General features: G+C 40.0%; 10 protein-coding genes and 2 non-coding genes across 26 annotated transcripts; 6 read left to right on the plus strand and 6 right to left on the minus strand.

Moving 5' to 3' along the window:
* Positions 1-1,706: 1,706 nt before the first annotated feature.
* zgc:113184 (uncharacterized protein LOC553745 homolog) lies at positions 1,707-6,268 on the minus strand. 6 transcript variants are annotated; one of them, XM_039612419.1, is made up of 5 exons: positions 6,160-6,268; positions 5,141-5,243; positions 3,992-4,111; positions 3,541-3,908; positions 1,707-3,452 (listed from the first exon to the last, which is right to left on the minus strand). In XM_039612419.1, exons 3-5 carry the CDS (start codon positions 4,101-4,103, stop codon positions 3,276-3,278), a joined length of 657 nt encoding a protein of 218 aa, XP_039468353.1. In that variant the 5' UTR covers positions 4,104-4,111; positions 5,141-5,243; positions 6,160-6,268; the 3' UTR covers positions 1,707-3,275. The 6 variants fall into 6 exon arrangements, with proteins under 6 accessions (XP_039468353.1, XP_031607886.1, XP_039468352.1 ...); XM_031752026.2 differs by having other exon boundaries at positions 3,992-4,158; XM_039612418.1 differs by lacking the exon at positions 5,141-5,243 and having other exon boundaries at positions 6,160-6,254.
* An 8,994-nt stretch (positions 6,269-15,262) lies between these two features.
* LOC116329890 (probable nuclear hormone receptor HR38) lies at positions 15,263-21,276 on the minus strand. Its single transcript, XM_031752015.2, has 7 exons — positions 21,124-21,276; positions 18,879-19,720; positions 18,101-18,230; positions 17,696-17,859; positions 17,353-17,555; positions 17,062-17,240; positions 15,263-16,967 (listed from the first exon to the last, which is right to left on the minus strand). The coding sequence occupies exons 2-7, from the start codon at positions 19,716-19,718 to the stop codon at positions 16,705-16,707; spliced, it is 1,779 nt and encodes a 592-aa protein (XP_031607875.1). The 5' UTR covers positions 19,719-19,720; positions 21,124-21,276; the 3' UTR covers positions 15,263-16,704.
* Positions 21,277-23,643: 2,367 nt separating this feature from the next.
* Positions 23,644-33,879, minus strand: dgkab (diacylglycerol kinase, alpha b). Of its 3 annotated transcripts, XM_031752016.2 has the most exons (25): positions 33,788-33,869; positions 33,423-33,551; positions 32,604-32,689; positions 31,267-31,343; positions 30,844-30,988; positions 30,376-30,450; positions 30,172-30,221; positions 29,761-29,835; positions 29,478-29,594; positions 29,257-29,374; positions 28,988-29,076; positions 27,936-28,046; positions 27,523-27,621; positions 27,387-27,437; positions 27,167-27,240; positions 26,947-27,021; positions 26,764-26,849; positions 26,593-26,682; positions 26,346-26,506; positions 26,158-26,222; positions 25,972-26,062; positions 25,687-25,867; positions 25,451-25,571; positions 25,282-25,342; positions 23,644-24,626 (listed from the first exon to the last, which is right to left on the minus strand). In XM_031752016.2, exons 3-25 carry the CDS (start codon positions 32,674-32,676, stop codon positions 24,546-24,548), a joined length of 2,166 nt encoding a protein of 721 aa, XP_031607876.1. In that variant the 5' UTR covers positions 32,677-32,689; positions 33,423-33,551; positions 33,788-33,869; the 3' UTR covers positions 23,644-24,545. The 3 variants fall into 3 exon arrangements, with proteins under 3 accessions (XP_031607876.1, XP_039467748.1, XP_039467749.1); XM_039611814.1 differs by lacking the exon at positions 33,423-33,551 and having other exon boundaries at positions 33,788-33,879; XM_039611815.1 differs by lacking the exons at positions 33,423-33,551; positions 33,788-33,869 and adding an exon at positions 32,955-32,989.
* A 1,929-nt stretch (positions 33,880-35,808) lies between these two features.
* stx16 (syntaxin 16) lies at positions 35,809-44,266 on the plus strand. 4 transcript variants are annotated; one of them, XM_031752030.2, is made up of 9 exons: positions 35,809-36,290; positions 39,590-39,601; positions 39,694-39,801; positions 39,892-40,032; positions 40,244-40,406; positions 40,520-40,608; positions 41,620-41,763; positions 42,126-42,206; positions 43,000-44,266. In XM_031752030.2, the coding sequence occupies exons 1-9, from the start codon at positions 36,165-36,167 to the stop codon at positions 43,099-43,101; spliced, it is 966 nt and encodes a 321-aa protein (XP_031607890.1). In that variant the 5' UTR covers positions 35,809-36,164; the 3' UTR covers positions 43,102-44,266. The 4 variants fall into 4 exon arrangements, with proteins under 4 accessions (XP_031607890.1, XP_031607893.1, XP_031607892.1 ...); XM_031752033.2 differs by having other exon boundaries at positions 35,809-36,245; XM_031752032.2 differs by lacking the exon at positions 39,590-39,601.
* A 1,081-nt stretch (positions 44,267-45,347) lies between these two features.
* trnar-ucu lies at positions 45,348-45,439 on the plus strand. The gene is given in 2 exon segments: positions 45,348-45,384; positions 45,404-45,439. It is a non-coding gene; the product is annotated as a tRNA-Arg (tRNA).
* A 649-nt stretch (positions 45,440-46,088) lies between these two features.
* Positions 46,089-48,401, plus strand: LOC116329887 (EEF1A lysine methyltransferase 3). 2 transcript variants are annotated; one of them, XM_031752010.2, is made up of 3 exons: positions 46,089-46,306; positions 46,404-46,515; positions 47,797-48,401. In XM_031752010.2, the coding sequence occupies exons 1-3, from the start codon at positions 46,145-46,147 to the stop codon at positions 48,192-48,194; spliced, it is 672 nt and encodes a 223-aa protein (XP_031607870.1). In that variant the 5' UTR covers positions 46,089-46,144; the 3' UTR covers positions 48,195-48,401. The 2 variants fall into 2 exon arrangements, with proteins under 2 accessions (XP_031607870.1, XP_039467933.1); XM_039611999.1 differs by having other exon boundaries at positions 47,841-47,978.
* On the plus strand, positions 46,763-46,835 carry trnaf-gaa. Its single transcript has one exon. It is a non-coding gene; the product is annotated as a tRNA-Phe (tRNA).
* Positions 48,402-56,678: 8,277 nt separating the features above from the next.
* Positions 56,679-59,403, minus strand: cnpy2 (canopy FGF signaling regulator 2). The gene is made up of 6 exons (XM_031752037.2): positions 59,270-59,403; positions 58,987-59,093; positions 58,767-58,882; positions 58,360-58,557; positions 58,157-58,253; positions 56,679-58,048 (listed from the first exon to the last, which is right to left on the minus strand). The coding sequence occupies exons 2-6, from the start codon at positions 59,084-59,086 to the stop codon at positions 58,005-58,007; spliced, it is 555 nt and encodes a 184-aa protein (XP_031607897.1). The 5' UTR covers positions 59,087-59,093; positions 59,270-59,403; the 3' UTR covers positions 56,679-58,004.
* Positions 59,404-62,783: 3,380 nt separating this feature from the next.
* Positions 62,784-65,569, minus strand: LOC120440396. Its single transcript, XM_039612781.1, has 2 exons — positions 65,440-65,569; positions 62,784-64,609 (listed from the first exon to the last, which is right to left on the minus strand). Exons 1-2 carry the CDS (start codon positions 65,559-65,561, stop codon positions 63,385-63,387), a joined length of 1,347 nt encoding a protein of 448 aa, XP_039468715.1. The 5' UTR covers positions 65,562-65,569; the 3' UTR covers positions 62,784-63,384.
* A 1,266-nt stretch (positions 65,570-66,835) lies between these two features.
* On the minus strand, positions 66,836-82,633 carry slc11a2 (solute carrier family 11 member 2). Of its 3 annotated transcripts, none has more exons than XM_031752018.2 (17): positions 82,475-82,633; positions 79,951-80,035; positions 78,012-78,148; positions 77,780-77,899; positions 76,938-77,057; positions 76,743-76,849; positions 76,588-76,658; positions 76,438-76,505; positions 76,196-76,351; positions 75,886-76,044; positions 75,690-75,776; positions 74,947-75,066; positions 74,691-74,840; positions 74,510-74,583; positions 73,615-73,768; positions 72,575-72,628; positions 66,836-69,289 (listed from the first exon to the last, which is right to left on the minus strand). In XM_031752018.2, exons 2-17 carry the CDS (start codon positions 79,982-79,984, stop codon positions 69,212-69,214), a joined length of 1,689 nt encoding a protein of 562 aa, XP_031607878.1. In that variant the 5' UTR covers positions 79,985-80,035; positions 82,475-82,633; the 3' UTR covers positions 66,836-69,211. The 3 variants fall into 3 exon arrangements, with proteins under 3 accessions (XP_031607878.1, XP_031607877.1, XP_031607879.1); XM_031752017.2 differs by having other exon boundaries at positions 82,471-82,633; XM_031752019.2 differs by lacking the exons at positions 79,951-80,035; positions 82,475-82,633 and adding an exon at positions 79,020-79,134.
* Positions 82,634-83,059: 426 nt separating this feature from the next.
* LOC116329881 (serine/threonine-protein phosphatase 6 regulatory ankyrin repeat subunit C-like) lies at positions 83,060-97,295 on the plus strand. 2 transcript variants are annotated; one of them, XM_031752000.2, is made up of 28 exons: positions 83,060-83,210; positions 84,396-84,479; positions 84,597-84,675; positions 84,815-84,885; positions 84,982-85,182; positions 85,439-85,526; positions 86,379-86,521; positions 87,869-88,081; positions 88,176-88,254; positions 88,366-88,480; positions 88,637-88,719; positions 88,822-88,933; positions 89,350-89,418; positions 89,493-89,633; positions 90,116-90,172; positions 90,468-90,579; positions 90,674-90,745; positions 90,851-91,052; positions 91,254-91,341; positions 92,042-92,159; positions 92,260-92,479; positions 92,668-92,755; positions 92,853-92,936; positions 93,345-93,490; positions 93,714-93,796; positions 94,116-94,198; positions 95,066-95,157; positions 95,259-97,295. In XM_031752000.2, the coding sequence occupies exons 1-28, from the start codon at positions 83,184-83,186 to the stop codon at positions 95,447-95,449; spliced, it is 3,141 nt and encodes a 1,046-aa protein (XP_031607860.1). In that variant the 5' UTR covers positions 83,060-83,183; the 3' UTR covers positions 95,450-97,295. The 2 variants fall into 2 exon arrangements, 1 of the variants encoding a protein (XP_031607860.1); XR_005613117.1 differs by lacking the exon at positions 95,259-97,295 and having other exon boundaries at positions 93,714-93,897.
* A 466-nt stretch (positions 97,296-97,761) lies between these two features.
* Positions 97,762-106,156, plus strand: npepl1 (aminopeptidase like 1). The gene is made up of 12 exons (XM_031752001.2): positions 97,762-97,966; positions 99,083-99,268; positions 99,468-99,638; positions 99,750-99,839; positions 100,235-100,316; positions 101,175-101,317; positions 101,916-101,993; positions 102,414-102,514; positions 102,734-102,857; positions 102,953-103,129; positions 103,855-103,965; positions 105,199-106,156. The coding sequence occupies exons 1-12, from the start codon at positions 97,817-97,819 to the stop codon at positions 105,355-105,357; spliced, it is 1,572 nt and encodes a 523-aa protein (XP_031607861.1). The 5' UTR covers positions 97,762-97,816; the 3' UTR covers positions 105,358-106,156.
* The last annotated feature ends 1,377 nt before the right edge of the window (positions 106,157-107,533 follow it).

The raw sequence follows: 107,533 nt of genomic DNA on the forward strand, positions 1-107,533 counted from the left end.
GTAACAAAAATCAAAAGCATTTGCAGTTTGAGTATGTTGAACTGAGCTTTACTGTGCAGGGAATCATTCAGTTGGTTATCCAGACTGAAATATACTCACCTGCCAGTTTATTAGGTACACCTTGCTAATACTGGTATAGAGCCCATTTTGCTTTCAGAAATGCTTTCATTCTTAATGGCAGACTCCTCAGAGATTTTGGGCTATATTGACATGAGAGCATCGCACAGTTGCTGCAGAACCCCCCACCCATGAAGAGAAGCTCCTGCTCCACCACATCCCAAAGGTGCTCTACCGGATTGACATCTGGTCACAGTGGAGGTCATTTAAGTACAGAGAACTCATTGCCATTCTCAAGAAACTATTTTGAGCCTTGTGAAATGGCATGTTGCTCTTTATGAAGCAGAAATCAGACAATGGGTACACTGTGGTCATAAAGGTGTGGAAATGGTTAGCAACAGTACTCAGGTAGGCTTGTTTATTAAATTAATCTGAATGCTGCAGCGGATTTGGAGACCTGGCCACATTTTTCCCATTTTCTTTTGGTGACTTTGTATGAATTGTAGCTTCAGTTTCCTGTTCTTAGCTAGCAGGAAGAGCACCTGCTGTTGTGTGCTGCTGCTTTATTCTATGAAGGTTTGATGTGTTGCACATTCAGAGATGCTCTTCTGCATACATTCGTTTGCAGAAAGTGGTTATTTGAGTTACTGTTGCCTTCCTCTCAGCTCAAAGCAGTTTTACTATTCTTCTCTGACATCTACAAGGCATTTCAACCAGAGAAATGCTGCTCAATGGATATTTTCTCTTTTGCAAACCATTTTCTGTTAACCCTAGAGATGGTTATGTGGGGAAATCCCAGCAGATCAGCACAGGCCAACCTATCTGGCACTAAAAACCATGCCTCATTTAAAGTTCATTTTGATGCTCGGCTGGAACTTCAGCAGGTCGTTTCGACCATGTCTACATTCATAAATGCACTGAACTGCTGCTGTATGATTGAATGATTATATATTTCTATTAACCAGCTGTTTAACATATGTACCTAATGAAGTGGCCAGTGAATGCATGTCTACACAAAATTGAAATGGCCTTAAAGACATTCATGTTCCTCAGAGGATGAAGTGCCTCCATCTGATCAAATGATCTGTTTATCCAGCACTTAGGTTCATTACATTCCCATCAGCCACAGCTGCACTGTGGTTTACTGCTAAATAGCAAATATTATCATGGTAACACACTCAGAGGGTGAACATGGCTTGGATTACACTGAGCATGTTAGTGTGCTGACATTCAAAGCAACAGCAACAGCTACAGTCTTGTTATTGAATTACAATCCCTCTACCATCTGGACCACTTCTAAAGTAGTAAATAGTGATTTTTATGTAAAAAAAAAAAATTGCAATTAGCTTTTTTTAAAATAGCAATTACATCCAAGTTAGTGTGTGATTATGAGAGACAGTCAATGTGGCAACAGATGAAGGGAGCCGCATCATCAATCAGCTGTCAGCACCATTAATTAGGGAGTTAAATCTTTAGGCTATTCTTAGATCTGTCTTTTTTCCTCTGTAACTCGGCTTAGCAACAGACAGCTGATCCAACTAAAGGCATAAAATAATTGCAGATTGTCTGTTAAAAGTTAAAAGACTTCACATTATCAGCATTCACTTTTTTTGCGATGTGATGATTGGTAGAATAGTTCTGATGAGCCATTTCTGCATATCATGTTTATTTGGCAACGTCACAAAGTTACAAGTGTTTGTGGTTCCAAAGGATAATCAAGAAAACTTCATATGAATCAGCAGTACATTTTTTATTAATGTTATCATTTACACATCCAGGCTTAAAAAGATTGTTTAAAATAGTGGCATATTTTTAAGAATAAGAATTAAGAAAAAATAATAGATTTCCATTCAGAACGGATGTATGTAAAATTATTACAAACCATTAGCTGGTTAGTAACCCATCTAAGCAGCTTTGCTTTAGATTAGAAGAGGATGACACCATGTGGAAAGTTACCGACTTTATTTCCAGCAGTTACTTGAGATCATGAACAACACAGGGTTTTACTTTCCATACGTGCCTTCAGTAGCAATGCAAAAACGAAATAACCAACAAAAGTAGATAAACATGGGCATGAAGTTGTGAACCCATGATTTATGAATATTGGTAAAGGAGGACTGCGAGATAGAAAGAATAAAAACCCTGATTGAAAATGGGCTATTCTATCTTTTTTCTGGGTCCCATTCCCCTGAACACTTAGATTTATTTAGAAAAAATCCAGTGGATTCTTTTAGTTGTCAAAAGTTTGTGTTTTCTAGCTGCATTTAAACATCACAGCGTATAAGAAGACCAGCTGCCTTACATTGACTTTGACGCTACATAGACAATAATTTGTGCAGTCATAGCCTAAAGAAAAGACACTCCTAGTGTCTTGTCAGAAACACAGAGAGCTTATGTGTAATTTACCCATGATTAACAGCGAGTGATATAGTCTATGGACTGAACAGACTGTTTCTACTGAATGCTCTGAACAGATAAATAGAGATTATATAGAAGTCTTTGAGAAACTTTTGCCATGTTGCTTGATTTAAGACTTCGGTAAATACTTGCCTCACATTATGTTCATTTCATGATTCATGGTCTTATTTAGAGTAAAACAGACAATGAAGCGGGGTTTGTGTGAGTCCGTATCATTGGTGTGCACTGTCCTCAGTTTTTCAGTAAGACCCACACTGGGGGATCCCAGATGGTGACAGCCAAAATGCTCAATGAGGCTTCAACAGTCCACAGACTGAATGGGTGAGTGAGTGACGTTATGGTGGCTTTATTATAATAGGTTCCAGGAAGAGGCTGATAAAAATCAAAACGCAAACCCGATACAAATTTGTCTGATCTCCCCCTCAGGGTCATTTCTCCAGAAAGCTTCCAGCACAGCTGCTTTTTTAAAAAGTCACTCTGTGGACCACCAACATCATGCATACTGCAGTTTAACCAGGGGAAATTTGCTCATTTAAATCAGATGAAGTTATTTATTTAATATGCCCATTCCCAGAACTTTGTGATCATTTAAGCTCTAAAGTCTATTTCTGCCTTTCATTTTAGACGAAAGAAACCGAAAAGCTGTATCAGCATCTGCACAGTTCATTCAGAGACATAGAGCTAAACTGCAGGTCCATTTCAATCCTGGGATCAGACTGATAGGTTTATGCATGCACCATCAAAGACTATCATATGAACACATACTGTCAGTCATACGTCAGGAGGAGACTTCATTTAATCTAGGTGACGTGAGTGTTCAGATGTCGTAGGAACTCTCCTCTTGTAGTTGTGTGTCCAGGGAAAACTGCCTGGCAAAACTCACAAATGTGAGACTGCAGAGCCACGTCCGACAACATCGCCCCGCCGGCTCCACCTTGGAAGTCATTAATCAGGTTGCAGCAGTCCATCACAGGCATCTAACAGAACCACAGAGAAGATGTATGTGAAGAGCGCAGTAAATCACAGTCACAGTGTAAATATCTACAGTTGTGGCTCGTCTTTTACCCTGATTGCGTGTAGAGTTCTGTCTCCAGCAGGATGATTTTGCTTTGAATTTCTGGATTCATTGGAAGAGGCTCCATGGCATCCCAAGGAGTCCAGTGGTAACAACAATGGGAATTTGTTCTCCGCCTTAACGCTTTCCTTTCTTTGAGAGGGCACATCAACACAGAGCTTGGACATATCATCAGCAAGGAGATCGGGGAAGCTCTTTGTATTTCTTGAAAAGTAATCAGCGCCACACTGTGCTGCAGGGATTTGTGTCACGGATGTTAATGTTTGAGGGTTCTCAAGGAGATATGCAGGGATTTCATCGGTAAACTGAACAGGAACGGACATCACATTACTGAATTCTCCATTAGGAATAGATGCACCTGCACAAAAATAGTTGTTTAAGGTTCGAAGCATTACGACTGAGAAGCTGTTTTAGAGCATTAGTGTTTTTTCATATGCAGACCTTGCTGTTTCTGCAGGGCTGTTGTGAGTTGATGCAGCAGAGCTGCCTGTTTCAGACAAAGTGACCTCAGGCGAAGAAACTGCTGGTAGAGCTCATTGTAAGCTTCCTCCATCTCACCAGCTCCAGGAATTGCAGGTAGTGAATAACACAGAAGGGTTAGCACTGAGCTGTAACGGACATGTATACAGATTTTAAATAGACTGTTGAGAAGAGGTGCAAACTACAGAAATAAACATGTAAGTTTCACATCACAGTGCTTTGAGTAAAAGTACTCTAAGCTAAGGCTGATACAAAGCAGGAAAACCTGCTATGATAATAAAGTTGGGGTAGGCTGATCACCGTGATTTACAATGTTATGATAGGATGACTGCTAATTAGCACTCAAGACAAAATAAAGCTGAAGCTAATGGGAATGACATGAATCATACATATGAAGGATTGAAAACTTATGTGGAAAAAAAATGCAGCAGCTCTAATTCACTAGATAATTTTGCTCTGACCTGTCAACCTCCAAAGAAGTTATAACGTTTCAAAAAAATGACACTCTGACAAAAAGAAGAAACGAGCATGCGACAGACAAGTTACAGGTCAGGTTTCACCTGCTAATAAAAAGATAAGAGCTGAGGTCGAGGTCACTGACATTTGAACTCGTCCAAGATTTTTAGTAGACGATTTCAAAATCCTAGGTGACTTCCTTCTTAAGTTATCACATTCACGAGATTTTCCGAAAACTTGACCTCTGACCTTGAGGTTGAGGTCACTGAGATTTGAACTCGTCCAGGATTTTTAGTTGATGCATCTATGGTATCAAGTTCAAACGTCGCCTCGGTCTCAAGTTATCGTATTCAAAAACTTGGATGTCCATGCCACCAATACCCTATCGGCCTTTTATGGCTGAGGGGTTAAAAAAAAGGTCTGGAAGGAAACTCTATGCTATAAATTTTTCTGTTAATTTGCTGAACACTGAAGTAATGTCTTGACTTGTTTCACTTTTTTAAACCCAGCATGCAAAATACAGGGAAGAAAGAGACACAACAGTAAAGGTAACTTCTTATCTTTTCTGAACCTCGATATCTGGAAGTGTACAAAGTGATATAATTCCTAATAGAGTTATACTGCATTTATAACTTATTATATTGGTTTGCTTACCCCTCTTAGGACTGTCTGCCCTCCCTCTTCCAGCAATTCAGGAGTTGTCATGTAAAGCTACATCCAGATTTGCCTCGGCTGTTTTGCATGTCATACAGGCCTCCTGTTTCATGTTCAAGAAATCAGACACCGTCTCACTATTTACATCAAGCCTCAAAGCCCATTTACTAAGCATAGATGAAGCAACACCACAGGTATGATAAGAGTCTAATGAATAATATGCTCAGCAAGTCTAACAACATATAGATTGTCTGAGAACAGCTAAACATAAGGAAGTAACTGTTAAAAAGAAAAGGAGGAAGTGAAACCTCCTGGGTATACAAAGGAACTTCAACATTTCAGTGTTACATGAGTGGCTGTAAAGTAGTTTTAAATAAAGACTGAGAAAAGAGGAAAGAGACGAGCTGCATTTTGTGCATAAAGAAGCATGAGAACAGCTTTGGTATCAGCTGATTGTTTGGCTGGCTCTGAAAAAGAGAAACCTGTCTGATCAATTCCTTCTTGAGCACTGAGAACATAACCTGGAACAAAACTGAGAAAACAAAATAAAAGGGTTTTCTTTTTTACATTTTCCAATAGGTCCCTGAGAAGTCAGTTTTTCAGGTATGAAAGAGAACCGAACAAAGTATTGGTGCAGTTCCTCTTCCAAAAGAGGAACACTGTGTGTGTGCCAGGTGCCATGTAGAAAGTTTACCAACAGACCAGGTGAAGCAGAAATCACAATCTCTCACAAAGCTCCAAAAATCAGCAACAAAACGTGTCCTTTTTTGTCTTTATATCTCCTTCAAACAGAAATCATTCCACCCATCTCAGCTGCTTTACATTCTCGCCAACATTCACGTTTCTTTCACTTTTTTTTCCTTGTTTATAAACAACTTCTGCACTGCGTGAATTATAATTGTGTAACTTGATTATAGAAACTAAACACATGCAAGTTTAAATCAAATTCCGCTTTAACCCCCGATAATCGCAAATCATGTAACGATAGTTCATGAATTACATTTGAATGTGAGCCTTACTTGCACTTAAAGCGATCGGCCATTCCAGACAGGAAGTGCACACACAAATGCTGATGTCAGGAGGAGTAGGCAAGATCCGCATTTTTCTCTCTCTCTCCCTCTCTCTCTCTCTCCCTCTCTGCGCAATGACGTCACTGCACTCACCTGCGCAAATCGCCCGTAAACCTTCCACTACAACCTGACACGTCCAACCAGGTTGCCTTCAAAATAAAAGACATGGAAACTCTCTGAACGGCTTTTATTTTGAAATACTCCTAAACTTTGTGATATCAAAAAAAAAATACTGAAGTACAAGTTTGCACAACACGAAACCATAAACCATCGGGAAAAAAATGTCATTATTACTCGTCAACAGTTATGTAATACCAAACTATCATTTTGACTTGATGTTGGTACTAGATTAAGTCCAGGGGGTCAACAAGGTCATTACACCATCTCCTCCTGGATATTGTTCATTCTTGTTGTAACTCACCTCACACAAATGTCAGTCTGAACAACAATAAAGCTACTTTCAGCTGTTCCCTTATTCACAAGACGTCACCACAGCAGGTAGCTCTGCATATTTGATTTAGGTAATTTTTGATGCCCTTCCTGATACAACCCCAAAGGCATAGTTTTTTTTTCAGTCTGAATCACAATAATACAAATAAATAAAAAATTATCCAACTGATAAAAGCTGCATCATTACTGTTTGAGACCAGCATTACGCTGAGAGCTCTGTGAAAGGCTTTGTCATGTCTCTGTTTCTCCAGGTCTATTCAGAACGTGTGTGTTTGCACGTGTGTTTGGCATTTGAGATGTTCAGCCATCTGTTGAATGTGGCTGATATCAATTTAAAAATAGATCCACATTAAGACAGCAGAGTCCTGGAAGCAGACTACCTTCCTTACTGCCCATCCAGTTATGAGGAGCCGCGAGAGAGTCAGCTCCTGACAGCCGACTTTACAGCCAGCGCCTTGTGATCTTAGAGAGGTGCCAACTAACTCAGTCTTCAGACTTCTTATGTAACCCTGCGTGAGGGCCAAGGGGCTCGCATCGCTATGAGAATCATGTCTTTGTCATGTCACTTCGGCTCCAGGAAGATTTTGTTGCCCTTTTTTAGCTTTTATTTTGCATTTGCCCAGCTAATCTAGTGTTTGCTGTGTGTCATCTAAGGCCACTTTAGATGCCCTAATTTTCCCCACAAAACTCTTGATTTCGTTTTTCACTTCAAAAACGAAGTGTTTTTGGATATAGGCTGTTATTTTACCCATTTCCAGTCTGGGTATAGTCTCTGAGATGGTTAAAAGAGATGCATGGCTATCGATCACTGCACGACTAAAATGGTAAAAGAGCTCGTCGTACTCACTGGAACACTAACCAGTCATGGAAATTTGTTGTTTGCATAAAAATAAATGATCCAGGAAAGAAAATTGCTCCAGCAGCAGTTTTCAGGCCAAAAAAAGAAATAAATAAAAAGATGACACACATGCCGGGCAGTGAGAAGCACACTGTGCAAATGTAAAGAATGTCCAGGCTCCATCTTTACACTGTATGAAGGTCTATATGTTATTTATGTTTAACAGCTCTTCGTGTTTCTGAGGACACATGAGATACTTCATCACTTCTGAAGCTATTAATGTGAAAGCATTCAAAAGAGTCCAATAAATCAATAATTTTAAAACAGGACTAACAGTTAGGCACTTGGACGGCACTTCTTTTCCATCAGACAGCCAAATGTTGATTGATGCAGTTGCTGAATGCTGGTCAGGTATACCCAACTGTCTGTGTGAGTGAGTGTGTGTGTTTTCAGGTTTGCACTGTGTTTGTTCTGACCTTGACACACATGCATGCCACACCCTTTCCTTTTCTACCACCTCCTCCTTCTTCACAACCACTTGATCTATAAGTTGGGGCTCTCTGAAGTGTGTGTGTGTGTGTGTGTGTGTGTGTGTGTGTGTGTGTGTGTGTGTGTGTGTGTGTGTGTGTGTGTGTGTGTGTGTGTGTGTGTGTGTGTGCGCGCGCGTGTGCGGGGGGGTCTTGCTGCGAATAACTTCCAGGCAGGCAGCCAGGAACTGTCATCTGCCAGTGCAACACTATCCATCCTGTCAATCTTGTTTTATAATTGTAACATTCTCATATTCTCCGGCTGAGCAGAGAGAAGTTTCCAACATAGACACATGCATTCACACACACAAAGGCACACACTTCTTTTTTTTTACCAGTTTGCTAAATGTGTTTCTCCACAATATTCACATCGTATTCATCATTTATTCAAGTGTATAAGTATTTCAAATAGCTCTATTTTAAATCTAGTAGTAATGTGCTTATATTCATTGACTTGTCTCCAAACTGGGAATACAGTAAGTCTGATGTATTCTCATAAAGCTTCTTTTTGTGAGAAAGCACATAAATATTATTTTTTTTTAAAAACAGCCTGTTTTTCATCACAGTCCTTTTTTTGGCACTGCAGTGCAGTAAATGAACAGCTTCTGCTGGTCCTGATGGAGTCAGTTTTTCTTAAATCTCATTGCAAAATACAGACCATCATCAGCAACCATCATAAAAGAAAGAAGTCAACCCTTTAAACTCTTTTATTTAACAATAATTCAAACTAAATCTGTCCCTTCATGATTAGACAGAAAGGCCATTTAAACCTTTACCAAGATGATTCTGTGTTGCTTTCAGCATCCTTTATAGTAAAATAAAAATTGAGCACATTAGTTTCAGCTTATTATATCAAGCCCATCAAGGGTCTCGTCAGTCTTTCACCTTTATTAAGTTGCCACCCAGCAAAGTTAATACCCAAGGACACAGCAACAAATACACAGAGCAAGAAGGTTTCCACAGTCTCTTCTTTTCACACGCTTCAGAATGATAATTCAGCCGGCTCACCAATCAGTTACGATTTTAATCCGGCCGCGACTAAGAGCTTTAGAGCGGTGATGTGGAGCATACAGTTATCACAGAGATGGCATGAGCAATGACGTCTGCCAACTCATTTATCACCGGACACTCTTAGTGAGGGAGACCAGATCCAATTACAGAGGTCTCTATGGGCTCAACAATGGTCTGCTAAAAATACACCCAGAGAGGCTTTTCCACACTCAGCAGCACACCCACACACAACCTGATACTGTTTCACAATATACATGTATGTATATCTTCGCTCTGGGTGTTTATTTTTGTCATTATCAAAGGTAAGACTAAGAGATTCTGCTCTATTCTGAGACTCTTTAGAAAATGTGCAGAAATGTGGCGAGTGACGCGTGCACCTGTGTGTAGGCGTGTGTACATGAACAGGTATAGAATAAAAAGAAGAAGGCCAAAGGAAGCACACAGGGTCCCCCGTGGAGCGCTGAATAGAAAGTTATTTACAGCTCAGTCCATCAATAAACGACAGGTGCAGCATCCTCACAAACAGACGTATTAGCTTTCCTCCCGCTGGAACAATATCATCTCTAGCAGTCGGCCGCTGTCTCTCTCTCTCGCACACTCACTCTCTCAAACATCTCTATGACAGCGATGGAACCAAGTCATGTTACTGCTGTATTTTATAATGACACTAAAGCAAGAGAATGCCAGTTAATTCCTGTTTTTATTTGATTCATTCGTTGACTTTTTCTTCCAGCAGTTCCAGGAGTAATTCAAGCTTTCGGAGCTTTTTCAATGGTTTATCTGACAAATAATATGGTTTCCTCTAATATAGATCATTAAATATGCTTGTGTTATGATTACTTTTTGGTGAGAGAAATTCTAGAATTTATTTAGTAGGGTACCGGTCACTGTTTAGCAGGTACACACATGTGGCCACTTTATTAGGTACAAGTTCACCTGGTAATTAATGCAGTCTAATCAGCTAATCACATGGCAGCAACTCAGTGTATTTAGGTGTTTAGACATGGTCAAAAACCTGACGAAGCATCAGAATGAGGAAGAAACATGTTTCAGCGCTCATAGGTGCCAGACAGGCTGGTCTGAGTATTTCAGAAACTGCTGATCTGCTGGGATTTTCCCACACAATCATCTGTACGATTTACAGAAACTCGTCCAAAAACAGAAAGGATTCAGTGAGCGGCAGTTCTCTGGGTGAAAACGCCTCCTTGAGGTCAGAGGAGAATGGCTAGGGTGCTTTGAGTTGATAGGAGGGCAACAGTAACTCAAATAACCACTTGTTACTACCAAGGTATGCAGAAGAGCATCTCTGAATACGAAACACAGCAAACCTTGAAGCAGTGGCAGACGACCAGTTGAATAGTAACGTCAAATTTTGTATAAACAACATGAGAGTAAGACACTAACAACAATAAACTAAACTAAACACTGCTCAAGTATCGATCCATGTCCTTAGTACACCTGTTCAACTGCTTGTTAATGGAAAGATCTAATCAGCCAATCATGTGCCTTTAGGTGTAGATATGGTCTATACCAGGGGTCCCCAATCCCAGTCCGCGAGGGCCAGTGTCCCTGCAGGTTTTAGATCTCACCCTGGGTCAACACACCTGAATCACATGATTAGTTCATTACCAGGCCTCTGGAGAACTTCAAGACATGTTGAGAAGGTAATTTATCCATTTAAAGCAGCTGTGATGGATCAAGGACACATCTAAAACCTGCAGGGACACCGGCCCTCGTGGACTGGGATTGGGGACCCCTGGTCTACACTACCTGCTGAAAGGCAAACTGAGCATCAGAATGGGGAAGAAAGGTGATTTAAGTGACTTTGAACGCAGCATGGCTGTTGGAAGATTCATCTGACGAGCCTTGATTTCTGCTGTAACATTCAGATGGGTCAGTTTGCTGTAAAAAGCATAAAAGCATAGATCCATCCTCTCTTGTATCAAACGTTCAGGTTGGTTGTGGTGTACTGGTCTAGGGGAAATATTCTTGGCGTACTTCCAGCCACTTAATACCAACTGAGCATTGTTTAAACACGACAGCTTACTTGAGAACTGGACCATGTCCACCCCGTTATGACCACAGTGTACCAATCTATTGATGGCTGCTTCCAGCAGCATAACAAACCATGTCACAAAGCTCAAATCATCTCAAAGTGGTTTCTTGAACATGACCAAAATCATCAGATCTTAGTCTTAGAGCGCAGTTGAGATTGGGTGGAGATTCTCATCATGGGTGGAGGGCTGTGCAACAACTGTGTGATGCTTTCATGTCAATATGGACCAAAATCTCTGTTGAATGTTTTCAGCACTTTGTTGGCAGTTCTGAAGGCAACCAGAAACTAGCAATTTATAACTAACAAAGTTGCCAGTGAGTGGATATGGATTTCTGATAGGGGGGTTTTGCCATTAGCTTATAAATAAACCAGTGATTATAGTCTATTGTACACAAGGACAGCTGTAGACACCAAGGACGAGTTGTCATTTCTGTTATACTTAATTGAAATCCACCTGAATGCCGCACATATAGTTGGTCCATTGTAATTTAAAGTTTCCACAGACTTATAGGCACACAGTGTCCACACATAGCCTCTTCCCCACCATCTGATGACAAAATTTATGTTATGTGGCCAAGCAAACTAAAACACTCGTGTCAGGACTTTACTCTCTTGTCTAAACACGGTCCTTTCTAACTCCAAAAATTAATTTGGCAGCAGCCTAAGCTTTAATGTTGAGCTTTCAAAAGCTAAAGTCCAGAACGGCAGGAGACTTCACAGTACCTTTGTGCATTACTTATATGGAGATGATGGCTACTGAAAAAAATAGATACAAATTAACTCTCCATCTTTAAGTTAAAAATTTAATCTGTCCAAAATCTTTGAAACTAAGACTTTCCTAACTTTGCTAATTAGCAAATGTTATGATAAGCTATGATTTCTTTATTATGGAACATTAGGTAGTCATAATATGAAACACAAGGTAGTAATGCAAAATGTAGTTCCTTTGTGCCACTGACAAAAAGGCACGGGCCAAATTTATTTAATGAAAACTTTAGCATGTGGCCACAGCTATACAGTAGCTATATTTCTGCAAAGTAACTATCAGGTTATTGAATGAATATACTCAAAATTAAATTGCCTTGAAAAAAGCTTATGCAACACCATTCTGGACTATAAAGCATGTCACGTATCAAGAAACACTGTAAATGTTATTCATTCTCAGACCTTTCGTCTGCAGAAGATGCAGAAGCAAAAGTGAAGAAGGTTTTTGGAGTTTGGCACGCGTGTATAACAAATCACCATGACAAGGGTGTGTGAGGGGTGGATGGCAGAGGCTGAAGGCGGCGTGTAGTATGTCAGGTCAAAAGTTAAGGAACAAATAGCATCTCCAAAGGGTAGCTTTCCACTTTTGGAAAAAGGTGGTGTCAAGAAACACTGCGATATATTCACAGGAGGATATCTTTTCAACGTTGGTTAGACTAATCTGAAGGGACGGCATGCCTGAGTCGACATGGATATGCGACCAGTTAAACTGAAAAGAAACACTGAAAGTCAAAACAGATTATCAAGTCAGATAAAAGGAGGATACTTTTCGTAACAATTAAAGGAACTCTCAGAGCCGCCGCGTTTGTCTGAGTTCTTATGAAACGAATCGCCTGCTGCTCTCATTACGCCTGACTTGGGCAGCACGTTTGCCATTTTGTAACATAATGAACACTTCTTGCCCCCTCCTCTTTTCTTCCCTTGTCACTTTTTTTCCACTGTGTCTGCCAACACCAAAATCCAGCTGACCAGTACGTGGTGTACAGTAGGATCATGTGTCGACTGGCTGAATGCAGCCGCGGCTACAGATCGCTGTGGCTGAGAGCGCCGCGGTGTCGTCTTCCTCCCATCAAGGGTGCTGCCAACATTAACACCATGTATGACAAAACAACACGGACTTGGTGAAAAGGACTTTGTTTAGTCACTTTTCATCACATCATTAATATGTAACAAGTAGCAGCACAGTAGGCAGTGCCTTAAATAAAGTCTAAGCGCTGTTTCTTGCACTGAAACCACCAACTAGCTGACAGTTTTGTTCTTATAGCACAACAACATTGAATCTACTTAAATGTCTGACATACTTTTTTTAAATACACAGCTCTGAGAGGCTGGATTTAGACACAGTCATGCTTTGAAGTTAATGCTAACAGCAGCTTGCTAACTTATCAACAGTGTTGGCATGCTAGCATTCAGTCCTGGAGGTCCCCGCCGTGCTGTTCTAAAAATGCAACAAGGGCAACCTGGCAGAGTCAGCGAGGAGGCCGCCACGTACTGGTGCAACAAGGACTAGTGTGTAATTCTTAATTTCGCTGCATCAAATTTGAGGAGGTTTTGAACCTTTGAGTCATAACGCTGTTATTTGTTCTAATTTCCATTTCAGTGAGGGAGGAAAGCATTTTGCTTACATTTTTCAAATCTCATTCGGGCCTCTCTTTCTCAAGTGTCTCTTTAATGGACCTCAATGCTTATGGTTTCACAGCTACTGCATGACTTTAGGTTTCTATTTTAAGGTGGAAATTTCCAATGTACACTGAAGGATAGAGATCTCAACCATGCTAGCAATCTTAGTTTAACCTAAAAGCCATTTTTGGCTGCTCCCTTATTCACATGGGATCATCAGGGTAGGTAGCTCTGCATATTTGCCTTGGCAGATTTTTACACCGGATACCCTTCCTGACACAGCGCCCAAGGGATTCATGTCTCCTGCCGGGATCAAACCAGGGACCTTTTGCTGTTAAGTAAGCGGGGACCTTATGCTGTGGTGTAACCCCATCACAGCATAGAGCTCTTACTCATTCATCTTACTTTAACATATGATGAGAAATAAAGAAAGGAACCCACAATTATTAATTAATTATAATTGACTGTCAATATCCTGATAGTCCATGTGACACAAACAAACCCACTGTTTACCAATAGCTAAGAATTGTTAAAAACTACCTTCCTAATTATTTCTGTGGTCATTTTTAACCCTTTTCAATAAGTATAACTGTATATTCATGGGCTCTCTTTAGGCTTAAAAGTTACTTTTGGCTGCTCCCTTATTCACAAGGAGTCACCACAGCACAGTAGCTCCACACTTTTGATGAGACGAGTTTTAACATCAGATGCTCTTCTTGACACAATCCCATTTGCTTCTCGTGGAATAAGAGATGTATTGCTTTTTAGGTGAACGTGTAAACTGCTAAATTATCATCTTTTAACCAGTTTTTAGATAATTGTAGAAACTCTAATCTGTGCAGTTTTTTTTTTTTTTTTTTCTCTGTCCCATTTGGTTCTTTAGCCGTCAGAATTGTTGTCTGAAGACCAACAAGGATACCAAATGGATTTATTCTGCCAAATGGATCATCATGGCATTGCCGTATTGGTCCATTTGATCAAACTTTGTTGTTATTATTTATTTTATTTTCAGTTGTTACAGATGGGACAGACATGACTGGGGGATAGGAAGGGAGAAAGAAAGAGAGGAAGGAAAAGAAAAACAGAAGGAAAAGGGACAGTGAGAAAGGGCACTTACAAAGACAAAGAGAAAGAAAAAAATCTCCTGGATCACCTGTTGAGAGAAAAAGAAGAAGAGAAGACAAAAAAAAAAAACAAACAAAAACAAAGCAACATACTAAACACAACACCATCACGTTAATCTAGCTGAGTGTGAACAGCAGTAAATACTAAATATTGAATGTTGTTGTGCAGCACGCAGGACAGACAGCGCACAATGTGCTTTGAAGTAGCAGCTAAGAAAGGTGTAGTTTATGTCTACGAACAGTGAACACCCGTGTGCACACCTGTGTGGATCAGCGCGCTTGTATACAAAAAAGGTTTCCCATGTAACGGTCTGCTAGAGGGTGTGGAGGCCCATAGCCCCGTCCCCAGGGCATGAAGCAGGCATGGAGGAGATCCAGGCTCCAGACATCCAGAGGCCCCAGAGTGCGAGAGCCCAAGGAGTACCACGGAGGGGCATCCGTGCCACCTTCCTGGGAAGGGATGAGGAGATCCCCAGACGAGGGGTCACCCAGTAGCCACGGAGCAGAAGCCAGAGGGGGCTGCACTGGCGTGCCCGCCGGCTCTGCCGGCAGCCAGCTGTGCCAGAGTGAACCGAGTTGCAGGCCCCGAGGCCGGAGGCCCGAGGCCCCCTAATCTGTGCAGTTACCTATTTCCTAACATTTAAACAAAGTCAATTCAAGGTGATTTCCAAAAGATTTAATATCAAGTATTCGCTGCCTTTTAATTTTTTTTGTTTTTGCACCATTTTACAAAAGGCCGGGCATTATTTTGCACGCACACAAACACATACAGAAGAAGTACTTTTCATACCATTTGAACACTCAAGTGCTCGTAGCTGCTCACGTCATCACGTTTCACTGTGATTCCTTAAGAATTTTCTTTCGGTCATTTTGAAATCAAAATATAAATCTAACATGTATATAAAAAAAAACAACCAAAACAAAACTGCACAATTCTGAAAAATATGGAAGACAGGTGGAGAGATTTACAGTCACAGAATTGAGGTCCACAACATGTAACGTATCTGATGCCTAAGACAAGAAAACAGTTAATGTCTGCCTGTGAATTTGCATTTTCTGGCATTAATTTATACAAATCATACAAGACTCGATCTAGTTAAATCTGGACGGCGCCACCGTGGTTCTAACGTCCATGCCTCTGTAACATAACAATTTAATTTGACATGTCTTAAACAGCCTGTCATAACTTGATGACCTTCCAGTTTAAACAGTTTGAAGTACTGGACACTCTTTGACATACTGCATTAACACTAGCAACACTAACACTTGAATTCTGAGAGTGACTCATGCCTGTGATAAAAGGGCCTTGCTATATGTGATGTTTGGAATAAAGGTTCACTTAGTGTGGTTGATGGAGTGAGGTTTTATGAAAAGGCACTTTGTATTTTCACTTAGCAAGTCAATTTTCATTCTTACATAAAGCCCGAGAAGTCTGTCGTCACAGGTTTATGCAGTTTAACAGGAGAGCCGCCTGAATCAGCCTTTAAAAGGTGCTGAAAAGTGACAGGTGAAGCGATATGGCAGATTATTTTCTTTAGCTTAAGGCAATTAGGTTTTTAACTGGTAGTATCAAAATAAAAACTTTGGTAAACTTTGGTCCAAGACCTTCCACATGAGCACGTTTAGTACAGCGGCTATAGTTTCCATAGAAAGATATAAGTAAGTATTTCATTGTGGAAAAGTGGGACTCTTTCACAACTGCCTGTCTTCCCTACTCCGTAATCTCCAATCTCAGCCTCTGAGTGGGCCAATCAAGCAATTCTGAAAACATACTTTAAAAAAATTAGTGTGTTTCTGAGTATTTAACACTGCATGGCATCTACCATGATATCCATGTGTTATAGGCTGCATAGCAGGACAACATTCACAAATAGCACTGCAAAAAAAGTCACCTTTACCAATGCACACGAAATATATATAAACAGTGTCATGAAATATCAATCTTTTACAGCATTCACACAGGTACTATATTTAATAGCACTTAAAGTTAAAAAAATAATGGTCTCTTTAACTATGCTAGCACACCTCCGTATGCTAGAAGGAGGTTTAGTAGAGTGGAGTGAAAAACCTCACGTTTGGTGCTTTCGACCTCCTTTGTTCATTTTAAAACGGCAGTGTATCCATAAAGATTTTCTCCACTATCGGAGGAGGAGGCACCAGGTCCTCCAGTTTCAGGTAGAAGATGCGCTGCAGGCCTTGTGTGCACAGAGTCCTCAGTTCAGGCAGTTTGCCCAGAAGGCGAGACTGATAGTTGGGTTGCGTCCGGCTCAGTTCTGATCCGTTTCCACTCACGTGTTCCCTTAGACAAGTGATGAGGTGACTTTGAAAGTCCTCGACCCGCTTGGGCTCTTTGAGGCCGTGACGATCTAAGGGCAAAAGAAGTTTCCATGAGAAACCCCAAATATAACGACAACCTTGAAATGCGATGAAATTCACTAAAAGCAGACAAAGCTTCTTTACCGGTGATGATGACGAGGGCTGCGAGGCAGGAAAACAAGGAGACGTCTAAGTTCAAGCGACGAAGGCTGTGCGAGAAATCCACGATGGAGTCGATCCAGTCACCGAAACTGCGAGCGCACTGTAGTCGGTGGAGCACCACGCCATTGCAGAAGATCAGCTCATTCTTTTCTGGATCTGACCTGCATTATTTTAAACCATTACGTCAGTGAGAGCATTGACCAACGTGAAGGAATGTAGTAAAATAATAGTGAACAACACATTTTTTTTAACTGCAGAAGAAAGAACACTGACCTGTAAGCCAGGCGCAGGATAAAGAGTTCAACAAACGCAGATTCGAGGAGCAGCTCCTGGTCTTCTGTGCAGAAGTCCATGAATCCTGGGATGGATTGAGCCCATTTCCTTATCACATCCAAGGAACCAGTCAGTAGATCATAGAACTGCTGGATATCACCAGCATCCTCCTTCTCTTTCGAGCTGTCTGCTGTCTCCCGGTACTGAGGAGGAAAAAAAGTGAAAGGTTAGTTAGCTAAAGAGATTTTCAGAGGTTTATTTAGTTTTGTTGGTTTGACTCTACATTGTCACCAGTGTAAATTCAAATTAAGAAGATATGGGTGAGCTACAAGTTTTGAGTTACCTTGGAATAGTCAAGCTTTCCGATGGTTGGGCTTGAGTCTAGATGAGCCCTGACAAGCGAAGCTATGATGTTGACACTGGGGGTCGTGGATGAAGCCTCAACTGGGATCTTGGGTTTGGAGGGCAGGCGACCTCTGCGACCTTTAAGGCTGTCCGTACGAACAACTAAAAGAGGACAAGGTGAGGAATATGTTTATGACTCCTACATGGCTCTTTCAGCATTTGAAAAACAAAAGCTGTATCAGCTGACGTTTCCCTTTTTCTTCAACTGTCAATGTAAAGCTCCGGTTACATATGTCTCTGATCTTCCTGGCTTTGCTGCTGCAAAACTGTCATTACTAACCCCGATTTGTGGCTGTCATGCATTAGCCACTGCAAGCTCTGAAAGAGTATCACATTGCATTACCTTCTTTGACCATTCCCACTGCAAGACATTTCTGGAAACGACAGAACTGGCATCGGTTTCTCCTCCTCTTGTCCACTGGACAGTCTTTATTGGCAAGGCACACATACTTTGCATTTTTCTGGACAGTTCGCTGTCAAACACACACAGAAAACACATTAATATGGAATCATAATGTGGCAAACATATATGACTGCAAGTGACTGAAATGCACAAGTCTTATTTTTGTTTATAGCATCAATTTCTGATCACCTGCAACCCTGACTTGGATGAGTGGTTAAGAAAACAGATTAATGGATTTCTGATCAATCAACTGTGGGCCTCTCTTAAACAAAGATACAGTGATAACTGGTACATTGCTGCTCAGTTTAAGTGTTAAAAATATTTTTAAAACAATGTAATAATTTTATTATTTGCCAATACTGAAGCTGTGCACTTGTTTCTTATGTTAGCACACACCAAACTCACTTTAAAAAAATGTGTTTTTTGAAGAATTGTCGCCGTGATTGCACAGTTAAAAAAATATAACATGACTGCTCTCTGGTGGATGTGGTTTGCTCGCTTTGTCAGGGGATCTAAATCATCTTAAATATATGAAACATATGTGCACATATGCATAATTACTGCAGTTTTTTTGTTACTTGTTGCATACATGACACACACACTGATATATCAGCTATGACTGCAGGTTTATTCTCCTTAGAATCATAATGATTGCAGCATTATGTACTCAGTCAAACAAATCTGTAATCTTAAAGCTGCTAAATATCTTTTTTTTTACCTTGAAAAAACCTTTGCATCCCTCACAGGTGCGGACTCCATAGTGCTGGCAGGAAGCGTTATCACCACAAACTGCACAGCGACTCTCGCTGGATCCTGGGTTTGGCGTTTTAGGAGACATCATGGCACCCTCCGCTGTCTTGGGGCTTTCTAGAAGTCTATGCTCCAGAGAAACTGGGGGGCAGTGAAGTGAGGAGACATGCTGCTGAGGAGACAGGAAGAAGTGGTCTTCCTGGCTCGGCTGAGCATCCTGGTGCTGCTGCCCCATGGGGGAGTGTTGCTCTGGTGCAGAGCTGAAGGTGAAAAAGGAGAGCTGCTGAGCTATGGCGGCCTTGTCAGCCACAGAGGGCAGGGGGGCTGAGGGGTAGGGGCTGAAAGGGGAATCCCAGACAGGTGCAGACTCTGTCTGAAAGCTTGGTGTTGGAGGAGAAGCAGTGGCATAGACTGGGCTGCCATAGTAGTCAGAGCTGCATGACGACAGCGTTTCATCAAGGCAGTTGAGTGCAAAGGATCCTGGGTAGCAGCCATACACCTGGAGATCATCGAGCTTGAAGGCCTGGCTGTGCATCTGAGAGCTGGTGCTTTCAGCTACTCCTGTGTGGCTGAATGAAACCGTAGAGGCAGGAGGAGAGGTGGTAATCTTACAGGAATATGCATCAAACTCCCCAACATAGCCATTTCCAACCAAAGTGTTGATGCTGGGCAATGAAGATGTGGACAGCTGGTCCTTTTGGCCACTGAAGTCCATCACCAGTGTGGCACTGAGGTCAGGATTCAAGAACTCAGAGCTGAAGTAGTTGTCATGGGGCAGGGATGCATACTGGGTTTGTACACAGGGCATTGCTAGGAAAGAGAAAGCCAACATTTAAAACCACTAAAATAAATCCTTAAAGATAAATACTGATTCATTTCTGGGTAACAAACGTGACTTTATTAAATTCTCTATCTAAACACTGACTGCATCTTTGTGAGGTAGATTTAAAGCAACACAGTCTAAGTCAGATATTCCCATCTCAAATTAGTGCAGTAAATATGACTTTGTGATCATTTTTCAAAATAAAACCAAGTGAGTTAAATCACCCGAGAGAAATGGCCCCAATAACTGACTCTTTAAACATGTGTTAGAAACTAGATATTGCTACTGGATATAGAGCTATATGGGGCTTTCTAGAAGTCTATGCTCCAGAGAGAAATGTTGGTCAGCATTTCTTAATGCTTCCTCTATAACAATGTAAACAGAGGGCAACATTAACACCTGAAATGTCCGTCTCATTTCCCCAACATGCCTCTAACTTCATCAAGAGGCCTATCCGTCCCCTTGAAAAAAAATGCAGAGGGTGGTCCAGCTTAGCAGTCAGGTATTGTCAGATATTGTGTTACTGGCTGTTAACGCTCTAAAAACCTTCTTCAGTAGAGGGCAACCCCTCTTTCACAACGCCTGTACTGGGGTGTGTTGCAGATTGTATGTCAGGGTGGGCTGACTGCCAGCTGAAATGGGAATAGTGGCAAAGCCTGTTTATGTGCATGCGTGTGTGCATGGGTGGATGGGTGTGTATCTACAAGTGTCCTTACTTCTTCATTTTATAGTTTTTTATTTTTTTTTTTCACAATACAAAAGCTGAACAGCTATATTTGACTTGTGGGGAAACAACACTGCCGCAGGGCCCAAATAATTTTCAGCATGTAAATGCAAACAATTTTATGAATCTTCTCATTTCCCAACAGTGTTATAGAGCATGAACGCCATTAACACAAGCACATACTGACAACAGAGGACAAAATTTGAACAAATGGAAATAGTAGAGTCACTGCAGTCATATTAGTACTTGCAGATACTGTAAAATGTCCACGTTAATGTCAAAATACACTCCCATAATTCACTTCATCATATTATAAGAATTAAAAGAATATCAGTCTGCACTGTTTAAGTTTATTATGGCTAAATGTAACACTCATAACCTTTCTTTTATACCAGCGAGGGTCTAGCCAAATCAAGTGGACACTTAAAATCATGACCTCCGGCAGGTAGTTGAACTAGAGCAAATATGACATCATTAGAAAATTACTTTTTATATCAGTAAGTAAACTGATGCAAACCTCAAGCTACTAAGAACCATTTTGCCTTATGAGCTTAAGCTATGACAGAGATACTTATTAAGAAGTAAAGATGCAAACATGCGCATCTAACAGCAGCAGTAATAAATAAAAAACAATAACAACTCACTAAAAGTCCACTTTTTACTCACCTGGTTTATGCAAATATCCCGAATTTGACGTTTTTCATTTATTCCAAATTAGAGAAAAAACGATAAATGTCACCTCGGTTAGCTTCTGTCAGCACACACACTCATTCAGACACATTCACACAGAACACACTCCGGGTCAGACCGAGGCAGACGGGCTCCACTCCGCTACACTCTTGTTTTATTTTGGGCTGCATCGACAAAAAGGCGTGTCTGTGCCCAAACATGGTTTTGGGGCGGTGGAACGTTCCGGGTCGGCAGCCAATCAGCTCAGGCCTCGACGCAGACGTTCTTCCGTGTGACGCACGCACGGGATTCCATTGACGCAAGATCCGAGGGAGCGTACGTGCTAAAAATAAACCGCAACGAAAGCGGCACTCACGTGGGGCTATTACTGGATGAAAAATTCTAAAAATATCCGCAATTTGGAGGCGCAGACGTTTTTTTTGCCTGGAAATGTAGATATTATACAAGTTTACACCAGCGGGGTGTGTTATCAGGTATCAGACTGGGAAACACCTGCATATTTTCTTTTCAATTTTTCAGAAAATAAAAAGTCTCTACTGTTTCGGAACTAAACGCTTTGGGGGAAAAGTATCACGAGCACTTTTAAGCGTTTTAACTGGAAATATAATTTTTACTTGTTATGTTTTTATATTTACTTCATACTTTTACTCACATTTTTTTAATTGCTGAAATTATTCAAGAGTACGTCCATTACAACTTTTAATTAGAAATGCAAAATTAATTATTATTATTAATAAGACTGAGTGGCAGCAGAGTGAAAAAGGATAGCTGAGGCTAATCGGGGATGACGAGATAAAGCGAAAGTAAATATAAAAAACACGAGACAATGACTCTAACATATTAAAATGTGGCGTACAAGAACATTTGGGGGCAAGCAAGGAAAAATAATACAAGCAACCGTACTAAAAATTAATAAATAACTGGAATACAAATGGGAATACAGTGAAACAAAGTCCTAAAGGCTCAAAATATGAAGAAGGAATATAAAAATAAAACGTATCAGAAACCAAACAGAACATCAGATAACAAGACTTCAGTCAAGACTCAAAACTCCATGTCCAAACCCGGGACTATGAAACACATTTCCAAAAATGTCAGTGACTTCTTGAAGCATATTGACTGTTAACACTGTAAACGTCTCTGGAGCTGTCAGTTACCTTGATAGATCTGTAATATTCAAACAGAAATTTGTTTAGATTATGTTTCTGAGATCAAAAATGGCTTTTAAATCTCTTTGACTTTATTATGCACTTCTGTTTCAAGAATATAAAGACCCTGAGTCCTGTATAAACTATTCTCAAAACCAACAATTTACACTTATATTTACTTTGTAAATTTGTCAGCATTAGTTTAAACATCACTAAATACCCACCCACACGCTCTTGAACACTTGAACCCTCTCTGGGGATACTTGGGCATGATCCAGCTTGCGTAAAGAAAGTGAGGGGGCTTGTTCAAGAAACTGAGACCGGAGACCTGACGCTAACGCAGCTGCAGATGCTGTCTGCAGTTACCAGAGATAATTACGGGGGTTTGTGTTTTATCTTACACGGTGGAAAACACACGTGGATAAAAAGGAGAGTATCGCATCCAGTGTTAGTTTTATGAATGCTTTATTTAGCATGTTTAATGGGTTTCATGTAAAATGAACTTTAATTTTTTTTTCTCGTTTGCCAGATTTTGTGAAAATAAATACGATAAGTAGTGACTGCTGTTGTGCTTTCGATGAACTTTTCTTGAACTGTTCACGCGAGACTTTTTATGAGTGCCTCAAAGTCACCAGCAGCGTTAAATCATCTCTGTGTATTCAAATAAAGTCAAAGAGGATTTCATATCTGAATATAAGATTACTGCTCTTAGCATTTGGGATTGCAATCTTGTTTTTAATATGGCTTAATGGCAAAAATATTTATTTAATCTTTCATACCCACTGTCCTCCTCTCTGGTGTATCCTCCATAATCTGTGCCAGTAATCTGTTACGCCTGGGCTTTCTGCCCAAACATGCCAAACAGGTCACACCAAACTATTGCTGTTGCTCTTTTTTTTCCCACCAAACCTACATTGCCTACCTTTGGATTAGTCCTCATGCTCTTCCTCCCACGCCAAAGCAAAATCTGCCCCACTCTAGGCTGACGTAGTACAAGGGAAATGCTCTATAGTCATGCCTATTGGGTAAATAAATGTGTGAATTAATATAACAATAAAAGGTGATAAATATTTTTGAGATAAGCACATAGAGATAGCAGCTTCAATATCTCAATTAACCTTCCATTTACAATAAGTATAAAGAGATTTTTCTTCTTGCAACTGTGATGTTATCATGTCAGCATGGACCGAATTCTCTGAGAAATGTTTCCAGCAACTTGTTAAATCAGTGCCAAGAAGAATTGAGGCATTTCTGAAAGAAAGTGTTTCCCAGCACATTACAAGTGTAAACAAGTACACTCAATATCCGACATAAGACTACTGAAAGTTGAAAACACATTCCTGAAACAATTTCTTAACTTTAAACTTTATTTCTTCAAACACAAAGTAGAATACTTTGGCTAGCTTCCACCAAACGTTAGCATGACCTCATCAGTCGTGTCTGTGTGTTTGAGAAGCTTTTTCAGTGCGGAGTGTAATAAAAGTATTGACACAAAGAATTAAATTGACAAACCGAGGTTACAGGACAAGAGTGGTACAGAAGCTAACATTAAATATGATTTCAGGTATGTACACCAGGCGTGTATTAGACACAGTGGAATGCTGCTGCCATTAAGCTCTTTAAATATGGGAGGGGTGTATTCAATGCCTCTCTCCTTAGCACATTCGTGACTCGGAAAAACAAAAATCACATTCAGTTACATTCAATCAAGAGTTCCTTGCATTATTCCATCAACAGTTATTTAAGAAACAGTCAAAACATTCACATGAATATCTTCTTATCTATCTTCTTGTTTCTCAAGTGGATGAACACTGACAATGAAATACATGTCAACACACAGGACAGTTTAGTTGGTGAACTGCTTTTTGTCACTAGCTGCACGAGGAAGTACAGATACTACTGTAAATATGATTTAGCACAACAAAACATCACAACATAAAATACAGCTAGTACATGCATGTTCCTTGTGCTTATACTGTAGGTACACGATGTGCTCTGATCCTTTATCTATAGAAACATAATGCATTGCATGAAAATTGGCACACAAAAGCAGCAGTCAAACTTGTCAAATTTGCACTTTTGATATTGGTTTGTCAGTGTGGCATCTGTCTATGAAAGCAGTAACTTAAAATGATATTAGGAACTGGGTGCAAAGGAAGTAAACAATGAAAACACACGGTTACACACTCAATCCAACGCTGGTGAGCTGCAGTGATCCTCAGAGGACCAGAGGACGTAGGAGCCACGACTCTATTTGAGGTGAAAGAAGCCAGATGGTTTGGTAGGTGGAGCCATTAGCATGTTAGCTTGGTTCTTGTGAGTTATGTGGATCTAAAATTCATAAAAGATGCAGTTTAGGTTAGTCACAGAGTTTAAGATCCTTCCTTGTTGCTGGGTAATATTCATTTGCCAAGCTGTCAGTAGATACTATGTCGCTCATATCAAGTTATCTTTTATTTTGTCTTTGGATATGAACGCCCAGAAACTGTCCCCACTGCTCTTTAACCGTCTCATTATAGACTTATCCAGCTGTGGCAGGACACCCCTGTCCCCAAGGGGACACAGTCTTTTTTGTGAACAGGGCAAATCGCACTTCAAATATTGGCCCATAAAATCCAAAACATGTCTCCAAAAAGGAAAAACTTTGGAACATTCCCATAATACTTGCACATGATTGCCTCTTTCTGTCTTACCCACATAACAATTGTGAGGTAGCGCTACTCGGTTCTAAGCAAGAGCCAATGATCTTGTGTTAATGTCTGCTGGTCAGTAAAGATGGACACAAGATGAACACTTGAACTTGACCTCCAAATCGCTTCAAGTATCTCTTTTAAGTTAAATTAATCACAATGATTTCTGGTTATATTTGCTGTAGAAGTAACATGATTCAATTTCTAATCAAAAGATATTTATAAATGTTTTAGACTGCATTATGTTGCCATTGTCTCTTCTCTTCCCCCTCGTTATATTATTTAATAATGCTTACAGTACAAGGAGGCTGCATCCAGGGCTCCCCATCGATCTGCATTGGAAATGCTTTAGATGTCCTGCACATAGGGAGCAATAACAGGAAGTGTAATTATACTGCATTACATATACACAGACTGTATGGTATTGAAAAATATTCCTGGTGTTTAGTAGGTAAAGTTCACAACCTGATGGCAATCTGGGAGGTCTGTGCCAGTCTGTGCCCAGCGCTCTTCAGCCCAGTATAGATTTGTCCCATCTCTATAACCCCTTCAAGCCCGACCACCTCCAATCGTTTATCGCTTATATCTGAGGAGTTGTTAAAAAGCAGAGTAAATTAACCGTGTTTGTAAATGTCAAATCAGCACTACAATCTATGACAATGATATGTGAGGATTCAGGAGTGTAAACAGCTGAGTCTCACCTTGGGAAACTATTTTCAGAGCTTCGGGGTCAGTGATAACCTCACTCTGCTCCAGCCCTGCCACGCCATCAGACTTCTTCGACTCACCCCAGAGGTTGGAGCCTCCGTGCATGCTGGGTATGTTGAGGACAGCTATGCCCTCTAGAGAGACACGAGTCAGGTCCAGAGGTTTTCCGCAGCACTGGTGTTGCAAAAACAAAACAAAACAAAATTAAAACCCTTGAGCATTATTTACAAATATGCATAGTTCTGGTAAAACAGCCTGACTGTGGCAGAAATTCCAACCTCAATCGTTAGACAGTCCTTCAGCCTCTTACAGGAGGACGAGAGGGTCTCCGAAGTTGCAAATTCAAAATACTTAAGTTTGTTCTTCATTCTTAAAACAACAGAGAACAGGAATTTGACCAAAAACAAACACACAAATAAAAAAACATGAATTTATTTGTTCAGACTGCTAACATAAATTCGTACCTGCTATTGAACCTCTGGGGATGTTTCTCTCTCATGGAGTGGAAACGATGAGCAATAGAAGCATCCTGCACACATGGATGAAAGTGCAATCACATGAAAAATGATCACATTCCTCATGAATCATATTTCATGCAATGCATTCATTTTTCTGATGAATGCATAAACTCCCTGTAGTGTTCGTGACTCACCACTCCAATGGAAAAGTAGTTGTTAATGATCTCATTGGGCACAGGGTCTCCTGCCTCATGAGGGTCATTTGGTATCACTTGGATACTCCAGCGGTCCATGGGGACCAACTCACTCCCTTCAATCTCTTTCAGGATTTCTCTCAAATCTGACCCTTCATATCCTTTCATGGGATTATGATAGAAACAGCTTAAATATGTAACTGACATCTGACACTTTCATTAAAGTTCCTGTTTCGATTGTTGTTACCTCCTCCCCAGCGTAGGCAGCGAGCCAGGTCATTCCCAGTGCCCAGAGGCAGCACAGCTACTGAAGGATTCACCTGGAGGTTTTCTTTGTCTAAAATCAAGAGAGATGTTATTTAGTGCTTCAGATGGTTAGCTCAACCCGCTGTCTGAAACTCAGCAGGACACGCAATACCTAAAGCATCCAGGAGCCACCCGACGGTGCCGTCTCCTCCACACACCAAGATCCTGTAGTCGCGCAGATTACGAAAGAAGTGCAGACTGAAAGACAGAGTGAGCATTAACATAAATATACTCAAATGATATGTGGATGAGTGAACTCTGAGTCCTATAATGTGTTTAACATGTACTGCTGTACCCTGGAGCAGGGCCTCCATCGGACAGGTTGTATACTTGGCGTGGATTTAACAGGTACTGAAACTTCCTGAGCACTCTGTAAAGACAAAGGAAACGCTGTTACAAACTGCCAATGACACAGTATTATCCTATCTACTGAGATCGAAGCAAGCATCTCCAAAATATCCGAATTTTTAGTGTGGAGCGTGAAACTTCTGATCACATAGGACTGTGCTGCCTACCGTTCGCCTTGTTTTCCTCCACTTTTTGGGTTTACAAACACCAGCAGAGGGTGGGTACGAGGAACAGGAACAATCTGAAAAAATCCCACAGATTAGGATCCATTAGATTATGTAAATCATCTGCAAAATACACAGACAATGTGTGATATGTTTTATATACATATAATAGCTCTGGTTGCTCTAAATTCAGTTTATTTAGTGAGATTTGATATTGGGAGACCTGCAGGATGTGGCCATCAAGAGTGACATTCAACAGGCTAGTGTCCTCCTCCTGCCGGAAACAAAAACTTAGTGACCAGCTCACAGACAGATGGCCTAAAAATCTACATTCATAGAGTAAATTAGAGTCATTTTACCTTTGAGACAGCATAAATGGCCCACGGAGGCAGTATATGATCTTTCAGCGGCCCGCAGTCACAGTTCGATAAGCCACGCAAAACACATTCATCGTGACGCTTAAATAAACAAAACAATACTCAGTAAATTAAAAACAGTAATCTGTTCTTACTCATTCAGCTATTTAGACAGAGCAATACTTTTTTGTTTTCACCCAATTACACACATTCACACAAGCACTTTTTTCCATGCCTGAGTGCACGCACACACTCTCACGCTCCAGTGGAGTCATCATACTTCGAGATACTGACTGGAGGAGCCAATTGGTAGCCACCCAGTTGGTTGAGGACCCAGCTCTACCTCCGATGCCACAGTGATATGATCCTGAGCAAGCCCGATCACATGCAAACTCTGTATTCACAAACGTACTCACCAACTCCTGGCACCACACGCAGCGCTTCCCGGCCAAAGTTTTGATCTTCTTATTGCAGACATCACACTTGTTGGCACCGCAGTCAGCTCTGATCCAGTCATGAGCTGGTATCTGAGATGCAGAGGAGGCACGAAACAGGCGTTATGCACAAACCGCCACTTAGCACCAGCGGCAACGTTATCTGGTATTGTTTTCACATTGTGAGTCATGTATATTTACAGAAAGTCCGAAGTGAATACTCAGTTTTAAAGGCGGATATGTTCAACCAGCAGAAGCGGGTGAACCAAAAAGCCTACCTGCTTTAATCTACTGTATAAACATCACAGAAGAAATCACTGGCATCACTTTTTTTCTTTTTTGAAATCTGGAAAAAACAACTAATTTGACAGCAGGAATGGGTAGCGCTGTGTTCACATATTCATCCATTCATGCTGCCTTGCTCGAGCCGATTTATGTGGCAACCCATCCCTGGATGACTGCGCGAAAAATGATGTTATAGCTGACTTTAAAGGACTCAGTACAGAATACACCCTGCTCCTAAGCAGCTGTGGAAAATAGCTGCAGATTTATGGCTTTATGATTGAACTGAACTGGCAGATCGAATGAAAACAAACCGGTTCCACCTCCCACAGCAGCTCATTACTGATTTTTTTTTTTTTTTTTTGACTGTGTCTGCTGTGGCTGCAGCCAGGAAAGAAAGTGACCAGGTCACTATCTGTGCTTGTGCAAAATTGGGACATTTAACAGATGTACAGAGCAGATTGTGCCGGCAGTAATCCGCATTTTTTTTAAAACAGTGAAAAAAACAGAGGCTGCACTTACTGACTAATGCACTCTAATGTTCCCTGTTCTTAATGTGCTTGTGGTCATTGCTGTTTGGTTTTAAAAAAGAGAACAGGTGAAGAGAGAAGATGCGACTATATCCCCATAAACACACTGAAAATAGGATTTTGCATAAAAAGTAAGCGCTGTTGTAAATGTAACCGTATATCTAAAAAGCGGAAATATACATAAACCAAAGGGAAATTAAAAGCGATCATTGTGTTCCTTACACCAATTTCCTGTTTAGATTTGACAAAGGTACGAGCGCACGGCTCGGGGTTCTTGTTGGCACACTGGCTGTGGACGATGTACTTGCAGCCTAGAAGGAGAAAAATGCAGTGGGTGAGAAAGGGTCTCAACGTTTAACATAAGAAACTGCAGCGATGCTGACAGAAAGCAGAGTGTACAGGTGTAACTGTAAAATGCATGTCTCCACCAGTTCATTTATACAGTGAATGAAGAGCTTGGCTTCCCCCTGGTGGCGGTTGTGAGCTCTTACAGTTGCAGCTGAGTCCTTGCTTCCCAAGGCCGAGCAGCATGCTCTCACACACGCTGCAGTAGGTTGGCTTGTTAAAATGCTTCATCGTCCATATGTGCTGCCCATCCTTTTCAGTCATCTTTTGGGAAGGAGAGAAAATAGCAGTTGGTCAGATCTTTTAGTTAACTCAAGGCAGTTTAACAAAGAAAGGAAGGATTGCATAAAATGTTTGTTTTTTTCACCTTCAACCCCAGCAGAACAAGTAAAGGTACATTGTTCATGCCTCCCTTCAGCCACTCCTCCAGAGTGACGGTGCCACTATCATCCACATCAATCGCTGTCATCATGTCTTTGAGCACCTGTTCCATCACAAAACACCAGTTATTTATGGTTTAAAAGCCAATCTTCTGTCACACCCTCAGCCTGTGTTTTCAGGTGCCACACTTTATGTGGGCTGGTAAACAAAACAATTTGAAAGTCATGCAGAAGAAGAAGAAGAAACAAACACAAAAATAAGACTCATACTGGTCTGAGTTCAGTCACGTCCCAGCCCAGATAATCAGCGGCACGCATCATTTGAGTGATTATACGATCCACTTCCTGAAAGAGAGACAAAAGAGTTCTGGTGAGATTGGGTGTAACCGTATCCATCCAAATTAGCGCGCAAAAGTAATCTAAGACGGTCAGCGAGGCGCCAAGTGCAATACACTTAAAACATCGCAAAATTAAAACATTATGTATGCTACAGCCAGAGAAGTTATAAATGCGAAGAACTGGCTGTAGGCTAAAACTGAGTCCACATGTAGAGATATAAGTCTCACTCTAGATAGATAAATTCCAGTACCTTAATTTTTTCAACATGAATCAACAGGTTTTTTTTACACTATACATATAGATCTATATCTATACCCTTGTCAGCAATTTTGAGTAACTTACAGAGCTGTCCAGGAGTCCGTTGCCATCTTTGTCGTAAAGTTTGAATGTAACTAGAACCAAACAAAGTCAGTTAGTGAGCTAACCGTGGGTTTTACAGTCACATATCCTCAATTCTAAGACATTTTCAGCAATAAATGTGGATTAAATGCAGCTGCAACTATAATAAAAACCTCTCAATATGATCAAAAGAGAAGTCAAACCAACATTCGAGCTTCTCCCGCGGCTGTTCTTTCTCCAACACTGAGAAGTAACAGGACACATCACGAAGAAAGACTCCACCTGAAAAACAAGAAACGAACACAGTCGTAAGTGATTTAGCGAGGTTCTTTTAAAAAAGCAGCAGATGAAAATTGGTGGGATGTCAAAGCAAGTATTTTATCATAGTTTTGTTGCTGGAACAGGTGCACTAATCTCCAAAGCTTCGCCTACAGCCTCATTACTGTGACCGGACAGCAAGATATGAAAAAAATAATAAGCACAGAAACAGGTGGTCACTGAAAAAAAACTACCTTAGCAGATCAGTCTTTCTTTTGGTAGTTTTCTGGGAGTTTTGTGCAGCGTTTCCAGCCACATCCAGGACTGAGCGGGAGTGCAAAGAACATTTTTCCCCCAAACTCTGTGCTGCACAGTTTTGTTAAAAGACAACAAAGTCAGAACATAAAAAGTCTTCACCTTCTTTGAGCTGAGGGCTCTTCGAGGAGCCGTTTTGCTCCACGTTTTGGAAATAACGAAAAAGCCGCTGGCAGAAATCTGCAGGGAAGTCCTCCACTTCTAAGTAGGTCTTGAGAAAGAGACAGAAGCCCTCGGCATCGACGCACTGAAGAGAGAAGTTGAAGTTATTTCCAAATGACGCAAAAGGATAAAACATTTACATTCAATCAATCTGACTATGATTTTTAGAAAATGCCAAAAAAAAGTGGTAGAAAGCTTCCTAAAAAGATTGTCTGTTTTTAATCAAGCACATTGAGAGGTACAACAAACTTTTACAACTAATAATAAATATTAATAAATTCATGTTTGATTTGTTTGTAATAAGTAGTGTATTAGGAACATTTGACATGGGAAATATAGTATATGATTGCCTAAAAAAGTTACCTCTCCAAAGCTGTGCTTAGAGAACCGACCGCCTGGATGAAACTCCTTAATCACATCTTTCACCCTCAAATTGCTCTCTGCAGGGAGAAGATCAGAGTGGTCAAAACGTAGCTGTAGATGTGGATACACTGTGACTATCAGCCATTAAATCTGGGTTTGGGCCTTGCAGTGTGAGGTAATGCACACACAGTAACTTTCCCAGGTCTGGAGAGGAGCAAGTGTAATTATCCATTCATCCATTATCCAGCATGCAAACACTAAAAGCCTACAGACCCATTTCATTTCTTCTAAAGCCTTTGAGTGGACAGTGGATTATTTTCAGCCCTTTAGCGCACACTTTTTTTGTCAACATGTGCATGTCATTCTGCGTTCGCTCCAGCCCCAGCAGAGGGACAGCATGCACTTATGTTTGGGAGTTGCTGCTTGTGATTTGGGGTGGATGCTGAATGAGTAGCATTAAAGTAAGGCAGTGATCCCGACTGCAATTTTAACAGAAATATTTCCGCCTACATGCAGGAGCAGAGTGCACAGGTGTTGCAGCCTTAGATCTACGAAGTTAACTTTTCATATTTTTGTTGGACTTTGCCTGCGACACTCCCGTCTCCACTTATCTTGCTTATGTTTCACTGCCTCCATAAATTGTTCTGAAGACTTCCAGTATTTATTCTCACATTGTCTAGTGCTCAGATATTTAATTCATTAAAAAGGAGTGAAACAAAAGTGTAAAATAAAGTAAAAATTACACTTTTTTGTAAATGTATGACTTGGTTTCCAGTGTCTGTGCAGCCAAGAAGAGTGTTAGGGTTGAGATTAGATGGAAGACAGTTACACAGATCGAGAGCAGAGCTATCAAAGCCACATCTGGCCAGTTCATCCTCAGAAAAGTGAAAGCTGAATTCAGTGTACATGGATGGGTTTTAAAAAAAATAGATTTACAGTCATAAACTGACACTGCAAAATAAATGGCATATTGAGCTACTGCTGCTTTATTAATTTAACAGGGAAATTTGCCAGAGTATTGAGTTACACTGCATTTTATTAGTGAGAATGCACTTGAGACTTGCGTGGCTCTAATTACAGTTTGAATGCACACATTGTTTTAATATTCTGTCCTGGACGCTGTCGTCTGTGGCCTCAGTAATCACTCATTGCTTTAGTTTTATGTCTTTGATACATACACAATAGTGTATCTTGTGTGCATCAAGTGCTTGGTGTAAAGGGATTTGTATATACATTTTTAATCTGTAATAAACATGTCAACTTTATTATTATTATGATTATTATTCCAGTTTATTTTACTTACAGGTTAAAAAACAATGTAGAAAATGGAAACTTACCTTCCATGTAGTGCTGCAGCTGGATAAAATCCACAGGAGTCAGAGACCCTTCTGTATCATCAGAGGAGGCCATCCCGGTCAGCTGCCTGAAGAATGAGACAACAATGACTGGACATTCACAGAGGTGTCGATAACACAGGCAGCACCGAGATACAGCACTAACCCAGCCAGGGAGACTGCAGAAACTAGGAGGCAGCCATACATGTAACATGTTTTACGTCATGTTCTGTGTTTTGTGTCAGCAGAACTGGTTTGCCTTCATTCCTGGGACTGCCACTAATGAAAGGAGCATTTCTTAACGGATACCGATCTACCAAAAACTTGCTATTAAAACAACATTGCTCAACTGACCACTGCTGATTTCCAGGAAAGAGTAGTTAAAATCAGATCGTATCACCCTGTAAACATAGAGAATGGGGAAAAGTTTGGGATGAATAGCTGAGAAGTAACAAGTAATAACATAAAGAGCTTCAGATTGTGACTACTGTCGATCAACTGCCAGCAGCAGAGAAGTGGAGGAGTAGATGTAACACTGGCCTGTAGATTTTCTGGTTGTGCAGGTGTGCCTGTCCGGCTAAAACCACTTTTTAACTTCCCATCAGTTTAATGAGCAAAGCAGCAATTAAGACCCATTTTAAAAGGGGGCATCCATCAAACAGGATTATAATGTGAAGCCAGGACGTCAGACAGGCTGACACACACACCAACACACACAAAGACACACATATACATAATATTTTAACTTGTTCCGCTCTCGAAATGCTGCACAGGTGCTCGGACAGGAGGAGGAGTGCTCGTGAACTCTAACAGGCTTCTTACCTTGACTCTCTCTCCTCGGACGGAGGGTGGGGGAAAAAAGAAGCGAATAAAGTCTCTCGGGGCTTCTCCAGCAGCACACACCGCTGCTATGCTGTTTGACGGCAGCTGGTAGTTGTGGGTGAATGTCTACTGCGGTATTAGCGGATAAGGGATTAAGAATGGGCGGAGGAGGAGCTTTTAGCGACATAATTACAAATAGTGGCACCGCCTAGCGCGTGCGCGCACAGAAAGGCGCACGCGCGCACACTCGTTAGTACCCTTACAGGTCAACACAATTTTCTAAATACCGCGGCTGTCAGGCTGGAAGTTAGAATGTAGCGGAATGCATGAGCAGGTGTGAATGAATGAAAACTCAGAGTACAAACCGGTGAAGCGGCTTTCACGTGTTGTTTTTTAGTTTAGTCCCACTTGTGCGTGGACTGTTCACAGTATGCTGGTTTTCCACCCTGAATGTTCTTTTGACTTTTTGTCGTAAATCATGACTTCTGGTGCAAAACATGACTTTTTATCGTAAATCGGGACTTCTGGTGCAAAACGTGACTATTGACTCTCACATGTGGACATTATGCCACAGACAGACGTTGGTGGGGTCGAGAGATCTTTTTATTGAGGGGGCAGCTGTTAAACTGTTAAATGTTCTTGGTTTAAATGGTGGTCTTTTTTCTTTGGTGTTACCAGTGGGTTTTGGAGTCAATGCCAATATTTAGAAAATAATAAAATCCTTATACATATATGAACTCACACTAATACAAGGCAGGATGGATCCATGCTTTCAGATTATTTACACCAAATTTTGACCATACCATGTCTGGATTCCTAAGTGTATTGAGTTGTTGCCATGTGATTGCATGATTACATATTGCTTAAAAGAGTAGCAGTGCAGTGAATGGGCGAGTATATAAGTTTATATATTTATATTTATTATATTTATACATATTGTTAAAGTGTTAAAGTGAAAAGATGACAGGGGCATTGTTTTCAGATTCTAGCAATGAATTTCACAGTGCTAGTTATTTTGAGTGAAGATGCCTCCCCACCATCATGTTATTGGTTGATGCTATTCTGCTACATGTACTGCAGAAACTGCTGAAATTATTGTAAACAGTAAGACAGAGCCCATCTACTGGGGAAACAAATTACACAAGTTATTACACAATTTATAAAGAAATCTCAAGCATTTTTCACAATGTGCACTGTTAAAGAGTACTTGACAAATATCAGTCATTCTGAAATATCAGCCCTGCTCTGATTGACTCAAAGGTTGGTACAGACACTCATGGTACCTCAGGATGAATTAAACAGGTGCCCTCATGAAGCCAACAAAATAAAGTTGCGTGGTTCTTTTCAGGTGCAAACTGAGGAAAATCTGTGCCTTGGTAGCATCATGATGCATAACACTCTACTCTGTATAAACATATGTAAATCTCCACGTAAGCACATTTCCAGTATTTCTCCTTTTCAGTCTAAAAAAAAAGCTCAATTTTAAATGAATACGTGGGGGGAAAGACTTTACTCGAGGCATTTAGAAATTCCCTAAAAAAATTGCCTAATGTGTGGGTAAGGGAAAAGCCACATTAAATTTAAACTTTAAATCCAATTCTTGTTTTTGAAAGCCGGATAAGGAGGTGTAACACCCTGTTTTCTATGTTGCTTTAATTCTTGATAGAAAACAATAAGTTTCTAGATTTTTGAAAGCTTGAACACCAACAACTCGGATTTCCTACTTGGAAAGTCAGAGCAGCCTTGGCAACCCTAATTTAACAATCCAAGATGAAAGATGAAAGTAAATAGTTGTAAAACTGTAAAACCTTTAATCTGTACTGCCAGTTTTGTGTATTTGTCATATGCCAAGCATTGTCCTGGCTGTATCCAAGTATATGCTGCAGTATAATGCTGCTGATACCTGAATGACTCTCCTCGCCCCAGAAGGCTGGTGCCTTTCAGGCAGCCAACTTGGTTTTCTTTTCGTTTGCATGTGTCATAGTTTTTCCTATTTTAAGTCTATAGGTTAGCACCTAGCTTTCTTTTGTTCATCTTCTCTCAGATTATGATTAATAAATTGGCTCATTAAAATTTTTTAATTTGTGGCAGTCTCTTTTTTGTTATGTCTTCAATGAGCCCGGTATAAGACTGTTAAACCTTGTGCTTCAGGGAGGCCGCTATGTTACAACTAGGCTGTTATGTCTCCTAATGTAAACTCACTGAATTTACAACCAGTTTTCAAGTGCTTTTGTTTGGTTTTTATTTCCAATTTCCCTAACAGGTTTTGGACCTCCTGGTGCCGCCCTGGAAACGCTTCTGTCTGATGTTCTCAGCTGAAGCGGTAGGTGGCGTAGACTCACTTCCGTTACAGATGATAGCGCAGTTAATGAGCAGAAGAAGAATTGGTTTACGCAGATGTTTACGTTCTCCTACTTCCGTAGCTACCTAAAGCGGAGTAACAACGTTACCAGTCTGACGCTAAAGCGGACATTTCACCAGAAAGTCTCGGTCATGTTTAGTTTTCTTTACCTCAGTATTAGAGCGAGTTAGCGGATCAACATGATTCAGGCCGTGTGCCTCCCGCTGTAGGCGCTGCATCGCGAGTTTTCCTCACCATTCATCGCAGGCAAAGCAAAGCAAAGCTAAAGCTAGCGCCGTGTTAGCAGCGGGTCAGAGGCAGTTGGCTCAATTTAATAAAGCATCTTTCGATCCGCAGTTTGTCCCCTTGTTAATTTAGATTATCACGCAGTCAAGGCAGTCATGGCCACTAGGCGTCTGACAGATGCCTTCTTGTTAATGCGGAACAATGCAATCCAAAACCGGCAGATATTGGCTGAGCAAGTGAGTACATACGACCCCCGTCTGAGTACACGTAGCAATGCTGCGGTGAGTGGTCTGCATCGTTTTGACATTTTACTGTGTGTGTTTGCATATAGCCAGTCACCGATCCCTGTTAGCTAGATCCAGCTGTGTGATAGCTGCTGTTAGTTATTATCCTGAACGACCTCCACGACGTTAGTGTTTCAGTGGTTCGCAGTGATGTGACTCAGTGAGGCGATGATGGAGGAGGATGAAGAAGTGTTGCAGGCATGCTTTTAGCTAGTTAAATGTCTATAACCGCCCTTTTTAAATGACAAGAATATTTTTATATATATATAATTAGGTCAAGGTTAACTGAGGGTTATGGTTGATTTCATTTTCTTAGCATCCTGTCGTGCGCCTCACTGTAAAAAAACAATACAAAAAACTGCTGTGGCCTTTCAAAAGTCCGCATCATACTGAGTCGTGACCTGTAAATGATCTAGAGTGCAGCTCATTCTCTTCTGCAGTTATTAAAAAAATAAATACAATAGTTTGAAAAGCAAAGGCAATGAAAATGCTCTTAAAGCTTCCTAGAAAATGTTTGTCACTGAGAAATATTATCTATACTTTAATTATTACACTATATGGACAGAAGTACTGGGCCACCCACCCACATGTTACATTCTCAGTAGTTTTTATAACACCCCATTCTAAATTGATTGCTACACTTTTCCATTTCAACACGTGGACTCTTTGCCCATTTAAGCAGAAGGCCACTTGTGCCATCTGACGCTGATGTTGGTTGCTTGCAGTCTCTCTTCTAGTTCAGTGTGCTCTGTGTAGGTGGACGAGTGAGGTTCTTCCTCACCAAACTCATCCAACCATGCTTTGTGCACTAGAGCACAGTCATACTGAAACAGAATATGAACTTTATCATGGTGCACAATTCTAAACTTCCAGCTTCCGATTTTTTTATTAACTGATAAGCTGGAGCATTCAGATTTCCCTTCTCTGGAAGTAAGAGTTCAGGGCCAAAGCTCATAAAAGCAATGATTAAGAAGTGTGGCCAGATACTTTTGTCTATATAATGCAGTTATAATGAAAAGCAAGTGGGCTTTTTAGTGATCATGATACAAGAAGAATATAGTTATATGTTCCTCTATAGCAGAGCTGTTCTTTCTGATAGTGATTTCCATGACACTGAATAATGATTTAGTTTCTTTTTTTCTAAAAACAGCAGCCACTGCATGGAGCTCATTGCTGGAGAGCTAAAACATTAAATGCTGGCATGTTTTTTTTGACTAGCAGTGATTAAAAAAAAAAGACTGTATTTAATGTTGATGCAAAAAAACAAACAAACTGAAATGAAAAATTCTTCCATGACCTACTTATATTTTTAGGTTAAACTCCACCGCAGTAAAAAAGTCATTACTTTCCCTGACACAGTTTTGAAGCTTCTTAAAGCGGGCAGGTGTATGCTACACGTGAATATTCACACTCTGCTGTGAACATTTTATCATGCTACCGGCTCGCTGGTGTAGATTAGTTTCTTCCCGCTGGAAGCCCAGAGATCACGGTTAACACATTCTGCATTTGTTTGGGGAAAATTTTTAGTAACAAAACCGACCTTTGTTACTTAGCTGCCACTCCCCGTGGCACTGAGCGAAGTGGAAATGCTGATCTCTCAGTAACACAAGTGATTTCTTCAGGCACATCTAGAGAGTGGAGCCCTTTAAATGGCTGTTGCTCCTGGAACAACACTACCTCTCTGTAAGAGTGTCCTGTTTGGGTTTAGATCAGGAGCAACAGGGAGCAAGCTCAGAGTGAGGAAGATGGAAGCATTGCTGTGGCTTCATTTTTTTGGAGGGTGATTCATGCCTAATAGGGCACATGGCTTGTCATACGCTGTCTGTTATTTTTCCTTCCAAGAACCAAAAAAAAAAGATTACTCAGTCAGTTCTTGGCATTTTGTTTCATCTACAGAACAGCTGGTGTTAAAAAGCCCAGAAATTTGGCTTTGGATAGTTACACTCCCGAAATGTGTTGGGTCATACACTGATAAAGATTTTTTGAAATATTAATTCCTTATTAATTTTCTGCTTGAAAAAATCTCTTCGTCCAAGCACAGTGTAGAACCAGAGTAGAGAAAAGGCTCACACGTGGAAACACTCCAGCCCAATCACTTTGCTGTCAGCTGTCAGAAAAACATGTCAGCATTAACGAAAGGCATTGTTAAGCTCTGATGCACAAGATTCCAGGGGAATAGAAAATTTAATGCTGGTTCTCAACTGGAACGGTTCCCATCCCAACCCTACCTCCTCTGCATGCCTGCACACCTGTTTTTTGACTTTATCTCTGTACCCATCATCTCTTCTCAGATAGATTTAGTTCGCTGTTAACCATTCACAGTGAAAATGTTGTAATGAGCATTTTACTCAGCAGGATATTAGCTGCCAGTGAAGAACGGAATAGAAATTTACAGACGATCTCTTGTGACCGAATGAGCGTCTTCTCAATATCTGTTCAAATTTTTTAGTCTCTTCTTCAATGAAACTGCTCCAACCGCTTTATCCGATACGTGTCTGAAATGGCTAAAAAATGTAGGTAGAAGTGCGAAGTGTAGGTTCAGTCTCCTTCTTGTACTGTAACAAATGTCTGTTTGACACTGGCATCGTGTTAGGCTTCATCGATATAAGGGATAAACACAGTTGATTTAAATGTCTCACAGGCTTGGTCATTAAAATTATGAGGAGCTAAACTGATTAGAGCAGTCGGCCGTTATCAAGCCGTCACGTTGAAGCTGTTAGAATATTTGGCTCAGGTGGTTTTTAGTTGCTTTGTTACAGCAGGACCTATAAGTTGCTTAGAGCTGCGTCTAAAATTGCGTTTGCTGTTCGAAACGAAGAACATTTTGCTGCTGGCTGTACACTCAGGTTTGAAACAAGAAGGCAGCAGACCAAGTCGCCTCTCGCTTTTTTACTGACAAATCAATCACTGAAGAAGACAAATTATTTAAAGCAACTAACGATGAACTCGTTTTAATCTGAAACTCATAAAATCATTTTCCTTTTGTTAAACTCACACATTTCTGCTCTCTCTGTTCTCACACTGTTTCCTCCTTGTAATCATTTGATTTAAAGTAAAATGATTCAGGTAAAGGTTTCTGGATGATTTATTTCTATATTTAGTTATTTAACTGTAAAATAAATGTCAACAGCTTCTTTTACAGTGATTATTACTGCTAATTCAAAGTAATATAACGGTGGGAGTGTATGGATATTTATATTTCATGGGCCTCACTTTCTATTACTTCTGTCTTTTTTTCCCCCTTTTCCTTGTTTTCTGTTGGATGGGGCCGCTCTGATAACTGCCAATCATATTAGGAGCTTGATGAGGTACTGTCATTTCTCTTACTAAAAGACGGAACACCGTCATCTTCACACTGTATCACGTAAAACGTTTTAATGGATCCTCTTGTGTCTTTAAGTTGGCCGATGATCGGATGGCCCTGGTTTCAGGGATCAGTATGGATCCCGAAGCCGCGATTGGGGTCACCAAGAAACTGCCCCCCAAATGGGTAGATGGAGTAGATGAGGTAAAAGTGAAACTGTAGTAGAAATTTGCAGCTACTTCAGTGTCTTTTTAAACGAAATCCAGCAAATAAATTAATATATTTTGTTTTCAGATCCAGTATGAAATCACAAGGATCCGGCAGAAGATGAAGGAACTGGCCTTACTTCATGACAAGCACATGAATCGTCCCACCCTGGATGACAGCAGTGAAGAAGAGCACGCCATAGAAATCACAACTCAGGAGATCACGCAGGTTGGATAATTTAACAGCATTGTGATATGCATGCTGCTTATTTTTAGACGTGAAATGCTGATTCTTGTCTTTCAGCTGAAAATCTGCCTGGATATGTTTAAGAGGTTGTTTTATTTGAACATAAAGAAGTATTTATGTGAGAGCACGCTCTAGTATTGAGCCTGAAGTGAATTTAGAAATGAAAGAAATAGAGTCGTTGTTGTTTTTGCAGATGTTCCATCGATGCCAGCGAGCCGTGACTGGTTTGCAGTCTCGCTGTGGTCACTGCACAGAGCAGGAGGAGCGACTCCTGAGAAATGTGGTCTCCTCTCTGGCACAGAGCCTGCAGGAGCTGTCCACCAATTTTAGGCACACACAGTCCAGCTATCTAAAACGTAAGGACTGCAGGGCATGTTACATGTTTGGGTTTTTTAACTATTATCAAGTATTTTTGTCCTCATGATGTTTTAATGCCGTCTAAGCATCGTGCCATTGGCTTGTCTGGCAGGTATGAAGAATCGTGAGGAGAGATCAAAGCACTTTTTTGACTCGGGGCCATTAATGGAAGAGGATGAAGATCTAGCTCTATATGACAAGGTGAGGACAACATGTTTAGAGCTGGGGTGTCCACAGAGAGCTGCTCTTAAGCTTAAATGGACCAGACCGGTAAAACGGGTGCAAAATAATCACAACAAACAAACAAAACACCTCCAAATTGTTCCACTTTTTCCAGATGATGAGCAGCCTGAGATGGTTTAAGAAAAATATTTGCTTTTTTAACAGTGTTTCTTCATTATAAAGCAATAAGTCAAAGAAACCCATCAGCACGGCTCAGTCCAGCAAACCAGACTCAGTTGTTTTTTTATTTTTTGCTTAATCTGTTCCTTATCTGTTTGGTGTTTCCTGGCAGGATGCCTGATGCGTTTGTCAATTAGAAAGCTCTAAAATTGATTCTGGCTCAGATAAAGTCACCAGTATTTTTATGGTATTCTTAATGCAAAAACAGAGTAAGTGAGATAAATCCAGTGGCTGTTGGCCTACATCTCTGAACATAATGCATGTATGCTGACACAGAGCAGCTGTGTACACAGTGAACCAAAAGTATCCATGACCGCCAGTACCATTAAGATTTAAAACAAAACAAAACAAAAAAAACCCTCAGTATTTCTGTCATCTACCAGTATTTACACATTTAACTTCCATTTTGTACTGAAAATAGTCAAACTGAGTTTTGATACTTCTTAACAGACAGGAAATGGCCTCAGTGGAGGAATGAAATAAGTGCTTTGTTTGTAAAATGGGTGGTCCTGGGTTTAAAGTCATCCTGGGGCATTTCTGTGTGGGCTCTCTACAAAAGATGTGCATGGTGTTAGGTTATATTGGAGACTCTAAATTGACAGCAGGTGTGAATTTGAGTGTGAATGGTTGTCGGTCTCTGTGTGTTAGCCCTGCAACAGATTGGCTACACTACACTCCTGTAAAATGTTCTGTGTTATTGAAATGGAAATTGGTCTGAATAAAACAAAAACAGCTCATTACCCTGCCGCTGTCCATCTAGTGTATAACATCTGTATATTCAGCCTTGTTCTTGAATCTGTCATTTTTCAGGGGTTCACAGACGATCAGTTGATGCTGGTGGAGCAGAACACAGTCATGGTTGAAGAACGAGAGCGGGAGATCCGACAGATAGTGCAGTCTATCTCAGATCTGAATGAGATTTTCCGGGACTTGGCAGGAATGGTGGTGGAGCAGGTATTTGAAGCAAATGCAAGACAAAACAACTGACTTCTAATTATCTTATGGGTCCAGTCACTGAGCTACCACAGGAAAAACGTGCACACACAGGCATCAGCCACATGTGAAAATGGAAAAAAGATCAGAGTTTTTATCAATCATTAATAACAAAAAAGGAGCTAGGTTGAATTTTAGTTAAATAAAGCTCATTCTGATCCTGTTCAGCAGGAGCTTTTAGGATCAGATTACTTTTATTTGTATGAATAGTATTTGAACAAAATAACTTAAGATGTTATTACAAAACTGCAAACACGATCTACAATCATAATGAGTTTTTTCCCCTTAAACAAAAAAAACAAACACTCTTTTTGTCCTTCTAGGGCACCGTTCTTGATAGAATCGACTTCAATGTGGAGCAGGCTTGTGTTAAAACAGAAGACGGATTGAAACAGTTACAAAAGGTAAACATTAAATTTCTTTATTCAGTGTCTTGTTTTCTTTCCAGAGAATTTCATTTTCAATTCTAAACACTTTGTGGCTTATGTTATGGAAACTGTAAATAATGACCAAAGTCAAATAATAGTTATTATAATCATTAGTAGCTGTAATGGTGGTAGAAGTTATTTCAGACTTGTTTAAATTTCCTATGAAAGCCAGGCTGTGATTTGTTCGTACACATGCTCAGAGGCACTTCTAAATCTATTTATAAAGTACAAAAAAATTCATCTCTTGATTTGTGCCTGAAACATTCATGCGTGTGATATACACACTGTTATCAAATGAGGGTCAGTGTTCTTTTGGACAGACTATAGTGGAGATGTTTGACCATAATGGCAAAAACCAAGTTAGTTAATACTGGGTAATACAACAGGACAGTGATCCCAATCAAGCTGTTGCAATGACCCAGTCACAGTCCAGACCTCAGCCTGATTGGAAGAGAACTGTGCAGAAACAAAGGCCTGCAAATCTCAAAGAACTGAAACAATGTTGCAAAGAAAAGTGAAGCAAAATGTATCCACATCTATGTGGGATTCTCATAGAGTCATACAGAAAACGATTACTTCAAGTTGTTGCTGCTAAAGGTTGTTCTACAAGCTGTTGAATGTTTTGTTACGTAATGTTTCAGGAAATTTTAGAGCCTGTTAAGGACCAGATGTTTTTTTTCCTGTCCTATGGTGTAAAAAAAACCCATTTGTATTTTTTTCTTTTTAAAGTGAATGGTTTTATGTAAAATTATTCTTATTTTCTTTGCAGGCAGAGCAGTATCAGAAGAAAAACCGAAAGATGCTGGTCATTTTGATCCTTTTCGTCATAGTCATTGTTCTAATTATTATTCTTTTTGGAACAAAGTTCTAATCACTCATTCCTCCGTTTTTGTTTTCTGCCTGGGTGTTTGTTGTGCAACTGTGTGGACTTGGACTCGATTCTACCGTCTTTCATACCAACCGGGAAATGCTAAGAAGAATTCCCCATCTTTTTGGGGACACTGTGGGTTAGTGGAGATTGGGGCGGGGGGGGTTAATGGGAGAGTTAGATTTTTGTTTTTTTTTCTGTTATTTTCAATGGATTTGAATGAAAAAAACAATCAACAGTGTCTATTTTTCCCAAGTGACTTTGACAGAGGTTTGTTCAACCGGACATTTTCATCTTAGCATTATATTTAGATCCCAGCTCAGTATTTTACTGTGAAAGACTTGAGAACTTTTTTTTTTTAATGAGGGCAGTACCATTTAAGATCAGAACAGCCATTCAGTACCAAAGGACCATCTTTTTTATCAGTTTATTCCTCACTTTAGAAAAATAATACTAAGGTCCTTGTTACCACACGGTCGGCCTGAGGAGGGTTTACGCAGCCATACGTCTCCTCCACTTCATTTTAACTTCATACCTGTTGAACACTTGCTGCGCTCCCATGAAGTGCTCATTTTAAAAACACTTGTTTTTGTTCTCTATGGTCTTTGCATAAAGTGCTACCTTTTTTTTAAGAAACCCTTGCAGTTTGCACATATTGAGCCCTGAGGGGTAGGAAGGGGTGGGGGTGTTGTGGATGTAATACTACTGTCATTTGTATGATAAGCAAATTATTTATTTTCAAGTAACTTCATATAATCCAGATTTTTTTTGTTTGTTTTCTGTCAGGTTTGCTGTAAATTGAAAAGAGTGTATGTGTAGTCTGAGCACAACAGTTAATAATCACTCCACTGAGGAAACGGATGTAGTACAACACAGTGAAGAGACATTTGAAGACCGCATTGTGATTTTTTTTTTTTTCTTTCTTCCTTGTTCAGATTTACACGTTACATTTCATTGGACTGTCTGATGAGCTGAAACGATAAAGCGCTTTATTCGACATATCTGTACTCAACTCTACACTTTACGTGTAAAATCATCTTCGTCATTGATGTGAAATTGTATGTGGAAAAAAAAGTCCAAGTGGTACTTTACTTAAGTATTGATTTTGGAAACCAAATGGGTGAGGAGACAGCAGCTTAATTTTTTAAAAAATAAACCTGGAACATGAGTGGTGTGTGTATCTGTGTGTTCACGTCTTGCACAAATGATCACAAATGATACTAACGGCATGCAAAGGTCACATTAAACACTAAAAACTGTTAATTTAAATGTCTGTTCCATGCAAAATCACCTACCTAACACAGTTTTTTCTTTTTAAAAATTTAGCATATTTAATGAAGCCGTGCCAAATTTTGACCGCACACTAAAGTTCCAGAGATGCAGATGCCCAAAGTATACTCAAGGGATCTAATATTACACTGCTCTATTTTTGGCTTGATTTTGGAAAAGCTTTTCCCATGTGCATGTAGGGTTTGCCTGATGATAATTCCCAAAATGTGGGATTTGGTCATCCCTGACTGATTACTGTGAGTAGTCTTGTCTCAACACAATTTGGGAGAGAAAATCAATTAATCCCAAATTAACACTCCTCTATCAAACACAACCAACCTTTGAAAAAGGTACCGCAGCTTTGGAGAAAATGACTTGTGTAAGAATGACATGACAACCTGACTGGTATGGTGCCATGGATAAGTTGCAGGGCAGTGAGTCCCTGATATCAACCCCATGGAAAATTGTGTGTGACAGACATCGCAGTCCTCCTCCACAGACTCAGGAGCATCTATGGGTGGCACTGACTGGAGAGTGGGCTGAAATCCCACAGAATGGTTTTCAGAGCTTGTACTTGTCCATGAGGAAGACACTTACTTCCAAAATCAGTGAAGATAGGGGGGACACTAACTACCCTGCAGTTTTATCGCTTCAACAGTGTATGTTGCTCATGTTACACTGGTGGTTGCTGGTATTTAATTGAATGTGTGTGGCACAGTGTAAGGGGGGAAAGTACTGATATCCTTGATACTTGGAAAAATGATTTTTGGGGGCGGGGGTTTGGATAAAGTTATAAGTGTCATATCGTCATGTGGGATATTTGGTTGAATAAAACAAAACATAATAAGATGTTAAGATTTTCATATAGTGGATGTGTTTGACAAGCCACAGAGAATATTCATTATTCATCGATGTGGCAAAGAAGGGTATGCAGAGGGTTGGTATGACAGGGAAGGATGACAGGGATAGGGAAAGCTCGAGGCTCTGTGGCGCAATGGATAGCGCATTGGACTTCTAGTGGATCCTTTCAGATGCAATTCAAAGGTTGTGGGTTCGAGTCCCACCAGAGTCGCTAATTTAAAGGGGAAAGATCAAGGCAGATGATCTGCTGTGCTTACAAAGAGCAGCCCGAAGAATTAATGATAAAAATAACTGTTGGATGCAGCCATAGCTTTACTAGAGACCCGTGACCAAAGGATTTTTCGTGATGAAAAGGAAACAAAGAAAGAAATAAACCTGCAGTTTATCATCCAGTCATGATACATGTATTTTTCTTTAACAATATCAACAAGCTGACATGTAGAAGTATAAAAATAAAAATAATGAAATATCTGATAAAATAATAAGTATTAATTCACTATTTAAAAGCACCAATAATGTATACTTTGAATATATTTAAGTTTGTTTTATACCCGCTGCATTTCAGACCGCAATCTCAGATGTGCACTGCTTTTGGCATATGCGTGTTACATTTCAAAGTAAAAGCCTGTCGTAGTCTTACATCTACAGTACGTACTAGCTTGGTGCAACATGGGGGAAAAAAGCACTTTCTGTGAAGTTACGGGTTTTCTTTTTTCTTTTCTGTTGCGATAAATAAAAATGAGAAGAAAGAAATAAAATAAATATTAAAAAAAATGAACATTAATACTAAAACATTTTTAACAACATTTTTATGGTGTCTATGACAAAAACGACCGGAAGTTAAAAGCAGCTGCCCTCCCGCATCGAGAACATCCGGTTTTCTTACCAACAAAAATAGACCTTAGTGCCAGTAAGCATGTCTCCCACCGAGGATGAAGACGACCCGTTTCCTGTAGATGACTGTCTGTTCACAGAAACGTTTTCTCTGGACTCCGTGTACACGCTGATGGGAGAGGAGGTGAAGATCAGACAGCTGTTCGGTGCGGACCTCGGCGTGGCTGCACCGGTCTGGGAGGCTGTAAGGAGCAGACAGGCACTCACTTTATTTAGATGATCTTCGTAACCTGGGCTTTGTGCAGTGATGAATCTGTGTGTGTGTCTGTGTATGCACGCAGGCGTTACACCTGTGCCGTTACTTGGAGGATCAGTCTGTGGAGCTGAGGGGAAAGCGGGTCATAGAGCTGGGAGCAGGCACCGGTGTGGTCGGTATTGTGGCAGCTCGCTTGGGTAAACTTGGAGTTTGTAAAATAACTCGTGTAACTAATGTTAAGTACAATGTCTCTCGGAGTGGGATTCTCATGTGGCTCAGTGTCACATTATGCCCCCACACATGTGCAGCTGCTTCTGAACCACATGGTGTTCACTTTCAAGTTCACTTACTCGCGTGTTTATTTTTGTGTGTATATAAATAGCATCTTCCGCAGTGTAAAACATGATTGAATCCATGATAACTCCTACCTGCGCTGTTGTTGTCGCCGAAATAGCTCAGTTGGGAGAGCGTTAGACTGAAGATCTAAAGGTCCCTGGTTCGATCCCGGGTTTCGGCAGTGTGAAGGGTTGTTTTCCCATAATTTTGTTGTATACTGACAATAAAATGCTATTCTAATAAGTATTTAAAAGGCATTGTTTGGTGGGAAATTAAAATAAAGCCCAATAAATAAAAGCCACAAACACTTCTTCTTTGGATTGCCTATATCTTTAATGGCCCGTTAATATTCAAAGCATTCTAAAAGGGATAAATCCATCCATTCATGCTTCCTGCACCACTCTTCCAGTCTGAGCTGATACCTGGCATTGTCATCGTGGAATATGCCCGTGCCCCCTGGGAAAAAAAACAAAAACCTGGTCAATAAGTATATTTAGGTGGTCAACTCCTCTCATTTTTCACTAAATATAAACCTGATCAAGTGAAGCAAACACCTGATCATAACACTGTCAAAACTGGCTGGTACGGTAGACACTAGGCCTGATGATGCACCACTTTATCCACCTGTCTTCTTATCATGTTGCAGCCATCAAATCTGGACTCATCAGACCACATGACCCTTTTCAATTGCTCCATTGTGCAGATAGAAATGCTTTTACTTTTACTATTAACATAGTTATGAAATTTCACCAAATGTGTAAGTGATCTCTATTTAAACTCAGAAACCACTTATCAGTTAGGGTTAAATACCCTCTTGCAAGCCCATATTAATCACAGAAATAATGCTCCAAAGGAAGGCTCCTTATCTCCTTATCGCTTAGCTTAGCTTAGCTTAGTTAAATCCAAGTCATTACTCATTTGGGGGGCAGGCAGTGTTTTGATTACAGCTACACATTAGTAGCTTTTAATTTGTAGTCAGAAAACTGACTACAGAAAACAAGCAATTAGTTAAAAAAGAACACTTTAACAGGTTTGTTCCATGTGTGTTATTTCACATGCTCATGTATTTAATTTCTTCTGATCTTAATTTAAGACTTTGATCAGCAGCATGTGGGATCAGGCTTTCATCCCTCTTCTTTCAGGAGCAGAGGTGACTCTCACAGACCTTCCTTTGGCTCTTCCACAGCTTGATGCTAATGTCTCTGCTAACAAGCCTTCCAGCGGCTGGCCTTCTCTCCCTCCCACTGTGCTCCCTCTGTCCTGGGGTGAGGATCACATGAACTTCTCCTCTGACTGGGACCTGGTGCTCTGTGCTGATATCATTTACCTGCAAGAGACATACCTCCCGCTAGTGGAGACACTAGCTCACCTGTGCAGTAAAGGAGCCGCAGCGTATCTCTCATCCAAAATGCGAGATGAGCACGAAACGGCAGCTTTCTATGAGAAGCATCTACCGAGCAGATTCAATGTGGAGCTTGTGCACCGAGATGACAAACAAAACAATAATATCTACAGGGCGTCTTTAAGAACAGGCCAGTGACGCCAGGAGGGACGGCCTACTGCTTTTTATAAATAAATAAAATTATGAGTTTATGTCTGTTATTTAAATTATTTTGAGCTTCACATCCTACTACTGTAGCACCTATAAATGCTAAAGCTATTTTAAATGAATTTAAATTAAATTATATTATTTTTATTTATTTCTAAACAGTTACACATGTCATTTGTCTTTAATTAAAAGCGAATGTATTCAGAATGTGTCCTGTGATTTTTGAGATTTGGGGAAAAAATGAAATTCAGAACTTTAATGACATACAAGCACAGACATATACAGACACTATGAATGCATTTTATAAGACAAAAAAGCATGATTTTATATAAATCAGCCTTGAGTTTTGTCCGATTGGAAATTCAATCATTGGACTGAAGTGTTTTCACCATGTTTTCAGTGAGATGAAGATCAGGTCTGAAGTTACAGTTCTTCTTTTTTCACCTTTAACCATTGCTGCCGTACGCATCATCAAGATGAGCTTGATGATGCGTTTCCAGAACTGTTATTTCAAAAATTCGTATTTCTTTTTAATATTTCTGATTATCCTCTGGTTGGAAAACACTTTGACGTCTCACAGGTTCATGTTGTCAGTACAGGGTGCACAGCAGCATCTTCACCTTGAAAACAGTCACAGATTTAAAAGCCCTGAAAACCATGTTTGTTTATAGAGTGCTTACTATTGGTGATTTTGACATGAATTAATACCTTCTTCCAGAGTAATTCTTTCCTTGAGACATTTTGGTAATTAATAGTTTGAATGTATGTATTGAATGGTTAAATTGTCGTTAAGTTTAGATTTTTTATCACACCTTTAATTTTAATAGTTGCTGATTTAGTCATGAATATTCTGTGTGGTTATAACAGGGAAGTCAAAAAAGCTTTAAACCAGCTATCACATCCTTCCCTCCCTCCCAGTGCAGTGGATAAAAAAACTTCCTTATACCTTAAAATCTCCAAAAGCAACATTTCTTCAAGAAATCACTCCCCCTTCATTAGGTATACCTTACTTCTACTGACTTGGACCCCCTTTTGTTTTAAGAACAGGGTGCTAGAAATAATCCTCAGAGATTTGGGTCCATATTAAGATGATAGGTGACCCTATGCAATATGTAGCATCAGTTTCCTGTTCATAGCTGACAGGAGTGGTCCCCGGTGTGGTCTCCTGCTGCTGGAGCCCATCTCCTCCACGGCTGGATGTGTTGACCATTCTCTAGTTGTGTAGGAAAATCCCAACAGATCAGCAGTTACTGAAATACTCAGACCAGCCTGTCTGACATCAACAATTATACCATGTTCAAACTCAAATCACCTCTCCGATCATTCTGAATATTAGTTTGGACTTGAGCAGGTTGTTTTGAACACATCTACACTGAGTTGCTCCCATTGCGATTTGCTGATTAGACATTGCATTAACAAGCAGTGGAACAGGTGTGTCTACCTATGTGGCCTGATGGCTGACCTCAGATAATTGCCTAGTTTGTTGTTGTTTGTATCTTACTGTCATTTTGATTACTATTGACATGTTTTCTGTATAATTTTATATAAAAAGATAACTGAGAATAACAACAGGATCCATACTATTTGCAGTAATTACTACAGTGTTTTTATTTTTGGATCCCATCTTTGTTTTTGTTGCAATAAATAAGGTCTTAACTGGGCATGGAAACATTCACCATGTGATATATGATTGCTGACAATAAATACAGCACTGGTTTTATTGAATTCTCTAAAATCCAAAATAAACCTCACTCCAAGCTCTTCTGTCAACACCAAACGCCCGCCCTTCCCGCAGCCTGCTGTCTGCCCATCTTTCATCCCCTCTCTGCTGCACTCTGCTGATGTACAGATTTTCTGTTCAGGAAAGGAAAGCCTGTTTGTTACGCTGGAGAGTTTCAAAGAAAGGGAGACGACCCAACGGCTGCCCGTCCCTCTCGGTGCCACAATTCAGCCGACAAAACAACAGATCCCTATCTCCATGCAGAGTCTGCTCACCCTCACGCCCCAGCACCTCCCACGCGACTGTGCACATAGCTGGTTTGGTTGATATTGACTGTTGCAAGAAACCTGCATGCTGCAAGGAAGTGATGTTGTAGAGACGGATAAGAAAATGTGCGATTTGCATAAGATCTGAATTAGTCCATGAGAACTTTATTGCCCACCTTATTTTTCATTAAAAGTAGATGAAGCCACTATATGTCAGCACTGATTTGGCTGTTATCAGTCAGTCACTGTTAATAAGGTAGAGTAACATTAAAAGTATTTTGACCTGACGCTTGTATTCAATTTGAGAAGCATTAGCATTAAATTTTACAAGCTTTACACCCAAATACATCTTAGTTAAAGAAACTTTTGAAAGTTGTGACTCACACTATGCCTTCCCTTTAAATTTGAGTGAATTTTATAAGAAGATGATGGAGCCAGAGATTCTAGTTCTTCTAAAGCAGCTGATTAAAAACTTCCTCAGTGGTATTTAAACTGTATGTTGGCTGGTTGAAAAGAGGATGGGCTTTCATTGTCAGTGGCAATGAAGTTGTGTGTGTGTGTGTGTGTGTGTGTGTGTGTGTGTGTGTGTGTGTGTGTGTGTGTGTGTGTGTGTGTGTGTGTGTGTGTGTGGCAGAAGAGTGGGAGGGGTGCTGGAAACCACTGTCCTTTTAAAACAAGTTGTCCTGTTTGGACTTCATTAGACCTTGTGTCACTTCATGAGCAGCCAGGACAAGAATTAAAAGCAGGTACGTGTTTACATGCTTTTAATCCTTTCATTTAAGGCGATCTAAGTAAATAGATGTAATATATTTTTAAGTTTGGGGTTTTTTGGGGTGTTTTTTTTTTTTTTTTTAAGTTTCATTCTTCAGATCTGTGGATGAGACCAAATGATGGAGTTCTGGCCTGAGAATCAGGGGCAGTCCCATCTGTACTCCAAATATGGTACCGTTCCTGGGAGAAACTATACACACAAGTGAGTTGGATGCCATGTAAATCGCTTGGGCCAGTATAATCTTTGTATTTATCACTGCTTGTTTGGCAAATTTACATTTGAGGTGCACAAAAATATTAATTAACTGCTGGCTGACAAAAAGTATTTGTTTTGCCTGCTCTGAAAGATTATCCAGCTCCCCACTACCTCCAACACTCTGCAAAAAGCCCTGAAAGATGGGAATATTGTTCCGCATAACCCTACAGAAAATTTTGTGTTATCTATTAAATGTAACCATATAGAATGTGAAATGATATAATCTTGTTAAATTTTGCTCGCATTTCTCTACTATTCTACTCCCAGCTATCACGACAGACATCAGCCAGCCCATTATCCACTGTACTATGGTGAGCAGCAGGATCAAAGCAGGGAGTCCACATACTGGACTGTACCAGGATCAAGAACAGCAGGAGCTCTACATGAGTACACCAACTGGACGGACCCAGAGCTCACTGCCCCTCCCTCTTCCTCCCATTTTCCTTTCATTCTGGGACGCCCCACTCAGCACCACCAAGATCTGGGAGAGTACCAGCTCCAAGAAGGCAGACACAGAGAGTGGAAAGCAGCCCATCGACCCTTGAGGGATCATGACAGAGGATTTCTAAGGGAAGGGTGGCAGAGGAGGTGGGACCCCTGTAGCTCTGTACGCTACAACAGAGAAGTTTCTGCCAAGAGGAGCGACAGCAGCTATCGAGAGCTGGAGGCCTGGGCGGCTCGCTACAGTCACTCCCTGCCAAGAAGAAGGCGTATAGAAGCAGAATTAAGGGGATCCTCACAGGGGCTGGTGGAGAGCACCAGGATAGGTTCGGATCCCCAACATGTCAGACAACCTGGACTGTGGGACAGAGGAGGCAGACAGCAAACTTCCACTTACTATCCATCACAAGCTCCCGCCCCTGATGCAAGCAACGTGCTGGACATGAAGGAAAATGCAAGCTACCAAAGGAAGATATTTAACCAACCTCCTGGCTATATTGCTCCTCCTCCCTACGACAGCCCACATAAAATTTCACCTGTGACACACAGCAGTGACACGGTCTGGGAGCAGGACACCAAGAAGCAACACTGCTACTCGCAGCCCACACGCAGAAACCAGCATGTGTCTGCAGAGTTGCAAGATAAGAGCAAGGGAGAGAAAGAAGAACTGGCAAATTTGGATGAAAGAAAAACCTGCCCAAAGTTTGAAGGATTGAAACGCCAAAGATTTGAAGCAGATGCTTTACAGGCGGTTTGCCCCATCCGTGTCCAGCAGACACACATACAGAATGACGGCACGCTGCCTCTGCAACATCAACAAGGGTTTCAGAATTCAGAAATAAACAGAGAAACTTCCTCAAAGGTCATTGAAGGAAGGAAATTCAGGCTAAGCAAAAAGACAGGAGGGATGACAATATTCTGTTTGGTTTCTCGAATAGCCGGCCCCACCGAAACCCCATCTCTGCCCATTTGGAACTCCAAAACAAACACTGAACACACAGACGAAAGAGAGGCTTCTAAACCTCTGGAAGCCACAGCTGAAGCTAATCTAAAACTTCCAGACGAAGTGGACTTCAAATCGCCAACTCTCGCAGAGCAGTCAGATGACGGTGCTGGAAGAAAACAGAGAGAGACGCCACCCTGCACAGAGAAGGACATAGTTGAAGATAATCAAGCAAAGAAAGCAGAAGCCGATGTTGTTCCCCCCAAAAAAGAAAATGCAAATGATGTCTGCAGACAGGGGGGTCAGTCAGTGCAGCCGGTGTCAGTAAAATATCCTTTATGGAGGGAGCCTAGTTTCACAAGCAGAGCTGAAACTGAGAGTCCCCCCACATGCTGTTTGAAAGGAAACAGCGAGGATAAACAGTCAGATGATTGTGTTAATGTAAGCAGTCCTCCAGTAGATACTGAAGTAAGGAAGCTGGACAACCAGGAGGACGCTGAGGACAGTAAAAGCCTGCTGGTTAATGACACAACCTGTGTTGTTGTCAAAATGGAACAGATTCCTTCGCCTACAAAAGAGCGCGTTCACTTTTTAAGCACCGCAGCGCTCGCTGAAGAGAGTCAGCTCGATGCTCAAGCGATTATTTCTCCTGAACTAAACCGTCAGCTAAATCAACATGTCACAACTGATGAGAGCACAGAAGAAGCCTCCTCCTGCCAGACTGAAAAACCTGAGACTGATGTGGACTCAACACTTTTGGAGGAAGAGGAAGGCAAACAAGAAAGTTTAATCTCTTTGCCTTGCTTACTTTCATCTCAGGTTTCTGAAAGAGAAACCTTAGAGGAGCGTGCAGAACGAATACTAGGGATCCCTCTACACGACTGCATCACTGAACCTGAAGCTGTCACGTCATTGGTTGAGTCGTCTGTAGAGGAGCAGGACGAGGAGGGCGAACCGTCTCCACTTAAAACAGATACTGAAGATGCTTTTAAAGAAACTCTGGAGGACGCAGCAGAGGATGAACCGTCTCAGAATCACTTGGAGGATCACCAAACTGAGGACAGCGTGTGTTTAAAAGACCACAATGACTCCAGAGATCAGGTGGCAAGTGAAAATGGTGGTGACTTTGTAGGATCTCAGGACCAAGCATCAGACAGGCATGAAAGGAGTGACACAAATGTCCCGCTCGAAACAGGCAACAAAACTTTAAGTGAAACTGAAAAGACTGAGGATGGTCTGCTTGAATCCACTGATGAAAAGGATACAAGTGAACATGGTCGGGAAGACGATCATGAGACTCAGCCTCCTGACCCCTCTGACTCTCTTTCACTAATACCTTCTGATCATCACTCTCCCTCAAATATCTCAGAGTCAAACACAGAGGAAGAGCCTGATCCTGAATTGGCTGCTCTTAATACTGCAGACATTGCACTTCCTCCTGCAACCTCATCCCCTTCTCCATCGCAACAGCTGTCATCCTTTTCACTGGATGGTGAGTCTTCCTCACTATCCAGTCCCCACGCAGATTCCCAATGTCTTCTTCCTCCTCTTGTTTTAACTGATCAACCAGCTGTAGAAACATCTGGCCCTGAGGAGGAAGAGGCACAAACATTACATGTAACTCAAAGTGAGCTCATTAATGAGCCGGAGGTGCTGATGTCACAGGAACAGCATGAATGTGGTCAACTGGATGATACTGCCTGCGTCAATGATGAACAACAAAATAATGGAGCTGACAAGGAGTCGATCAGGCCTTTGGAAGAAAACGACATCAACAGTTTGCAGCAAAATCTTGAAAGTGTCCAAACTGAGGGTGTTTTGTGCTTAAAGGAGAGTCATGTGAGTGAAGAACAACCTGAAGAAGGCCTTCCAGCAGAGTCGTCTGAAGTAGATGAAGAATGTGAGGAAAATGCAGGTCAAACAGAGGCCAAAGTCCTTCAACAACAACTTGATTGTGGCCAAGATGAGGATGTTTTTTGTATAAAAGAGAGTCACATGACTGAAAATGAGTTACAGATGAACTCAGATGAACTTCCTGTAGACATTAGGGAACAGATATTGTGCAAAAACAACTCTTCAGACTCTCAAAGTGAAACAGAGATTGAAATTTTGCAGGATGTTGACCCACAGACTGATCTGTCTAATTCTTCTCCTCCCTTGGCTGCAGACTGCGAGGTGTCTCTGTCACCTTTAGATGAGCTCTTCCTCCCTCAGCTTCCCTCTCCTCCACAGCCAACGTTTGAGTGCGAGTGTGTTTCTCTTTTGGATACATCACCCCTACATCCTGACACTGCTGCTGCTGTTGGCATCCCGGAATCTCTCCCTCCTCCAGTTTCCCCAGAGGCTTCACCCTCCTCTTTCTCTGAATCACCCCCTGTCCTGCCTCCAAGCTCTACTCCTCCTTACGAAGAGGAAATTTTGACTCTCTCCCCTGACTTTCTCCAATCTGAGGCGCACAAACAAGCGTTACAGTATCCAAATTCGCTGTGGGATGTGGTAAACCGCATTAGAAAGCACACAGCACCTGACTCTGAGAATGAAGAGGAAGAGGTGACCGAGTTGTGGGATCCAGAGAACTTAGGCGAGAACGTGGCCGCAGATACGACCTCTGAAAAGGTTGCTTTTGATGAAGTCGAGCAACAGGTTTCAGAGGAGTGTGCAGAGGTGGGAGACATCCAGCATGATCACAAAGACGTACGAGGGGACACAGAAGAAGACACGCTGTCCTGCAGCAGCACCAGCAGCCACGGCTCTGGAGACACTGTTATTGGAGCAGATGAGAACGAAGCAGAGGAAATAGCATGTGACGCAGAGATGGAGCACAGAACCGAGAAAGAGAGTGAGGTGTTTAAGACAGCTGAAGAAGAGCTGCATTACTCTAGTGAAGTAAACAACGAGGCTGAGGGAGGAAAAGAGGAGGAGGAAGATGAGGCAGACACAAACGAGCCTTGTTTGAGTTCGGAGTGTGCAGCAGAGATCGTGGAAACTGAGGTCGAGTGCGAGGTTATAGAGCTCTGACATAACAATAATCAAAGAGCTGGTCCAAGGCGTTAAACACGCAGTCAAACATAAATTTGTATTTCTATTACATTTCACAGCAGACATTTTCAGAAACAGATGTTTTTTTTCTTTATTTCGGCATCACCTTAGAGATTTTAGTTTGGATGTCTGGGGACCACTGTTACAGAGACCCCTCTATTTGACAAAAATATTTAAAAGCTCTTTATTTAGGCTATTTTACTACAGTTTACCTTTAAAGGATTTTACATTTTATTGTACTTTTTCTTGTCTGTGTCTATTTCCAGAGATAGCTTTGTGCAGTTGTGAGAAAACGAAAATAGTCATAAGCAAACACTGTAAAATTTGGTGATTTAAAAGGAGTGGTTTTATGGTAATAATTGAGTCATAACAGAGGTGTGTAGTGAATGTAAATAGACATGGAGTGCATAAAAAAACTAAGATGTTTAGGTTGTTTCCTTTAAAGATTTCTGAGGTCTTTAAAGGAAGACGGGGAAGAGGAGAGCTTTTCCTTCCTGAAATATTTTTCTATGGCTACAAAAACATAAATTCAAACGTTTGCATTTTTACTGCAACTAGATAAACTTGTGAAGTTTGATTGTGTGATGTGAATAAAATTTCTGAAACAGCTACTAAATGGATCGACTGATTACCTTTTTCCAAGGTCAGAAAATCTTTCATGATCTTTATTCAGGTTTATATTCCGAGGCTACTAACCGGAGCCATTTTTAACCACTAATCCCTGTGTCTGTGTGTGTTTTAATTATAGGTATTAAAACTTTAAATAATAATAACTGCTTTTTTTTTTTTTTTTTTTTTTTAAAGACAAATAGTTCAGGAACTGCTTTCATGGTTATTGTGTGTTCCCAAATTTCAACACTATTTAAGCTCAAACTGTATGTGAGTTATATGCAGTCAAACAGATGATTATCATCAAAATTCAAGGGAAAATTAAGGATAAGATCATCCTTGAAACAAAGTTGATGTTGAAAGGATCGAGTAGTGCTGATGTGGTAAAAAAGAAAAAAAAACATTTCCATTGACTGAAGACAAAACAAAGTCAGAAAATGTACAAATTTTATATTAAAAAGACATCTCAGGAGAATGATCACAAAACGGAAAATTCATTTTCACACAATGACACCAAAAATACTTCCTGATCTTTCTACTGTGGCTGTACAGCACTGGTGTACTTACACTGCTGCCTACAGCACACTCTAGTGGGGTTATGCAGGAGGTCAGTTTTATTACAAAGCCAGGAAATCTAAACTTTGCTACCATCTCAATTCTCGAGCTCAAGTAAATCACAGCTGGTTTCGGTAGCGTTTAACTCCGAGGTAATGTGAAACAATGAGCAAAGAAGTTTCGTGTGGACGAGCATGTGAGGATAATCGTTCTGCTCTGTCAGCAGCATGTGAGAGGTTTTAACTTGAGAAGATGCAGGCAGTTTATTTAGCAGTAGGAGTGTTTTAAAGTCACTGGAGGTTAAGCAGTAAATTAATGCACAGGAAGGCAATGTGGATACTAATTGTGCAAATGTTGTGTACTTCAACACCTGAAGACATTTGTTGTAATAATCCAACAGATTAACCACACTGAGTCTTTTAGCCAAATTAATTTAGGAGAAATAAAACATACTGCTGAGAGCACGCTGCTGTTGGACGGGGTAAACTACCTGGGAAATGTTTGTTTGGTGATGAAGCCACATTATCGCTTGAACTACAGTGAAACCGTATCTGAAGTTATTTTTACATGATGCACTTTTAAAATCATGGCCCTTAACTTTTCGTTTTACCTGAACGAGTATCTCATGGAGGAATTAAAGAAGGAGAATCAAACTGGTATCGGTTAATCCTGTGATCATGGACAGTTAAATAAATACTGATGAGCATGAAAAACTCTTCTAAAGCTTGAACTTGAAAGTGACACTTATCATTATATAGCAGTTTAATTTAAGAGCAGGCCAACTTCTTTCAGCCTCACTTTGATTCAACTTCAGGAGAGTTTTTCCATCATGCGTGAATGAGTGCTTGAGGACCACCCAACCAAATTTAGTCATATCTCCACATAAAGTCCAAATTCATTTTTACAGCTTCACAGTTTTTATCCAGAGAAGACCAATAAGAGCCTTTTTAATAACTTACAGTATCACATAAAATGAGATATTAACCCCAAAAAAGAAAAAAAAGAGTAGCAGAGTGGTCCTCACAGTCTCCATGATCACAGGAGTAATGCTTTTTGTTTTTTATTTCTTATCACAAGGATTTTTATACAGCTTGTCCCACTACCCTGACACAAACAGGTGATAAGTGGCAACTGAAAACACTACAGCACCCAGAAGTCTACATTTGAGCTGATGAGAGACGGTCGCTACGACGAGAGGACATCAAAGCTCATCGTGGGTCAGTTTTAGAGCGTGGTCACAGAGGTCTGCGGGACACACAGCACAGAAAACACAGTGAATTAACAGCTGAGCGCATGGGGAACAACAGAACAGAAAGAAATGTTTGCAGGTTGATGGATTTGGTCTCAACCTACCTGTCCTTTTGCTGCAGAGTTTGTCTTTAACGTTGTCCGTTTCATGAGCGAAGAATTCGATGATTTCATCCTCGTGCTGTTCCACTATTGTTTCACACTGAACAACAAAGGAAAAATACACACTTAAACCACACCCTTTGTCTGTTTTTCTGTGCATTTCCTTGAGTTGTGCTGGAGGTCTAAGTGGGAAAAACTATACTCACTGCAAACTTCAAGCTGGCTGTAACCCTTGAATCCAGCGAGGCCTCTGACAGGTCCATGGCCTCGCCGCTCCGAGACTTGATCCTGGCGTACGACTTCCTGTTTGTGGAGGGATCCGTGCGCTCGCCGTAGTCCCCCATCCTCTCGCATATGCTCTCCATCATCTCCAGGAGGTTTCCTTCTGAGCGTGCCAGAGGAACCTGGTGGTGTCAGAGTTCAGAAGTTATTTTTATTGCCAACCCACTGAAACTAACTGATATCTTTAAAATGAGATGATGGCCTTCAGAGGCAGGCGATGCTTTCTATAAAAGTTTGGCCCTGTTTTGTGGTCAACACTGTGTACTTATGATGTAGTCTACAGTGGGGGCTGAACCCAGACTACAACGTGGCTCTGCTACTGCAGCCTCACCTCTCTGATGGACTGACTCCCATCTGGATTGATCCTGAAAGATCCCGTCTGGATCATTTTCTTGGGGTCTATCTGGGAGATGGCCCACTCCATCTCGTCCACCAGAGCCCTGCAGGCTGAGGAGGGGAGGTGGAGTGTGGGTGCAGAAGTCAGACACCGATTAGATAAGGACTTTTCTTTGTGCGTGCGGCCGAGGCTGCGCGTCAAACCGGTTACTCACCTCCACATCTGAGGTCCTGTCCTTGTCTGGCCGCCTGGCTGGAGCTCAGGAGGAGACACGCAAGCAGGCAGTGTGTGAGCAGGAGAGCAGCTTCCCTCATTTTGCCTCTAAACGCGCACATTTCAGCATCACACAGGGAAACAAATAAGCAAAAAAAAACATTCAAGTAAGTCGGCCGGAAGGCTCTCAGTCACCGTTTGCTACAAAACCCTCTGCAGCTCAGCAGCCGGGTTACTAATACTGACACAGAGATGCACTTTATTCCACTTTTCATTCAACTTACTGTGTCTGTGGGCCGCCAGGAGAACACCTTTACGCTTTTCCACGCTGTTGCATCGTATTCGGTGAAATGTGGTGACGTAGCAACCGGGCTGCTGCCGGGGGTACGTGGAGCGGGAGACAGCTCGTGCAGCGCCCCCATGTGGGCGGGAAGATCCCAGCTGGCGCTCTACTCTGCAGCCAGGGTCATTTGTGTTGGACCAAGAGTGTCAAACATAAGGCCCGGGGCCCAAAATCGGCCCGGCAGACTCCTATCCGGCCCACTGAAGGTTTTTTGCAGTTTTTGAAGGAAGTGTTATATTTTTGACATTTAATTGTGTTTTCATAAGTTTTACAACTTGTCCTGCTGTTAAGACTTCCATCAATGCCATACATATGATGCCAAAGTATTTAATTAATAGATAAACAATAACAATTAAAACCCAGTAAAATTCCTATTTTTTACTGGTTACAATCCGGTTGTTAAGTTCGATGTTACGGGTGACGTAGCTGACATTTCCGGGTCCAAATGCTCTTGAATAAACTAGAGATGGACCGATCCGATATTACATATCGGTATCAGTCCGATACTCTCTGAATGTTTGTGAAGCATTCCCACATTTAGCTTAACAACCGATATATGGAGCGACTGCCTCTTCTCTCTCCCTCCCTCTCCTGTTGCTACTTCAATCATGAAACTGATCAATGATCAGCTGATCATGGCCCACTTTGCACCAGAAAGAGGAAACCAGCGGCTGAACAACAGCAGCGCGTTTAAGCTTGATAAGCTGTTGTTAGAATTTATTTAATATTACTTTCTACACCAGGATCCTTTTCTACGTAGCTGACGGCTGGTAACTGTTCAGGGGCGGATCTAGCAAAGTTTAGCCAGGGGGGCCGATAGGGCATGAACAGGGAAAGGGGGGCACAAAGACATACTTTTCTTTCTTATTCTCATTTAAAATGTCTAGCTTAATAAAAAAATTATCTGAATCTTCCACCCAGTTTTAATCTGATGTAAAATGTATAGAAGTCCATTACTGTCAATAGTAAGTACTAAGTGTAATATATACCGTAGTAAGCTATAGTACTTTTTCCTTTGGGAAGGTACCATCTCTGCAGTCTGCAATTCTGTTGAAGAAAGATGTTTAATCTATTTAATTATTGTAGAAAAATAATTGATTTCTGTGCATTTTTTTTTACACATGCATTAAATTAAATTTGATTATGTCAATTAAACATCACGAGGCCGAGGGCAGGGGGTGGTTCCCTTTTTTTTTTTTGCTGGGAGTTGGCAACCCTATTAGTAAGGTTGTTTAATATTTCTGCTAAGTACTCTTTAAAATACCAGAATAGGGAGGATGGTGTAGGTTTAAGTTTATTAGATTGATCAGTATTCTTGAACTATGAAAAATTTTGGGTGCAGTGTATTTTTTGCATACAGGTATAACAGAATAGCTTTAGTGTTTTTTTGTTTGTTTTTTAAACTTGAGTATGAACTTATACAAAATGCAGCAAGATATTTAAAAAAAGTGTTTTATTGATTATAAAATACACTATATCGGATTCATATCGGTATCGGTAGACATCCAAATTTATGATATCGGTATCGGTATCGGACATAAAAAAGTGGTATCGTGCCATCTCTAGAATAAACAACGATGGCAGAACCAGTAACTTTGTTTACAATTACCTCCTTCTTTAGCAAGGCACCAATTAGGGTTAAAAGGGCCTTAATTCTTTCAACTCTAATAAAGTGGTCAGTGTATCTATTCTCCCAGGTGGTATTATTAGGCAGTAAAAAGAAGGCTTAGGGGTAAGCTAGCTAGCTGATGATTAAACATGATATGTTCTGTACTGGCTGATGTAGTTCATAAAACACACATGCATACAGCACTGCTATAACAGTGGAAGTAAACCAAGATGGAAATCTACAAAACAGGGAGATTTTGGAGAGTTAGTTATGTTAGCCAAGTTGAGATTATCTTCCTGCCCATTGGCTAGCTACAGTGGTACCGGTACACACAGCAGCACTGCCGGTGTTTGTTATAATGTGTGGGGTAAGCATTAATTTGCTTTCAATACGGGTGCATGTTGAGGGTCAGTCAGTGAGATTCAGCTCCCGTGAGTGTCTGATTGGCAAAGATAAGTGCCAGTGTTGATTTAGGTGGAGAAGAATGTGTCTCGCACTGACGTGGAACGTGTGTGAAAGCAAAAGAAATTGCTGCCAAGAGTGTCTGGGATGACACCATCAACTGCACAAGGTCACTCATTATTTAAAATTCTTTGTTCTAATTGTTTTCTTAATTTTATGTAAAGCATTGTGCTTTATATTGAGACACACATGTAGTCGTCATCAAAAAATGTCATTTAAGTGAACAGTCTTGAAGTGAATAGTCCTAAATAAATCCTGGGTATAGCATCTGACCTTGAAATTATTACTTGTTTAGATTACTACTTATTTTGATTACTAAGAAATATTTTTTATTTTTTCAGCTGGAATGAAAAGAGCTGTCACCCAGGAGGACAAAGAATGGGCACTGGCATCTCTATCAAAACATGGGCGTTTTACTGGGATGAGGTTGATTTTGAGTCCAGAAGGGCCTCGGGTAATTTGATATTTACCTTAATACATGGTATGAATTATAAGTGTATGTGAACTCTTGTAAACTACAGACATCAGACTGTCTGTCTTCACTATCCCCACTTTAATTTTAGATGTATTTTGTATATTCTATACTCTACTTTTTCTACTCTGTGGTCAAACATTCTTGGTCCCATTAAAACATTTTCACATTGTATTTGTTTTTCCTTTTGCTTTAAATCTAGACTTTACCAGCCAAGACATTTGATGGATTACTGAGGAACCTCAGTTTTGCCCAAGCAGAAGACAAGGCTTGCTATGTACTGGCATAACTGTGACTGCGGAAGAGAAGAAACAGGTTGAGGAAGCAACAGTTGGGCAAACAAAGAATGTATTGTGATTAAAAAAAAAAATTTAAAAAGGTGCCTTGAAATTAATTCTGTTAGGTGTTAAGCAAGAAGTTTGAGTGAACCGTCTCTCTTAATTTGTTTTTCTTAATAAAAGGGCAGCATATCACAAGAAGAGAATCATAGCCAGCAACTTAGGTTTGGTCCTGGGTACAGTCCAGCAGAGCTCATACCCTCCTTCCTTATTTAAGACTCTTGGCCAGTACAACCTAACAGAAGGATCTCAAGTAAGTTGTTAGTAAAAACGGGTCTGTGCTTCTAAGAATGCATTTATAACTAAGTGATATTCTCATCCCCAAAGGCAGCTGTACACTGACTGTACTGGTGCAGTTGTTGAGGAGAGGGGACTGTTTTTATCCAACAGTGGCCTGCTTGGCAGTTCTCCAGATGGGACAGTCTCTGATGACTCCATCATTGAGGTGAAATGCCCATGGTCAGCCAGAACCAAAACTGTCTTGCAGGCTGCAGAAAGGAAGGACTTTTTCCTACAACTGGATGAGGCAAGTGATTCCCTGGTATTAAAAAAGCATCACAACTACAGAGGAACCTACATGTCACAGGGACCAACAGCTGTCACTTTATTGTTTGGACTCCATGTGACTTTGTAATCTTGCCTGTTGATAGAGAACAAACTTGGGCTGTTAACATTGAAACTTTGGAAATATTCTTTTACCCAACAGTCTATCGCAGCTATGAATTTGTAAATATATTCAGATAAATTCTTAAAATTTTACAGTGTTGATTTTACCAAGAAAATGTTTTGGGCAAAAACTGTTCAGAAAACAAAGAGTAACACATTTATCTTGTAGTCCCTATTTGTAATGAAAATTATCGGCAAAACAAGTAAGCAGTAATCAGGAGGCTGGAATGAAACGAGCAATATAACAAACCATTGATGAAAAAAAACCAATTAGAGTACAATTAAACATTTTACCAATTACAACTGAAAATTCTCAACTTGAAACTATGCAACTAAGTTGTTGTTTTTTTTAATGATGTAACTTCCTGATTATATACACAAAACATTCCAGAACACTTAAAAGGTACAAACAATAAAAATAAACGTATTCAACAGTTGTACTGTCGGGTCCACAAGTATTTAGACAGTGACACCATGTAATTTTGCCTCTGCACTTTCACTGGTCTAATTCATTCAGTTTCATGGATAACAGGAGTTTGTAAATTTGTAAGACACACACATACTTTCAGTATCTTATTAATATTTTTTCTGTAGTGATGTGGGACGAGATCCAAAATTGAGAAACGTTTCAGTCTTTGAATTGAATGCGCTACATGTGCTCTTGCACAGGAGATCAGCCTGTTATTGTTCACTTCCTGCTGTGTGAACTGTCCGCTGACATGGAAAGACGGGGTGTTCAGAGAGACCCCCTCTGGGAGGATGTCCTGAATTGTGAAGTCTTTATCTGCAATGACCATGTCACCTGGTTGTAAATGTCGCAGTACTCCACAGTCAGCTGTTATGGCCTTATCTGAGGCTCTTCCACCGTACAAGTTGCTTGCAAAGGTTATTACACCATTTGGAGCCACACCAAGTAGAGCCTTTAGTATGATTCGTCCTTTGCGCTGGCTATACAAATGACTTTGTGTGCCAAGACTCTCTGTGCTAGAAACAGAAACTTCTGTGCTGTCAAGCACAATCCTGCAGTTAGGAAATGGCTGGAAGCAATCTGGAAGCGATGTCTGATTCTCGGCTCTTGAGGGGATGTTTTTTTCCAACATGCCAACATATAAAATGTCATACAGTGCACTAACAATTGTTGTGAAAATGTTTGTTACTGTGGCTGTGCTGCAGTTAAACCTTGTCGCAAGGTCTACATGGCCACAATTAAGTTTGAGCTTCATTAGGGTTAGCAATAACTGGTCCACTATGGGCAACATTTGGACTGTCCAACCAGAATGATATTTGAGCTCAAATTTGGAAAGAAGGGATTCTAAAAACAGGACAGTAGCAGCATCAGGCAATCCAGTATAGTACTGGACTCTTTCAGGATTGTCAGATATTTGACTGAACGAGAAAGTCTGTTTCTCTAATTCTTTTTTTAGCTTTTCATTCTCTTCTCTTAGCATGTCATTCTCAATCTTTAGCACCAGAAGACTGCTGGAATAGAAGCTTGCAGTAGCTGTCTGTGTCTCTGCATTGTTGGAATGATGTAGCTCATCTGATCTTTCACTCTGATTTTCACCACTAACTGGGACCTGTTCTTTTTCCTTTTTATGAACAGGGTGTTGTTCTTCGTCTGGGAAGTGAAAAGACTCCTCGTTCCATGCAAATCTTGTTGGCCCTGCAGCTTTTCCTTGAGGGAAATGCCAGCTGCAGACTCTTGAGTTGCAGTTTGGGGTGAAGTTATGACGCCTGTAGAAGTGTTTAAAAAGGGAGAGAGAAATTTTTCATCATATGGTAGCCCTCCATTCGTTATGTTTAACAGTGACCGTAATGATTCTAATCTTACAAAACTTTTCTCTTTTTTTGTATTATTCGCTTTTAAGCTTAACAGAAAGATACATGCTGACAAATTTAGCTTACAATTTGGGGGTTAAGTCTCTGTTTTGGTCATTAACTCTCACATAGGCTATGGATTTTAATGTGTTCTTACTATGAAGACATCATCGCTTTTTGGATGTCATTTTTATTCCTCCGAGAGTGGAAAGCTGTGTAGCTATAGCGAAGTTCACTCTTCGGAGAAATAGAAATGACATCCAGAACGCGGAGATATCTTCGTAATAAGAAAACATGATAAAATCCATAGCCTATGTAAGACTCGTAAAAGCCAGGGTGTTCTGGGAATCCATCCTACCGGTTGTTTCTGCGCATGTGCTGTGCACGCGCACAACACAAAATTAAGTGGCAAACCGTCCTAGCTTTGTGAATATGAGATAAAAGCATACTTTAAAGGATAAAATTAAGTGCCAAACCGTCCTGCCTTTATAAATATGAGCTACAAGCATCCTCTGATGGGTAAAATTAAGTGGCAAACCGTCATACATACATAAATTTATCCTGGAATTATTGTGTGAGAGCAGAAATGTGCATAAACTACGTAGGACGGTTTGCCAAAGTAGGATGGTTTGTCTTTTACTAGCGGGTTTTAATTGTTCAACGCTAGCTATATTAGCTAACTAAAGTAAGACCACACTTGCGCTTATCTTAGAAGTTTATTCATTCACTTAAAAATTGTAACGCACCTTATCACCTGCAGCCACTTCCTTTTCTCTTTCTCGTCACAAGGAAAGCGGTGAAATGACAAATTCATGTATTTTTTTGATTCAGATCGGTTAAAACAAAAAGGAACACAGCACTGCGGCATATTGAACACAGGAGTTTGGACCCGGAAACGGGATTTACGTCATCACTTAATGACCGATAGATTTTTATTTTATTTCATTTTATTAAGACAAGATAAGATAACCTTTATTAGTCCCACACGTGGGAAATTTGTTTTGTTACAGCAGAAAGTGGACAGTGCAAAGTTACATAGCAAAAATTAGAAAAACACTGGAATAGGATAAGAATAAGATACTGTACACAACTGTACACAATAGAATAGAATAAAATAAAATACTATATACAATAGAATAAAATAGAGTACAAATACTATATACAACTGAGTAAGATACAACGCTGTCAGAAAAAGAGTATTGCACTTAGTGTTATTGCTATTGCACGTGTGGATGTGTGTGTTTGGTCAGTTGTGAAGTTTTTGTTGTGGAGTCTGACAGCAGTGGGGAGGAAAGACCTGTGGAATCTCTCTGTCCCACATCGTGGTGCCGCAGCCTGCCACTGAAGGAGCTGCTCAGTGCTGTCAGAGTCTCCTGCGTGAGGTGGGAGATGTTGTCCAGCAGGGATGACAGCTTAGCCACCATTCTCCTGTCACTCACCACCTCCACTGGGTCCAATTTAAACATGTATTTATTCATGCTGGTAGATTTTTTTTCATTTAATGCAGCAATATTTCTTTATCATGCAGAAAAACGGACACTTGCACTTCTTTTTCTCATACTTTATAGCATTAAATGTGTCCTTAAACAACTTTACACCAATAGAAAGGTTTGGTTTGGCCGGTGTTTTTGGACAGTAAGACTGAACAAAAGCACTGATTTTATTTGTTTTTTCTTCCTGCGCTTTTCCTATAAAACCAAATGCAGGCCACCAGAATAATGAACAACTGATACTAATTTTTTTTTTTTTTTTTTCAGACAGCAAACTATGAGAAAGATTTAAAAAAAATCTAATAAAATAATCAATAAACATTTTTAATTTTTACTTGTAATAAGTTATAAGTTAGTCTTGGAACATACTGAAAACCCGTTCACAAATCTAATAACTTTCTCTTCCTTTCTTAGATGTTTATTAAAGTTTTGAATTTTGCAACATCCCTGAACACTCTGATTGATGGTCATGTTTACATTCTGTGACTGTCAACATGAACTAATTTCACATTTGTTACTTAGATGCTAAAAAAAGTCCAACACCAGGAAGAGCGAAACATAACGAAAACGTTATGAGTGATAAAGAGTAAAAAGAAGTTCAACATACAGTCCATGTATGAATTTAACAAAGGAAAGACAACAGAAAATGAAATAAAGTCTATTTTTTATTTACCAAGAGCATCATTCAAACAAACAAACAAACAAACAAACAAACAAACAAACAAAAAAATCATACAGACAGCAGGTAATTTAAAGCTGTGGCCCCTTAGATAAACGTTCCAATACTGTGTCACACTTAAAAGTTTCAGACTTCCAGATAAAAATCACAATGTAGTAAAGCAGCAATTTTCTGTCTAGACATGAAACCAGAAAATGGTGTTCGGCAGGTGTTTCTGAATTCAAATTGTGTTTACAATGCGAAACATGATGCACCAATCAGAGAAAACCTCGTAACACTGCCAAGGTGGCATAGAGAGACGTACATCCTCCTCCAACACATACAAGTCTTACATGGAGATATGTTCAGTGACATTTGCATAAAAGACCACACACGTTTCTAGCATTTAACCCATCAATGGTCCTCCAAGTTAAATAAAAAAACCCTCAAACACACAGCTTAAAGTGTAATTTCCATTCTTTCAATTACACTCAGGTCCATTTCTTTTGCAATCAAGTGCTGATTTGTTCTTTTTGTGCTAAGGATCACCCAAATGAGGCACAGTGGTAAAAAACATGAGGCACTGTGGTCATCTGCACAGTAAATACAACCTACAGTTCAAGTGCGGTTTGCTGTTATTTGGTCAGTGGAAAGAGTCGGTTCATTAAACTGCTTCTCAAGTGTTCTATTTCATATTTGCCTATAGTTTCATTTGATTACTTTCTCCAGTTCCCTGACGTCTCGTCCAGTGCCTTCTCTATATGGCATCTTCGGTGTTGTGGAAACATGCAGTACCAATTAACATACCAGCAAATGAACAAGCATCAGTGTTTCACAGTTTATCACAATTTCTCATATAAGCTCTCTGATGTCGGGCACTGTCTTCTCTGATATTGGAAACAAACTCCACCAGTACTTGACAAATATCTTTTTTCAGGACACCAGAGTCGATGGCTTGGAGCTACACCGTTTTCCACCGGCTCCCCTCAGCTGCCAATTTTACCCTCCCGCTAAGATGTGTTACTGTATGTAACACAGTGAACACATCACACCTCTGCGCACATTTGGCATAATCAAAAGAAGAAAAAACAAAAAAGGCAGCTCTAACGCTCTCAAAAGCCAAAGCTAAACTAAATAAATGCATTTTAAAAATCAAACAAAACAACATACTAGACAAAGCAGCATAAATAAAATACCGGAATAAACTGACCATAAGATTAACTGAGAAGAAAAACTAAGAAAGCTAAAAGGGAAGAATGAATAACACAAAAATTAATAACAAAAGAGAAACACTGAGCTGATTGGACTCTGATCTCTACACTGATCAGTCATATTGAACCACTGCAGGAGACTATGACAGAAAATTCATAGATTCATTTAATGGGAATGTAAATGTGCTAAAACTGGACACATTAACATTTAGTTTAAAGTCTGCATATTTTTTAAAAAGATATTTTTGGACACTTATTAAATCCCACTGCAGTAAGGAGATCTTGAATACGTTAAAAAAATTAATTAATTTAAAAAAGAAAGTTTGGAGGGATTCATCAACTGCAGAATGAGAGCTACATCAAACGGTCACCGTCTTTTATACGCAATATATTAAAAAAAGACTTTAAAAAATGGGGAAAAATGTTGACTAATGACACATAAATAAGCTCAACAAGGGTTATGTACATATTCAATATATTATATTAATTTATTGGTCTAATATTAACATCTAACTGAATCTCAATGTCTCAGCGTTAAATAGAGTAACAGGAAGCTCTTTGTCTTGAACCAATAAAAAACCCGTAATGCAGCAGCTTTTGACTTTAACACCATATAAATTAACCCTACAGCGCTCGAGCGTGATTGGTTTTCTGCCTTCTTGTTGTGACTATGTGAGGATGTCTAAGAGACCCAATGTGATCTCTTTTTTAAGATCATGAGGTAAAACAGGAACAAGTTAAACGGGAAAATAAAACAAAAACCATGAGCCCCTTCATGTGGGATAGCGTGTAGCCTCAAGCGCACCACTATTTCTCTGAATTACGACAATTCAGCATCACGCACTGTCAGTTCATTTTGTCTGCCTCATGGCTGTAGTGTCTAACCTTATATAATTACAGCAACAGTTTAAACACATCTTCTAATTAAACACTGCTTTCTTAAACATTATTCTTCTGCAAGAGCCGAAGCTGCTGGAGATATTTGTGAATGAAAACGTCGCGATCATCTGTGGGCGTACTGTAAGGACACTTTAAAAACACCTCAGGCACCGAGGGAGTGAAAACTAACACATACTGGCCGAGCTTCTGTGGTCCCACGCTTCAGTCGGGTCATCTAACGGTGTCTACACCACAGTCAAGCGCCTGCTCTGTGTGTCCTTCATCTGTCCGCCAGCGTATTAGAGTCCATATCGTTCAGTAAGTACATGTCTGTGTGACGCGACACTCCCAGCTGCATCTGGAAGAGAAGACGACATGCAGCTGTCATTACTCAGAGGAACATTCACACACTGGAGATAAATCAGCTGAGCATGATTTCACATTCAGCTTTAATTGTTAAGCATTTTTCATTTGATTTTGCCAGAACTTGAAAATCTAAGTTCTTAAAATATGTTAGCATTTAGAAAAAGCAGTGGAGAGTCAGCATCTGTTTAAATAAAAATATAGTAAACGAAGCACACACACACACACACACACATACATACACACTCTCTTCCTCTGATGACTCGGGAAAGCATCTGTGTTACCGAATCCTTTTTATTTTACTCTACACGTCTTATTCACTCTTTTTAGTTAGCCCATAAATCTGGAGAATATGGATTGCCAGGTGTTGGTTCTTTACTTACATACAGGATGAAATGCCAGAGTTTTAAACTAAATGCAAATCATTTTCAATCAACACTGCACTGTGACTGGTGATTAATAGAGTCCAATCAGTTCAGGATTTGAGATTGATTTATTTATGACTGCAGATTCATTAAAAGGTGCTCACCTTGGGTCAGACTTTCCTCATTTAATCCTGGAAAGTCCTGAAAAAGAACATTTCTATTGCCTACTATGAGGTGCTACGCCCTCAGATAGCACTAGGAAGGAGAAATGAAGAGTTCTGTTTAGCAAACTATTCAAAACACATCAGTTTAACACCTTTACGTGTTTTACAGTGAGCAGAGTTATCTTTAAAAAAACAAACAAAGATGGGATTTAAGATTATCATTTACTCAGCTACTTAAAAGTTCAAAACACAGTAATCTTGAGTCCATGTTTGGACTTTCACACAGAAGACGCAAACAAATGTCCTTATATCCATAATGGGAATTTATTTTGGAGACAGTGCGCTTCATCCAGCAACAGAAAAATAACAGCCTTTCATTCAACCCCCAAAAGAGGGAAGAAAACAAAAATGATAACCAGAGAACCACATGATATAATTTGAGAGTAGACACAGTTTTCTCTGTAACAGTTCAAATGTGCGTTTGTCGCGTTTGTTTTATTGCCAGAGAAGGTATATATATATATAAGACATGAATGAACTCACGTTTACCTGAAACATATTTCTATCACGTCTAAGAACACCTTTAGAAATGTTAGAAAAGCTTTTGAGAACTTTATACAAGATCAGAAATGTTGAACCACCACGCTACAGAGAGAATTTTAACACACAAACTTCTGAAAAAACTTGAGGCCTTTACTGTGTTTACAGTACAGCACACAGCTCATCGTACTCTCATCTTATTGGTCAGTATGTACATGGTACTTGGATATTGCTAAGTCAGGAGCTTTAATATAAGACAGTTTATTATATTGTGCAATGTCACAGCATTTTTAATCTTCTTCGTTGCAAAACTGGAAGAAGAGGCTCTTCAGTGTTGGCTGGTAAAACTCATTTACAGTCTAATCATCGTCACTTTGCTGATACTTGAGCATGCTACCGGGACAAAAAGCAGCTGAGTGAGGGCTGTGTGAAGGCTAACATCAGTCACAGCTGAAACTGAACTGACAAATGGTGACAGCTAAAACTAAAACAATTATAAAAATCAGCCTTTCCTCAACTGAATAATCTTTTATTGCTTTATTTAAAATGTGTCTGTTGTTTTGCTATAAAAACGGGGTTTACAACTGTCCTGCAAACTGATCTGACTAAAAAAGCCGACGTTATTCAGGACAGAAAATAAATAAGGCAGCAAAAACAAAAAATGTTATTCACCACTTGATAACCACACTATTATGCGACTACTTAACTTCACAGTAAAACATTAGGAGGTCTCAGAGTGGAGTCATTAGCTTGGGACACTGTATAATGTATACATGTGAGTGAATCTGACTTGTTCTTAATCTGCATTTTAATATGAGCTGTGAGATTTCTAAACTTTGTTCATAAACGGCTTGTGTGCTGTACACACTGTAAAACCCTCAGACACAAACTTGTGATTATGGATTGTATTAATACATAAACACGACATCCTTTGTGCTTCTTCGGCTTCTTTGTCATGGCTGCTACTCAAACACAGTCCTAATAACTTTAAATGATTACAGTGTTGTACTAAAGCACATACACATAAATCCACCTTCCCCATCAGTTATACACTTCTTACTGTTATATACCTGAAGTTCATAAAAAAAACAGCAAATATAGTACTGAGGTTAACTCGGTATCGCAAAAAACAAACAAAAATAAAAAGGATGCACAAAATCATTATTTTTGCACATGCAACAAACCTCTGACAGCCAAGGAGGCTCCTGCACGCTGCTAAAAACACAAGTATGATTTCACTGATAAGCTCACTTATACCGGAGTCTCTGGCATCCTAAAACATAGAGGCGCTAACAGAGGCTCGGGGGATGACGCTGCAGTCACGTAAAGCTTCACCTGCTTGCCTGTGTCACTAATGCGCACTCAGGAATTAATTTCATTGATCATTTGTGTATTAAACACATTATTACAGCAGCTTTCAGGGGCCAGACACACACCAATTTTGGAAATGACAAGGTGACTTTCAGACTTTCCTCTATTCCTCTGGCTCCAATGCGAAATTTATTTTTACAGACTTGTGCGTTAACTACATGTGCACTCTAAGCTGGGTCTCCAAACGGGAGAAGCAGCAAGTGAAATATATGCACAATGCTCAAAAATGCCACTGCAAATTCTTCCATATGCTAGACAAGAATGTTAAAAACAAAAAAAACACTGTAATATAAGGGCTGGATATCTGTTGGATGTTTGACTCTCATGTGTCATAATATTATTTTCAGACATTATCTTGCATTATTAGATTTTTTCTAGCTAATGAATCACAGTTGAAGAGAGTTGACTGTGAGAGAAAAAAAATAAAATAAAGGATACTGAGGTAGACTGAATCATAAAATGTGCAGTGTGACTTCACACTGGGAGGATTAAGGTGATTAAGAGCAGGACAAATCATAGATTAAATTAGAGTTTAAAAATCATCACAGGGGGAAAACGCTATACATTTCTACTTGGCTCAAGCATCAAATGCTGGAAGATAACATCCTGTGCTGGTGTCATATGAATGTCTGGGAACCTTAAAAAAACAAGATATCCAGCCCTTAAAAAAAAAAAAAAAAAGTTAAAAAAAAAGTAAAACGTGCTTTCAAAATCCTAAAGAGTCTCAGCTGTGTACGGGGCGCCCAGAGCAAAGAGACATATTGTTGGTTACAGTCGTGTTCAGCTTTAGGAGTCGTACTCTGACTGCTCCTCTATGAGCACAGCGGGTCGATTGCTTACCCTGCTACAACAGTCCAGGCAGGAAACGCCCAGGGCAACCAGACAGTGCCAAGCCTGCAAGGAGGAAGGAGCGAGATGTCAACACATTACAGACTTTGTGTGTGTGTGCACATTTTCAATTTATAGAAAGTGAAGCATTAAAATATTAAATCAAAAAAATATTATTCATTTGCTACTGATATATTCTGATTACTGCTGGGTGGTTTATCCTGCTTTTTCCAACCAGCAGTATACTCACCAATACACAGCCTGAATGATTCAACGTAATATTTTATTTGCCAATATAATAACTGTGGATCTCAACTTTTGGAATTTAGGGTTTTATAAAGTTTAAACTCATCATGCTTCATTTCTGGTCATGTTGCTTCTGTGCTTTAACTGTGGGCACACACGGGGTCAGGGAACCAGGTGAGGTAAAGATAACAAGTTGCTCAAGGCTAACAGGTGTTTTTCCTCCACACGGAAACATTTCGCAGCATTTCTAAAGCAGCATTTCACAGATCTGCTGTGAGAGCATTAATGCTAAAAAGTTTGTTTTTGTTTAGAATAGATTATTTACCATTCTTTACTTTATTTTTCTCATGACATTCAAATGTTTTCTGAAACTTTTTAACAAATGATTGTGGCACCCATCAAAAGAAGCCAGCTGAAGGGGGGGCTTGGACATCTCACTGGGATACCTCCTGGGTAATGCTTTTCAGGGATGTCAAACTGGGACGAGATTATGGGGCAGACCCGGGACACACTGGAGAGATTACTTCTCTCAGCTGGCTTTGAAACGCCTTGGTCTCACTCAGAGGAGCTGGAGAGAGAGAGGTCTGGCGATCTGTGTTTAAACTGCTGTTCGCATGAAAAGAACTCAGATGAATGGCAGAAAATAGATGGATGGACAGATTTTTGGTCACACCACCCAGGACTAATTCTGGTTATTGGAAAATAAGATGTATGAATATACATGTTCTGCAGTCCTATCAACATGAGATTAGACTACAGGCATCAACAGACAACAATTTAGACATGAAACAGCAATCATAACTCACCAGGTATGCCACAAAGGCCAGATAGGCTACAGAGATGAGAGCAGCTAAAACATAGAGCACCACGCTGTTCAGCGATGTCACATAAACAATCACAAAATACATGTTGATTGCACAAACACCCAGGATGAGGATGCCTCCCGAAATCTTCCACCCCCTAGAGGAAACAGACTTTGGATTAGACAATTGGGAAATCCTGTGCTTTCTAAAACTAACAGAGTCCTCAAAATACATCCTAACATTGCAAATTTACCAGAAACACTTTTTTTTTTTTTCCAGACTCACTTCTGTTAGTCACACTGCTGCATAAATTCCTGTTTTGCGCAACCCCATTTTACACAGTTTAAATATGAATAAATGTTTTATTTAATAAATGACCTGTCTGTGCGTTAGATAAGTAAACAGTCACAATGACAACTCTGTGCAGAGTCGACTCAGTAACTACATGTTACACGACACCACGTCTCCACCCAACTCTAACACCTGAATCAGTCCAGTCCTTTTATGCTGACCTGAGTAAAACATTCAGAGAATACAGTTGGGGGTCCGGACTTTGTCTTGCTTGGTTTTATATTTGGATAAAAACCAAACAGTGTCAAACAATGGACTTAGCTAAATCAGTTGTTCCTTGGCCTCGGTCCATCATTATTTCCCTAAACTCTGAGGCTACGGGAAGAGATGCTTTGGACTGTGCTGCTAATGTTTTAATAATATATTTTTGGCATGTGCTACCTTAACAGCTGCTAAATTCATTGATCATACACAGACTTCAAGTACATGAAGGCCCTGAAAAGCTTGCTTCTTGAGATAATTATCCTCTCAGTTAACAGTAAAATGCATACAGTTTGTACTTAATAAAGAAGAGAATAAAAACTATTAAAACATATATTTCACTTACAATCCGTTGGCAAAGTCGTTCATTATGGATTTCAGACTTGTGAAGGTCAGAATTGGAATCAAAGCAAATGGAAGCTGAAGGATGAGAAGGGTGAATATTTTTATCAAGCTTATGCACCACAAAAAGGACATCAAAAATGTTTCAGTACAAACTGCACTAAGAGGAAGATACTTGTGCTGACCTGCAGGCTCTGCAGCACATTCAGAAAGTCATTCATCCCAGTCAAATGCTGAACATCCTGGAAAATGGCGACCAGCAGTGTAGGCGTGATAGCGATGGAGCGGGTCAGCAGCACCCGCGCAAAACGAGACCACCGCAGGTTCAGGAAACCCTTAAAAACACGAAAGCAGAAACATCAGTACAGAGCTGCGTTTCCTTTTTTAAACAGAGGAAAGTGGTATCTAAATAAAATACACTGTGCCAACATGTGTTCCTACCTCCATCACAAACTGTCCAGAGTAGGTGCCCGTCATGGTGGAGCTCTGTCCAGCTGCCAGAATACCGATAGCCCAGATGTAGAGAGCTGCTGGTCCAAAGAAACACCCCAGGACGATCCCCTGAACACACGTATCACACAGAGTTAATTGTACACACACCTACTCATCTGGGTAAATTCTGATCTAGGACAAACAGCTATTTCAAACTGATGAAGGGCAAAATAAATTGGTAGGCACACAATGTGTAAATTAGCCCTTTAAGGAAGGTCTGTGTCTTATATATCGCATCAAATGGCAAAGTATGACATCCATTGAACCAAACTTCTATAGGGGGTATTTTTTAGATGTTATTAATAGGAAAGTAAAGAGAAAAAAACACTTTGATTCAACTCTAGAAACATGCATAAACACCCAATGAGCCATTTTTCTTGTTTTCCCCATCTAGTTCAAATAATGTGACCACATGAAGGAAGGTTTAATCAACCAGAACAAGTGAAAATACCTCTATGAGAGCTGTGTTTACACCGTCTTAATGTTACACAAGGGGAGAAAATTAGTTTTGTTTTTGTTTTTTTAAATCAAGCCATAAACTGCTTTATGCTCTTTCTCTTTCTACACTCTTGATTTTATTCTGTATTATTTTAGTAGCTCCAAAATTAGAGGCAACCTGTTCACCCAATCAGAACTGAATGGCCACACCAAAAATATCAAGTGATGCAGAGACTTACAGACTGTGGACTTACCCCTTTGTAAATATCCACCTCAAGTGTGTTGTTGTTAAGAGGGAAGAGATCTGTGTGAGGGCTGCCAGTTGCATTGCACTCTGCATTCTGCAGGAACACAGTCAGCAACAACTTGATCACCACTGTTTCACTTATAATTTACTGTATCTCAAAATGACCCACACAAGCTGTTAACAGTCCTAAGTATGGTACTCACCACCTCTATGTTGGATTTATTGTAGAAGGCCTGAGCAAAGACTGCAACGACGAAGACATTGATGAGGAAGGAGACAAAGAGGGCGATAGTCGACTCAATGAAGAAGTACTTGTTGGCTTCCTTTACTTCCTTTTTATTTTTGCGGTCAACTTCCCGAGACTGAATAAAGAGAGGAGACAAAAAGCAATAAGCTTAAAACTTAATCCTGTCGTGTCGCTTTTCACTTTACTTTAAAATGTTTTTTTCATGTTGAGTTAGGAAAATCTAATTGCTTTTAGTCTACATACAAAAATACATTGATGTTTCTAACCTTGACCAAGGCTGAATGCAGGTAGATGTTGTGGGGCATGATGACAGCACCTACAATTCCCACTGCCTGCTCCAGCTGCACAGGCCCACAGCCGGCACAGTAGGGTACAAACATACCCTTCAGAAGCTCCCCCTGGTCTGGTTTTACCAGCACGTACTACAGGGAGAAAACACAGAACCAACCCTGTGAGGCAGCCACACACTGGGTGACAAATGCTTCAGGTAAATGTGACTGAAACGTACCTCATAACCAAAACTAACAGCCATTACAGTGATCAGAAAGCCAAAGAAAGCTTCAAGCTTCCTTAGTCCTGCAGAGATATAAACATATATAATCACTTGGGTTCCAATCTGGTTGCATCAGTTGCATATCTGCACAAACAAATCACATACCGTATTTGTCTAAAAAGAGGAACACAAACGTGTCTGTGATGGTGATGAGGACTCCTCCCCACAGTGGGATCCTGAACGAGAAAGAATCCTTTTTTTGTAAATCTGCAAAAAATCATCTGCAGAAACTTTTCAAAGACAAGTGTTAAAGATGTTACCTGCCCACAGAAAGGAGGTTGAGAGCTATGGCACAGCCAATGACCTCCTGCATGTCTGAGCCAATAATGGCCAGTTCCACCATCAGCCAGAGGATGATGCGAGGAACCTGAAAAAGAAATATAATGTATTATAGATAATGAAAGACAAGAAAGATGTGGTTCAGGTGTGTCTTGAGGGTGGAGGGGAGTGCTCACAGTGGAATACTGGCGGTTGCAGACTTCAGCCAGGTGCATCCCCGTGACGACCCCAAGGCGAGCAGCTAGCCTCTGCAACAGCAGCCCGATGATAGTGGATACAAGGAGAACCCATAGGAGCTGAAGAAGACGAAGCACAAAGTCAGCACATGTGGCCACATCTGCACAGACCCCTAAATTTCTTGTATGAGTTCATGTTCGCTCAACACAATGAGATGCATGAAGTCTTTCCATCATAAAAATGACCTTTGACAACCTCCCTTGTACCCTTAATGATGAGTTTGAACACTTCAGTAAATAATCAACAAAGATTTTCCAAGACTAGCTGCAAGGGCAGAGATCACCCTCATTAACGTCTGATGCAAACCCAGTGATTTTGTTTTATAAGCAGGCCTGAAATATTGCATAAACCCCTCAGACCAGACGAAAGAAGCCTGGAGAGTTACTTCTAGTCAGTTTTCAAGGGGCAAAGAGTTAAAACTAAGATTTCAAATTAGTATTTTACCTACAACACAGCATATTATTTATTTGTTAATAAAAGGGAGTTATCATAGATGCAGACAACAAAGCAATCATGCAGCTTATTATACAAGATAAGTACTAAGCTAGAGACAAAATAACCCTGTTTAAAAAAAAAAAAAAAAAAAAAAAAGCAGTAATATTTTAAAAGAAAAGACGGGAACGTATCTGAAGACAGAATCACTTCCTCAAATATAAAGTGATAGGATTAAAGCCTGAAAGGAAGTATAGTTAACTTGTTATTTTCCGAAATCTATCTGTGTTAATGGCAAAATTACATCCACATTTTTTTTTTCTGTGTGGTTTAACATGTTTTCATTCACCTTGAAGCCAGCTGCAGCTCCAGACTGCAGGTCTGATTCGATGTTGCCGGGATCCAAATAAGCAATGCTCATCAAAAACCCCGGTCCAGTGAAAGCCCAGAGTTTACGGAAACTGAACAGCTGAACAGAAACAGAATTTTCCTTTTAAATCAAACAACGTAGTCAAAACATATACTTACAAATAAAAGATTTTCCTGTGTGTCTAAATGAAACACACTGTTTGTGATGGTACCTGGTTTTCACTGTCTGGAATGGGCACCCTCTCTTCAAAGTATGTGGAGAAGGGTTCATCCTGGGCCACAGGTGAGGCAGGAGGAGAGATGGAGCTGTACTGGTTTGTGTGGACTCCATTCTCCTGAGGGGAGTCCTCTGATGAAAGCACAGCACAACAAACAGAGGGACTCTCATTAGTCATCACACCCTTCATCACACACACACACCCTTAGGTAGCGTTAGACATGTCAGCGTGTGAGCACAATCCCCAAATAGAGACAGGTACAGGGTTGGTTAGTTTTGCAGGTTATTTGCAAAAGTTGCGCTGTTTTCTGAACACTTGCTTGATTTAAATATTCTTCTCTCAGTATTTTACGCATTGAGAAAAATTAAGCCAGAACCCAGTTTGTGCCAGTGCGACACATTATTATATCTGGCGTTGTTTTAAACTCTGTAAAGTTATTGTGAAACTCTGATTTAGGGATGTGGCATAATTACTTACATAAAGTTCTCATGCCTGATACTTTTCAAAAAAATCACTGCTTCACACAAAAAGCTCATGTTAAATTCTGACAATTATAGGAAGGGTTTTTTTTGGCAGGTTTTGCAGCTTGCTTAAAATACTTGAAATAATCAAATATTGACTCTGTCAGTCTGACTGCATTCTAGAAAATGTTTGACCCACACAATCTAACACTCGTCTGGGATCCAGGGGCTTTCTAACAGTACGAGTACACCCTCTGAAAAAAGGCAAATAAACCTCATTGCTTGTAATCTACATGCTACACAAGCACTTTGGTCTGAGACTTTAAATTACATGTCTTTACTCGCTGAGCAGTAACCTGTAATTAGCTCCACATTGTTTGCATGTTAACCTCCGAGTCTCCAGCAAAAAAGAAAAGAACTACATAAAAACACCAGCAAATAAATGAAATTCAATTAAAAAAACAATTCCAAGGTTAAAATAAGTAACAGATCTATAATAATTTGTCCAAAGTGCCTGTAAATGCAAAGAATTGCTACTCACTGAGTTTGGACTTTTCATGTCTTGTCCCCTCCATCTCCAACTCACTAAGGTCCTAAAGTCCACAGTTGCCTAAGTATCAGCTTTTATATGACTTTGCCTTTATCATCTTTTTTTTTTTTGACATGAGCTGTTATGAGGACACTGTGACCCCGCCTTTCTAAAAATGACCCACACAGAGAGAGAAGTAAATATGTCACACACACTATGTGCTCGAGGAAGTCAGTACATTACAAAACCTGCCTTTCCTCACACATGGAAAAAAAAGCACGGACAGTTTTTCAAAGAATCTGAGTTAGTGTCAAAGTTTCATTTTTGTTGCCAACATTTCTATTACACTAACGCTATTCAAGGATCAGAAATAAATCTTGCTTTTTTTTAAAAACATACTGTGTATCTTTTAAAAGGATAGGCCATGGTTATCTTTTTAAGACACATGATTTAAAGTTGTAAAGGAAAACACTGTTTCAGCAGCTCTCAGTTACTGGTCATAATTAGCATTAAATGATTTTAATACAGACTGGGGATTACATGAAAAAATGCATTTGACTTCTTAAATTGCTTTCTTATCATCTTTTGACAACTGCTGGTAGATTTCTGAATATCTGCAGTCTGTTCAGGTGCGTTGTGCTGCTCTTAAATCTCTTCACAGGGAATCATTTAAGCTGGGAGGAAGCTATTTTTTGGGAAGACAAAGATATCACCACAAGTGTGCATAAAGAAGTCAGCCAGGAAGTAATCCGGTTCATTTACAATCCTTCTTCTGATTTATTCTCTTTCAGATTTTCTGATGATTATATTCTGAATATTAAGCTCCCTGTGACTCAGAATATGCCTCCAGCCACAGCCAAATGTCCAAAGTGTTTAATATTGGACAACATGTTGAGTGGGTTTATATTTTAAGGGTCATGTTTCAGTCATCCTAAACGTGTACCTTCCAGGAGGTCTCCGTCTTGCTCGGGCTTCATCAGGGCAGGCTGAGGGATCCCTGGGAAGATGAGGGATGAATATCAGCCTCCCTGCAAAAAGACAACAGTAGCACAATCTGAGAATTAAAACATAAGTGCAGAAAGATTTTATAACAAAACACATTTTCCAAACAGAGAGAAAAAACAATTTAACACGAGACATGACTGTGCAGCAATTTCTGTTCCTCTTTAAGAAAAAAAGCTGAAAACCACTGAACGTTGAAGGTCACAACAATGACTAAGCAACATTAAAAGCAAGTCAGAGGACACTACATTAATGGGATCATCTAACAGGAAACACTGAGCTGACCACTGTCAGCCAAGTTTCACTTCTACCACACACACACCACACACTCTGTGCTGCTCGTAACGGATGAACTGAGGAATGAAATGTGAAACCTCAGTCTTGCAAAATATCTTTTATAACACCATGCTCTTTGACAAAGAGGGAGCAAAGGGTCGCAGAAAGCACATGACACACAGCAGGACCATGTGACAAGGAGCAGACGGTGAAGATTCGGCAGCTTTTCCAAACAAAGTTTCCAGTGCCACTTTTTTCACCTGATCATGTGCCCTGATTAATGCGCATTGCTGAGACGACATGTTCCTTGGCAGTTTCCTGAATCTGTTCCAGATCTCTGAAAATGTTCAGATTCTACTTTTGATCAACCTGATTTTTTGTCCACTGACTGCACACTCAGATCCACTGTTTACTGCCAGGATCTCCAGGTGTTCTCAGTTTGCGCATTGACAGTCATGTGTGACACCAGACTGCTACACTTCAACACCTTCATTATTACTCTTAATGCCAGAAGCAGCTTTGCAAAAAGGCACAGACACAGCAAAAATAGTAAACTAAATAAAGCTATGTGCCCTACGCCTCACATTCTGGTGTGGATGTGTGTTGTACTAGTCCCAGGGTGACCTTGATTAGAATTATAGATTGTGTAACTCTTCCAGTGCGTCAACTCAGATTCCACAGAAGTCAACATTTAAATGTTGATAAAAGAAATTCAGCTGTGAGTTGAATCATAATCACGTGATTCTGTATTTAATATAAAACGTGACTCATTAACTTCACCAGTGTGACGTTTGCAAAGATGTCAACTTATTTTCTCAGTTCTGTGAAACATTAGGATTTTAACACATCATAAAGTTGGATTTACTATTTTCATCTAATTTTTTTTTAAAGAATGCTTGAGTCGTAAAAATCCACATTGCTTAGTCAGCAATTTGTCTAACTTAGCCCAACGAACATTAATGAATCTAATCTGCAAGATGCAGCTTTTCCTATCACTACATACAAGACAACTCCCAAACTGAAAATGGTGTCTAATGTCACACCCCTCAAAGGACTTTTACCCCCTATGTTGAAAAAGATCTTACACAATATCATTCAGCAAAAAACTAACAAAAAAAAGAACAAAAAAAGTCACAATGATCATGATACACCAACTTTTCTAAATGTGTGACATTTTAGTTTTCAAAAATTATGAAAAATCAGCAGAACAAAAACTGCTCCCAAAATATAAAACCATCCAAATCCAATTCCAGCGCACAGCTCTGTCCAAAACAATCCAGTCGAATGAGAGCTAAACTCTTTAACCAGGATACCAAATCAGGATAGGCTACTGCAAAAACCCGGTCTTTAGAGGAAATGCACACACTTCACCTGCAGTATTAACTGAACCACTGATCCCTACCTCAGGAAAGCCCAGTTTGACTTTGGTTTTGAAAATCAATTAAAAAAAATGACATACATAGCTTAAACTTTAAAACAAGGGCAATTTAGTGCGTGTTTTTACAGCATTTATTAGATTATTATGGCATCTTTTGTCATTTTAAAAGACATAACTTGAGATAATGATCCTTCATTTAAGAGACTTTGGGAGTGATACAATGATCCTTATTAACGGGGATAACTCAACTAACTGTCACCCAATGACAATATTAATTAGGGATGGTGCTTTCACTTTAATTTATGGATACTGGTAGGCAATTATCCTGTTACCACCTTGTTTTCACCTTCAAGTCATTCATTCATTCATTCAGTCTCCCTCTCCTTATCTACCAATATTTCTCATCAGTTCAATTATTTTATTTTACTTTATTTTACTATTTGCTATTTTATTTTTGTTTGCTTTTTCCTAACTACAAAATTTATATCACCATAGTACTATGATACACCTGATACTCATGCCAATGAGCCACACTAAATATAAACTACACATCGAACTGTTGCATCAAGGTGAACCTGGAAGCTATTAAAAAAAAGAGAGAGAGAGAAACATGACTCCTTAACACTACCCAGAACTCCAGAACAAGCTCAAGCATCTATCCACCCGACAAATCCGATAACATATAAATCTACATTGGCAATGCCACTGTACTTGTGTTATGAGCCACCAAGCTAACAAGTTTCCATGATATATTAGCTACATGGCTAGGCCAATGTTAACTCCACAAAGTAGGAAAACGAAACTTACCTACGTGTGCTGTGCGGGTCAAAAAATCTGCGTTTTGATCGTGCAAATTAAGGCTGGTTGTAAACTTGTTCCATGTGTTTAGATTTTCAGAGTAGCTGAGCACGTTCTCAAGCTAAAATCCGGCAAAGTATCTTCCTATGTTAACAGCAGGCTATAGCCACACTGCGCATGTGCACAAATGTTATACGTAGTGACGTCATCGGGATTTTATTTTATTTTATTTTTTTTTTTTTTTTGCCCTTAGCGTAACCTGCCGGGTTTAAAAAGTTGGTAAAGTTTTTATCAGTAAGTAAAATGATTATTGTAGTTAGAAAAAAATGGGGAATGTCTAATGAGTAAAATAAATGCAGCTGGGTTAAAGGCAAAATATTTTCCCAGGATTTAGGAAACAAGTTAATAGCAGATTTAGCTTAAACCAAAATTACATAAATAAAATTAAAATGTTTATTTAAAAAATCCGAGAACAAACATCAGACCAAAGTTAACATTACTAACTACTACTACTAATATTGACATTACGTCAAAGACAGTCAAAGAAAAAAAACTGTTAAATCACGTTTCTTCAACTTTTCTCGCGATGTTCTGGGAGCTTTGCTGTATATACAATCACAGCTGCTAACTAAGCTAAAGCTAAATTAGCTGCTACTTATTGATTGCAATGTAGTCAAGTTCACTCCAAGTATCAGTGAAGGTTCTTCACGGGTGATTGGGATATGGAGTTAAGAAATATCAAGGACCAGGTAGTAAATACAGCTTTTTCTGAAGTTAACATTAGATAACCTGCCGGTTCTCACAACTGCAATCAGCTGGCTAGTCATGTTAGCGGCGTGACGAGCAAAGTTTTCTGCAAGGATGGCTAATGTCACAGGCTCCTCACCCTGTAAAAATACATGTCGTTCAAACTGGATTTTTGCACCATGAGTTTCTGTAGAATTAGATGTCTGATGCATTTTGCAGTGTACTTAAAAAACTGTATCATTGTGATCATTGGTATTCCTGGTAAACAGTCGAAAACCTACAAAAATTATTGTAAATATGCATTTCACATATATTTGTCGTTTGTACGGTGTTTAGATTTGATTAGTCCACGCTAAATTACGTGCCACTGCATTCTGAATATTCCCAGTAGGAAGAAAATGGATATGTGGGTGGACGTGCTTGAGACAGTTTGGTTTCTTTTTCATTAGTGACATAAGTGACAAGTTAAAATCCTTTTTTTTTTTTTTTTGGCAGTCTTTGAAGCAGGCTTCATAAATCTAGTTAGACTTTTATGAAAGTCAACTGGGTCATTGTCGTCTTTCCAAGAGTGTGTGTGTGTGTGTGTGTGTGTGTGTGTGTGTGTGTGTGTGTGTGTGTTTGTTTGTTTGTTTGTTTATATGTATATATATATGTATATATATGGTATTCTGCTCACATTCTGTAACTTCTGGCAGTGCTGTGCTATTGGAAACCGAATTTCCCGGAGGAACCCACCCGAGGGATTAATAAAGTTTTATCTAATCTAATCTAATATTTTTAGAAATCTGTCCAAAAAATGTAAAACAAAAATTATGTAGTTGGTCAGGCAGATGGGCAGATAAACTAAATTCACAGTTTCCTACCTAAATTTGAGCCTGCACTTTATCTGAGAAGTCAGATAAGCCATTCAACAACTAAACCTAGTTTTTTTCCGTTTAGGACTGTAAGTCAGTGACTTTAATTTTGTATCTTAATCAAAAACTAATGATGTGCTTTACAATTTTTCTGCTTTTTTTGTAAAAAGTAAATTTGAAACTTTGTGGATAACCACATTACTTATAGTTTAGCATTAAAAATATAACTTTGATGAAAGAGTTTGTTTTTCATGTTGATTTGGACCTATATGTATATGTCTACAAAAAAGGTTGTTTGGTTTACCTGTACTACACGTCTAGTTTTTCTTTCAGTCCCCGTTGGTCCAGGCCATATTCAGCCGGAACACAGAAGATGTGACATTTTTACTGAACCACAAAGAAGATGTCAACTCACTGGTAGTGTTACACAGTTTTAATTCAGGAGTTGTGTTACAGCATGCCAAAGGCTACTTGCGATTTCACATTTAATTTGGGGTCAGGCTATAATTATATATATTTTTTTTTAAATCTCAGGACCAAGAACAAAGCACACCACTACATGCTGCTGCTTATATGGGCGATGTCATTGTTATGGACCTACTCATTAGTTCAGGTAAAAAAACTGTGTTGTTGTAAGAATAAAATATTTGTTGAAAAGACTGATATTAATTAGTTGTGTGCAAAAGAACAGTAATGCCTCAAAACTGCACAAGCAATATAACCTACTTTTGTTTTTTTGTGCTTTCTTACAGGTGCAAATGTCAACGCCAAGGACCAGGGGTTGCTGACTCCTTTACACCGAGCAGCTGCCTCAAGAAATGAAGTACATTCCTATTGTCAAATGGATTTTAAAAAGTCAGTGACAGTTAGATCTTAATGTTAGACTTATCGTTTTATTTAATTTTGTTTTTCCTGTCAGAGGGCTGTGGAGCTATTGCTGAAACACAAAGTAGAGGTTAATGCACGGGACAAGTTCTGGCATACACCCTTGCACATGGCAGCTGCAAACTGGGCTACAGGCTGTGCCAAAGCCCTGATACCACATGTTTGCAGCCTGGATGTAACTGACAAGTCAGGAAGGACACCGCTACATCATGCAGCGCACAATGGTCATGGGGAGGTAAGCTGAAGAATCTTCTAAATGATGTTTAACGATTTTAAATCTATTAAAGGCTATCTATTTATTTGGTGTATTTTTTAGGTAACATTTATGATATTGTATATTATTATATATAACATTTTACATTGATTTCCATTAGGAAACCAAATGATATGTTTCTGGGGTTTGGGTAATTGTTGCAGCATGTTTAAAAGATTTACCTGTTAGGTTGTATTTATCAGCATAGATGAAGTGGCTGACATTGTGCCTTTAACAGATGGTGAACTTGTTCCTGCGTAAAGGTGCAAATGCATCTGCCAAGGACAAGAAGGAAAGACAAGCAGTCCACTGGGCTGCATCCCTCGGTGAGCAGAGGCACTCCTACCAGATACAAATGCATCTTGAATTAAATTTTTTTATGAGTTTTAAAGAATAACAGAAGTCTTCTAGTAACTATCAGTATGTACAAACTGGAAGGGACTGGCTTCGACCTCAACAGTGGGATGCTTTTGGGATAAAATAACGTGCTCTTGTGTCATCACCAGTTTATGTTTGGTGCTAGGCTGAAGACACAATTGTAAGTGTGCAAGAGTCCTTTAAGAAAAAGGAGGGGATACGTCAAATTAAATGTGACATATTTTAAATCTTTATACAGTAGTCTCTATATGTTGACAATACACACCACGCTTGTAACAATCATAGTTTCTAAGTTATAAGGCTTTCTGTCAATTTTCGACCAGTAAATTATTCAGTTGACCTTGAAGTTTTATCAGAATTCATTCAAAACTTTTCTTGTTTACAGACAAGATAAGACACATACATTCAAATGCAACCAAAAACACAACCTCCCTGGTGAAGGTAATAACATTCATTGGCACAGATAAAGAGCGGCACACATCCAAAAATGTTTTGAGACACTCCCTGAAGAGGTGCTGAAAGTTTCAGTTCAGTTCTGCAGAGGGCAATTACAAAAAATAACTTCAAAATTTTAAACAGGACATGATCAAGCTGTTACATATTTGTAAAGTAAAATAATAATATGTTAGTTATTTGGCTTATCATTCAATCCTGAGTGTGTTCAAATGGGACCCGCTGTTGGCCAGACTGTGTGCCGTTTAATCCAGCTGTGTAACTAGCAAGTGTTGAGATGTACTAGCGTCACATATATTTGTAGTAAATATGAATCTCTCTCTCTTTTTCTTCTCTTTTTTTTTAAGGACATTTGGAGGTTGTGAAGCTGCTGTTATCTCACAGTGGAGATGTGATGTGCAAAGACAAGCGTGGTTACACTCCACTCCACGTCGCAGCTGCCGGCGGACATTTAGACGTAGTCAAATATCTGCTGAGACTGGGGGTGGAGGTAAAGTCGACTGTAGTTGGGATACAACGCTTCTCCTACATTATATCCTCCTAAAAACCGAAGGAAAAAAGTATCTTTCAGTTGAACTTTTTGTTGTGATTTCCTGCCTCTTTGGCGCTAAAAGAGGCCATGAGATGTGTATGAAAAGGCCAAGATGTCCTCTGTTCAGCACATCAGGACTTAGTAGGTTAGCTTAAATAAATCAAAAGATATAGACCAAAAATACATTTCCATTAGGATATAGGAGGATATAGTTAGTATTTTTTTAGTGTTTGGTTTATTATGTGCAGGCCAAAGAGTTTTAAATATGCTTAAGCTTTCTGCTGAGTTTCTTTTTCAGAATTAAGATATTAAGACACTTTCTACTCAATAATAAACCCAAAACCAGACAGTCAGTGATAATAAATGGTTTGATAAAAGGTTAGACATAAATAACTTGTGTTGTGTGGAGCTCCAGGATTGGCTTTATGTTGTTTTCCTGGCTGTACCAACACTTATGTTGCTGCATTGTGAGTGAATCCAAAATAGACGCATAAATTCAGTACTTGCCCCCTTCTTGATTTTTTTTTTCGCACATATGTCACACTTACATCTTTCAGATCATAATTCAATTGTTTTAATTAGACAGAATTAGACAGAATTACCAGGGTAAATACAAAATGTAGTTTTTAAATGATGATTTTTAATGATTTCGATTATGAAGAGAAAAAAAACATCCAAACATACCTGGCCCTGTGTGAAAAAGTTAATGCCCGCCCTTGTTGCACTATGAAATAACTCTGGATAATTATCTTTTTTTGGAAAGCTGAGTTCAAGTTCACTACTGCACTGATTAGGCCTGATTAGTGCCAGACCTGCTGAATCAAGAAGTCACTTAAATGGAACCTGTCTGACAAAGTGAAGCCGGCGAAAAGATCTCAAAAAGAAACGCATCATGCAGCGAGGAACTCAACAGCTGATGATAAGTCTAGAGAGGGTTATTATTTCCATTTTTAGCCATTTATAAATGGCTATAATAGTATTTTTAACACAGGGTCAGGTAGGTTTAGATAGCTTTATATGCATAATAAAAAAAATTATAATTTAAAGACTGCAGTTTGTATTTACTCAGGTTATCTGTCTAATATTACTTTTTTTGATGATCTGAAATATGAAATCTGGAAGGGGTAGATACTTCTTTACATTTTTTATTTCTTTTTTCATACCTCACATATAATGATCTACGTCAGCCGTCCACTGATATAATCTGCAGTATTTCTTGGGCATATGGCTCTTGTCATTTATAGCAAACTGTTTTATACTCCATGGTTTATGTATTTGTTTATATATTTTGGTATCTGCTTCCAGGTTGATGAGCCCAACATTTTTGGGAACACAGCGCTCCACATGGCCTGTCACACAGGCCAAGACACTGTGGCCACTGAACTGGTGAATAGTGGCGCCAGCATCAACCAACCCAACTACAACGGCAACACACCATTACATCTGGCAGCCGCCTCCTCCAGCGGGGTGTTGTGTCTTGAGCTCCTAGTCAACAATGGTGCTGATGTCAACGTACAGGTTAAAAGGATGATAAATAAGAAAATAATCACATATTGATTGAGGGTGATCATTGGCTGGAGGACTGAATGTTTTCTTTATGTCTAATAATCAGAATAAGAAAGGCATGAGCCCTTTACATATGGCTGCAATGCACGGACGCTTCACTGGCTCGCAGATTCTCATCCAAAATGGTAACAAAGTGCAAAATTTTGTGTAACTTGACTGATACTGAAAAGGGTTCTTAAAATATCTAAGCTCGAGAGAGACCTATCCACGCATTTCCCCCCCCCCCACTTACGCAGGGGGAGAGATCGATTGTGTCGACATTAATGGAAACGCTCCTCTTCATGTTGCTGCCAGACATGGTCAGGAGCTGCTGGTCAGTACTCTGCTGACAAATGGTGCTGATAAAGGCAGGTAGGTCTGTGAGTCATTGATCAGTTGTATAAAATGTATTCAAAATTATGACATCCTTGCCTCCTCGCAACCCTATTGCAGTGACTCTGTTGCTCTTAAGTAGCTTTCCAACTTGGCACATACTTACCAAACGTAACAATGTCATGATCTCTGCAGACAGGGAATTAACGGGATGCTTCCACTGCATTTGGCGGCACTCTACGGTTTTCCAGACTGTTGTCGCAAGTTACTGTCTAACGGTGAGAATCTGTTTTGAGTCACCCCGTTTCAGAATCACATTTCTTTCTTGTTACATTTTAATTACTAACACCAGGTCGTTTCTGTTGTTCATCTTTGTTCAGGGCAATTTTACAACATGGCACCAATGCTGACAAATGACCAAAGTGTGGGGTTTGACATAAACATGTTAGATGATCATGGAAGGACGTGCCTGCATGCAGCTGCATCTGGAGGGTGAGTGGTGGAGAGTCTAAGTAAATGCTTTTAATAGCTGGCAATATTTTGTTCTCATGCACCTGTCAGTAGAAGCCTGAATTATGAGTCCATCCATAAATGACCAGTATTACTGATTATCAGTAGCTGTGTAAATTCATTTCGGAACATAGTAATCTTGTGAATTTTCTGTGTTGTTCAGCCACAACACAGAGGTCAGCCGGTGATACACTATGAATGTCAAAGGAGGGTAAAACTATTGTAAAGATCGTAATGCCAATTATTGGTTGTGTTGTTTTCCGAGAAGGTTTGAAGCAGAAATAAATCAACAGAAAATGAGCTTAAATGATAAACTTCAGAAATATTTGTGAGCTGTGCACTGCACTTGTAAGACACTTGGTTCTCAGTTGAAGTCTTTGTTTTTTTTTATTTTGCAGGAATGTCGAGTGTGTTAATTTGCTGTTAAGCAGCGGTGCTGAGCTGGATATAAAGGACAATTTGGGAAGGTAAGTAGTCCTGAGTGGCTGGAGGTAAGAACTGAACTTTGGTGTTACCTAATGTGTCCTGTTTTGCTTTGCAGATCTCCTCTGCACTACGCTGCAGCAAATGGGAACAGCCAGTGCACCATCTCCCTGGTGAGAGCTGGTGCAGATGTCAATGAGCTGGATCTGACGGGCTGCAACCCCCTGCACTATGCTGCTGCTTCACACACCTTCTGTGGGTAAGAGTCTTTACTGACATTTTAAATTTGCACATTTCACTCAACAACAGGAAAGCATGGATCCATCCTACCTTGTATAAATCATTCAGGCTGCTGATGGTGGTGTAACGGTGTGGCAGAATTTTCTTGGCTCACTTTGGACCATTTTGTAACAATTAACATTTTTTAAACACCACAGCCTACATGAGTATAGCTCCTGCTGATGTTTACAGTGTACTCATCTTCTGATGGCTCCTTCCAGCAAGATAATACAATCTGTGACAAAGCTTGAAATTTGGTTTCCTGAACATGACAATGAGTTCACTGCACTCAGATGACTTCCAGTAAAGCACCTTTGGAGTGTGGTGGAACGAGAGATGCTCACTGTGGATGTGCAGGCGACAAATCAGCAGCAACTGTGTGATGCTGTTATGGACTAATATGAGGAATGTTTCCAGCACCTTGTTGAAGTAGCTTAAAAAGTGCTCATCTTTTTTCCACAGAGGGAGTCCAAACTCTGACTCAGACGTCAACGTGGAAAAGCAACATGAAGCCTCTCTGTAAGTCATAGAAGTCACATTTATATATTATACTGTTTGTGCTTTACCATGCAGAATCTAGAGTAATTATCATTTTAAATTAAAATTACACAGACAATTGGAGGTAGTTTGGGTAACTTTTAGTAATGTTCTTTATCAGGAATTATTTAAAGAGTTGATAAGAACAAAATCAGAGGTCAGAAAAAATGACTTTAATGGAACTTGATGCTAGTTCACAAAGACACAAAGTGTAAATTAACATACATTAAACTCTTGTAATGTTTAAGTGTTGAGACTGTGAACTTATTTCATTCAGGTGTTTAGACTACTTGCTTGACAACGGGGCGAACCCAACTCTGAAGAACAGCAAGGGATACAGTGCCGTTCACTATGCAGCTGCTTATGGGAACAAACAGCATTTAGAGCTGGTCAGTGGTGTCTTTTCATTTTTCATTTAGTTCATACATTTTCTTTTTAACTGACTGCAATCTGGACCTTTTTTGAATTCTGTTGCTTTTCCAGCTCTTGGAAATTTCTTTCAACTGTCTTGAGGAGGCTGAAAGTAATGTTCCAGTCAGTCCTTTGCACTTAGCTGTGAGTATAAAGTAAAACACTTTAAAACTGTGCAATTTTTTTAAAGAGGTCCTGCTAGTTTACCTGCTTTCAACTGTATTGTCTTCATGCCTTTTGTCACTGCAGGCATGTTTTGGCCACTGTGAAGCTCTGCGTTTGCTTTGTGAGACATTAGTGAGTCTGGATGTGCGGGACGTTGAAGGCCAAACTGCCCTCCACCTCGCTGCTCAGAAAGGCTTCTCCCCATGTGTAGAAGTACTGTTGAAACATCAAGCCTCCTACACACTGAAGGAGCACAAGCACAAGTGGACTGCTCTTCACGCTGCAGGTGTGTGCATCTCAGTACATGTTTGTGTCCATACAATAATGCTTAAGTGTGTTTATCTTGCATTTTTTTAGTGCCCCATTGATGGATATGGGTTGATGTTATTCTCAAAGTAAACATTGCAACTTTGTGGTTAAGATTTGTTTTTTCTTTTAAACTTAAGACCAAATGTGTTTTTATCTTTGTGTCCCTTCTGCTGAGCAGCTGCTGAGGGCCAAGTGGACTGTATCCTCCTTTTAGTTAACATGGAACAAAGTGCTGACATCATTGACAGCCCAGACACACAGGGACAGTGAGTCACTTTGCATTTTTTAATTTGTGTTCCATGTATTTATTTATTTCTTTATTAGTCACGTAAACATGGTTAGTTGTGTCCGATTTTAATTATTTATTATGACATGACACTTATAAAGTAAATAGGCTTCAGCAGTGTGTGTCATGGTCCAACCATATTTAATTTTCATTAAACTGATACTGATTGGGTGATAACAAGGTAAGCGCCGAAAGGAACAGATTTTATCAGACATTAAAGCAATAGTTGTGTATATTGATAATACATTGTCTTTTTAGATAGTAAAATAAAATAAGAAGATACACAATTAAGTTTGAACATCTACAAAAAACAGCTAAAGCATGCAAAAAACCATAAGGGATTTATGCTTCTGTGAAAAGCTGAAGCAAAAGTCATTGTGTCATGCAGCCTGAGACTATTGTGATTGGCCTGTTTCTTACCATCGATTCCTCCTGTGCATTTCTGGCTACTTTTTCACTGCAGTTTTTTAATTTTTCAGGGAGAAAATACCAATCATAACATCAATTAAAGGACTCAGAGATTTCAGCAAATTTCTAGAAGGAGAAAATAGTCTCAGTATTGTGGCACTGATTATAAAACAGCCTTGTAGGTTCTACAAAGATTCACCACATGAGTCTAAGTCAGCCGATAGTTGAAGTGACAGAATCATGCCTACAACTGAATTCTGCTTGTTGTACAGGACGGCTCTCATGCTGGCAGCTCTCGGTTGCCACACCGACTGCGTTCACATACTGCTGGAGAAAAATGCAAAGCCTGATGCTGCAGACAAACAAGGCTTTACTGCTTTACACCGAGCTGTGAGTGTGTGCATGTCGCAATTATTGCAAATATAGATCAGACCTTTACCGCCCACCTCATGCCTCCTGTCACATGATATCTTGTGTACTCATCCTGCAGGTCATGATGGGCAGTGAGGAGTGTGTGTCCGCTCTGCTGGAACATGGAGCTTCTGCTCTGTGTCGAGAGTCTCAGGGGAGGACCCCGCTGCACCTCGCAGCGTCCTGTGGTCACACGGAGCTGCTCTGCTGTTTGCTAAAGGCTGCAAAGAAAGCTGACCCTCTGGACTCCATGCTGGACTACAAAGGCTACACACCCACTCACTGGGCTGCCTACCACGGTGAGACATCAGAGCAACACTTCATGTCAAATGAGCAGTTTTTAATTAAGCAGTTTTAACACAATAGACCTGCCCGTTCATACATTATTTTTTTGTATGAAGATACGCTCCGTTTTATTGTGCATTAAGTCATTTAAATAAAAACTGAAACATCAATTATGTGTCTATTTGTTTCCAACCTTTCTCAGGTCATGAAGGATGTTTACGCATTTTACTTGAAAACAAACTTTTTAGCATCCAGGAAGGAAGTCTCTTCACCCCATTGCACTGTGCTCTGTGAGTTTAATATGTGCACACACGCTTTTTAGAAGTCCGTTTAAATAAATTTAGTGTAGTTCTTCAAATTTTAAACACCTCTTTTTGCCACATGCAGAGTTAAAGGGCATGAAGCTGCAGCAGACCTTCTAGTGAAGACTGTTGGCCCTCAAATTGTCACCATTAGTGACACCAAAGGAAGGTAGGTGACTTTCCTTTTCGAACCCATTTCATACAACACAGCCAGTAGGTGTCAGTAAAGCTAATGTAATAGTTTTAGGTTTATTTTACACTTGGCATACATTTCCCAGCAGTCATAATACACCACTCAAATTATTTTCTTATGATTGCTACTCATTTAAAAGTGGCCTAATGTGAGATGTAAAGTATGATTTTTATTTTCTCTATGTTACATAAACATACTCTAGGCTGCTGAAGAGATACTGATACTACTACTAGAGCTACTAGTTATTTTGTATGATTCTGTTTTAATGATTTTAATTAAAAAATGTTGCATCACCTTTCACAAACTGGACAGTGTTTTCTCCTTCGTGGGCTGTGAACATGTCTGCTTATCTAGTATTTTGATGTATACCTTGCTTGGGTTCAGGACCCCGCTACATGCCGCTGCATATTCAGGGAACGTTGCTGGGCTCCAGCTGGTTCTGGCCCAGGGAGCACAGGTTAATGCTGTGGACCACTGTGGATGCTCTGCTCTGATGGTTGCTGCTGCCTGTGGACAGACCAGAGCTGTTGGTATGTGTGAAACAAGGAAGTCCTTTGAAATGCTTTTGTTCCTTTCTGCACCTGGAAACCTTTAAAAACTATCTAGACTATTTGGAACTTTCTCACATCCCTCACTGACGGCTTCTTTTGATAAACCAGTTTGTTCCACTGTTGCACTGTCATGTGAAATCACCAACCAACAGCTTGAGGTATGGTAGTCTGGGTTTGTTGATGTTTACTTCCTGTATTTCAGAGTTCTTGCTGAACAAAGCGACCCCAGACCTGACCCTGGTGGATTTCAATAACAACACGGCCCTTCACTTAGCCTGCAGCAAGGTCCCATACACACAAACAAATGGGTGCACTAAATGCATGCAGTGTCACACAAATAGTTGCATGAGTGTAGCAGGAGATCAGTTTAACATCCGTCTCATGAGGTGATTAAAAGTGTAATGCATGAAAATCAAGTTTAAAATGTATCATAACTGTTGTTTGTCAGCCTGTCTGGAGTATAATTGTGATTTAATTTGAACTAATTATAATAGTAGTTTTTCTTATATGAAATCTGCAGTGGCTCATAATACTAAGTACTGGTTCTGAATTTCACTAAATACAGTGGATGGTTTTAACAACATTAACATGCCTTATTCTGCAGGGTCATGAGATGTGTGCCTTGTTAATCCTGGGAGAGATCACCGATTCCTCACTCATAAATGCAAGAAACAACGCTCTCCAAATGTGAGTTGTCTTCACGTAGCAGCCAATTGATCTCCAGAAACAGTTATCTGCAGAGTCTGTAGAAGATTTTTGGCACTAGAAAGTTTCTGGTTTCTGTTTGCAGTCCAAGTATTATTGGCTGGCCACACTGGAAGCTCAGAAACATATAATCATTGTAAAATGAAAATACACCCTCCCTGACAAAATAAAAATAGTCTTATCCTTAGCAGGTCTTAAAATTGAGTAATATAATGTCACGTGACCTATTACACTACATCATATTTAAACAAAACTTAAGCCAAGCAGAACCAGTGAGTGAAAAGTGCACTCTTCCTGCTTCAAGGTGCTGCTAATCAAATACAATTGATTAACTGATTCTCAGCAAGCATGAGCAGCTCTATAAAAGCGAAGGTTTTCGCCGTTTTGCCGCTCTGGTGCATTCAGGTGTGTGTTAACACGATGGAATGGAGGTAATCATCAGCAGTGATTTCAGAGAAGCAATTCTTGCTGCTCATCTGTCTGGGAATGATCAGAAGGTAATTTCAAAACAATCTGAAGTTCATCATTCTGCAGTGATAAAGATTATTCACGTTGAATACATTTAAAACACTACTAATCTACCCAGGAGTGGATGTCCCAGCAAATTCATCCCAAGGAAAGACTGTTCAATGCTCAGAGAAATGACTAAAACACTAAGAGCAACATCTCAGACTCTACAGGCCTCTGTTAGCACATAATGCATATCAGCACAAACACCTCACACCAGGGGTCCAGCAGACAAAGTGAAAAAATGTGATAAATCTAAATGTCTGTTCTGAAAAACATTAATCTCACTGTAGATTAATCTGCCCTCAGTGCACCGTAGTCAGACCTTTTATTCTCATGCAGGCCGCTTCACATTGCAGCAAGGAAAGGCCTGGCGACTGTTGTGCAGGTGTTACTGAGCAGAGGAGCAGCAGTCATGGCTGTAGATGAGGAAGGTAGGTTGGGATTATATTTCTGTGATAAGAATACCAAAGCAGGTATGTTCAACCTGCGGAGGATTGTGTGGGTTACTGATTTGCCTTTTTATTCTCTGCAGGCCACACGCCGGCTCTGGCCTGTGCCCCGAACAAAAACGTGGCAGAGTGTCTAGCCCTCATCCTTTCCACCATGAAGCCTTTCCCTCCCAGAGAGGCTGGCCCCAACGCAGCCTCCCACTTCGGCCCCATCCTGAAGAACTGCACTATCGCTGCCTCCTGCGGGGCCAGTGGAAACCTGTGCCATGCCTGAGCACAGGACCATCAAATTCACGCTGTCAGTCAGTGTTAGCCTGTAAGCCACTTTTCTGCCAAAAATGCAGCTTCATCCCAGCGTAACCCAAAGTCACCGTGAACACCTGTGGTCATGCATAGCTTTTTTTCTCTCGTGTCATGGCATTTCTATACACGACAGCATATGCTCATTCGCCAGTAGCATAAAACCCAGTCTTACTCTAATATTAGCTTTCACATTATTCTCTCTATTAAGAGTGTAGTTATTTTAATGAAGTACTAATCTTTAGATATGAATGGAAGGTTTAAAATAAGCACACAACACAAGCCTCCCCACCTGAACCTCATCCACTATCAGTATTTACTTTTATTTAAGCAACATAATCTCAAAACGCCATGTTTGTCTTCAGTTGATACGAGTGCACGGATGCTCAGGTGTTTAGTGTGTGTGTGCGCGTTTGGTTTAGTTTGCATATTAGTAGATGCTGCTTCTAAATATAAATGTTTTAATATATCTAACAGGTGCTGTAAACCTTTTATGCAATTAATAGCACTATTTTCTTATTCTACCAAGGGTGTAGCAAACACTACACTGATAAAAAGCCACCTATTATTCTGATATTATCATGATTTAAAACTTCAGTTAGCCTACCAGCCATAAGCATGTTTATAGTTTAAATGAGAGTTTAACAAGTTTAGTGTATATAGAGCTCTTAAAATGAAGTTAACCTTGAAAATCCCAAATTATTGGATTAACCTCAGGTCAGTGTGTACTGTAATCCCAGTGCAATAACAAGCACTGCTCAGACTGGATGCTACATACTCATATAAACTATGAGTAAAGTATTTCAGTTCAATAAGCCAGATGGAGAAATGTCAAATAAATCACTGCGCTAGTTGCTGTGAACACTTTGAATACATTTAAAAAATTTCACAAGGCTTTAAATGTCGAGTAGAAATAGTAATTGTTGAATTAATTTCCAGTCCCAAGAGTCCACAGCATGTTTGAATTATTTTTTCTCATAAGCGTTTAAAGACCCAAAGATGATTATAATCTATCATAAACACAGACATTTGAGAAGAATTAACAGATGCCCGGCTTGTTTTTTTGTTTGTTTTAATGACACGCTTTATTCTCAAAATTTGTGTTTGATTTAATCAGTAAAACATGAACAGTTAGGTGAGTTATAAGGGGTTTTGTTTTTTCTATAGAAGATCTCAGTGGGCAAGAAACCCAAAGTGACAGCACATGTACAGGAGCTGGCGTTGATCTGTTCCTGTTAAACTTTTGCAAACCTTTGTCATTGCTATAAAGAAAATTGGTGACCACAAATTAGATTTAGATACATAACATTATCTGTGCTGCTACAAACAAGCCTCACTGCCTCTCTTTAAAGATCACACTTTTTATAAATGATGTTGTGCATCAAATGTTTGCCTCTTTTTTTAAGTCATAGTCAAAGGCCTGATCTGCAGCTCAGCTGATGCCCTTTATCCAAAAGATATTTTCTTCCTAGTTATAGCCGCTGTGTTATCTAAAAATGCCTTTAAACTATTTGCACTCTGACATCAAAGTTTACATTTTAATGTGGGGCATCCTTCTTAGGGTTATGATGTTGTGTTTGGATTAAAATAGGGAGAATAAAAATCTGTTAGGCATTTCTAAAAACAAAGTGTTATGAGATGTTGTGAATTACTTCAGGAATTGCTCTATTGCAGCATTTCATGTGAACAAACTGTGTCTTCCGTACAAGTTACTCAGATTTGAGGATGTGACAGCTTGAAAGTGTGGTTTGGTTGTGGCTGGCATTCATAATAGGCCGGAATAAATGAATCACTACCATCTGAAGAAGTCTTGCTGTTTTTATTTTATTTTTTCAAAATCTTTCAAAAGTTTGATAAACTGAAGCGCCTATCTGGGCTCAACATCTTGTCTGCACCCTTGTGTTCTTCCTCAGAGATTGTGCCCACTGTGTAAGAAACAGATTTTTGTGCTGGGTCGATTCATTTTTGTCACAGAAACTTTGAACACATCAGATTAGATTTATATGAAATTCTTTTTAATTTTGAGGTAACTCGAAATTTTGACTTGTGGATGGCCAAAAAACAAAAGCGGAGGAAACACGTTTCAAAAAATTTCCTATATTATTTATTTTATACGTTTTTATTTTAATTGACTAAATTGTTCAAATAAACCTAGTTTTGGTTTAGCTTTTTTATTTTTATTTTTTTGCTACATTAACTTTGGTGCAAATCAAGTCTGTTCCAAATGGTGCCCGGAGGTCGACAAAAATCGCAGCACGTCACTAACGCCTGTCCTCTCCCGGCTGCCGTCGCCGGTCCGGGGTGTCCGTCGCCGTCCACTTGAGCACCTTCAGTCACCAAAATGGCGAATGTGGTGCTGGAGTTTAAGGTTTCTGCCGGTGACTCAGAGCCACAGAGTCGCCCTGTCCTGATCACCGGGCAGCACAACAACCTGCAGCAGGTCAGCTGGAGCCAGATCAAAGGAAAACTCCAGCCGGTCGTTAGCAAAGAGGTAATCTTATAAATGTTAACCAAAGCTCGGTACCGGCTAATGTTAGCGCCACGCTAAGCAAAAGTTAGCAAAAGCTAGCACAGCTAAGTTATTTCATGACACAGCTAGCGAAAAAGAGTCCAAAGAGCAAAGCGATAACGGTGTCAGTGTAGGCTAGTTAGTAAGCTAACAGCTACAATAGTCAAGAAACGTTTGCGGGCTTATCTGTTTTTTTTTTTTAATTATTATTATTATCATCATAATCACAGTCATTATTAGTATTAGCGTAGAAGTAAATCAAATAACATCAGTAATTCGTATTTTGCTTACTGCCAGGGTTGCCCGGCTGTCACATAACTCCTGGATGATTTTAGGTTAGAAAAGCGGTACTTAAACCCAGACAGTGGTCATTAACTTTTCTCCGAATAGTACAGGATTTTACAACTGGAGCACTACCGAGGTTAAAGTCCCAGTCTTCAGTATCCAGATAACTAATGCCGTACTTCTGCAGCATATCGCATATGCGTAAACTTATTTTCAACATCATCTGCATACTGTCGATGGAGTTTGTCCATCGTGCTCCTGGTGTGTGATTAGATCACTGGCAGATTTGGTGGGCAGACTAATACTCTCAGAGTCATTGAGTGTGACAGTTTTCCAGTCAGAGCGTCAGACTGTTTATGTACAATGATTAGCCAAGACACTGTTGGCCTGCTGCATGTAGTGCTCTGATTATTCTGAGCATGTGTAAAACCTTCTGTATGTAAGGTGATAAGTGTGAAAGCATCTGGAAACATTGTGCCACTAGGAATTTTTCAAACCCGGTATCTCAAATTCCCATCACCTACCTACTGGCTCACTTCCCTCTGATTTTAATCAGCTGGAAACACTGTGCACATACTGCTTATTGGTTATAGTCTTTCCAAAACCGCTTTGTAGATTCCTATTGTAAACATCTGGAATAACATATTTAATATTAATGTGGGTTTATTATTACATCATCAGAGATTGTTTACAGTGTGATTTACTTAGTTTACAAAGAGTAAAAGAGTTAGAGGAATTTTTAAAAATGGTTTTCAAAGCTTTAACGTCTTTGTGGTGAGTCAGAAATGTCCATTTTTCCTCCTGTTTTCTCAGATCTGGCAGGCAGCTCTGAGTGCTTTAAACCCAAACCCCACGGACAGCTGCCCCCTGTACCTCAACTATGCCACAGTGGCCGCCATTCCCTCACGGGTCAGCAGGCACAACAGCCCGTCTTCTGCCCACTTTGTGTCCCGTCTGGTCCGTTCCTGCCTTCCTGGAGGGAATAACCGCTGCATTGTGGTCAGTATTTTCAATCAGAATTGTTTTCTGTTTGTTTTTCGGGGAAGACTTTAAGCTACAGAACAAGTCTGTTCTTTATAGATTCATGCTTTCTGTTATTCTCCCTGTGAGTCCCATTGCACTCAAATCTGGGTCATGCAGTGGTGAGGTAGTTTGCTTCACGAAGTCTCTAACATATGGGTCTGTCTCTCCTCTGCAGATGGTGTGTGAGCGTTCAGATGTGTTTGCATCCTCCTGTGCCATGGCCCGGGCCTTCCCCATCTTCTCTCGCCGCTCCGCATCCTCACGCAGAACTGAGAAGAAGCACGTGACCGTGGAGTTTGTGATTGTTGGGCAAGATGCCAATCCTCTGGAGGCTGCAGAGCTTGAGGTACTTTAAAGTTTGGGGTTTTAATTGTTAGTGCTGCTCATAATTGCCTTTTTTGTGTGTGGGGGTGGTCTGCCGTCACTTAATTGCTTTTGTTTTTCTTCTCATGTTCAGTGTCTTTCTAACGCTGCTGATGGAGTCCGACTGAGCGCTCGCATTGTGGACACTCCATGCAATGAGATGAACACAGATCACTTCTTAGATGTAAGTGAACATTTCTGTTTTGCACTAACTTTGTTAACCTGCAACACGTTTCCATGAAAACATTACCCGTTAAGCTTCTGTGTCCTCATTTCAGTTTGCCCCTTCATACATTCTCACATTAGGCTATAAATTTGAGTCAAACTGTCGTCTATTTATTGATGTTAGTGACAGAAAGTGAATGTCTTAAGATATTTGTTTACAATATCAGGAGTTAATTTCGCAAACCCATTGCATTACTTGCATATCAAAAATACTTGTTTATTTACACTTTAAAATTTTTTAATTTTTTATTTAGAAATAAGGAAGGTTGAAATCTCTTAAACATTTTTACCTGTTAAACTAGTTTTAATATTTCTACTGCAGTTTTTCATCACAACCATAAATTTCTGTTCCAGGAAATCAGGGCTGTGGGGAATGAACTTGGAATCACTCCAGTTATCATTCGTGGAGAGGAACTGAAACAAAAAGGGTTTGGAGGTACGACCTCTGCGCATGCCTGGATGCTTTATTTTTAGCTTGAATTGTCACAGTTCTCCAGAATTGCTATGTCAAACTTTTTTGTTGAGTGAGCTTTAGCTAGAGAGACTCGTGGTGCAACTCTAATGGAAAGAAATGGTGAACAAGAAAGTCACTGTTCAGATGATGCCAGCAATCTTCAAGCATGGAGGGAATTTAGAAAAAAAAAAAAGTCTAATACGTTTCTTTTTACAACTCAAATATTAAACATACATATGCACTCCAACAGTGCTGTAGATATGCTCACATGCACGAAACTTCAGCCATTCTGGGATAATTTTACAGGAAATACTTGGTTGTGACTTCCCTAGGGACACCAGAGTGATGGATTTTTGGGACTGATGCCTAGTAGCTTATTTTGAAGCAAGGCTATATATTCTTTTTAAAGTTTTTAGTGTTGCGTATAAAAGGCCATAATGAGGTGCTAGCTCAAATGTGATGCCACAAATCAGTGGCAGGCTGTCGTTGGAGAAAATGCACTCAATGGAAAAATTGACTTATTCTTTAAGGGCTAAAATGGGCACCTATAGAAAACTGTGCCTGTAAGTCAAAACATGGGTCGAAGCTTAATTTCGGTAAATCTGTAGATCGCTGAAAATGCCCTGTTACCTCTGTACCTGTTTCTTCTCCCTTTTCTGTTTTACGTTCCCTTTTCTAAGAAAAAATGGGCAAATAGAAAGTTTAAAAGAGGGCAAAAATTTCACTTGATCACTGAATTAAATTTTCTAGAAGATTTTCTGAAACCTGCAGTGATATGTCAAAGCAACAGCAACTGTAACTGGTCAGTTATTTATCCGTTTTCCTTCTTCACCCTCTCAGGTATTTATGGTGTTGGAAAGGCAGCAGAGCACCCTCCTGCGTTAGCGGTTCTGAGTCACACTCCTGATGGTGCTACCCAAACCATTGCATGGGTGGGCAAAGGAATTGTGTATGACACTGGTGGACTTAGCATTAAGGGAAAGGTATGCTTCTGTTTCCTGTGGAGATGATAACTAATCATCTATTTAGAAAAACAGACCTGCATGCATCGCTTGAGTATGTTTTACAGTGTTATTGGGATAGCTGATAGGTGAGGGTTGTGTCTGTATATAGAAATATAATTTAACAGGAATAAAAAAATAGTGTTAGCTGTTAATCAAGTGGAAAAATACAACAATAATTTGCTTAATTGATGTATTTCACTTTAACAGTGCACTGGTTGTGTGTACCTCAGACATTAATCTTTGCTGTTATCTTGTGGACCAGAATTTAGTTTCCCATGTTGCACCTCCAAAATCTCACTGTCTCCTGTAAAGGCTTAAGTTTGACAACTTTTAGTAAGCTCATCCACTGTCTGGACGGTCTGAGTGATCCTGGAAACCTCCACACTGATCTTTTAGATTAAGCGCTAAGCCTATTCTCAGTAACCTGTTAGCAAGTAGCGGCTTTTGCATTCACTAGTTCAGCTAAAAAGGTTTTCTTACTGTAAATGAATGTATAGACAACTGAGTTGCTGTCTTGCTCACTGCGATTGAGATCAATTACATGTAAATAAGTTGTTGTGGTTTTTTCTTCTTCTAGACCACAATGCCAGGGATGAAAAGAGACTGTGGTGGAGCTGCTGCCATTCTGGGAGCATTCAAGGCCACCATTAAACAGGTGAGGTGACAGAAGGATCCCACATCAGCTCTCACGGCTGTCATTAGGCCTCAGTCTCAAGATGATAAATTGGGAAGTAGTGGCTGGCTGTTGCTAAATGAAGCCAGTCGCAAAGCTGCTGGTATTTTTTTTTTTTTTTTTTTTCTTTTTCATACAAACTATGTGCAACTATGATGATCTGCTAGTGACATTAGCAGTTATTTTAGGTGCAGCACTTTATACTTGTTTGCGACCAGTTTTTACCTTTTAACAGCAGCAAGCAACCTCCTGCAACCACTCACCAACCAGTTGGGATAACAGGAATGGATTTTCCCCATACCGCCCAATGGTTATAAGGCATTTGCCAACCACTCTGTAGGCCACTTAGTGTTTGTGCTTGAACAGGTCTTTTAATCAGCCTCTGTCTTCTGTTTGTTTCAGGGCTTTAAGGATAATCTCCATGCAGTTTTTTGTCTCGCAGAGAACTCAGTTGGACCCACAGCCACGCGACCTGATGATATCCACACTCTCTATTCTGGAAAGTGAGACTTTTTATTTATTTATTTTTAAATAAGAAAATATCATTTGCTTTGAGATTTATTTGACACACTTGGTATCAAATTACCTGTGTGGTTTGTACTCAATGTCTCTCTGCCATCAAGGTGTGACTGCACACAAACTGTGTCTGATATCATTTTCCACGCTAACTCGAGAGGAATGAATGTGGGCAGTGGTATAAAATGTTCAATCTCCCTTTCAAGGTCAGTGGAAATCAACAACACCGATGCAGAGGGCAGGCTGGTGCTGGCTGATGGAGTAGTGTATGCCAGCAAAGACCTGGCTGCTGATATTATTCTGGATATGGCTACACTGACAGGTGCACAGGTGGGTGACTCTCACTAAACCAACCACTGCAGGTGCCCGGATCAACAGATTCTGCACTGCTTCGTAGCTGAAGGCTCTTTGTTTCTGTTGCTCAGGGAATCTCCACAGGAAAGTACCACGCAGCTGTGATGACAAACAGTGAGCAGTGGGAAGCTGCGGTTGTGCGTGCGGGCCGCAACAGCGGAGATCTCGCTCACCCTCTGGTCTACTGCCCCGAGCTGCACTTCAGCGAGTTCATCTCTGCTGTGGCTGACATGAAGAACTCTGTGGCAGTAAGTGGCAAAATCCACACGCATGGCAAGACACAATCTAGATCAGAGACGGGAGAATTTAAAAGATAGGGATTTCACCATCTGCTTCAAAACAAGCTCAGTTTAGCTCATTCTTCTCGGTACTATCAGATGGTTGGCTGAGGATTTTTACACAGTATAAATTACAATGAGCGTTTTATTTTCTCCAGACTCTGTTGTGTAAATCTTGTCTAGGCTCATTCCTTACTTAAAATCTGGGAGATGTGATTCCAGAAAGTGACCTGACACGGTTGGATGAAGAGACGTGATCTCACTATTTTGAAGTTGTTACAACACATAAAACCACTGATCTCTACTAAAAAGAAGAAAACAAAGAGAAGATTTTATTAGTTGTATGATTTTGTGCACCAGGATGTTGATAACAAGTGTGATGATTTTCCAAAATTTCCAAGTTTAACTCCTTTTTAATGTATTTTTTAGTGCTGTCAGCGTTAATCTCGTTAAAATTACATTAACGCCATAACTGCATCAACGTGTTAGCGTGGTTAGCTCGTTAATGCGTTAGCGCCGTCCAGCCCCACGCACAGGGCGATCCGTGATACCTCGCTAATGGAGATTTCCCGCGGTTATGGCATTAACGTCATTTTAACGAGATTAACGCTAACAGCACTAGTATTTTTTTCAATGGCTGCTATAATTCATTCAGGCTTGGTTGCTGAGGTTACGTGTGTGTTTTGCATTGACAGGATCGGGAGAACGCGCAGAGCTCCTGTGCTGGCCTCTTTATTGCATCTCACCTGGGCTTCGATTGGCCCGGTGTCTGGGTCCATGTTGACATTGCGTCTCCTGTTCATGCTGTGAGTACCTGATGCTTCGTTATGTGGATATGATTTTTAAAAAGCAAGCCTATGAACAGATTTTTGTTAACTAAAATAAATCATTATGTTGTTCATGTTCATACATCACCAGCAATGCAATGCAGTGCACTTAAAAACACAGCTGCAGCACGCACATGGATAGAGTCTGTTTGCTGCTTTCTGGCTTATTTAGTGAGTCACAAATCCACAATAGTGATAATACAGTGTGCAGGGTTTTCAGTTTTACTACTGTTTACATTTATTGGATTGTGAAGTCAGGGTTGGTGGGGCTTTTCTGACTTTCTGAGGAGGAAATTTCGATTCTGAATTTCCAGTTTCCCACTTCAGATGGAGTGCAGCATGTTTTCTGCTTCAGGTTCAGGTTGGGTATTGTAGTGCATCACTGAAGTTGTTCAGAATACTGGCTTTAATCACACTTACAAATTTGCGCCAAGTCAAGTAAATATTGAGTGAAGACTCTTGAGAAGTAAGGGAGTTTGCTGAATGTTTGAGGAAGTTGGCACCAAACACCACTGTAAAGCTTCACCTCTGAGTTAAACATTAAGGAAGCCTTTGACTGAGCTTATAAAATACAATCTGCAAAGTCTGCATGTGTGAGTAAAGCTGAGAGAATAAGCACTGACTTAAAATGAGACTTTACTATTATTTGACCAAACTGTCCAGCTGAGTCATTCCAGTCGTGTTTAGCTTTAGAGCGTATTCTGAACTGCATAAAAACGAATGTGTAGAACAGGAATAAAGCGGTTGACAGTAAATGTTGTGAGGTTCTTTCTATCAGGGATGTGCATACACTTGATTTCCTCGTTACACAGAGACTAGAGGAGCTGCTTTCTGTCATATGCTTCCTCAATCACTGTGAAACTCCCCATTGTTTTCGAACAAAACTAGATCAGCTGACCTTACTGGATGTGACTGGTCTACCTTTAAAAAAAATAAATAAAATAAAGTGGTTTTATAACTTTCCTGCAGGTGGTTTCCTGATGCTCTGTCATGGTCTTGTGATTCAGTTCATAAAGAACAGTCCTCACGCAGGCTTTCTCTCTAATAAATCTCCATATTTGTGGTTGTCTCGTGTTAGAAATTGATTTAAACAGCTTTATTGTGGCAACTTTTATGATGAATCAGGTTTCCAACAAGAGATTTGAATGGAATAACTGAATGGAAAGTGGAGGGTAACGTTATTGTTTTTTAAGAGCTTTTCTTCTCTTGCAGGGAGAGCGTGCCACAGGTTTTGGTGTCGCTCTGCTCATGGCCCTGTTTGGTCAGGCATCCGATGACTCCATGCTGAACCAAGTTTCTCCTCTGGGTGCAACCACCAACGTGTCCGAAGACCACATGGAGCGCGACTGCAAAAGACGAAGATTGGTCTAATAAAAAATAAAAAAAAACCCGCCACGGTTCACTCCCCTGACTGCTCCTGTGCCACCACGCACTCAAACTGTTGAAGCAAGTGCTCGTCCAATTTAGAGATAAAATGTTTTAGAGTCTGTGTTCTGTGTTTGACTTGACCGAATAAACCAGATAAAAATTAGTCAATCAGATGTGGTATAAATGATTGTGATCAAGCACAGGACCTCATTTGTCCTCGTTACGTGGCACTTGCCGCACTGATTGCCTCAATAGTTTCTTCATTATTCAGGTCATTGGTTATATTAAAATGTAAGCAAACTTAGTTATATTAATTATTGATCCATTCTTTTTTTTTCTGCCTGTTTTTACCAGATTCTACAATTAATGCAGTTGAAATTTTTTTTACCTCATACCTCAAATGTTGCTTTCCAATGTCAATTTCATCAGCAGAAATTTTTGTAATTTCATGCTTTATGCAAACCAAGAATAATGCCATACATGTTGTACTTAGACATTCAGAAAATCACTAGCTCAAGATCAGTGAAGATAGATGTGTTTTCTTTGATAACAACTGCACTTTGTTAACGCTGTGTATCTTTGGACTGCCTAATCTCTGGACCAAAATGAGTGCTCACTGCACTTTTTAACAGTTTCACTCTGTCACATGACTGCTGACATGCTTTGTCAGCATAAAACACACACAGGCCAGACGTTAACTGTAAGTTGAAGTATTCGTTTCCAGCACAAACAAGTTTGTTTTTTCTTCTTCTATTCATATGACAATCGTGTTGTCCTTCAATAAAGGTGGTGCCATCTGTCATCTGTGTGTGTAGATTCAGTCACTACAGAATCAATAAGCTGAAAGCTTGTATGTTTAAAGTTTAAACAAAACAAACAAAAAAACAGGAAGTCATTGGGACCTGAAAAATTATCTTATCCCCTCACATGACTTCAGCAATGTCTATCCAACTTGGCATGCCAAGTGCTTTTTATTTGTCATGTGGTTTGCTGTGCTGGCATCTTGTAGCAGATCCCCAGTCATCATCTTTCCCTGTCATTACGATTTCAAAATAGCCAAACACCTAAAAAAAAGTATTCAGTTCAGTTTATATATATCTCTTATTCACAGCAATTGTCATCACAAGGATTCATAAGAACACATTCATGGGAATGGATAACAATCAGGGTATTTGATTAAATGTTTAATCAGGTACTGCTACAGACTTGAATGGCCTCTAGTTTTACTTGAGCTTTTTCAAATTTGTGCAACATGCTTCTGCTTCACTTCTGAGGCAAATCTACTCTCTACTATTACCAATTTCTCATCAGATTACAGTTTTTTAATTAACCACACTGAGCCAAATCTCTGAATGTCATTCTATTTTTTTGCAAGCTTGAGTATTGTCTTAATCATGTACAGGTTAAAATACCCCTCCGCGTCTAAAGGTGTGTGTGTGTGTGTGTGTGTGTGTGTGTGTGAGAGTGTGTGTGTGTGAGTGTGTGTGAGTAATAGCCTTTTGTTTTGGCTAAAATGTCACAAAAATAGGGTGTTTTTAGACTTAAAGATTGGTATGACTAAAGCTCAGTACATTTAGGCATGCAGACAAACTGAGCATCAGAAAGAGGAAGAAAAGTTATTTAAGTGAGATTGAATGTGGCTGGTTCATGGTTCATGTTGCCGGGTGGCCTATTCCAGAAGCTGCTGAGCTACTGGGATTTTCCTGCACAACAAGAATGCTATAAACAAAGAACAAAAGATCCAGGGGGCAGCAGTTCTATGAGCAAAAACGTCTCGTTGGTGTCACAGATCAGAGGAGGATCCCTAGACTGCTTCAAACAGATAGGAAGGTAACGGTAACTCATAATCAAGATAAGCAGAAGAGCATCTCTCATGGAACATTGAAGCAGAAGAAGAAGACCACACCAAATGTGATTCCTGTCAGCTAAGAAAAGGAAACCGGGTGCAAATCACATGGGTTCACCAAAATTGGATCATAAAAGATATGAAAGATGTACTTTGACTGATGAGCCTTGATTTCTGCTGTGACGTTGAGATATCAACGCCTCATATTAACAGTTCAGGGCAGTGGTGGTGTAATGATATGAGGATTATATTTTTACACACGCTTTGGGCTCCTTAATACCAACTGAGCATCGTTTCAACACCACAGCCTATAGTTGCTGACCTTGTCTGCTA

This window comes from Oreochromis aureus, linkage group 5 (assembly GCF_013358895.1).
Source record: "Oreochromis aureus strain Israel breed Guangdong linkage group 5, ZZ_aureus, whole genome shotgun sequence".
In the NCBI taxonomy this organism is placed as follows: Eukaryota; Metazoa; Chordata; class Actinopteri; order Cichliformes; family Cichlidae; genus Oreochromis; species Oreochromis aureus.

Coding starts and splice junctions, on each gene's coding strand:
- dgkab (XM_039611814.1), bottom strand. CDS start 32,676: ATGGCCTCCTCTGATGATACAGAAGGGTCTCTGACTCCTGTGGATTTT. Junction 29,375..29,477: donor TTGTTCTGCTGGGGTTGAAG/GTGAAAAAAACA, acceptor CCTTCCCAAAAG/ATGACTGAAAAGGATGGGCA. Junction 29,077..29,256: donor GCAAGGACTCAGCTGCAACT/GTAAGAGCTCAC, acceptor TTCTCCTTCTAG/GCTGCAAGTACATCGTCCAC.
- npepl1 (XM_031752001.2), top strand. CDS start 97,817: ATGGCGAATGTGGTGCTGGAGTTTAAGGTTTCTGCCGGTGACTCAGAG. Junction 101,994..102,413: donor TCAAGGCCACCATTAAACAG/GTGAGGTGACAG, acceptor TGTTTGTTTCAG/GGCTTTAAGGATAATCTCCA. Junction 102,515..102,733: donor CACACTCTCTATTCTGGAAA/GTGAGACTTTTT, acceptor CTCCCTTTCAAG/GTCAGTGGAAATCAACAACA.
- slc11a2 (XM_031752018.2), bottom strand. CDS start 79,984: ATGAAGCCCGAGCAAGACGGAGACCTCCTGGAAG. Junction 76,850..76,937: donor GCAACCGCCAGTATTCCACT/GTGAGCACTCCC, acceptor TTTCTTTTTCAG/GTTCCTCGCATCATCCTCTG. Junction 74,584..74,690: donor ATGTGCTGCAGAGCCTGCAG/GTCAGCACAAGT, acceptor CTCATCCTTCAG/CTTCCATTTGCTTTGATTCC.
- LOC116329887 (XM_031752010.2), top strand. CDS start 46,145: ATGTCTCCCACCGAGGATGAAGACGACCCGTTTCCTGTAGATGACTGT. Junction 46,307..46,403: donor CTGCACCGGTCTGGGAGGCT/GTAAGGAGCAGA, acceptor GTATGCACGCAG/GCGTTACACCTGTGCCGTTA. Junction 46,516..47,796: donor TATTGTGGCAGCTCGCTTGG/GTAAACTTGGAG, acceptor CTCTTCTTTCAG/GAGCAGAGGTGACTCTCACA.
- zgc:113184 (XM_039612418.1), bottom strand. CDS start 6,241: ATGCGGATCTTGCCTACTCCTCCTGACATCAGCATTTGTGTGTGCACT. Junction 4,112..6,159: donor GCCGATCGCTTTAAGTGCAA/GTAAGGCTCACA, acceptor CAATTCCTGGAG/CTGGTGAGATGGAGGAAGCT. Junction 3,453..3,540: donor GAACTCTACACGCAATCAGG/GTAAAAGACGAG, acceptor TGGTTCTGTTAG/ATGCCTGTGATGGACTGCTG.
- LOC116329890 (XM_031752015.2), bottom strand. CDS start 19,718: ATGCCCTGTGTACAAACCCAGTATGCATCCCTGCCCCATGACAACTAC. Junction 17,860..18,100: donor AGTGGGAATGGTCAAAGAAG/GTAATGCAATGT, acceptor GTCCTCTTTTAG/TTGTTCGTACGGACAGCCTT. Junction 17,241..17,352: donor ATCCTGCGCCTGGCTTACAG/GTCAGTGTTCTT, acceptor AAAATAATGCAG/GTCAGATCCAGAAAAGAATG.
- stx16 (XM_031752030.2), top strand. CDS start 36,165: ATGGCCACTAGGCGTCTGACAGATGCCTTCTTGTTAATGCGGAACAAT. Junction 40,033..40,243: donor CAACTCAGGAGATCACGCAG/GTTGGATAATTT, acceptor TTGTTTTTGCAG/ATGTTCCATCGATGCCAGCG. Junction 40,407..40,519: donor ACAGTCCAGCTATCTAAAAC/GTAAGGACTGCA, acceptor CTTGTCTGGCAG/GTATGAAGAATCGTGAGGAG.
- cnpy2 (XM_031752037.2), bottom strand. CDS start 59,086: ATGAGGGAAGCTGCTCTCCTGCTCACACACTGCCTGCTTGCGTGTCTC. Junction 58,254..58,359: donor CAGCCAGCTTGAAGTTTGCA/GTGAGTATAGTT, acceptor TTTGTTGTTCAG/TGTGAAACAATAGTGGAACA. Junction 58,049..58,156: donor ACTCTGCAGCAAAAGGACAG/GTAGGTTGAGAC, acceptor TGTGTCCCGCAG/ACCTCTGTGACCACGCTCTA.
- LOC120440396 (XM_039612781.1), bottom strand. CDS start 65,561: ATGCCGCAGTGCTGTGTTCCTTTTTGTTTTAACCGATCTGAATCAAAA. Junction 64,610..65,439: donor AAGTGGCTGCAGGTGATAAG/GTGCGTTACAAT, acceptor ACACTTCTACAG/GCGTCATAACTTCACCCCAA.
- LOC116329881 (XM_031752000.2), top strand. CDS start 83,184: ATGGAGTTAAGAAATATCAAGGACCAG. Junction 86,522..87,868: donor TGCTGAGACTGGGGGTGGAG/GTAAAGTCGACT, acceptor ATCTGCTTCCAG/GTTGATGAGCCCAACATTTT. Junction 92,937..93,344: donor ATTAGTGACACCAAAGGAAG/GTAGGTGACTTT, acceptor GCTTGGGTTCAG/GACCCCGCTACATGCCGCTG.